At 48.1% G+C, this 144,179-nt stretch overlaps 1 long non-coding RNA gene and 2 pseudogenes across 4 annotated transcripts; 1 reads left to right on the forward strand and 2 right to left on the reverse strand.

Annotated features, from left to right (window-relative positions):
* Positions 1-246: 246 nt before the first annotated feature.
* LOC144104435 (uncharacterized) lies at positions 247-70,638 on the forward strand. 4 transcript variants are annotated; one of them, XR_013308527.1, is made up of 4 exons: positions 247-721; positions 1,306-1,364; positions 5,354-5,479; positions 70,397-70,638. It is a non-coding gene; the product is annotated as an uncharacterized LOC144104435 (long non-coding RNA). The 4 variants fall into 4 exon arrangements; XR_013308528.1 differs by having other exon boundaries at positions 5,354-5,448; XR_013308530.1 differs by lacking the exon at positions 1,306-1,364.
* On the reverse strand, positions 23,771-28,186 carry LOC144105080 (uncharacterized; annotated as a pseudogene).
* Positions 70,639-89,737: 19,099 nt separating the features above from the next.
* LOC144103334 (uncharacterized) lies at positions 89,738-96,572 on the reverse strand (annotated as a pseudogene).
* Positions 96,573-144,179: the final 47,607 nt, after the last annotated feature.

The following is a 144,179-nucleotide window of genomic DNA, read 5'->3' on the forward strand; positions in this document are numbered from 1 at the left end:
GGCTGCCAAGTCACGTGGGAGAATGATGTCTTCCCCTCCTTTCTGTTTTTCACTCGGTGGAATTCCTGTGTGGAGCTAAAGAAGTCACCAAGTTTCCAAGGTGTCATAAATGTAGTATGCGATTATTTATAATTAAAACAACAAGGAAGACAAATATTTTCATCGGCCGCGGTATTTCTTTAATCGAGGCGGCGCTGCTCGAGCACACGTGGTACTCTTCATCTCTCCATTCAAGTTATTCAAGGTACTGGCGGTGGCTTCGCGTGGGAGTTGAGAAGTTATGCTTGCTTGCTTTGCGTTATTGGAGAACTTTGGACTATGTAGCGCTTTTGAGCCACGAGCTAAAAACTTCGCGTGGTCAGCATGCCGAGTGCAAGCGTGTGTGTGCGGTCTGTTGTTTATTATCGTGTGTAAGCGTCGCGCTGCATTTGTCTGTGCGGGCAATCACGTGTGCCGCTCGCTACAGCGCCATCAACAAAAGCGGCCTGTCTGTCCTTGGGAAGCAGTACGGAGAGAAGCTCGCCAAGAAAATAGCGACACCCGAATGACAACTGCACAAGCGGGAGGAAACAACGGCATGCGTGTCACGCTGCATTCCTGGAGCTACATTGGCGTAGACGTTCCGTCTCGACGTAGCCTCTGCAGTACTGACTGGACGTCGTCCCAGCAGTCATAGCAGCTGACTTGTCCTTTCAGGCCTTCTCTACGACTGTGTTCCAGTGTGAGTAGTGAGCACAAAGAATGCTGCGTTGTTGGTCAGTTTGTTTTGTTTTAAGGTCATGCCAACATCGCCTCTGCGAGTGCGTTTTATCGATGAACGGGCAGCACCTAGGTGACACTTTAGTGCGTTCCACCCATGGTAGTTAAGTGGCACACGTGCTTGAGCTTCACTTGGCTGTCCAAAGGTTCGAAACCTATAGCAGGAGGCTTGAACCTAAATTAAAAAAAACGCAATATGTTCAAGAACTGAAAAATTGTTATGGTCATCTTGTGATGCAGTAGCTACCATCAGTCTTTATTTGCCTCTCTACCCCAAGTAAGTGGGGCTCGTGGGAGGTCAAAGTAGGCGTTCGTTTAACAATGAAAATGTTTCTAAGGATAAAGGAGTATTGACCAGCTTCGCTGTATTTGCATTTTATGCTTGAAAATAGTGGTAATTGACTGGGTGGCCACTTCATGTCGTTGCCATTACACGATGATTTCGCTAGTGACAAATTTTGCTCCCCAAATGCTCGATGATGACCATCTGTTTTTCTGCTTGTTGTCGCAGAATGATCCACGCCTTGCTTTCTTGCTTCTATGCAGATGATCGACTTTGTGAAACTCTTGCGAGCACCACTCCTGAAGAGAACTCATCTCTTCAGGTAGCTCTGCCTTTGTGTAAATGTGTGTTACTTATTTATTTATTTATCCACAGCGCCATGTCTGGCATCACATCGGGGGGGGGGGGGGGGGGGGGGGGGGGTGTGAAAGAGTAAAAAGTACAACACGAAAATATAGGAGAATGTCCATGAGCAACAATCAAAGCAAGAATGATCACAAATTTGCAGGAAAGGTTTCATTTTCTATAAAATTAATTGGCAGCAATGATGTGCAGTGCGTGGGCATCTGTGAGTTACGCAATAAAAAGGAAGCGTGAGAGGCAGCCTCCAGTGTTCCTGATACTCTCCCCTACTGCGGTAAAGAGGAAAGCCTGCTATGCTTTGCTTGACTGCCCTGTGCTGTTTAACTATGAGGCATTGTTCGCAGAGGAGACGCAGAAACACCAGGACTCGCAATGACCTATTCGCATTTGCTTCACATGGTAGCCTTGAATATGTGTGTTCTGACTCTAGTGTTGGCCATGAGCCGTGAGCCCTAAGCAATAAGTAAATTTTATTATTCCTGCAGGCGCCTGGCAGGTTGCTACCCAGAGCTGTCCTCCGCACTGAGTACTTACTTTAGAGCTTCTATGCTTTAATCTCTTGTGGGAAATGAGAAACAGAACCAGTTAGACCAGCTCACGGAGGCTGTGAGCATGTGGGTGAAGGTCACGGCATGTATTTTGCATGTAAATTTTTCTTGTGAGTTGTGTGCTGCCGTTTTTCTTCTTTATTTCGGTGTATGGTCTCATCACTCTGTGTAATCCCTTTTGTGCACATGAACTAAGCTGGACGCAGTTTTAATGCTGACTAGCATAATGGCTACCATTAAAACACCAGAAAATAAAATTGCTGCTTGTCACAAGGAACTGAAATATATGTTTGTGATTTGCTTTTATTGATGAAACTGTCACTCGAGCAGAGATAAGTAGAACTGGCTCAGAGGCATCTGGATTGAGTTAAGTATGCTTCTGTTTGTACTGTAAAATGTGACATTTTGAAAGTTCTTGGTTTACTATGCATTAAAATGTTGAAGACACATCCAACGGTTAAAAAAGGTAAACTTCGTGTTACTATTTCAAGTTGTATGGGAGGCCTAAGAGTCGTCTGTGAGTTAAAGGAGAAAGATTGTAAACTCGAAGTAGGCATTATGGAAAGCACAACTAAGTGAGACGGAAGCGGAGTTAGGGTGGGAGGGTTTTTCATTTCACATATTTCACTGGATCAATGCGCTGCACAGAATTTATGTAGGCATTAATTTTGAAGTAAGGAACAATAATCTGTAGACTAGTTTTGGGTGCACAGGCCAGCTGGAAAGATGAGGCAATTCAGGGGATGGGAACTGGTTATCATGAAGGTTGTGGAAATTTGACTAGTTGTGATGGGTGGCTATAGTCGGATACAAGTTGAGAAATAAAGCGGCTTTTCCCTCACATTGGGCCCCGTTTGAGCCAATGGCATCAGCTGATTCTCATGAACCTGCTAGCATTACAATGCTGGCAGAGGCAGATGAAAGGTAATAGTTCCCTCTTTGCATTGTCGGGGATAGCCCCTTGCTGCATTGTTGTGCAACTTCCTGCGTTGTCATGCTACCATGGCAGTGAGAATTGGCTGAATCCATTTGCTGCAAGGGGTTCTTTGACAGGGAAAAGACATTTTTTTTTACTTGTATCCGACTATAGGGTTGTTCGGCTACTCATACTACGTTAGCATTGGTAGTTGGCAGGCCAGGATGTTGATGCACCTCGCCTCGTGATTAGATGCTAAGGGTCTAGGCACATAACTAGATAGGAGGGTAAATTTCACAAAGATGGCGAGATATTGAGAGATTTACTGCTCGATGGGCTGTTATCAACAAGTCTATAAGATGACTCGTCAGGATGTGAAGAGTGGTGTCTGCATTACAGCCTAAAAGGAAGGGCATTTCTGTATGAAGTTAAAGCTGAGCACTTCAAGTGTTGGTCTGGAATTAGAAGATGTGCGCAGCGTTTGCTGTTCCTGCATGTGGGACAGGGGTCGAGCGTGGCAGGAGCACAAGGTCTTACAAAGGGAGTTAGATGTACAGCAGGCCGTTGGTGTTCAAGAACAGAGACGTGGTTGAGGTGGGAAGCTCGTCTTTGAAAAAAAAAAAAGAATTTATTAATGAAGTCGCAGCTGTGAAATTTAGGACTCCCAGCCCTTAAGGCGGAGATTATATGCGTGCTCCTGTTCTTGCACTGATATCACCTTCCATTAACGTCTGACTGCAGTGGTGCATTGGGCATTTGCATTACATCAATTTTAATACGATATGCCATGCATAAATTCCTCTCATTCTGCCTCATATTACAAAGGAAACCCATGTTAGAAAGACATCAAGGAAGCCAAGGAGCATAGGGGTACCAAACTTTCTTTAATTTGTTGATGTCGGTCAATGGAAGAATAATAACATAATTAGTTTAAAGATAATTGATTAGAAAGAATAAAAACAACCACATGCTGCTGGTGGGATTCGAAACCACAGCCTTCTAATTTCATGTCCAGTGCTCAACCAGCTGAGGTTCTTTTATGCTCGTCACAAACAAGCACCTCTTTTCCCTTCCCTTGTGTGCCCATTTTAGAAGTGTTGCTTTTGCATTCCTTTGTGTAATTTTTCATAGTTCAGACATTTTTCTTGGTGCAAAGCTGTGCCCCAAGCACTGCTTCAAAGGGCAGCTCAGTGGAGTACCTTCGCAGAATTGAAGGAACAAAAAACATTCCCGTTAGCCTGCATGCAAAATGGAAAAGGAGCCAGCCGCAGTTGAGCCCAGATATATCGAACCTGGACATTTTGAAATATTGGCCATATCAAGCACACATATTATTCCCTTCAAAATCCTTTTTAAAAGTATGAGAGTTGTGCAGCATATTGGAACTCCTGTTTTGCCTGTCATTGGATATATCAGACTGTGCACCGTGCCTCTGCAATGGCCGCTGCTCCTAATGGCACTCTTCAATCACTTTTTGCCTGCACAGATGTGTTTGTTGAGAGGCCTTGGGCAGCTGCTAGCAGTGCTAGCGCTGTGAAGCTGTGTGACAATATGAATATACGTGGGGTGTGTATGAAGGTGACCTTTGTCTTCTCGCACTCATTTTCTATGCTATGTCGCTCTCATGCAGGAAAACCAAGCTAACTAAAACCTAGCGGTGGCCCTCACCCAGTTTGCTTCTCTGCTGTGTTCCGGAAACCAGCTGTACTTCAGTTCACATGATTAGTTATTCTAGTTATAGTATAATAGCAGCAAGATTAAACATCTAGGATAGGTAGCACCTAGTTGCAAAGAACAATCCGCTGGAGCTTCAGTTTGAAGCAGCTTAGGCCTAGCAAGGACTAGTGAGCGGTGCGTTGCCAGCAAGCCAGCAGGAGGCATGTCACTGCAGAAAGTGTGTCATTAGCATGGATGCAATTTATTCTTGCTTCTAGGTTACAGATAAGCTTATCTATTGCCATTTCTGTGTATCAGATTATCGATTTAATGAACTGTTACGGGATTCCCTTTAAGCCTGATATATCCGGGTTCTACTCTTTACTTGCGCTGCTCAACCAGTAATGCTTTTGCCTGGCACCAGGGGAGCAAAGCATGCTGACTGCATGGTGCAGGAAACAAGTGCTGTTTCCAGCCACCAATCATCAGCTGGTGTTTGAGCATTCAGCAAGCACACGCATGACAAGGGCTACTGATTCGCCCCTTAGAGGAGGCAGTTGCAACGTTGTGGTCTTGTATTGACCTATTGGAGACCATCAGAGGGAGAAGACTCGCAAACAGCTTAATGGCATCTTGGAAAAAAAGAGCGCAAAAGATGACAGACGTAGAAAGAAGAGACACCACAAGCGCTTTGTGCTGTACCAACTAGCTGCAGTCTGTTTGTGCTGTAGTGGATGTTAAAAACAGCCCCCCTGCCCCACCCTCCCTCCCCCTAGTGATATTTTTTCAAGTGACAGTCAGTCCTAAGCCAGATGTGCTTCTCTCCAGGGTTGGTGGCATCCTGTGCCACAGAGAAGTCCGGTCGATTCCCTGGCTGGGATTTAGGCGGGTCTGGCAGTACTCGGGCAGTCTGCACACCTCAGGTGAGACGACCTCGGTCAGTGGCCTCATCAGGTGAGTGTGCAGCTGCAGGTCAAGTCTTGACCAGTCTCGACTTGTTAACGCCTTATAGGGCAGCGGGAGATGTGTCCCATTTGCTTCAAGTGTCAGAAAACAGGAAATGGCTAATCTACGTACCATATTTTTGTGTGCGGAATACTGCTGAACCATCTTTGTGGACTGTCTTTGTGGAAACTGTCATCGTCGTCTCTGCACTGCTTGTAATCCAGGGGCGTGGCGGTAGCTGGTCCTCAGAAGAAGTCACAGGCAACAGGCCCGCCACAGCAGCAGCGTAGGCAGCAGGGGAGGGGAGGATGAGCAACAGCGCGCTGGGAGTGATGCGCGCGTGTCCGGGGCTTGCAGGATGCAAGCAGCTTGGCCTCTGACCAGCTGCAAGGCTAGCCAGAGGTGCAGGGAGGACTGTGCGGCAGCTGGGGCTGTCAGCAGGAGGCCACCACGTTGCCTGGACCACGCAGCGGCAGGTGGGAACCGCAGGAAACTGCTACTGGGTAGCAGCGTGGCAGGGAATGCTGTGTACCACCGTTTCCGGCGGCACGTAGAGGGCTCTTTCCACAGCAGAGGCGGCAGGCAACTGGCGCCACGAAGGCTGTCGGTCGTTACCAGGCGGCAGGTAGGAACTGCAGTGAACTGCTGCGGGGTAGCAGTGCGGCGGGGGACGCTGGATACCGCTGTTTCGAGTGACGCGTAGGGGGCTGTTTGGACAGCAGGAGCGTCAGGCAGCTGGCACCATGAGGACCGGCGGTCGTTTCTAGGAGCTCGGGACACGGGCCTAGGTGAACCGTCGGGAGCTGCAGCAGGATGGCAGCAGGACGGGGTCGCCTGGAAACCGCAGGGCATTTTATAAATCGACCTTCGAATAACCCGGGCAATTCTGTCGGTTCTTTGAACTCCGAATTAATGAGGTTTTACTAGCCATCATGTTATCTTTGTTTCCAGTCTTGTCATGTTATGGATTTCATTTTGCCTGACCACATTACAGGTTGGATACTGTTTAGGAGCGTACATTTCTGCGCGCGTCATGTTTTTTTTATATGGTGCTCAGACAGTCTAGTTTTGTTTATTTCAGTTGCAAAGGCCATACAGTGTTTGAAAAAAAAATATGAGCAACAATGTTTGTTTGTTTATTTTTTCTGAGTTTATTTTTGTGCTGACCATCAGATATTCGATATTCGATTCGATATTCGAAGCCATTTTTCTTCGTATTCGTATTTGAAAATTTCAATATTTGCACACCCCTAACTTATAATAATAATAACTTGTTTATTTCGGTTCATGAAATACGAAAACCGACCACATACAGGCTAAAGGTGTTGCAAACACCTGGCAAGGGCCTGTAGTCCTGGAATTGTCGTTTTCTTTGCATTCATGATCTTGCGGATGGATGGGCTGGCGTCTGCAGTAAACCTGCCGTCCTCCAACAGTTTCTAATGGTGGTTGGATTGACTTTCCACCACGACCCGGTAAGCATCTCTACGGCCTGTTTGACATTTATTGCTGTTATATGCCTTATTCGAAGGTTAATCAGCAGCCGCTGAACAAGATGCCTAAGAAGCACCATCTTTACGCTCTTGATTATCCCCTTATCCAGAGGCTGGAGTAGGGAAATTTCGGACTCTCTAGGGACAGCGAAAATTACCGAAAAATCAGGCAGTCTGGAAAATCAAATTCACCAAAATATTACGAACTTATTTGTCAATATGCCGGACGAAGGGTTCACTTGTATTGCACACATTCTAAAGCTCTTAATGTCTAAATTTCGCCGCGCGACATGTGCATAGACGACAAGTGGCGACCGCTATCACGAGCTCAGCCTGGGTGTACTGCCCTTGGCATGTCGCCGATGAATGCATGGATTGGGACAAAGTCTAGACGGGAGAGCGAATACGCCGCTGCGAGAACTGCGCTGCGCCCGCAGTACGATGGGTCCGGAACGAGAACGTTAGGATGGCGAAACAATAAGAACTGAGAAACGGCCGAAGCAAGCACTCCGTCGGCGTTGGCCTTCGTTATTAGGCCTAGCAACTAAAGCCAAAATCGGCATCATATCCGGTAATATGCACTCTGCTGTGGCTTCCGTATATTGAGAGGCATCTTGCCTGTCATCGAAAATCAGTTGTTTGCGGTTTTACAATAGAAGAGACAGGGTTGTGGTGCGTTTTGCCACAGGTACGCTCACCTTGCTTTGAAATGCACCACCATTTCCTTCCGTGCTCGCAGTCTACATGAAGCCGTACGCCTCCCACATGCTTCGTTGCTACCTCTTTCCGCACCCAGGACGAAAGACTGGGCACAGATGAGTTCCATGAACTTTGACTACTGTTCAAGTTCGTGCGGCAGAAGACATTCAAGAACAGTGCGAATTCGAAACCACGTGGGCAATGGGCTGACTCGCGCAAAATTCCAGTATCACAAGTTAAGAGGCTCCCTTTAAGCTTGAATTACATTTTGTTTGATCAAGTTTTTGATCTCTCCTGCAGTTTGAATGAATGAGATTCCACTGTACATATTGTATGTCGGCTTGGATATTGGTGGCACATGTGAACGGGGTCCAAAAAATGGAGCAGTCAGTTGCGATGTGCCCGAAATTTCAAGCGCTCTTATTAGGCATGTGCAAATAGTGAATATCAAGTTCGAAGAGAGTACGAAGCGGATATTCATTCTGTTAGAATATTTTCGAATCGAAGCGAAGCGAATGGTTTGCGAACGCAAACACAGCTGTAAAAAAAAATATTTAGACTGGAACTCATAGTTTCTAGAATTCACAAGGTAACTGAATGAAAGAAAAGCACAACTAGTACAAGAATCTAGAATAGTCTAGAATATTTATTGGCACTCCTGCATTCTCTTTGGCTCTTTGTCCGAGATGCTCACAGCATGTTGCTATGCAGAAACACCAACTGCTCCACATGTTGTGGAGGCAGGAGCTCCCGCCTTCCCGTGACAACATTTCCAGACGCTGAAAATAGCCTTTCACTAGACACCTGTGTTGCTGGTATCTCAGTGTATAATTGAGCGCCCTTTGCCAACTGTGGAAAGGTTTCCTTGCCACTGGTACTTCACGAGAGGTACGGATTTTCTGCTCTAGGCCTCAGAGGTGAGTGCAGGTAGTCCTCTAACTCTAGCAGTGGCCATCTTGATGCAGTGCTCATAGTGCTGGTCGAGGCCAAAGCTCCAAAAATGCTCCACACATCACTGTCGGTAGTTTTGTCAGGATGCTGACTGCTTCCAACCGTTCAAGCTCAGTGTTCACTTTCTCCTTCAAGGCATAGGGCACTTGTCGTGGCCTGCAGAACTTCGGTTGCACACCACTTTGAAGACGCAGTTTCAGTTTGATGTGCTTGAGTTTTCCAATGCTATCATCAAAGACGTCCCTGTGTTCTGCGAGGATCTTGTTCAGTTGATCTGCACGTGGCCCCAGTTGGTTGTCGATCCTCAATACACTGCTCAGCTCGAGAAGGTTGAAACGATTAATCCAGTCTCTTCCAAAGAGCGGAGGTCCTGGAGTGTCGACTACAAAGAACTGCACGCGTTGCGTTGACTTCCCAAACGTGACATTGGCTGTTGCCACACCGTTAGGGCTGAAGGCTTGACCAGTCAGCGTCTTGAACCGTACTGAAGTTCCCTCCAGAGGCAGATGAGAGAGATGCGCTTCGTACGTGGTTCTTGGCACCAGAGAATACTTGGATCCAGTGTCCATCTTCATTTCCAATGTGTGCCCTTCAATCTGTGGCTTCAGCCAGAGCGGACTGCTTTTGTTCCCATCGTCGACATGTGCCAGACGTTCAAATGCATCACTGTCTTGTTCAATGGCATGCACTTGACTTTTTGAAGCCTGCCTATTCTTGTAAGTAAGGCTTGACCGGTGTGGTGCTCTATTGGCGTCACTTGACTTGCTTTTACACGCGGTACTTATGTGGCCAACTTTATTGCACTTGTGGCAAACACTTGTGAGAAACTTGCATTTCGTCGATGGTGGATGCCCCTTGCGGTCACACCTGTAACATCGTCGTGCTTCCTTCTCGACATGAGCCACGGAAGCCGGCACTTCTTCCCTGCTTTTGAATTCGGCGATGTCCTTCACGGCAAGTTCATGTGCTACTGCTTCGTCAAGGGCGTGCTCTAGCGTAACCTTTTTTGCGGTTAGCAATCTCTTCTGGACTTGCACGTAGCGAAGACCGCACACAAATTTATCCCGCAGTGCCTGGTCCAAAAATGACCCAAAGTTGCAGTTCTGTGAAAGCCGCCCTTTCTATATACGACGACCAGTTTTCAACAGTGTCATCGAAACTGTCGAGCTTACCGATTAGCACTGCTTGAGCTGCCATTGTTCTCCCGCCCAGCGTAGGGCTCGCAGAGTTAGGCCTGACACTTCGTGTTTGTCAATGCTCTTCTTGCGGCTGCCAGTTACTGTCGCTTGATGTGGTGATCTTCAGGCCGTTCTTGGAGCGTTCTTGATCCCGTCCTCGTTGCCATTTGTTGTGTCTGCACTTCATTTATTGCACAACTAAGAACATGGTACAATACTGACACACAACATGGAAGCCATGCTGCCGTCACAACACACACACACAGCGTCAATACGCACGCATGCAGCTTGTGTCTACAGTTGCCAACACACGCACGGTACGCCGCTGCTTTTGGCACACAACAAAAACCACCAGCACTTGAAGACATGAAGCTGCTAATTTTGCTGGTTTGTGCATTATGCACCTTCTGAAGGTGTACAGCAGAAGTCTTATACCTTGACAACACATCTATCAAAATATGCGAAAAGGAAAGCATGAAAGAGCAGTTTCATTAGTGTGAAACACCTTACTGCATAAGCAAACACTGCTAGATACAAAATGACGGCACATTTGACTATGAGTAAGTACGGATGAGAAAAGTGATAGATACTATCTGACAAATTTAGGGTTTCTGGAAGGTCAATAGCAATTAAGAAAAAATAGCGTAGGTACTACACATGCTCCATTCATAAGTCCAAATGTATGAGAATGTCTTCTGTTTAAAGATTACCACGTGCAATTTCTTCATAGGCTACAACATCAAAACTTGATGCACAGATGCATATAAAACTTTTGATGCTTATTACAGCAGAACACAGCTGTAAAGCCAGTAAAAGAAATAAAAGAAAAATCAAATTCACAAGAAAAGACAACGGATGCTCTCATTTAGGCTGCCGTTTAATTTTAGAAGCTTGTGGAAAAGCTAAAAAAAGAAAACTTACTCTTCAAACTCGAAATATAACAGCCCCCAAGCCCAGACTTCTCGTTGTTCGCTTTTATTCGCTTGGTAACTTCTCTCGAGCGACTTCCATTTATTCTGCACTTGCAGAACTGTCAGCCGGCAGAAAAATTGTTTGTTTACAGCCTGTGCCAGCTTTTCCCACAGCTCTTTTCTTAACCTACAAAAGAAGATACTTTTGAATATATGCACATATAAATCGAGCGCTATTTTACTGTACCTGAACCGGCCTCGTTGATTTAGCTTTTTGTAGGTTCTGTGGGGTTGAATTGGGGAGATCAGTACGTTCTCCCCACTCAATCGCGGCTGACACGGTTCAAAGCCGCCCGGACCCCACCCCGTGATTGCGTACGCTACCGAGCGCACGCCAACCACCGCGGGCCTCGCTCTGAGGAAACAAAGGAACGACATTGGCTGACACAAACAGGCATTTATTGCTATAGAAACAATAACGCCAGCTAGCAACAAGGTACGCTAATGAATCGAGGTCGTCCGACTCACCAGCAAGGTTCCGAGCGAATGTTTGCCCACGCTAGGGCAAGGAATACTCCGAAGGCCGGATGGGACGAGTACGGGAGCCTGTCTCCCTGTCGCTTCCTCGCCCTGCCGGCGAAGAGCGGAGCCACGAGCGACACGTCCGCCCGCGCCGACGATCCCAGCCAAAGCGCCCCATCTCCCGCGCGCAGGCTTCAGCAGTCTCCCGCGCAGCGACGCTGGCGCCCTCTCTTGCCAGTTATTGTAACTGACAAGGGAATGTGTTCATCCTCGGGGTGAGACTGCTGCTGCACGGTGCCTCGCGGGAAAGCAAACACAAGGGGCTGCAGGGCAGGTCCCCACATCCCCCCAACCTTAAATAGACCCACGCGCCTGAAAGTACATGCTATGGAGGAGTCTCCTGGTCTTCATGTCCTTGAGGCATGTCTTGCAGCGGAGGTCACGCCGACCGCGTCCACACAGTTATCCGCGGTGTTCCGAAGGCGGCGTGAAGGTCTTCGCTGGGACGACTCACATGGCCCGTGGACTACCGTGTCTGCACGCCCGCGAATAGAAGGCCGGTGGGAAAACTTCAGGCCAGGATTCTGTAGTAGTCGCCAGGGCAGCAGCAGCCGGAGGTGACTGCTGACTGGTCTCGCTACAGCCGCCCCGGATGGATGTGGCGAACAGGATACAGGCCGCACCGTCGCAGCAGGTGGCAGCGAGACGATGTGTACTGGATAGCAAGCCTGGGTGGCTCCACCGGATCTGCAAAATTGCCGAAACGCTCTCGGTAGGCCTTCAACGTAGGTCACGGGAGGGGAAACGGCATCCGCAAGGGCCTCGTGGCACAATGCCTAACTCGCTAGCAAAACGTGTCGGCGGCTGTGCAAACGCAAAGTTCGAGTGAACAAAGCTCTTTCTTGAGTTGAACAAGACTGCTCAGTTCGCGCGTGGCTAAAAAAAAAAACGGGCGGGTAGCAAAGTGCACCTCCTCTCAACACCGCGGTCCGGTGGTCGTGCCTCTTCTGATGTGGTGCAGGCAGCTCCGAAAAGCAGTAGGCCTAACTACCACTACTACAACGACCGTGAACACAACAAAGACCCGAAACGGGTTACGTGCGCACAGCCGCGAGGAGACACCAGCTTTGTGGGTTGGTCTTGCCCCGCTCACTGCACAAAGCAGCTTCTGAGCGGTCGGCGCCCACCGTATCGGACGGTGTCGGAGCGCCCGGTGCCGAGCGGCAATACCAGCGAGCTCGTAGCGGCACCCGTGGCCCCAGGCCACCCGGCTCCCGGAGCCGCGACTCCCAGAGTCGAAAAAGAGACAGTAGAGAAAATATATACAGAAACTCGGACCACCTACGTGGCTTCCGTACACACTCGCTTCGGGCTCGGCAACTCCGCGGGCGCTAGGCCTCGCGCTGCCTCGATGCAGACGAAGTGATTGTCATGAAGAAACTCCAGGGAAATCTTAATTAAAAATGTGCTCAGCATGTCGAAAAGTTAAAACATGCTGCAGCGCAATACACCTCGCACTCAAGAAAGCATGCCGCAGGTCCTAGCGATCAAAATTCACTCTAGGCCTAGCACTTGTCAAGTCCAGACAAAGAGCGTTCCTCGAATTGAACTGACAGTCGTCCAATGTTCCAAGAGCGGGCCCCACGTTGGGCGCCCGATGTGGGGTTGAATTTGGGGAGATCAGGAGGTCTCCTCGATTTGGCTACACTTTTTACACTGGTTCACAAAAGTTCCGTGCAAGTGTAGCGCTAGTTCTGAAAGTGTAAGTGTAGCTAGACACTAGCACTCTCAGTGTAGCGGCCAAATCGAGTGTGAAAGTGCAGGAGTGTGTAAGCCTTCGTCTGCTGCGGCGGCTGCGGCCATTCCTCCACGCATTTGAAAGGTGCGCAGCGTTTTGTTTGTGGTGGTAAACCTGTGCGGTGTGGAAAATGGAGCATCTGGTGGCAGCGGCAATGGAGCTCGTTGACTCGGACAGTGATGACGAATTTAACACCATCCTTTATGTTGCCTTGTGCAAAGTGGCGAGGGTTGAGCGTCATCGAGTGAACGGCTACTTCGAACTGGTGACAACAAAGTACTTCGACTTTGAATTTAAGAAACTGCTTAGTCTTTCGCGTGAAACCTTTGAGGACTTGTGCAAGTGGTTTCAACTATCACCGTATTATCCAAAATGTGTTTCGGGTCGTCCTCAGATCACAGCAGAGAAAAGTTGCTTGATTACATTGTGCTACATTGGAGCTCAAACAAGTATGTATTCAGTTGCTGATAGATTCGACGTATCCGAGTCGTCGGTTGTGCTGTGCACACAAAGGGGGCTAAATTTTATGCACTCAATCAGCGATGAGGTAATATGCTGGCCAAGCGCTGCTGACATAGCCCGCAGTAAAACGGCCTTACTGTCGAAAAGCAGGGAGAAAGGTCCCCGCAATACCGTCGGATGTATCGATGGCTGTCATGTCGAAATTCTGAAGCCTGAGGAATCAACTGCATCTTACATCAATAGGAAGAAATTTCTTTCGATAGTACTTCAATGTGTATGCAACGACCAAAACAAGTTTCTGGATGTATTTATTGGATTCCCTGGTTCAGCACACAATTCTCAAGTTTTGCGGGAAAGCACATTTTTTGAGGAAGCTGCGGCCAAAAATGGCGACTCTTATATACTCGGAGATTCCGCATATCCCCTTCTGCCTTGGCTTTTAACGCCATACAAGGACAATGGCTCAAGCTTTCCAGCATGGAAGAAAAGATTCAACAAGTTTCACAGCCAACAGAGAGTTGCCATTGAGAACGCCTTCGGGCTTCTGAAGCAACGTTTCAGACGATTATACCTTGTCGACGCAAAGACAATCATGCAGTGTTGTCGTGTGTACTTCATAACATGTGTAATTCTGAGAGTGTCTTCATTGCAGACCTTGGAGACCTGCCTACTCATGATGATGTTGGTAATAATGAAGAGACCAGCGAGAGTGACGCAAATGCAGGACATTGTGAAAGCCGAAGGAAGCTAATAGCCCAGCACCAGTGCTGACCGAAAAAGAATGCACATAGGAGCAGTGCGAACTTGAACTCGATGTTCATTTATTTTTCGCCTCAGCGGCTTTCATTAGGCGCTCAAGAAGATGCATTTTCTCCTCACGCTGCTTCTTCTTCTCGGCCATCGCTTTTTGCAGCACCTTTATGAGGCCGCCAAGTGCGGTTTTATCCTCCCGGCTATGTCGCCTAGCTGGTGTTGCTTCGGTGCTGCGGGAGGGCTTAGGGGGCTCGTCCTCTTCATCATCAGGCCCATTGGTGGGCAACATGTTCTCTTCTTCCCTATTACTTTAATTAATAAAGTTTCATTAATTTAAACATAACAAAATTGTTCGTTCCATGCTATAACTATGCAAAAGGAGTGGCAGAGAAATTTGCTTTTGGGTAGCTTGGTTTCTCGCCATTCCTGCAAGCAGAGCAGCACACATAGCGTATTTAGGAGCCAGAGAGGTCACTACAAAAAGAAGTGAAAACTTAATTGCAGATCCAAGAAGGTATTATTTATGTGAATTGTAGAATATTAAGCATTCATTAATTAGTCAAGGTGATTTCTCTGTACAGGCCTCCACGACAGACACATATGCATGCAAGCATGCGAAAGCAAATTAGAGCCACAACTAAACCATGCCAGTTAACATTATGTGAACATAATAAGATGGCACAATATTAAAATATTTCATCCGAGAAAAAATGAAGTGTTTAATTGTAAACTTCCTGGTGTATTCTTCCTGGTGCAAGCAATGCCACAGGGGTGATGTGGTGCTCTCTTTCTAGCACCTCGGAGAGTTCCCTGTAAAAAAAAATACGTCAAAGATCATCTTTTGAGGATACCTACTTGAACAAACAACTGAAATGTCTGCTGTCCTCACCGTACGTACAAGCAGGCTGCTCGCGAATGTCCGGACGAGCCATTTTTAACTTTCGATTTCTTGTACGCCCTCTCCATCGTTTTCCATTTATTTTCCACCTGCAGTGGTGTCAGGTGGCAGCCAAATTCACGGTTGATTTGGTCTCTAAGCTTCTCTCACAAGGCCTTTTTTTGTCTTGAGAAAAGATTTTTCCAAGCGTTAGTACCTTACTGTTAAGTTTTTGCATAAGGATAGCATCAGATACAGCATGTTCCAAGCTTAAAGGATGTAGCATCAGTTACAGCACGTTCCAAGCTTATACCATGGACCTGTGTGCTTTTGTGTAACTTTTAATAACAATGAACAATGAAAAACAATGAATGATGTGCTTCTAGAAGTAGATAGTAAACATATCCATTGCCAGTACGCCGAGCCATAGCTTACGGCTGAGAAAACACTGTGCGCTCTAAACTTAAGCAACAAAATCTGAAAGGTTGACACAAAGTGCGCCAATGATGCGTTGCAGAAATCAGAAATATGCACTATCTGGCGCATAAGCACGTGTCATTACGGCATTTCACACGCTGCGACTTACCTAAAGCCACCCTTTCTGCCAATGTTATCCTTGGCTTCCTTATATTTTGTAATCAGGAACATTGATTTCCTGTCGTTCCACGCATCGCGTTCGCCGTGGCCCGACGGTGGCGGCGAATAACACGACGGCCCTGGCGACGGCGTGGGCTGCCAGACTGCCGGCGGCGTGGTCTGCCGAAGAGGCGACGGCGCGAGCCGACTGCCATCCTCAATGACAGCCGGTACCGTCGGTGGAGGTGTATTGTGAATAGGTTCTTCCACACGTAGCACACTGATGCGAAGGCCGCCTAGGAAAGTAAAATAACTTGCAGCACGTCACAAACGGCAACATAGCCCACGTGCTTAACCAATAACAGTACTCACCTTCCGTTTCATAAAGGAATCTATCATCGTTTTCCATGTGCGTGCCGTGCTCGTCAAGCACGGCGTATGCCCGTGTCTCGACGCCGTCGATCAAGACGAGCATGGCTGCGGAAACGTCTGCTACGGCCATGGCTTTACACGAACTGCACTCGCCGAACTCGTAGTGTAGAAGTGTAGACGAACTCGTGTAGCGCTTGGCCAAATCGAGTGCCGAAGTGCAGGTGGCGCTGGCTACACTAACAAATCGAGTACGCGAGTGTAGCACTCCCTACACTAGTGTAGAAAGTGTAGCCAAATCGAGGAGACCTAGTATGTTCTCCCCACTCAATCGCGGCTGACACAGTTCAAAGCCGCCCGGACCCCACCCCGTGATCGCGTACACTACTGAGCGCACGCCAACCATGGCGGGCCTCACTCTGAGGGAACAAAGGAACAACACATTGGCTGACACAAACAGGCATTTATTGGTATAGAAACAATAATGCCAGCTAGCAACAAGGTACGCTAATGAATTGAGGTCGTACGACTCACCAGCAAGGTTCCGACCGAATGTTCGCCCACACTAGGGCAAGGAATACTCCGAAGGCCGCACGGGACGAGTACGGGGGCCTGTCTCCCTGTCGCTTCCTTGCCCCGCCGGCGAGGAGGAGGAGGAAAAACATTTATTCAGAGCACAAAAACTGGGTGGGTTCAGTACGAGAACCCATTGGTCGCCATCATAATCCGGCCCCTCTCAACCAGCAATTTCTGGTCGAGTGGGCTGTGGCTATGAAGGGTTGCCTCCCAGCGCTCATGAGTCGGATCGGGATTGCTGTCCAAGTCTGGGTTTTCTTGACATTCCCAAACCGCATGAAAGAGTGTGCCAACTGCTCCACAGAAGGGGCAGGACGAATTGTAGGTTTCTGGGTACCATTTACTCATTAGGTAAGGATTGGGCAGAGTATTAGTTTGTAGTCGCCTGATTATGTGCTCTTCACATTTACTTAGGGTTTTGTGAGGAAGAGGATATTCCCTTCTTGTGATCTTATAGTACTTCGTAATTTATGCGTAGTTTAGTAAGGGTGAGGGGTTGTCAACTATGTCAGAGAGAGGCTGCGTGCCAAATGCTCGGAGGAGGAGAGCTCGAGCAGCTGTGTTGGCCGCCTCATTGCCCGTCGTTGAGAGGTGCCCTGGCGTCCAGAAGATCTGGATGTTGGAAGGATTAGACCTTTCCAAAATTTCCCAACACGGAGCGCCAGCGCGGCCTCTGAGGTAATTGCGTACCGCTGCTTGTGAGTCGGACATAACCGTTGCCTCGCTGTTCTTTGATATCGCTAGTGCGATAGCTGCTTCTTCAGCCGATGTGGTATCCACCGCTTGGATAAGGCTGCTTGCAATGATATCTCCCCGGGGTGAAACTGCTGCAATTGCCGCGACTCCGTTAACGGGTGCAGCCGCATCGACGTAGATCGTGTCCTTGTTTCCATCCCAGCGCTTAGAGAGGTGTCTAGCTCTGGCTAGTCTCCGTCCTCTGTTATATTCCTCATCCATGCGTTTTGGTATGGGGTGAGTCGTAATGTGCGATCTCATCTGCATGGGCATGTCGATCTTGTCAGCGACTTCCCGGGGTGGACTGATTCTCAGCTTCTGTAATATTTTCCTGCCAGGCTTAGATGTTGAGAGCCTGACAATTTGATTTACACGGTGGGCCTCTATTAGTTCGTCGATGGTGTTATGGATCCCCAGCTGTAGTAAGCGCTTAGTGGATGTGCATAAAGGGAGTCCCAGCGCCGTCTTAACTGCCTTTCGAATAATAACATCTAGTTGGTCTTTTTCCTTTTTGCTAAGCCGTAAGTACGGGGTGGCGTATGTTAGTTTAGAGAGAATGAAAGCCTGAACTAATCTTAGGGCCTCCTTCTCTCTTAGCCCATTTTTTTTCTTGATTACCCGGCGTAGCATTCTAGAGACTTGTTCGGAATAGGCTTGGAGCTGTCTGATTGTAGTGGTGTTAGTGTTGCCGCTGGGTATGATGGCTCCCAGGATCTTGATCTCTTTCTTGATCGGAATGCTCATACCCTGGACTTTAATGGCGACAGAGGGAGTGGACGGCAAAAGCCCCGTATTCTGCCTCTTGCCACGGTCGATCAGGAGTAACTCTGATTTCTCGGGAGAGCACGTTAACCCATACCTCGCCGCATGCTGGCACACGACATTCGCTGCTTCCTGAAGCCGGCCTTGAATTTCCCCTTCATTACCGCTGCAACACCAGATCGTAATGTCGTCGGCGTATATAGCGTGCTCAATGCCTTGGATGCGGTCTAGCTTCTCTGGTAGCCCACGCATGGCCAGGTTGAAGAGAAGTGGAGACAAGACCGCTCCCTGCGGAGTGCCCTTGGAACCTAGATTGAACGGAGAGGAGGTCCGATCACCAATACTTATTGACGCTTTTCTATTGGAGAGAAAGTCCCTCACGTAATTATATGTGCGGTCACCACAGTTGACGCTGTTAAGCTCATCCAGTATTCCCTGGTGGTTGACATTGTCAAATGCCCCTTTTAAATCGAGCGCAAGGATGGCCTTGACCTGACATCTACCGGGGTTGTCCAGAATATCCTCTCTGATACGGAGGAGAATATCCTGTGTCGACAGCTTTTCTCTAAACCCGTACAGCGTGTCAGGGAGGATATCAGTCTTCCTCAGGAGTCGCTTCAGTCGGGCGTTCACGACCCTCTCGAACAGTTTACCCAGACATGACGTCAGGGAGATCGGTCGTAAATGATCAATATCGCATGGCTTATTGGGCTTGGGAATAAATCGCACTAAAGCCAATTTCCAGGAGTCGGGGATCTGGCCCTTGTGCCAGCACTGCGTGTTGAAGTATTTCACTAATTTTCTTAAAGAGATGTCATCCATATTAAAGAGCATCTTGGTGTTTATCTGGTCCGGTCCAGGAGCGGTGTTCTTGCGCATGACGTCAAGCTCCGCCCTCAGTTCCTCAACCGTTACGTCTTGGTCCATCTCTTCATTGGGTGCACCGGTGTACGCAGGGAGAGGGTACGAGGATCCCAGATCGAGGAATTTCCGTGCAAGTTCTGCAATGAGGGCTTCGTTGTCCCCTTTATAGCTGTGCAAGGCGTTACAGAGCGTGTCTGTTTGCTCTTTCCGGTTTGAGTTCGGCTCGATAAGGGATCTGAGGAGTCCCCATGCTTTAGCCGTGCCCATTTTACCGTTGAGCTCATCACACAGCTTGAGCCAGTTTTGGTTAGCGAGGTTATGTGCGTAGTCATCCGCTTCTTTGGTGAGTTCTGCAATCTTGGTCTTCAGCTTGCGATTTAACTTTTGCCTTTTCCACCTCCTTGTCAGAGATCTCCTGGCTTCCCACAGGTGTAACAGGTGCGGGTCAACTGCCGGAGTTTCCTCCGTGGTGTTCACTGTCGCAGAATGCCTGGCGACGGTTTTCATCTGCAGCGCTGTCCATGCCTCAATATCTGTGATATCTTCGTCTGGGAGACGTGCGAGTTCCTCTCTCCACTTGTCCCAGTTCACAATCTTAGCCTTGCCAAATGGTTTCCGACATTTAACTCCCTGAACAGTGCAGGATATGATGAAGTGATCACTGCCCAGGGACTCGCCAGTGTTAGACCAGGTGGACTGCAGGCAGTTTTTCACAAGCGTGAGATCGGGACAGGTGTCTCTGCTGACGCTATTACCCGCTCTGGTGGGATGCAGGGGATCCGTTAAGATTGTGAGCCCTTCTCTGTTAGCGATCTCAAGGATCCTCGTGCCTTTCGGGCTGTTAAAGTGATATCCCCATGCTTGGTGGGGCGCATTGAAATCACCGGCTATGACGAGGAGGTCCTTACCTGCCCTCTTGATAAAATTATTAAATAGCGTGGCTATCTGACGACTTGAGTCCCTGGGGCGACTGTACACGTTCAGTATGTGCAAGCTGCGTTTTCCCCTGTGTTTGGGAAGAATTTCAATGTAAGCATGTTCGATATTTTTGGTTAGCGGTTCTTGCAGCGTTGCGGTAAACTCCTTGTGAACAAGTATTCCTAGGCTATGCTCGTCTTGGAAAGTTTTGTACCCCTTCATGCTGATGACCGTATTTGCTTCTTGAAGTACTATTACAGCAGGTGGCGCCTCCGACGTGTCGATGAAAAATTGAAGGTTTGCTTTTTTCTTTTTAAATCCCCGACAATTCCATTGCCAAATAATTGTTTCCTGTCCCCTATGTGCCATGATCCTTATTCGTCCTCTTCTGGAAGGGGGTGCCTGTCGGCATATTTGGATTTCCTATTTCTGAAGTTGCACTCGTTGAGTTTCGATTTGAATTTGTCTCGGACTGTGGCAATGGCAGAGTTTATGTATTTCCTAGTGTTGGCGGACTCGTTTGCGAGCTCGTTTTTGACCATCTGAATAACTTGTAGGAACTTTTTATTCTGCTCCTCTCTGTCAGCCCTCAGCTCTGCAATGACGCGCTCATAAACTGACTGTGAGTTTGGCCGGGCTTCGGGTGTTTTGTCGTGAGTTGTTTGTGACTGCAGCCTGACCAATTTAAGTTCAGCTCGCAACGCCTCGTTCTGTTTTTTTAGCTGAATAATTTCTGCTTTCAGGTCGTTAAACTCCTTAGATATCGCGTTTCCGGGGGGGGGGGATGGAGGCAACCCAGCATAGCCCACCTTTACGATGTGTCTTGAGTCTTCTTGCTTCTCAGAAGACGGTCCGCGTTCTCGGGTGCGTGGCGTCTCCTGTGCCGGTGGATCCGCCTCAGGTACAAAGGAGACCGACCTGGTGGTCCCCTGCTCTTTATGATGTCTTGACTCTTCCTTTCCGGATCGGCCTGACGAGTTGCGACGTTGACTAGACTTAGATCTTGACCTGGACCTGGACGTAGAATTGGAGGCCGCTCTTCTGGATTCCTTCTTGTCGAACTGCTCTTTTCGGCTGGTGCGTACAGCTGCCGCGTAGCTCTTGCTGGTGCCACTGGTTGTCAGTTTCTCTTCCTGATCATCGAAATGTTGATGTTTCCTAGGCTTATTGATGGGATCCAGAAACTTTGCTTTGCATTCCCTTGAGTAGGTGTGGTGATTCCCCTGGCATGCCGCACAAGTTGGGGTGCAATCGTGAGCTTCCCCGGGATTCAGCTTGCCGCACGAGTCACATTTCGATTCAGCTGGGCTGGGGCAGACGTCCGGTCTATGTCCTTCCCTGCCGCACAGTACGCAAAACGGTCTAGTTTTCCTTTAAAGAAAACATTTTCGCTCGATCCACCCGTACGTAACAAAGAAAGGGACTTTGTATCCACTGAACAGTATTACCGCTGAGTTGGATCTGCCGAGCCTTCGGACGCCTAATATTTCGTGGGTTTCTGAGGAAAAGTCTTTCTCTAGGTCTCTGTCTGATGCGTTGGGGTCAATCCCGTGCACCACACCTTTGCATGAGTCTTGCGGTGTTCTCACGTAGGCATTGAGGTGGTACTTTTTCCCGTCTAGGTTGATGTGATCGATCTTCGCAAGTACTGTGGCGTCTTCGACATGGGAAGTTGCCGCGATGATGATGTTTTGCTCTTCGATAACTCTGATGTAAGGTTTGGCGCGTAGCGTCTTGCCACGTAACGCGTTTTCGAATGCGACGTTAAGTGGGTGTACACTCCCACCCCACATTTTTAGGTCCAAACGGTCTTTCGGCTTGATAATCACTTTAAATTCATACTTGTCGAGGTCAGGCAGTCTCGGGGGCCTTTTGCGGCTCGTGGGATCCGCTGCTGGTGACTTCGGGTCATCATCGTATGTCTTCGGAGCCCAGTGCCCTTGTGCACGCTGTCCTGCCCTGAGGTATATCGTCTTCCATCCAGGTTCTGGCTGTGAATTATCAAAGTTCCCCTCGCCTTGTTTGCTGCTGCTCGGAACACTTCCAAATCCTCCAGACTCGGGGTCGTAGCCATGGGTGTGGTCCACATCCATCGTCGAAGCCGTAGCGGAGTAGCTGCTCGCTGGTCAGGCCGAACGCGGCAACGGACGCCGGGCCCGGTGCCGAAGTGCTTGCGAGGCTTAGCGATCCCACGTTTTCGCTTGGGCTTTAAAGTCCCGCATAATGCCAAGAAAGTCACTTCTTGGGATCAAAGCGTATCCACGAGTAGTCCTCGACGTTATACGTCTGATCCGTACAAAAATGTGGAACTGCGAATGGATCTTGCGCGCACAGGACGAGAAATCCACGGAGCGCAGACAAGCTGCGTCCGCTCCCCACTATCTCGGAGTTTTGAATCCCCGCCGGCGAAGAGCGGAGCCGCGAGTGACACGTCCGCCTGCGCCTACGATCCCAGCGGAAGTGCCCCATCTCCCGCGCGCGGGCTTCAGCAGTCTCCCGCGCAGCGACGCTGGCGCCCTCTCTTGCCAGTTAATGTAACTGACAAGGGAATGCGTTCATCCTTGGGGTGAGACTGCTGCTGCACGTTGCCTCGCGGGAAAACAGACACGGGGCTGCAGGGCAGGTCCCCACAGTTCTAATAAAAAAATTGTTCTCCGGCGGCTCCACGGTGCTTCTTCGCATCCTTCATTTCTGTATAAGGGCGGCCGAAGTTTCGAAGTGCTGCCATGAGGCTGTTTTGGAATATCAGAATCGTAGAAAGTGAGCTGCACGGGATACTGAATTCCTTCGCAGCGTCCGACTTTTCTGCCTTTTGCAGCTTCGGTGATGATTGCAGTCATTTCCTGCAGCGTCAAAAACTTTTGTTTGTTTTTTTCAACAGAAGGTGTCATATTTTCCACAGGCCAAACAAAACAATGGACATAAGCAAGTCAAGGGCAACTTCGGCGTTTCAGCATGCATGAGGCGGGCGGCTAGATGGCATGTTAGCGAACGGTGTCGGCGGCCAGCAAGGAGGAAAAAAATTGCTGGATGGCCGCTGGTGTCGTCACTTGAAACGTTACGTGCCTGTAGTTGCCAACAGACAGACTAGCAAAAAGCCACTTTCAGTGAACAAACAAAAAACTCGCTGCTGTCAATATCATTATCCGACTGAGAGAATGTAAACAGCAATAGCTGCACCGATGCTTATTGGCATGAATGTACGTGCACGATTAGCTGGATGAGTGTGCTGCTGCAGTTTTGGCACTTCTGTGTCCCCAACTGGCTCATGTGCAAAAAAATGTTGCAGATCACTACCACAAACTTTTTTTAATGTAGGACTGCTTTTTAAAAAGTCTTCGCTGTTTAGAGGGGCAAATTCATTGAAATGTATGGATGTTCTCCGGGGGCGCCTGAGTTTTTCATTGCCATGAGAAATTCGTTCTTGAGGGCTTTCGTTATTGAGGGGTTCAGCTGTACTATAAAAGATGATGCTGTGATCATTTTCAATGTTTGTACATAATGTTACACCGGTTACTAGTTCAACTAGGTTCCTTGATGCCGTTCTTGTACACTTCATTATGTGCTTTGAGTCATGTACAAAGCAAGACAGAAATGTCTCTGAAACAGCAAAAATTTTGGGTGCCCACTGGGATCTTCAAAGGAAATAATGTGCTCAATCTTTATGCACTTCCTCAGCTTAGTCACCAAGGCAGTGGAGCTTGTTTTTTTTTGGCCTCGACTGTTACTTACTGGGGAACATGTGCCCAGGTGCACTAGCTCGGTCATGCTCCACAATTGCTCCACAACATGGCCATTTATGTCACCAACACGGCTCCGAACAAAGTCAAGCAATGGCCCGGACACATCCCATGGTCTACTTAGAAGTCTCCAGTGCCTGCTGGGACAAAAACTGCCGAGTCTGGGGACCAGCTCGTGCTCTTAGCCTCTTGTAGTTGCTGGCCGTCATGAGGCATTCTACTACTTGAATGGGCACACCTTTGGATGATGTGACTAGTTCTTTGATGTAGCCAATGTTGGTTTCAAAACTGCCATTACTGTTTCTTATCTATATTAATGACATTACAGACATCATCTCTCATCCTGTTCAAATTAGGTTGTTTGCCGACGATTGTGTTTTGTTTAATGAAGTTAAAGTTCAAGACGACCAGATTTTACTTAATCATAACCTACACAATGTTAGTGAATGGTGCGTTAAATGGGGGATGGAACTAAACGCTGACAAGACAGTATATATGCGGATTACTAATAAAAGAAACAGTCATTTCTTTTCATATAATCTTCCCACTCGGCACCTTTCAGAAGTCAAAGAATACAAGTACCTAGGAGTAACACTAACGAATAATCTTAGTTGGAATAAACATATTGAAACCGTATGCTCTTCTTCATTTCGCAATCTCTGTTTTCTTAGGCACAAGTTAAAACTAGCTCCCCCTAACGTTAAGCAATTGGCATATTACACCATGATTAGACCAAAACTTGAGTATGCATGCACTGTTTGGGATCCTCACACAAAGACTAACATTAATGCCCTTGAAAGAATTCAGCGCAAAGCAGTTCGGTTTATATTTTCTAAATATCGCACCACTGACTCACCATCTGCTCTGTTGCTTCAACATAATATACAGTCCCTTGAAACTCGGCGTAGAATACTAAGGTTAAGATTTCTCTTTCTATTGAAAACTAACAAACTGTCAATGGCCCCCGATTTGTATCTCCAACCGATAACGTCCAGGTCAACAAGAAACAGGCACACTGAATCGTTAAAACCTTACTTTGCCAGAACTAACATATTCAAATTCTCTTTTTTTCCCCGCACCATTACCGAGTGGAATCAGTTACCACCATCATCAACAGTTGACGTTGATGCCATTGAACAGGCCGTTCATTGATTTTTGTTTTGTGCTTTTTTGTATTGTGTTTATTGTGCCCCTCCTGCCAGGGCCCTTCACTGGGCCTGCAGTATGTCCTAAATAAATAAATAAATAAATAAATAAAACACAAATGTGCCGATAGAAGCCCTTGATTGAGTGCACTCTTAGAAACCTGCAGCAGTTGATGAATGTTGTAGGTCATATGCTTCTCTCCATATAGAAATGGGACATCAACAACGAACTTCACCAAACACTCAGTGCTGCTAGCAACATCAGCACTAAGCACTTTATCTTGCAAGAGAAGTGAAATGCCTCCTACAAGAAGGGCAAAGTGTTTGAGGTATTGCCTCGGCAGAATACCTCTCAGACATGGCAATGAAAAATACAGGAGCCATTGCTGCCAGTCTGTGGCCTTCCAGTATTTTTTAACTGAAAGAGAGCAGGGTTGTCAGCAGGTGCAAAAATGTGTCTTTGTGCCACACAGGTGGTCATTCATGACTGACAAATATTGTGGGGAATCAATATAATAAGGCTCACCCACATTGGTCGGCCATCTCTCGGTTAGCTGCCGTGCAACACCCAAAAGCACACAATACATGTAATCTGGAGAAAAACTCCAGATCACATCAAAATAGGAAAGGTTGATTAACAGCGTTGGACCCTTTGCACCATCGAAAATCTTTCCTTTAGCCACAGCCAGGCGCATCTTTTCTTTTGTGTCTTCTATGTGTCTGTCAAGAACAACATAGGTGACTGGATACTTGACAGTTCCTGTTTGGCGAAGTAGCTTGCAAGAAGCATAAAATAAGAACTGATGTATGCACCTTACAACTGTAGCTCAGTGATACAGCGAAAAGAAAAGCGCTTAAGGACAACTTTCTATATCACTTTGGCGGGAGTTCCAGGTGTAACGCACTATCTAGCTAGTTTATCTCCTTGACCTAAACACCCATGAATAGGTGGCACTCTTACAGCCTTCAATGCAATGATACAAGTTGGCTCCAAATAAAAATGCTTCCAAGTGCAATATTCCTTCTAAAATAAAAAAAAAATAGAAGTTACTTCAACCAAGTATTTATTTTACAACAATCACCAATATATTCTGGTTCACTTTAACCATACTGAAACTTTGTTAAGCTATTAACATTAATTAAAATTATTCCACTGGTAATGTACAAAAATATATGCTGTGTAAAACTGCTAATAGTACTCAGTAAATGATATTACGGCTATCATTTTGAGCATATATATAGCCGTGGTCAGCGGCTGTCTTCAACTATGACCTAACAAAGTCTACCAAGCAGAATTATGGATCTAAAAGTTATAAAAGAGATTGGAGAGACTACCAACTGTCAAAAGTATGGGTCAGCTATGCTGCATTGGGAAGTTTAGGTGCTTCTCTCAAAAATGTTGCCGTTTCAATAATGAGCCCATGAAAGGATGCGCTGTTTAAAATATGTTCTACCTAGAGGTGAAGCTTTTGCATTTTAAATGCTCTCAAGTCTAAAAGCTGACCTATATTTAAGTAAAAAGACCCACTGCAGTGTCGCAGTAATGGTGCTTGGCTGGTGGTCTGAAAAGGTGCAGGTTCGACCCCGACTACACTGGTCGCATTTCTACGGAGGTGAAATGCTAAAGGCCCGTGTACTGGGCTATGGCAGCGCACATTGGGGAACCCCAGGTGGTTAATTATTGTCAGCCCTCCACTGTGGCATTTCTTATTGTCGTGGGTTGCCTTGGGACATTAAACAGCAAGCCGGCCAAACCATATTTGTCTAAAGATTTAACAATAAACAAATTCGATGCTTCACATGTAAAAACTTACCCTTACCATCAACGGTTTTCCTTAGATGCAAGCACCATGAACGTCCGTAATGTCCATTGAATTGCATGAAGTGTTGCATAGCTACTCTTGCAGGCGAAGCAGCACAATAGCTGAAGCAGTAGGCCCAAAATGAATAAACAGCTGGCCAGCTTCGGGTGTAAACAGTTGAAAATTGGGTGTGCAGTGTACAGCCTGCAATAATTACAGCAACTGTAAGATTTGAACAGATATGTCAAGTTTCAGTGAACTGCTAACAAAATTCAATATTCATGCCTGTCATTTTTTGTTTGAAGATACCTTGTATGAGCTGAATTAGAATACGCTTTGTTACACATTTGCTGGTGATTCGGAAGTTATGTTGGGTGCTGTAGGTACTATTTAGAAAAGGTAGAGCTTGCAATGTCGTGACATTACCAACTGAGGCTAGTGTTGTTACCTAAACGCATTGATAAGGGAAATAACGAGAAACTGGATGGCTGCAATTACCCGCATCCTGTGTGATAGCAGTAACCGATGCTATTATAGTCACCCAGGTTCTCTTTCACAGTGGCTGCCATTTACATTAATTACACGATGGGAAATACCAGGTGCAACACTTTGGGCATCCCTCTTAAATCTATCAAAACAGATTTAACACTTCAACTAGTACAGCACTTTTTTCGTCCACAATAAATACTACAAAACAGTGGTATCGGTGGCTGCTCTCCATTTCACACCATTGCTGCTCAGCTTTTTCATTTGTTTGACAAAGGCATTGAGGACACAAGGACATTTTTTTGCTGCAGATGTAGTGAAAGTTCGTTCGCAATTAGCTGTGTGGGCCAAATGGAATATTTCGATGACTTGAATACCAGACTGCCATCAGCATTGAAGGTTAGGGTCAGGTCATCTTTTGAGGGCAACTTGCACCTGAATTTTTTATAAAGTGATCCGTCTGTAATGTCACACCTCATCTGTGTGATCCTGATGACTCAGCTCGATCGTCTGAAGCTTACTGTGAAGCGCATTGGCAAGTGACTTCTCTGCAAGGAAAGCCAAAAGCTGTTATCCAACAGGGAGAGTTAAGAAAAAATGCCTATCTAGTAGCATTTGCGGGCCAATGTAGTAGCGTCCACACACAGCAGCTTCCATGTACACGATTCTTTTTAGCAAGATCGCCTGAAACTTAAGCGTCATGCACTGCCCGCAATTAAAACTGGGCATTGCGGATTCCAGCTCCAACACACTTTTTGAAAAGGTACTTTGTGGATGGACCATCATACCTATAAAGCATGTGTGTTATCAGCTTCTGGAGTGCTTCGGCTGCCTTCCAGAATAATCCAAACTCCAGGACAAAATTAGCAGTTAGGGCAAGCAAGTCATCAGCAGTTAAACCACTCCACTGCATTTGATCAGCTGACAGTGTGGAAGCCGCTGGTTCTGATTGATTGTAGCTGGTGCTATCTGTCTTCATCATGATTAGGGTAGCTAGAACTGTGATGACGCAGGCCTGTTGCAGAGGTGATGTTTGTAGCGCTGGCGACGCTGGGCGTGTATCACCCAGCACTGGTGACGATGGGTCTGTATCACCTTGTGCTGGTGATGTTGTGCATGTAGACCTTCGTAGATAAGTTGTGGTGGAGTACGGAAGGCCTGCGCGGCTACCAGGTTCAAGGCACTTTTTCCTGTGGCACATGCTTTCAATTCACCGTCAACACAAAGTGGTAGCTGCCACAACACCTATCATCCACGGAATGTGCATCGCCGCCTTTGGGATCGTTGCAACATGATCACGATACAGATGGCTGTCGTTTATTAGCTTTGATTCTACACTAAAATAAACAAATTTTAGTTCAATAAATTGAATGTTTATTCAATTCAAATTAATTAGAAACCCAGCTTGGTCACAGAGTAGTCAGTTGAGCTGTAGTTCAAGGGGTAATGTCGAAAAGAAGTAGCCGTCTTGCAAATTTTTTTGTCACTGTAGGACTTTCCACATACTGGACAGCATCCTTTAACGCTGTTTCTTTCATTTAGATTTCCCTGCGTTTCTTGTATGGTCCTCATACAATGTGCGCAATAAAAATGAAAATGTGCAGCCTCAACACCTGCACCAACATGCTTCTTGAACAAGTACTTTGCTAACAAGAAACATTCTATATTACCCAAAAGTCAAAAACTCAATTCAATGCTCCTTCTCAGACAAGAAAGAAAGGAAGAAAAATGCAAGACAAATTGTTTCGAAACATAGCCCGTAAAGCAGTGTGGCTTGCGAGAGTTCCTTTTCGGTCGCTCTGGTGCTCAACTGGATTCTTGAGGCAACGTATGCTCAATGCGGGTTCTGGAGGCTGCCGACGTCTGTTCCTAGGCGGAACAGCTGGGGCTGGCCCACTTTCATCAGGCAGCATTGAATACTGGGCATGTATGTTAGGCAGCACATCTTGCCTGCCCATAGATAGGTCACTCGAACACTGAGTACTTGAGCTGCAACGCACACCATGCTCATTCACAGGTAAATCACTCGCACCACTGTCCAGGAGGGACGACATAGATTGTCCAGTCAATGGCTATGAAGAAATGGTGAAGCGGGTTCTAGCTTCTGAAGGCTGTGGTACTGATGATGCAGCTGGAGGCTCCTGTGGCAACACTGCTGTGCTCGATGAGCCTTTGATCCTCTGCATGACTATTAGAGTCATAGGGAAAGGAAAAGGTAATACAAAAAAGTCAGAATATTCATCCTCTTCCCAATTTACTTGACTCGGTAACAGCTTGGAAGCATTCCATAGCTTGCCATCTCCTAAGTGGTTCAATGTTGGACAATGTTGTTGAATGATCTCTTTTTGTGTGGAGAAACGTCGGTCTCCTTTGAACTGAATGATGGGTTTACGAACTTTGACAAAATCCCCTGGTTTAATATTTGGTGGCCGTGCTCCACGCTTGTTATTCATATATTCTTTCATTGCTTGTTTCGATTCTTTTTCTCAAGTCTTGTATAGCTAGGTTTGCATTCTGAGCTAACTGTGATGGAAATGAAGGAAACCTAACATCTATTTTTGTACGATGGCATCTGCCATGAAGAACAACTGCCGGTACAACTCCTGTTGTAGCATGAGGTGTAGACCTATATATTCCCAAGTACTGTGCAATTGCCGTTTTCAAAGGATGACGTTCCAACGATGCCAGTTGAACAAAATACTTTAAAGTTCAGTTAAATCTTTCGATTTGTCCATTGCCCTATGGATGATGTATTGAAGAATACGTTAACTTGATAGCCCTGTTTCTCAGAAATTCCTTAAAATTTTTTTACATGAACTGAGGGCCTTGATCTAATACTATCTCATCTGGATAGCCTTCATGGGCAAAGACTTCAGGCAAGTCTGTAATATTTGTAGTGGTTACATGATCTGTCATCTTTACTTCAGGCCATTTAGAAAAATAGTCGACTAAAGTGATGGCATAGTGACAATATCAAGGTGCTCGCTTAGAAGGGCTGACTATGTCAATTGCCAACTTTTGCCAAGGCTTCTCTGGAAAAGGAACAGGCTTTGCAAAGTAGGTACAGATGTTTTCGCCATTTTGACGACGTGAAGGGTAATAGTTGGAATTTTCGCCTCTGGAACTAGCTGGATTGCCTTCTTCCTCCAACGCGTACTCTTGCACTTCTGTCACAGAAGTTTGACAATGATTGCAGACTGACTGAAAATGTCTAACTCATCCACAGTAACAGCAAGTTCTCTTCTGAGTGGGACACCTAGGTGTTGACTTTTTGTGACGACTGGATCCGTATCTGTAGCAGTATGCTGAAGTTCTTGATAGTTGTACTTGTGAATGCTGATTGGGTGGTCGTTTGTCAAAGATGTTGCGCGTTGCTTGACTGTTCACGTTCATTGATGGGAAGCTGCCAGAGAAGTCGCATTCGTTTGGAACGCTGCGAGCAACGCAGCTGAAGAAGCTGCATCTATCCGTAGACGGTGCTACGATGTGTTGTTGCACCTAGCACCTTGATAGAAATTGTAGACTTTGTCGCAGACGTATGGCGTACTGCTGCTCTTGAAGTGCAGTAGAAGGTTGCGGGTAAGCTTGCTAAAATGATGACATGGTTTCTTGACGTCAGGGATGAACTTGATGAAAAGATGAAATTTTTTCTTGAAATTACAAAGGAACTTGTGGCAATGATGGTGTTGCTTGACGTGAACAAAATTGATGTAACGATGAGGTTGCTTCCTGAATTGGTTGTACTGGTGCTATGACTTCTTGTGCGTTGTGAGCCGTTTGCGCATATTGCAAGGCTAATTTGAAGCTGTAGCGAATTAGGTATCAGGTCCTTCTAATAAGACATTCACGAACACATAGCGATAAGACGTTGGGTATGGACCTGTCTATGATTGCTTCTTTTGAGGACACAAAACTGGATGCGTTTGCTAGATCTCGGAGTGCAGCTATGTATTCTGTGACCGACTCATCTGGTTACTGCACATGGTTGTAGAATTTGTATCTCTTACCTCCGTAGATGCTGCTGCTGGATGCGACGCAATCGCCGATGGAGTCATAGTGCATGCAAAATAAGTTCTGCGACCTTCGTCACCTAAATTATATATCAACAATGATTTTTGCTTTCAGGCGATTCTGAAGAACCACTAGACAAGTTCAAATAAAGGTCAAATGTGTTATATCCATTGTGCCCAGGCCACCGCCTGGCGTCCCGGTCTCTGAAGGAAAGGCTCAGGTGCATGAACGCCGGTGAACACCTGTGTTAGGTTAGGCATTTTATTTTCTTTCTCTTATATCTTCAATATTGTATGTTTTAAATACCAGTTGATTATTTTGTTCACAGCTTATATTTATATAGTACAGCCGTTCCTCAACTTTCAAACGTCATGGTTGCAAATTACGTGTTGGCTTCCCCGAGCAGCATTCAACATGGTGGTTAATGACATCGGCTTCCCCGAGCAATACTCAATATGGCAGTTGGCCTCAATAGCAGGTTATGAAAATGGTCGTGGCCTCCTGGCGATTGGCTTCCCCGACGGTCGATTACGAAGATGGCGGCAGCCTCCCGGCTCCTTCAATGGCCGGTTACGAAAATAACTGCAACCTCTTGGCCTTCTGAATCACTGTTAATGAAAATGTTTACCTAGTACAATGTATTTGCGGTTCGTCATTCCTTCTTCAATGAATACTGAACATGACAGTTGGTGGCCTCCCGGTCTTTGCGATTGCCAGTTACAAAAGATGGCGGCTAACGGTCTTCCTCCCTTCTCGTCTGCGTGCTAACAGATTGCCCAAAATGGTGGTAACGTCCTCTTGGCTTCCTCTGTCTAAAGGCTGGTTCACATGCAAGTGTCAGCGATTGAGTGGTGCATCGCAGTGAAAATTTCCCGACTATTTGGAACCTCGCCTCTCATCGCTGCAATGACTCAAAACAGGCTTTTTCGCTGAGGTGGCAGGATTCGCTAGCATTATCGCTTGCATATGAAACACGCTTAACTCGATGGAGACGGATGGCGCGACTTTAATCAGTCTTGAATATTCTTGAAAACATGAACGACTTCTACTATTCCTTCTTCAACTTCTTCAAATTGTGAAACGAATCAAATAAATTATGGCACGCCGAAAGCGCCAACAAAAGCAACTCGGCAGCTCAGCTGATGGAGTTAATGCGCCAAAATTAAGCCAGTCAGCATACAAAAACTCATACGAGAGTTCTAAACATGAGCCACGTGAAGCAGCAACAAAAGCAGCCAGCCTAAATAAATCAAATCGGGTCTTGTGCCTCTATTAGCCCGGCCTCCGTTACTCATTCCATGACTGTGTTTTTGCAACTTATTTTTGTTTTTGTATGCCAATCACCATTATACCCTTTAAGTAGGTAAGCAGTTAATCTTAATTAATGTTAATTTTAATTGATTGATCAACACACCTGTGTCTGTCCATGCATCCTTACCAGGAACTTCACCAGATTACCACGAACTTCACCAGCGTGCAGAACTTGGCTTAATACTACTTGTAGAGGCTTTAGTTGGGCAGCTGGAGTGGTGTAGCCGGAAAATTTGTTTGGAAGGGGCTTCAAAAAAACAATGGGAGGGGGGTTGAGTTTACTATGACACTAAAATAAAAAAAATATTCATCTATTTTATTCAGGAAATGCTGCGGTTGTACCATGCCCAAGCAGGAGACGGTGGCTGTACAATAAATTTAATACGACAGAAGGAATGCATCTTATGATAGTACATATTTGCAAGAAAACAAATCACAGTTGAACAGATACAGAACAGTGAGTTTGTCGGTAGGACATTCCATTCTGATATTTTGCGTGGAAAAAATTCGAATTGGTGCATTTTTCTGGAAATATAGATGATATGCTAGTTTTCAGGATTAAAAGGATTACAAATTCGAAAAAATATAATGACTGAAGAAAGGCTAGTCTGACCAGTTTCCTTCTTTCATCCAAGGGGCTAAGGCCAGCAAGACAAAGCATAGATGAAGGTGAATCATGGTGCTTGTATCGATGGTAGATTAAATGGAGAGCTGAAAGTTGAAATTTTCCAGGTCTCTCAGTGTCTCTCGATGTATGCGTACATCATGTATGGAATGCAAATCACATCACTTTACTACCTTAAAGACCCCGAATTAGGGGATATTACATAAGGGGTAGGTACAGATGGAATCAGATTTTATGTCAAAAATGTTATTCGTTAAATATGGCAGTTATACATGGATCTGTGTGTGATTTTGACGTACATTGTCAAACACTTTCAAAGGAGCTTGCTTCTATGTGAGGTGACAGCTGACTCGAAATAATACCACACATCGCATTTTCGCATATAGCAACGAAATAAAAACTTGTTATTACAGAACAAAGCGTACTCTCCACGGCACTTTCGCAAAACAGGCGATGACTTCCGAAGCTGCTACAGCTACCTCTTGATGAGCGCAAAAGAGTGCCAAGTGAACAAAGTGGTCTTTGTCCATCATAGAATGATGTAGATAATTCTTAAGTAACCACAGACTTGAGAATGATCTCTTAGCTGTGGCAGTTGTAATTGGCATAGTGACGAGAATTTGGAGAAGCTTGTGCAGGCGTGGGTATAACTGGGAGTCTCATTGATTGAGGGTGATAGATGCAGTGCAAGGGTGGAGGCTGTGTTGAAAAGTGCCCCATTTAGTCCACCACAAGCAAATTTTTGCTAGACATCTCTTCTTGTCAGCTTCATGTGCAAATGCTTGAACAAGCTCTTTTGCTTCACTCATGTGGTCCCCATAAGCAAGGGGCGCTACAGCGAGAATGATTGCGCTAAAATTCTTCAGCAATTCGCTGTGAGTCCCAAACTGCTACTGCAGTTCTTCTAAAACGAAGTCAATAAAAAGTATGTACCTTGCTTCGAAAATACTCTTCAGGCATTTCTGCCGGGACGTTATCATGGTGATTCGGGCTTGGATCAGTCTGGTGTGTGGTTATATTTACATTGAGTGTTGTGGACATCTTCTTGACATCATCATCAAATATCCTCCAAAAAGTTTCTTCAGAATAAGTATGGTCGTTTAAATGACCTCCTGAACAACGTCGAATTCGCGTATGGCAGCACTGTTGTCGTTATTTTTTGTCTGCAGCTTCCTGGACAAAGAATATTCTGTACAACATGCAAGCTGACTTGAAATGTCGGTGATAGAACTGCCAAAAGCAAATTACTCGCTCTAGCAAGACCTTCTCCATTTCCTCTTGACCCGATTTCTTCCAAAGCGGCAACCATAGGCTCAAGTAAAGTCAAAAAAGAAAGGGGAGCATCATGTTTTTTACCCAACAAGTCTCGCACATTCTGAGGAGCCGCTGCTGCCAGGAGTCTGGGTACATCCATCTGATCATCTCCCGCAGGGTTTCAGCCCGTTTAGCAGACTTCCTGAAAAATTGCGGTACTTCTTGGACCGTTCCAAAACAGTTTCTAATTTCTGGAACACGGCAAGCTGCACACAGGACTAAGCTAACGGCTTGGCTCGCGCAATGCATGTAAAGAACGGAAGGGTACTTTCAATGGATGGCAGCCTGCGCCACTCCAATCATCTTGCTGTACATTTTACTGGTGCCATCATAGCCTCAACTATGGAGATGAGCCATATTTATACCAATGCTGATAAGAACCTGATTATTGTGCCTGCGATGTTCCTTCTGCTTTGGTCTTGGATTGAAAAAAGACCAAAGAAAACCTCTCTGATATTGCCGTTTTCACTGTCGAGGCACCTGGCATAAATTCCTCCTCCTTCCCACCAAGAATGTTGCGTGAATACTTGTTGTGCTCACAACCTATTCTGGTAGGCTGGGAAACATTTGGGGCCCAAGAGGCAGAGCATGCACAAATGTGGGGCTCCTAAGAGCTCCTTTATGACCGTAGGATCCCCAGAATAAGACATCTGGCATTTCAGACATCACGAAAACCCCTCTATGCTACCTGATACTTCAGTGATCCAAGCATACAACAGCTGCCACGTAATACTGCAACAATCTGCACATATAATAGCTGCTACGCGATACTGAAACGATCTGCACATACAACAGCTTCGACGTGCACATGTATGCAGGGCAATGAAATACCAAAGTGCAGTGAATTGTGGTTACCAGTAAACACCGTTCAACATGGAGCATACAAATACAATGCATTCCATTTACATGCCAACACAACGTGATGAATAATGAGTGACACTCAATCACACTCGCATTCATCAAGGCAGGACCCTGTCCTGTTAGCACCCAGTCCGCCATGTCAATGCCTACCACACATGAGGCAACTCTTGTGCTTGCCTACCATAATGCAAAGGGTTACTCTTTTCTCTTTCTTTCAGGCTTCTAATGTCATTATTCAACCTCAAGAGAGCATCAGCACTCCTGTTGAGGGAGCCTAACCTTTATGTGAGGTTAATGCAGGTCGTACGTTTGGAGGGCTAGGCTCTATCGCGTGAGACGCGTGCTTGGTGACATTGTTCTCGTTGGGCACATCAGAGGATTATAATCAGTGACAACATTTATCCTTGCACCAAATAGCCATGCATCCAGACACTCTAAAGCCTATACGATCATAAAGGGCTCTCGCTCAATCGCCGACCTCTTAGCTTGCTGTGGCATGAGCTTCCCAGATGAAAATGGAGGTCCCATTTTTATCTGAAAATTCACTTTTTCAGCTGGAAAACATTAGATTCCAGCTGAAAACTTTTCTAGCTAGGATTATTCTAGCCGGATATTGCATTTTCTGGCTAGAACTTTCCCAGCTGGATTAAGGAAATAACAAATTCAGCTGAACTCTTTTCAAGCTGAAAATATACTCTGGAAGTTTTTGAAATGGTACCGGTCAAAGGGAGAATTCTCACATATCCAGCCTGAAGTCTAACCTTTGATAGTACCATCTTTCAGTGACCTGCACAACTGCTTCCAGTTAGAGAGGAAAGCATAATGGGTTTATGAAGGTGACAACTTTATTTGCACATTTATGACTCAATGAGCAATACAGCACTATTCAGGCTTTTATATACTACATATTTAGAATTCTGGATTTTAACATGTATACAGTGCAAGGAAGATACGCTGCACATTTAGCTCCAGAATGTGGCAAAACTGTTTATGCACCCGATTACAGCAGTGTGCCCTGAACATGTTTGTAACACTTTCGTAGTAGAGAAGTGAACTGATAAGCAAGTGTCAACACTACAAGTGCATTGGGACCAAAACAGCAAGCTTTGATACACTTAAAAACTTTGTGAGCTTGACCTGCGGTCATCATAGGAGGGCTACAAATAGTTGGCGAATAAGGCATGCTTTTTCTTCACTGTCTGAAAGAAAGTAACGTGGCTAAATCTCATAATGAAATGGCCAGTAACAAAGTGATAACACAAGAAAGAAAAGACTTCCCTTCAATCTCATGTGAAATGGCCAGTAACAAAGTGATAACACAAGAAAGAAAAGACTTCCCCTTCATACTTAACATTAATTGATAAAATGAAAAGGTGGTTAAAAAAAGCATTTGTGTGCTTTTAACTTTGCTATAAGCAGGTTCAACTATTATTTTCGTGTATGATGCACAGACTCATTATGGTGGAGCATGCGTGAAGTTGCATCTGGGCCACGAAAGAAGTGGGGCTAGATTGAAATGTAGCTGCAGTGGTCGGGATTCATTCCAACAATGTTCGGCTCATCAGCTTAAATGTAAAACGACTGTGGCAGATGCTCGCTCAATGGTTGGGGTGCTCTGCTATTAGTATGAAGTCAGCAGTAAGAGTTTGGTTGCATGCAACTATATTAGCATTTTGATGGTAATGAGATGTGAGAATGATGCACTGCAGTTTTAGTACACCTAAATAATCGCACGTTGTCAAGAGTGATCTAGAACTGTCCACTGCTTGGCACATATATACATTACTATACATAGTGTGTGTTTACAAATATTTATGTAAGTGCTTCAGTTCCTCATAGCAAATTCATTCATATTTTGATCTGGAGTTAGCAAGCAATGGGAAGAACCGATTATGAGTGCTGATCTGAGAATTTAGAGATTTTTTTTTATTATTGGAGTTCACGTATTTAGTACTCTGGCAGTCTCAGATTATGCTTTGAACCCTGGGGCTGCCAATGTGCAATAAATGCATTTGAAAAATTTCTCACAGCATAATTTGGTATTCCTAGCCTTATCTGCGCCAATACCCTTGGCTCATTCACAGATATAGAAAAAGACCCCGCCGCGGTGGCACGGCGTTTAGAGCACTTGGCTGCCAAGCTTGAGGATGTGGGTTCGATCCTGGCTGTGGCGGCTGCATTTTGTAGCGAGCGTTACATTACGCCAGCTCTTCGAGCCTTCAGCGTGACAACCCTTGAGCTGTGGTGGCACCGGTTGGTCGCTTGGTGTGGAGCAGCTACTGCTCCCGGCGGCGGGGCGCGCCTGCGAAACCGAGCTGCAACAGCTGTGCGCATGCGCCGTGTTGAGTAATGAGGGGCAGAGGTGTCGCAGCGAACAGTAGGCAGCTCGGCGGAGCCTTCAGGGCAAAGATGGAGAGCGGAGGAGAGGACGAGTTGAGCTCGGCGCCTCTGAAAGAAGCCAGGGCTCAGCATTGGAACGAAACCAAGAAGAGGCGGCGAGCCGAGGATACGGAGGAAGAGCATGCGATACGCCTCAATAAGCGGCGCAGGATTGACGCGGCTCGGAAGGCGCGCCTAGCTGCCAATAGTGAAACCATGTCCAGGGACGAAGATGAAGAAGGAACGCCGAGCTCTCGCGTTACTCCAAATTTAACCAGGGCTAAACCATAGCCAGTTTTTTTATGTAGGTGAAACGCGAGAGGCCAGTCTGTTGTGCGACATCATTACACGTTGGAGAACCCCAGGGGGTCAGAATTAATACCCAGATTCTTCCACTACTTTGATGTCCCTTATAGCCCATGTTGCTTTGGGCTACCGCTACCAAATATCATAAAAAAGATCATAAAAAATAAATCTTCCTGCTAGCTACATCAAACTCTACGGCTAACTAAAACTATTTACTAGGTCACAGAAGTACTTTCCTGTTCCCAGTCAAGAAATAAATGCAAGGATGCGCATTTTCGTCAGTTTTTACCAGCCTTTGTCATCCTAGCTTCCTTGCAATCTTGATGTGGCGGCAAGGAGCTGTACAGTCGCGAGCAAAAAATATTAGCACAGATCACTGCCGATCAGAATTGTGGAATCTCACCACGCGGCGCTGCGGTTCGCAGACCTGCCTATCGGGCCGTTTCCATTCTTGCAGCACAGGGGGGGGGGACGGTAGGAAGTAAGCTTTATCAAGCGTGCTATCGCCTTAGCGCCGAAGTGCCTACCCTACGTGAGTCTGCAGGCAGCATTTATTTTGGCTCGGTTATCATCAGCAAAGATGTATTCTTTTCTATTACTGTCTTTTTTATGTCCGTGATGGTTTGTCAAAAGAAACTCGGGGGGGGGGGGGGGGGGGGGGGGAATAGATGACAGCGCTGCTTTTAGCCAGTATTACACAAGCTCGACAAACAGATAGACTTTATTTTTTTCAATGCAACTAATCCACATAATATTGACAGGAGCACTATCCCATCAATTCAAGAAAAGAAGTAAGGAGGGTAGCCAGCTGGCTGTCGGTATGCGAAAGCAAACACGTCATTGCACTAATGGCGTGCATAGGCCCCACCCACCCTCACAACGCTTTGAAGGCGCTCAGGCAAGGATTTAAACAGGCTCCTTGCAAGGCCAGGAAGAGCCTGGAGCCTGCTCCATTCCTCTTGAACCGCCGCCCAAAGAATATCTGGCGATGACTCGTGCAGCTGCCTTTTTGCTAGTCGCTTTTTCATTAGCCCCCATATATTTTCAATGATATTAAAATCTGCTCCCTTGGGAGGCCATGGTAGCTCCTGGATGCAGAGCTCTTCAAGCAGTTCCGCACTCGCCTGAGAAAAAAAAAGAAATCAATTACACGCTGCACGCAAGCATTCGTTTCGTGTTTGCATGAAAGTAAGAACAGTGAAAAATACGCTAGGGAACATTGAATAAAGCAAGGGGAACGATTCTGTCAGTCTTGTATCGCTTTTAGTGTAGTATGACATCACATGGAAACAATTGTTCCTTGCGAAAACGTGACTTTGTTTGCTTTATAGTGCATTGCCAAAATAGGGGGAAGAGGTGCTTATAGGGACAAGAAACGTTTATTATTTCAGGGAAATCGAATTGAAGGCTGTTATGCTGGCGGTATGTTCACTTTTGCTCCTCGTCTTCTCCATGTCTTGTCTGCCTTGCTATATGCGCGTTGCTGCCAGATATTACCTGCCTATCAGCGTAGCTTTGTTTCGCTCTTCACTCTACTCAGTTTTAGTTCACACTTGTGATGGAAATGCAATTCGTTTTGCAGACACTATCTCGGCGTGACATAACCTGAGCTAAAACATTGTCATACCTGCATGTGTGGATAGGACTTCTGTCGTGCGGAAAGAGGAAGCACCCATCAGGGAACGGGCCGTCCAAAACAAAAGGGAGAAGGTCATTTTGAATAATAGCTTCGTAGGAAGCAGTCAGCGTTCCCTCGACCCTGATCAGTGGCCCGAGCCTTTGGTGCGTAATGCAACCCCACACGTTAATGGAGCGACGGCCTGCGCGAACTGTGGGTCATACCTGCAAAAAATAAATACGATTATGCAATTTGTCTGAGAAAAGCTGAGCACCTATTGGCCAAAACCTCTCGTTAGTATGGAGTAAAAGATTGAAATTTCTAATAACTTAAGCATAGTCATTCATGACTCTTAAGTGTTAAAGATTAGAATGCTACACCTTAAGTGCACCAAAATGAACTTTTAGCGATAAAACAGTATAAAAATAACAGCAGCATACAATGCATTTCACTTGAGAAGGAGCACTAACCGTAGTCACTGGCCAGATCAATGTCTCGCCCTCGAGTAAGTAACAGATAAAAAAGGATTGTTGTGCACCTACCGCGCGCCAACCGGCCTCCAGACGCGCCGCTGCTGGTCCCACTTCATGGAGAAAGTCGATTCATCAGAGAATATGACTAGCCCCCAATCTTCTGCAGTCCAAGTGAGGTGGCTTGCGGCAAAGTCGAGACGGAGTCGTTTGTGATGTGCAGTGAGATGTGGCCTCCGACAAGCGACGCGACTATACAGTCCGGCTGACCGAAGGCGTCTCCTAATCGTCCACAAAGAGACTCCCTGGAGGCCCAGTTCCTGCTGTATCTCGGCAGCGGTAATATGAGGGCTGCGGAAGGCGGCGTCAATGATCAGCCGATCTTGCTCCTCAGTTAGGGCTCTCGGACGTCCGCTACGCTCCGCGTCGCCAGTCCTCTCTTCTTCTAGGAAGGCACACACAATGCGGGTCACAGTCCCTACTGCGCACCCTACTTCGGCAGCAATGCTTCTCCGGGACCTGCCTTTCTGAACTAATGTCAGGATTTCCGCTCTTGTCGCGAGGTTGACACGCGGCATGTCTTTTTTCCTTCTGGCAAGATTCTTAGGGCGTGGGTCTAATTTATAACACCTGTTATCGCCCATCGCGAACAGGCTGAGCGATATCACCATTTTTCTTCGCTTGGCCTATCGCTTAGGCAACATCCAATAAACCATCCTATTTCAGGCAATTGTTTCCTCTTCTTTCATAGTCATCCTTCTGCAGCGCGGCTGAGGCTGCTCGCAAAAATAACTGCCAAACAAGCAAAAAAACAAACAACTTTCCTATTTTTCACCATTCACCTGCGGGAGCAAGGCTGTATCAAAAAAAAAAGAGGGCGTGGCAGAAAAATATATCTTGCTGGGCCGTCACACTCCGCTGAATCCCCCCTAATACTCTAGAATGGGAACGGCCCAGCACTCTCGTTATCAGCCTCTTCGTAACCCGCAGCGCCATGCGTTGTCATTCCGGCACTCCGTTGTTCCGTCCTGTGTGCTAATCTTTTTTACCTGCGACTTTACATTGTGTATCATAAATATGTGAGAGGGCATAGAAGCCGTCTTCGCCAGATGGTTTCTTAAAATGAATTATTCATTGGGCTTTCACATATTTCCATCTTGCAAAGCCAGTGCAGAATTGTCAATTCTTTTATGCCTCGTGCATTGTTCTCTAGCAGTTGTGGCACCATTTACTCTCTCTTATATTCAACAGCTGTGCCTTGTTGCCAAAGTTCATGCTCTGCATAAAACTCCCCGATTGAGCCTCTCAGGCTTTCCCAGTGGTAGAAGAGCAGAAGCACTGAATTCATTTCTTTTTTCGGATAGCATCTCTAGTGCTTGATCACTTGCTAATGCTTTTAATGCAAAAAGGTTGCTTTGTAGAAGAAGCTTTGGGACAATCTGCAGGGCAACTCCATTAGCTGATGTGACCAGCCTAATGGCGCGTTCACACTTGGACATTTGGCGGCGAGAGCAAGCGAAATCCGCTGCCGCCGAAAAGCTGCATCGTTCACACTTCCCGGCCACCGCATCGCCGCTCATCGTCTGTGTGCCGTCTGCTTACGGCGTACACAGATGTGGCAAGAGGTTAATAGATGCTGTCTACATACCAAAACCGTATGCACGCTTGCGTACGCTAAATGCAGCTATTTTGTCGGATGTTACGCCATTTATAACATTCTCACCTTTTAAACGCCTAGTGGCGCCATCTGGTGGTTAGGAGAGGAACCATTGTTGTCAACAAACAGACGCCCTTTTTAAGCCTAAAAGGCGAAGAATCGTCACCCGAAATAAAAATTAAAGCAAATTTATCGCTCAAATGTTTTCTTATGGGCGAGATAAGACAAAGCGAAAGACCGCTGGCTCTTTTATGGCCAGTGAACGCGTTGAAAAATGCAGTAACAGCGACGAATCCAGTCCGAAGCAAGGCGTCCTGCATCGAAGGGCGCCGCCATGTTTGTCGCCGCGGGTACTCGCCTTCCTATTGGCTGACGAGATTCGGCGGATTTTTTTCCGCCGGCAGAATTCGGTCCTGGACCGATCGGCCTTTCCGCTGGGTATTCCGGCGGAATCTCTGCCACGGCAGCGGATTCCGCTCACACTCGCCGCCGAATGCTCAAGTGTGAACGCGCCATAAGAAGTCGCCCCCAGTTTGTTTCAAATGTGAAACAAGAATGTGCCTGCAGCAGGCCAAAAAAGGATAACTGATTTTTGAATGTGCAAAATTTGGTGCACATTGTATGTCATGTTGCGTTCCCCATACAGAAACTGTACACCCACAACAAATTGTATTAAGTCTCATGCTTCTATCAACATCTTCATCTGATACGGAGTCTTTTAGGAGGAGGTATACTCCAGAAAAAGGTAGAGAACAATGTTCCAAATTGGTAGAGTTCAAGACACCAGTAAGATATGGGGTGCTGTAATACAGCAGCCAGTTTTGCCACTCTGACGCTTTCAGAAATTTTCTCAACAACACTGATCTTGGCTGGCACGTTATACACCCTGGCATCCTGATTGAGTGCAGTTTATCATCAGTGAGTGCCACTGGAGATGGCCAGCCACAATATAAATCAGCTTTTGTTTCAGAAAATTAACATTCTGTCATGTGGTATGCAACGCCCAGAAGCACGTAATGCATGTAGTCGGCACCATGCCCGGGTGGGGCTAAAGCCAGGAAGGTTTATACAAGGCGGCGTGGGGCCCTTATCTCTCTGTTCTATAGTTTTACGGTGACAGGCAGCCTGCATATCAGAGATAGTTTCCTCATTTTGATCAGGAAACAGCTCGCTCAACGTGCACTTCACAGAACACGTAAAACAGGTAACCAACAGGTGCGGGAAACACATACTTGCATACACCAGCTTCAGTCATAAAGACAAAAAAATATTGTTTACTGACTACAAACACTGCAACTGTAAATTCAGTGTTACATAATTCCCGCAAAATTTTACGTGTCATTGAAAAAAACTTATTCAACACGATGCGTTATATTTCAATACTGGTGCATTCTTTTCTAAACATCACATGTCCTCTTGCTTATGTTAAACATGCAACTCTATTTGAATTCATTTTCTCACTTGGACAAATATATACCACTCAGGCGTAGCTGCTTGAACATCTAAGCCCTAACAAGGTGACTGCTATCCAGTTAGTGGTTGCTTGTAGCGTATTTTCTTTTAGACTCTAAGCAAAAGGCTACTCAGGCTCTACTTGAGGTATTAAATTTCCCTTCATAGATACCACGTGCTTGCTTTAGTGTTGTTTCAAGCATAAAACAGCTTACCAAAAATAGAATTAATGACAGCAAGGACCATGGCCAAAATACCTAGTTGTGCCTAGCTCAAATTGAGACTTTTTGTCAGTTCCCTTTAGTGCATAATTATAAAGCTAAGCTGAAGGAATGGCTGAGTGAAGCAATGCTGGTACTGTAAATTCCCAGAATTCTTGCTCACGAATGCTAAACAAACCTTGTTCCTTGCAAGCACGCTGCAGTGCCTGTTGTGTACTAACTCGGGTATATGGCCCACGCTATATACACTAAGCTTTGCAACCTTTCTTTGCCTTTTTTTGGCCTTCTTGGCCTGTTAGGCCAAAGAAAGGCAAAAGCTTGCTGTTCACTGTGGGGTTTTATCGAGGGATAAGCATATCTTCTCTGCAAAAACCGTGGCTGACACAAAACAGTCGGCCCCACCCATGATTGTACGCGCTACCGAGCGCCAACTCACTAGCGAGGTTACGAGCTAATGTTCGCCCACGCTATGGCAGTGGAGAAGCTCCAAGGCCGGATGGGACGAGTTCAAGTGAAAAATGTTCCCCCACGAGGCCTTGCCGTGCTGGCGTAGAGCGGAGTGCATCGCCAGAACATCAGTGCGCGTCGAATTCCTGAGCAGAAGAGAAAGAGCTGTCTCCCGCACACACTTGCAACAATCACTCCGTCCGTTGCACTCGTGTCACTATGACATAAGCGCCATCCTCTGTTAGTTAGGGTAACTACAAAGGAAAAGGAGACCGCGGAGAAGAAAACCCAAAGATGATGAAGCGGGGCGACTCCCTACATCGCATTGCCAAGTTGCACAAGCTATGCTAGTTCAGTTTCCACTGTGGTCGTGCTGTGAAGCAGGTAGAGAGCTGCTGCAGCTCCACCACAGGTGTGAACGTTGAAAACATACTTTCAAGTGCCTCACCTTTGATGGACTAAAGTTGGTGACCTAGCTCACGTCAACTCTGGTGAAAATGAGGACCACACTGCAGACAAAAGAATTTGCTTCGTCGGCAAGCCTGTAAAGCATGCTATAAAACATATCTGTTGCGCCAGTAGCAGTAGCAGCCATGATGAAAAGTCGTCAAGGCAACAGTTGGTATCCAGTCTCGAACGGACCAACCGCACAGTGCACCTCAGTAACGGAAGAGGTTTGTAATTTCTTTCAGCGGGTGATAGGACACCAGTAGTTTCTGGGAAGTTGCAATAGGCATGAAATCAATCAGAAAGGGAAATGAGACTGAAGGCTGAATTAACCACAAAATGAAAGAAGCGTTAGGCAAGTTCATCCCACACGCCGGTTTAACTGCTTCTTGCTCATATGCTGCATTATGCTGCAATACATCTACCACTATTTTCTTAAAGTGGCAACAGAAAGTTATGTGGTGTGATGTGATGCACATGACCAAAACGTATGATAAGTAAGGTGGCGTATGTTTTGAATTTATTATCTGTTCAGGGATAGTAGGAAGGCTCCTTTTGTTCAGCCATGAAGCAGAGCTGTGCCTGTGGTGCAATATTGTTCGTTGCTGTGTAAGCGTGCTTTTCAGTACTCCTTCTGACTAGTAGTGGAGGTGTCTGGTGGAGGCACTTCTTTTTGGTGTTTTTGAAAGTTAGGGGAACATCTCGAGTCCAGCAAGTGACTGCTTTCTTGTAAGCGCTTTTGGAAACACGGGCAAAGGAGAACAAAACCATCGTCAGTGCCCTGCAGGAGTCCAAGAGTGCTGAAATGGGGCCATATAAAACCAATATAGGTTGGGCTTGCCCAGGGCCTCATTTTCCATTCATGGGCTTGTAGAACAGTCTCTTGAGTACCGGCAGCACACTATACTTAATCTCACAAGCTGTTTGCAGTGCTCTGAAGGCTGCGGTGATCTGAGTCAATCTGAATGCCGTGCGCTACAAAATATGTTGCTCCGCCCCCTTACCCCGCGACTGGTGGTTCCATGTCTGGGAAGAAAAGAGCACCAGTTTCCAACTGCCGATGCACGCACGAGACTCAGCCAACTTGGCGGGCACCATGTTTAGGAATGGCGACGCACCACTTATCAGCAGGGCATTGTTGTGATTATGTGGACTTTCTCTGCTAATTTAACCAGTGAATTAAATGCTCGCTGTACTTGCGAAACACCATCCGAAACTATCTCTTCAGTGACTGCAGTAATTGCTTGAAAAATGGTCACAACACTACACAAATATCTAAGGGACTACTTGTCTTCCTTGGCCCTAATTGGACGAGAGAGCTCTGCCTTTCACAGTGCTGCAAACATCTTGTGAGATGAAGTATAGCTGACCAACTCCACCCATCTGAATGGAATGCAAAGTATTTCGAAGTTTTTACCCATAAGGGCATTGTTTGTGCATTGTGTAAAAGCATCACGCACACCACCTTGCCACAATTAAGAGGGCTAGGTACAGTTCTCAATTCTACCTCATTTTGGATGGCATGCCATACGAGGGGCGTTCAATAAAGATTTCTTCTGACCCACTTCCTGTGGATGGAGAGCAACGAAACTGCAGATTTATTAGCCCTCCTCTATATAGGTGCCACCCGGAGACATACACTTCTCCCATCTTTTTATGCAGCTGTAAACACCTCGCTTGTAGAAGTTGACAGGTTGCTCCAAAAGCCATGTTGTGACTTCAGAAATCAGTCTCAACATCTGGAAAATGCTTGCCCTTCAAATATGACTTCATTGTTGGAAAGAGGTGGAAGTCCGATGGTGCGAGGTCGTGTGAATAAGGGGGATGCGGTAGAATTTCAAAGCCAAAGCAGCGTGCTTCCATCTGGGCAACATGTGAGTGGTGAAATGAAGCATAGTCTTGCAGAAGGCGGACACCTTTGGTGGGCATGCCACGTCTCTTGCTTTTGATGGCCTCCCACAATTTCTGCAGCAGTGAAACATAGTATGCCCCAGTAATCGTGGCACCCTTTGCTAGGAAATCCATCAAGACTACTCCGTGCTGGTCCCAAAAGACTATGAGCTTGATCTTGCCCGACGAGTGCTGGGCGCGTGCTTTCTTTGGATGCGGTGAGTCCAAGTGCTTCCATTGCATCGACTGGACTTTAGTCTTTGGATCATAGTGATGGACCCTGCTTTCATCCTGTGTAATCAGTGCGTTGAAAAAGTCCTGGTTTCAATAGCACATGGTCAAAAGAGCCTGGGAGCATGCGACTCGTTCCTGCTTTTGGAAAGGTGTGAGCAGCCGAGAAACCCAGCGAGCAGGTACCTTACGCATATGAAGATGGTCCTGAATGATTTTCTTCATGTACTCCACACTAATCTTGACATTTTGGGCTAGGTCTAGAATGGTTACGCGGTGATTTTCCAAAATGGCGGTCTCCACTTGCTGGATGGTTTGTTCACTGATAGCGGAGTGGGGTCGCCCTGCAATCGGAGCCGTTTCCACCGAAGTCCGACCACATTTGAATTGACTATGCCAGTTCTTCACTACATCATATGATGGGGAATCTTCCTCATAAACCTCTTTTATCTCATCGAACGTCTCCCTTGGAGTGCGGCCTTTCAAGTACAGGAACTTGATGACTGCTCTGTATTCCACGGCATCCATTGCCACACCTCACACCACTCCAGCACCTGTAAAAGAAAGACCGTTATTAGTTCAGAGTTGCACATTGGCACGTGACCTATAGTGGCTTAAGTCATTGCACATGCGCAGTTTCAGCATCCTGCAATAAATAGAAGCGAGTCAGGGGAAATCTATTGAACGCCCCGCGTATCATGCAAAATGGCTGCAACTTTCGAAGCACAGCACGAACTCTGCCATGAACTTCCTTGGCAGCGGTACATGTGATGCTGATGTTAGTGGGGGACTTTTGTTTCAGCTTGGGGCCCTTTAAACATGGTACACTTCAGTGATAGCAGTTCTGGAGCGTGGGCAGCGCCACTGCCTCCCAGGTATTCACAAACATGTTGATTGCTGACTGAAGATGAACAGCTGCCAGTGTCTATGCAGAGAACCATGTGGCTCGACAAGCCTGCTCATTGCACCTTCAAGTTTTTTATCATTCTCTAGTCTATGAGCTGTGAAGGATGCTTGTAGTGTTTGGTGGCAGGAATTCCAGCTGGATGGACTTGGTAGTCATTGATGTGGCCATGTGCACCGCACTTGACCCAAAAGAACAATGCGTTTCAGTTTTCAGCTTTGAATTTTCTGTCCAGTTCACAAGAATAGTTTGCGAAAAGCTTCTGTGCAATCCATGCTTTCTAGTTGCCTTTGTACCACACATGCAGTGATTTGACCCCTTAAAGCACCTAGGGCTTTTCAACTTCCTTTGCTGAAGAATCAGAATCTTCACGTTTCCTGACATATCACTGCCAACCATGACTTTGTGACACGGTCTTGCTAAGTTTTTTTCTGTTTTGGCAGGGGTCGCCAGACACAAAAAGTGTCTTCTTTGGCAGCATCTTAGAAAGAGCCCAGCTTCATCACAATTGAAGATACCATCCGGCAAAGACCGGTGCATTAGCGACTCCAGTCTGTCCGAGCAGTAATTTGCAACATTAGCCTGGTCCACAGCACCACTTTCCTGACATCATCTTGAAAGCGAGGTCATATCTCTTCTCAAAACTCTTGGCCCACTCATCAATAAACTTGAACTCCTCGACATTCATTTAGAATGCAAGGGTCTTCGCCTAGTTTTCAAAAATCACCCAACACTGGGATCTGCTTAAGATGTATTCACACATGGACAAGGTGTCACTCGAAGTCCGAATTCTGCTCCGTGAGGCCTGTGCTTGGCCTAAAATGTTTGTGAACTTAGCATGGCGAAAGACCATGTGCATTCCTAATCTGGTTATCACCACCTGCAGAGGCAAAGGCTGGTTACGGGGGGTGATAATCAGATCAGACAATCGCGCTGCTTTTCTCTGTATGCGGGCCAGGCACAGACCTTGGGGAGCTTAAGTGGGACAAGGAGATCAGCGATGTGGACAAGAGGAAAATCTACATGTATATGTATAGATTTAGAACAAAGTGTAGCGGCATAAAGGTATTTCAGTAGCACTGGCTCATGGCGTTATTAGTGCGACTTTGCTTGCAAATACCAAAATGCTTTTTCAAACAGTCAATATGAGTTTGCTGCTCGTTGCTTGAAGCCATAGCATATGCAAACAAAAATTGCACCATGTAAAACGTGCCGATCTAATTTTTTTTCGGTAAGCCATCGAACAACTTTCATCTGCTCTCTCGTACAAGTACTCATTTCGATCTGGAATATAGGAGCAGTCACTGCTACAAGTAATAGTCATTGTTTCAGCAATGTCGTCGACAGTTATGTTCATCATCATGTGCTCCCAACTTGGCGGTACACTTGGCATCATGAACTGGCCAGCACTTGCACTGAAGTGAGTGCAGTACAGTCATGAACTCTTCGAGAACTAGGCCTGCACTTTTACAAAATGAACAGGAAAATGCAGAAGACGTATGCTACACTTTCAAAACATAAATGACAGTGTTGCACTCTTTAAACTCATGCAGCTAGTGCAGTCAAATTGAAGACACCTTACCTTCGGTAGTTGGGCGGAGCTGTATTGTTCATGCTTTTGCCCAATTTCATCCACTCACAGTACAGTCGCGGACAGAATAAAATGGACCACGGCCCCAGTTAAAAAGCGCAGATCAGCGCCATCTAGTGAAAAATTTGTCTAGTGTCGAGACCTTTTCATAAGCTTGCGCCCCCTATCTAACTCGCCTCTCCAGACTGCTCGCTTCTGCTTGGTACGATCTAATCGTAGCGAGTAGCGCGAGATGACACCTCTGTAGGCGCCGTGGATGATGCGCTGTCGGGATGGCTTGCAATTTTTCTTCTGTGTCCAGCTCTTGCAGCACCTGAATACGCCTGTGCCTGTGCTGTCGCCGGCCGCATTCATTTCTACTGCATGAAGACAATCCCACATAGACGGCAGCCAAATGGTGTGGCATGTCCACTGCTTGGTTTGGAATTCTCGGTTAGCGACGGGTTGCAAGAATGACGGTGTGATTCACTGCTGATGCTAGCCGCACGGGGTCTAACGCTACAAGGTTTTTAAGCTGTAGATGTAGTTCCTTGCATCTGCGTTCTCTGAAGAAAAATCTCATAGTCCACTCTGTGCTCTTTTCCTCCCTGGAACGTGGAGTGCTGAATGCCGTGCAAACCCTCTTGAAGGTCTACTGCTGACAGCTAAAAATTATCAGGTTTTTCTAAGAATAACTGCCTTGCCTTGAAGGTTTTTGGTGGGTTACCAGTGCAACATGCAATCATAGCTGGAGCCATTGCAAGAGCTCTTAAACCTTATTTCTCTTCATTTACAAGAGAATATCAGGGCTCAGATATCGGGGCACACCCAAGCAGCACGCCAATAACGGGCCACCGATGGCATATCATTGGCAAAAATTGGCGCGAATATCGGCCCTTCGTTGGCATTTAGGCAAATTGCAACTCTTTCCAAGCATGCCCCACATTCCCGCCAAGATTGGGCTGATGTTCAGCCAATCTGAATGCCAAGAATGGCCCGAATGTCACTGCCAATATAGGGCCCATTATGGCCGAATAGTGGCCCCAATATGGCCGAATAGTGGCTCCAATATGGCCGAATAGTGGCCCCAATATGGCCGAATAGTGGCCTTTCGGATACCGGCATGTCTTGGCTACCTCTAGGCATTTCCAGTATTTTCCGAGACCAGTGCAGAATTATCGCATGCATTTAGAGGTCCCGTCCGTGGTTTTCAATACCGTGGGACTTCTAGCTGTATATGCAATTGGTTCGAACTCCATTAAAATTACAAAACTGCGTGCAGTATTTTCATTGCATATGTATTTTGATTTGCAAACAATATTTCATGCACATTTTTTACTTAATGTCCAGCAGCTACCAAATGAAACAAGCAAACAGGAATTTCAGAAAAATATTGTTTTTTATTTTTCATGTGCCTGTGGGGCAACGATCCATGTGGCAAGGGTGCTGCGTGGGGTGGCTGGGCGTGAGGAGGAGGCTATGGGGGGGGCAGGGGAAGGGGCATAGCTTGGTTGGACCACTGAGGGGGACATGATGGCCATGCCTGGAGGGGTTGCAGAGCAGGAGGCTGAGGGCGCGCCTGGGCGGGGTATTGACCCAGCACAGGGGTTAACAGGTGGCGCTGAGCCCAAAGGAGTTTGTGGCTCCTCAGAAGGAGTGTGCGACTTAGGAGGCTCGAAAGCTTGGGCATAGCGCCTCATTCGGCCGCCCCCTCAGTCGCACGCACCGGGCAGCCACCTGCCAATAAAACCCTGTGCTGCCAGTATGTCCACACCCTGCCTCTCGCAGATGGCATCTGTGCAAGATGAGTGTGCATTAAGACCAAGAAATGCAACATTTAAAACGATGCACTTCCTGCAAGCATATGGAAATCCAAGTTCATGATTTGACACAGAAAAACCACACGTTACTGACACACAAGGTACCCCACAAACAACACAAAGACTGTACAGTAGTGAAATGCAAAAAAAATTGAGCTATCATGAAGACACTGCAGTCAACGTCAAAACGGCCATTGCAGGGAAGTTCATGACAACGGATTACAATACGACAAATGGAAATGACTGGTTTGATTGAGGGCATCTGCTGTCTTTATGGAGTTTTATATGACTAAGACCCCCAAACTAATCACATAAACACAGCAACAGAATATTCATCAGCTGTTATAAAAAATTACAGTAAGATACAGCAAGAAAATAGCTTGGAAAAACTTGTACATGTTTAAAAGCAGGAATCCCAATATTTCTAAATTAAAAGCTACAGCAATTCAAAATCAGATATACCTGTTGCCACCCTGCACAGCTTTGTGCCAACGAATGGCCGTTTTCCTTTTCTCCCCCGCAGGCTGAATAGTCTCTACACAGCCACCCCAATCACAGCACTCATCACATTCGCCGCCACCTCCTTCAGATTGTTCCCGCCTAGGCGGAGAAGCTGCTTCCTCTGAAAGGAAAAATTTGCAGTTGCCCAATGGTTATTTCACATAAAAAATCATTCTATGACCACTTAACTTGTAGAATGCAATAGCAAAGACAACGGTGTGACTTCCAAAGTAATCGTAGTATACGTGCTACAACACAGCAGCAATTATACTGGTTTTTTTACACCTCATGTGAAAAACACTTCTTACATTTTGACCACCGTAACAGCATCAAGAAGTTCAATATTAAATTGTTTAGCACTCGTAAGGGAATACTCCACGGTGATTCATGTCTTATGCATCACTACAGGGAAAATATGCAACTAAAATTAGCATCTATAGTTCTTGAAACTGTCCTGGTTGGAGTGGAGTACTGCACTTCAATTAATGAAAGGAATAAAAAGCAATAGCCAGGCAAAAGGCTGATCAAAGCTGTCTCCTTAATAATAATAATAATAATTTGGTTTTGGGGGAAATGAAATGGCACAGTATCTTTCTCATACATCTTTGGACACCTGAACGGCACTGTAAGGGAAGGGATAAAGGAGGTAGTGAAAGAAGAAAGGAATAAAGAAGTGCCGTAGTGGAGGGCTCCGGAATAATTTCGACCACCTGGGGATCTTTGATGTGCACTGACATCGCACAGCACACGTGGAAAACAACGAATAATGTAAAAAAATTAGCTCCGAAACAGCACTCCCAGTCAATCATCTCAAACCAATAATTAAAATAATTTGTGTGCCACCTTAACTCAGCCAAGCTTTGTGAACAAAATATATACCAAAAATAGACTTAAATTACACTACACTAGCTTCATGAGGCTCAATACTTTAATGGAATGTGCCACAAATAGTAGTAGAGCATAACATAGTCCTGTGATTAAATAAATCAAGACAGCCTTAAAATATCTCTTGAAAGCAGTTAGCAGCATAGATACAGTACTCTGTAATTCAAACTTCAAGGTAACAGATTTTCGTCTGAATCATCAGAGTTGCGCTCTCATATATCCAAGCAGGTAAACCTTGCCTTAGTACCCCATCAGTATCAGTGAAGAAGAACTTGCTCATGTGGCCAAGCATGTGCTATATGTAAATGACAGCATATAATTACTGATCAAAATGTTAATTACTCTTGTTAATTCTCACCCTGTTTCCTTTGCACCTTTTCCATCAGCTGAAATTGTGCTATATACCCCGAGATGCAGCTGTGCTGTCCGTGTTAATTCCTTTCCTTTGTATTATCTTGTGCGCTTTGTTGCAGAGGTCATGAACCCTAGTTGATACTTTTAAACGATTATGCCATGTGAACTACAAGCACTGAACTAGTAGGAAGCTAATGACAAGAGGCCTGACCTACCACTAGCTGCCGTGAAAGCGGCAATGGTGATTAATTGCATAGCGCCTGCAGTCAGCTTATCGCCAAGGATCTTGATAAGGAGCACACGACTGCGCTTGGGAGCTTAGAAAGTGCATTAAATAGGGTCTATTTTGAAGAAACACTCAATCCGATTTTAGAAGGAACAGAAACAATGCATTCATTTCGAATGTAAAAGAAGCAAAAACAATTAAGGCACTTATTTCGAATCAAAAAGAAACAAATGTTAATTCCGTAAGGGAGTTTGGATTATTCACTGTAATACAGGAATTAGACTTACTATAAAGTAATCTATGCAACTGTCATGTTCAGTATAAGTGGGCGCGACTGTTTCCGGAATTTTCAGTTGTAATAAAACAGACTATTAACAATTTCACAGTAACCCTACTATGTGCGGACTTTTCAAAATTCATCCATTCCCACTATGTTAGCTGAAAACTTATACAAGAACAGCATGATTATGGCTTAGGCATGGCAAGCCATAATCTGGGGCTCAGATTTTTCAATAAATATCTCAACTACATTAAGCACTCAACAGACTACTGTAATAAAACATTGAATGAAAAACTAAATTACCAGGGCAGCTGCTACTCTGTCATCTCTGAGAGCAGCTTCTGCCGCCTCAAAGTCTTCAATAGTGAAGGCTGGCAGCTGAGGGCACTGTGGCGGGAGGGAGCTCACGGGAGGAGATGGTGACCGTGTCCTCGGCTCTTGCCGAGCTTGCTCCAGCCGGCTCAGCCTCTGCAGGATTTCCCGCTGCTGCTGCCGTATCTCTAGCAGCAGCCGCAGCACCTTGAGCATTGTCGCTGAAATGAGCAAGGTTTTCAGTGAGGGCAGGCTTTCACAGCAGATGTATATATTTACACCACAAGGATGCAATATGAGCAATATACTGCATTTACACGCTTGCAAGTCGACCTATTGTTTTCAAATTTGAAAATCCAAAATGCGGGTGTTGGCTTGCAATCGAAAATCAGAGCATGGCACCATAAATAAAGGGGAGACAAACTAGTATCGGGGATGATGCGGTAATTGAAATTTTATGTTTGGTCCACAGCTCTGCCCAGAATTTTCTGCATAGTTCTTGAGAACGATTTTTCGCTTTCCTTTTTACTTTTAGCTGTATGCTCAGCACTCTTGGGAGTGTTGATAGTTGATGAAAGGGGCACTGTTCCAATTGCAATGGAACTGCCACTCAGAACAGCAACGCTTGCAGGGAGTGCCGGTACCTGATGAAAAACTAAAAACAGCGCCATAACGACAGACGAGAAGATGGGCGAGCGCTGTTTTTGGTTCTTCAATGATGCACCAGCTCACTCTGTTGTTGGTTCTTCTGCAGCTGACAAAAGAGCCGATGTCACGCACAGTTTCTCTGTGGCTTTTTGATGCATGTAATGTCTCCTGGCCACATATTTTACCAGTTTGTAATGCGGCGCTTCATCAATTGTGCTCAGGGCCAAGTAATGGCACGTTCACACTTGGACATTCGGCGGCGAGAACAAGCGGAATCCGCTGCCGTGGCAGCGGATTCCGCCGAAATACCCATCGGTAAGCCTGATCGGTGCACACTGCCACTCTTGAAGGCCTTCGAAATCACCACCCAGTTCCGTGCTGCTTCACTGTCTCAATACATTATACATGGCCCGCATGTCGCATTCAGTGCCCATCGGTTGCCAGGCGGCCATGCTGTGCTGAACCACTGCCAGACTGCCTCTAGCTTACCGCTGCCTCTGTTTGCTCACACAGAGTTGATTCGCGTCCATCCGCAGCTTCACTATGGTTTTGTGCATTATCCTCAGTGGCTCCAATCATAGCGACAAGTACAGGCACAAGAAGAAGCAGACTAACATGAACTTAGCGCAAGAACTCCAAGATCCCAGAGCACAAACAGCTGCAGGTTGTGGCTGGCTCGGACTAAGCAAGACAATTTGGACCCCAAGAGCCTCAATTTACAAGAGTACAGAGTGCACTTTGTGACAGATAAGAGGTTTGGGTCGTGAACTTAATGTCTGCAAAGCTATGGTGAGCAAGGACTACACCCTGAAGAAGCGAATGTTTTTGTTTCGAGTGAGGCCATCTGACTTGTTTGACAACCCAAACACAGACTGGGCCCTGCGTCATTGCATATACCTTGGCTACAGCACTAGGCAAAGTGGTTCAGATCACCACGGCCACAGTCAGCAACAACGGCAGAAAGGACAGCGTGCTGAGGCCGAGCTTTAGGTATCGTAGACTCGTTGCAGACAGGATCCTCGACCAGCAGCTCGTGAAATATTTTTGTACCCCCAATGATTTGAGGTTTGCATTCTTTCTAATGTCACAAAGCTTGAAGAGTAAACTAGATAGTTCACGATCCCTGTGGGTCATTTCAGACCACATCAACATCTATCATTGCATCGTAACCCGGCCACGCTATGTATGCATTCATATTGTCGCACATTTCCACCTTTTTTGTGCAGCGCACATGCACCGATCCAGCAAGTTCAAAGTAATAGCCTGCATTGAATAGCCGATTCCCCTGTGGAGGCAGCATCACGCCTGAAAAGATAAGGAAATAATCCAAAGCATCTAAGGAGCAGTCAGGCCACGCAAGGCGGACGGTCTGGGATTGAGTGGTTTGGCGGCATGGCCGCCAGCGCTTGATAGGAGCAGAAGTCACGTCACGAGCAAGCCATGTATTGACTCAATTGCTGCTGCAGCTAACTGTGCAGCAACTAGTGTTCATCTCCTGAGTCGTAGACAATTGGTTTGAAAGTCATTGAAATTCTCATGTGATAGAGATATCTTTTCAATCACGAGCGATAAACTTGGACAAGAACAAAGCACAGTCAGTCCTAAATGTTTTCAAACCTGTAGAGTCCAGTGACCTGGAAACTGGATATCACCATAAAACAAGGCATTGCAGTGTTTGAGATCACATGCAAATTTGAACTGGCAATCGCATTTGATGCAGATGAAGCAATGACATCAGCTCACAAATTCATGTGCGCATCATTCATTAGCCTCCCAGTTTTGAAAAGATTAGTCACTTGACAGGCTAGCAAAAGGCGCCCGTGTGCTGTGAAGTGTTGGTGCACGTTAAAGACGGTTAAAAAATCCGGGGCCATCCAATACAGCGCCCGTCACAGCCCATGCGTCGCTTCGGGATGCTAGACACCACAATTCACAATTGCACACATAGCATTATCCCGGCAATAAAACCACTTACGGCATGTTGTGACGACCGCGATTGGGCAGCGGAACCACTCGCACCCTGGGGCTGATGGGTCCGCCTCCTCTCGAGCGAGGCGGATTACCTCCGCGGCTCGCTTCTTCGGCCAGTGGCAATGCTGCCAATCATGAGACAGCCACCCGACAGGGATGACAGCCAAGCTGTCGTCCTCCATCGGGAACTTAACTACCGCAAACGGTTTTGGTGGCATGCTGCAAGGAGTAAAGCGATGCAAACAAAGATTAGTGCGCAAACAATGATTTTTCACAAGCTCGCTCACCCTATTCTCATGTTCCTCTCGCACGAAGGTCTCGCGACACATCTCAGAAGCAATACAACGCAGCGTTAAGAAAATAAGTGCATGAAAAAGGCATACAATTGAAGGTGCATATGTCGTCGGTCCGAACCCATGTGGGAAGCTAGCCTCCCACATGACTATAAAATAGTACAATTACAGAACAGGGCAACAAATGACACCTCTCCCCTTATTGCTACTCATGACAGTAGGCTCATGAGGAAACAAAAAAAAACGGCCGTGGCTTAGCTTGGTTAAGCCTGGTGATTGCGAAGCAATAGTGTGTTATTCTCGGATCAGCTGGTAGTATGGCTGGTGGTAGTCTTGGGTTATGCTAGTGTTACGGCTTACAGTGAATCATCTAAGAGGAAGTTATCCTTCGAATCCGTGTATGCCGACAAACATTTCCCTCATCAGCGTGCCCATTACAAAATCTTCCAGTATCGATTGGCCGACGGTGCGATAACACTCCATTTTCTCCGCATCGTAAGATATGCCCACTCGGTGCTTGCAGTAGCGTTCGTTAATGTACGGTAGCGTTACGCCGTAATAAATGTTGGGGTTATTGTCCCCGTCCAAAATGCGATACAGTTTGTTGTACGTCTCCTCGTCGTCTTCACGATGCATTAGCGGTAGCTTGTATGTTTCGGCCACGTTGTAGATGGCCAAGTTGTCTGCATAACACCCCCGTCGTTCGTCGGTCATCTTAAGTTTGCCCCACTTGTGCATCTGCGTGTCCGGCGTGTCGCTGGTTGCCCCGGGGTCCGGCAGTAGACCCATCTTGCGTCTTACAATGTCGTTCTTGTAGCGCGGTACGCGCTATAGAGACCTATAGAGGCCTATAGAGACCTCGTCCAGGTAGCAAAACGCGTTTTTATTGTTTTTGTTGAACATGGTGTGAGTAGACCGCTTTATGGGGTTTGGCAGCATCTTTGACGGACCGCCGAGACGACGGTATGGCTCCAACGGCGTGCACGACGTGGCTTCACATCCACTTTTTGTGAACACGAATCGACCGTTGCTACACGTCAAACCGTCCGGGCATGGGTAATCCACTGGAAGGGGTTCCCACGTTACGGCGTCGTCGCCGAAAAACTTAGTCATCGATTCCCTTGGCGCGCCAATGTTCGAGCAACTTCTGATAGGCGTACTTATTGATGTAGTAGTAATCGAGCATCATGGGCCCTGGGTCTGTCATCACGTATTAGTAGAGTTGTGCGATTATCTTTAGAACGTCAACTACCACACGCGTTTTTAGCTGAATTTCATCTTGGGAATGGCACCCGATGCCCAACGCTGGAGTTTTTACCAAGTCGTAGTAAAGAATGACGACACACACGTGTTACTTTGTTTCATCTTTTATTTAAACCTATAAGTACGCTTTGGTGATCTGTGAAGTAATGACTTTTGGTTTGTGCATCACTTATTACATATTTGTCAGAATGTCTGTACATGGTTAAATCTAAACTGCTTCCCCACTGAGTTGTAGACTGGCTGTAGTGGGCATAGGTCAAGGGAATATCTGGTGTCGAGGGCTTCGATGAACGATAGGTTTCTTGTAGGATCTTTGTTGAAGTCTCCTGTACAGACGAGCATTCTTCTGTCAGTTCGTTCCGGTAGACCATTGGCCAAGATGTTAAGAGCAGCATCATTTCCTGTTTGTGGTGAGATGTAAACACCAACCACAAGTAAGTCCAAGGCAGAAATTGCTATACACAGTGCTTCTCCTTGTTCCGTCGGTACTGGAGGCATCACAACGGTAGCTTGCAGAAGTTGTCTTACATATATAGCTACTCCTGCATTTCTAGTCTGGTCAACACGTCTGGCTGCACCCACTAAGTTGAAACCACGCATATCCAAAGGACACTCACCTGGGTAATATCCAGTTTCAGTAAAGACTAAGACATGAGCGGACATAAGCAATGAGTTCATGGCTATTTCCTGTTTATGAGCATCGAGTGATCTAACGTTCAGTGTGGCCAATGTAATCGTGCTGTTCGCCACCAACTGCTCACATCGATTAAATGCAGTGTCTAGCCTATGTCTCTCTAAATGCTCAAACTCCGCTTTGAGGAACCTGTCTGCATTAGGTCCTCTGTGTGTAAACTTATGGCATCCTTCCTTGTTGGTAAGATACAGCCCTTTTAGACTTGTAGCCCTACTCAGGGCTACATAGACAAGTTTCTGTGGATGGTTTGATGTGTACTCATACACGACAGCATCGAAGGTTCCTCTTTGAGACTTGTGTATGGTCATGGCGCTGGCAGGTATCAAAGGAAACTGTGTCCGCTTAACTGACATGTGCTTTACTAATTTTCCCTTCAGTTTAAACTGCATGGACACCAAATCTACGGGTATCCAGCTGTTTATATGACGACCGTACCTGCGCTGTGCAAGCTTTGCCTTAGCTATGAGGCCAACTCCAGGTGGACAACGTAGCCAAATTCTGCACGGTTCTTCCTGTGCATCATATTCAATCAGCTTGAGTGTCCCTACCATACCATTCACTAATCCGTCTGTAATATCTAAATTTCGTATCAACATGTACAGTTTCTCCACACACAAGACGACTAGTGAAGGCAAGTAGCCCGTCTCAACTCGACTAAAGGTTTCCAATGATCGTTTAGCCAAATCTTTCTCCTCTTGTGACCTGTGGCCAATTACCAAGTCTCTCGCTAGATGTTGTACTTTGTTTCGACTTGCACGGGCAACCTTTTCATTATATGCATCCACTTCGCTGTTGCTGTAGTACAGACAAACTGCGTCGGAACACTGCGCTGCATTATCCTCCGGGTCTATAAATCTAGATTCCAGTAGCTTAACTTCAAAGTCCTCCAACACTTCGCCATCACCAATCTTGGTTAAGAGAGTTGAGAAGACTGCGTCGCTTTGGCGGACAACTTGGGTTAGGGGGAAGTATTCCAGGTGACGCCACGGTAGAACATCTGTGTTATACAGGGCTCTACACGACTTTGGCAGCTTGTACACCTCGGATGCTCCAACGGGTGGCAGCTGCCTCATGTCTCCACGTAGAATGATATCGAAGCCCCCAAAGGGTTCCAACATCCTGTCCGGCCTTATTTCACGAAGTCGCCGGTCCACTTGTCGAAGCAGGTCCGAAGATAACATGCTGACCTCGTCGATAATGATACATCTCACTCCTCTGAACAGGGTTCGAAATGTGTTCAGATCCGAGGCAGAAAGGCCCTTGTCTTCACGGCCATTCCATTTTTCGTGCTGTTTTTAAGCCTTGAATGATGAACCAACTGACCCAGCAATCCTTCCTTTGGAACCATTGGACAGACTGCATTAATGGCAATGGGGAGCGGAAATGTCACTTGAGTCTTCAAATTGCAGCGCATTGTCGTGCCGCAGTTCGCACCTCACCCCTTCCATGTACTTCTGTTCAACACAACCTCATCAGCTCGGTTTACCCTTGGTCAACCATGCCCCACATGCTTGCAGATTTTTAACTTATTGCTTGTTATTGACTTTGATCAGCTTGGTATACTGTCTTGTTCAGCTGTTCATTCATTTATTTATTTGTACATGCTGCGAGCCACGACTTTGGCCCAAGCAGGAGGGCACACAATTATAAAAGCCATAAAACCATTAGCCGAAACAGCCACAAGTCATTTAAAGGACATAAAATCCTATATTCATCACAACACCAACACTAGGAGCTGTACAAAAATTCTCCAGCTCCTTCACAAAATATTTCGAGTCACATAAACCTAAAGGAAGGCGATTGCACTCCGCAACAGTATTCAGGAAAAAACTGAACTGAACCCATTGGTTCATGTGAACGTTAGGGCTAGGTAATGCTGATGTACATGTTTGGATCTTCATATATCTATTTACTTATGTTCAAGAAAAAAATTTGAACCGCTGCCTTCTTTCCAGTTTGGCCATCATAAGTTACTGTTTTTGTAATATAATGTGGAAGCAGATGATTGCATTACATTAGGACACATTTAACCTCTTTTCTGACATGATAAAATGTTGTCTTGTATGTTTCATCATGTGCAGCTGCCAGTTGTCAATGAGGCACCAGACGGCTCGGAAGTGCTCCTGTCATGGGAGGACAGCCTGCCTGAAGGAAGCAGAAGAGACGACCTCTCACAACTTGCGGCCAGCTCCCCCATTTGCAGTGCCAGTGCTGCAGTACCTGTACTGCATAGCATAGGCAACAGCAACGGGGACACAAGGAGAGCCAGTGCTGGCGTAAGCAGCAGTGCCACAGCAGGGGCAAGCAGCAGTGCCGGTGCTGGCACAAGCGCCAAAAGAAGGGCACCCCAAAAGAGCCGCCACAAGCAACAAGGATCTGCTATAAAGCAGCTAGTTGCCGTCCATAAAGGAGAAAGCGAGGCAGCAGCAAAGGCCAACCGCAAGGCACACAAAATGCGCAAGAAAAATGGCGCGCCTCCAGAAGGAAGCGAATGCCATAAATGCAAGCATGGTGCAACTGCTTACAAAATTTCTAGACCACAAAGAAAATAATGACTCGCTCAATAAAGAGTGATCAAAGCAGCTGGAAGTTATTTGATATTACAGCATGTGATAAGATGAAATATCTTTTACTACTGAAAGTTTTGTATTGTTTTAAACAGTGAATTGTATTGTGCGGGCTGGCTACCGTAGTAGCTTGCAGTATTAGCCCATGCATACATTGCAGGGGTACACAAGTGCAATAATCAAACAAGTTTGTTGCAATTACATTGCTGCTGCTCTCGCAGTAACACTCCACTTGCTTCTCCACTCAGAACCAATGGCTGTTGCATGTTCACCAGGAACTGTTTGCTACAAGGCTGATATTTTTCTTGCAACATAACTGGTATTTTATTGGGGGGAGGGGTGCAAGGTATAGAACAGTGTGAAATTTTGACAACAGCAAAATAGTAATGACATGAAATTGTTCACAGAAAGTGTGGTTTGGTTTAACGAGTTGAGATGGGAATGTAATGAAATTTATCACACTAAGTCTTTCAAAGCTCTCACCATTGTGTCACATTTACGTCACATTTTTGTGTTTGCTTTGTGTGTGGATGATGTGTGCAAAAATATGAAGCTTCCACCTGTGACCGACATGATTTCGTTACCTTCATGAGCAAAAGGAAAAAATTTCTCGCAACTATTGCTTAATCTTCAACTAGATATAAAATGTTCACTCTAATATGATTGTAAGTACCAACAGCTTTTCTGGTCAGAGGTATCCGCTTCCATTGGGCTAGCATCAGGTGCATGCAACAGCCTAGCGAAAAAATATGGTGATACCCAGGCGGCCCTTATTGGAAAGGTCTATATAGTGAATGCATTTCATTCACTACTGCTTTTAGAATAAAGTTGAATGGCACAACGGAACAAACACATGAAGACGCAGAGACAGAAATAGCGCCACTGCTGTGTCTTCCTGTGTTTGTTCCTTTGTGCCATTCAACTTTATGATGAACCAACTAACGCGTCAGCAAGTACTACTGCTTTCAGAAATAGGAGTGCAAGACTAAAAGCTTGTACTGCTTGACAAGGTACCAACAAGTTGCTGATTGGCAATGTGGCAAGACGATGGCCAGTTATACACGAAAATTATAACCAAACAGCAAGTGATAGAATAGCTGCCAATACGCAGACCATGTGACACAAACACAACAAAGAAAAAGGTAGTAAAATGGCAATGAAACAGCAACATAAACAGCGGTGCTCAACAAGAATGAATCGTATAAAAATTGAAAGCTCATGCTGGCATTTTAGTATCGTCTATGAGCAAAACTGCTTGAAGAAAGAGATTTGATTACAGGAAGTAATGAAATCTTCATTATTAGTTCATTATAGATGGTTGCATGTAGGTGAAGGTTTGTTTGTCATAAGGAGTACTAGTAGTTGGTGCAAACCACTTCGTTTTGTAATTTAGCCAGAGCCAATAACAGTAGCTATATAATGCGACTGTTTTCTGAAAGCCTGGCCCCTACGGTAGCTTTTCAATGGAGGTGTAAAGCAAGACTCGTGTACTGTGCAATGTCAGTGCATGTTAATGAACCCCATGTGGTCGAAAATTCTGCAGCCCTTCACTACGGCATCACTCATAGCCCAAGCCGCTTTGGAACGTTAAACTCCATAAGCCAACCCTATTTTATGAAGAACATGTAGGTTACGAAAATTACACTAGTTGTAACCCTCATAACCTTCACCCCAGTAGGGAGTATGCTTCATGTGCGTGCAAAGGTAGCCATTTAAGGTGAGCCCAACCCAGTGTCTGCTCCTTCAATAATGTGTGTGTAGCTCTGTTCAGGGCTGTTCCCTCTTGTTAGAGGTGTCCTGAGCTGCTCTTGAGTTTCCCACGGACTGGGTTCTAGCTCAAGGTTGCTTGGCTAGGGCGTCCCGATGGCCACACCTGACGTCTCTTCCTGGTTACTTGTGCACACCGGCTGAGGCCGCCTTTCATCAGCGCTTTGCACCACACCAAACTAGCTTGAATCACAGCGGTCACTGAGCTGCTCACAAATGTACAGCACACAAGCAGCACAGATTACATAACTGACATTGTGGATGTCACACTCAAGGCCCTTCAGCACCATTCTAAAGTGTGCCTTGACACGTCCAAAAGCATTTTCGACAACACGTCTGGCACTCGGCAGCCGGTAGTTAAAGGTCTGTGAGGGGGACCCAGAGGCAGTTTCATCAGGTGCATCTGCAAGGGGAAAGCTTGATCACCAGGAAGAATTGTGCCAACTCCCACACCTTCAATGAGCTATATTTCTTGTCGGAACAGCTATAAGAACCTGTATGTGTGGTCGACGACAGCAAGTAGAGCGACACTGTACCAACCCTTATGATTGTATTATTCAGAAGCTTCTTGCTTTGGGGGGCACACCTCGATATGACAGCCATCCACTGCACCGACACCTTGAGAGAAACCACAGACTGCTGGGAATGTGCTCGTAAAGCTCAGCTCGTGTTGGAAAATGCACAAATCGTGCTTCCAACTGCTCCACAACCACGCTGCAAAATTCGTGAAATATTAAATTAACTGACGCAGTGCTTACGCCAAACAAGTTGGCAGCAGTCCGCTATTCTGCTGATGTTGCGAGGCGGTACAAGCCGATCGCCACGCGTTTCTCCAGCGGAATCGCTTTCCGCATGTTGGTATCTTGCCGGCTCATGCTTCCACAAACAGCCACCATGTACTGGAATGTGCCGCGGTTGATCCGAAAGTGTTCTCGGAGTCCGCTCTCCGGAAGGTGCGGAAGCGTGGTCACGTACCACGAGTCTGGGCGCAGGTACGCCGACAGATTTCGCTCACGGACGGACAGGTGCGCCGCCGCCAACAATAAGAGCTTCGGCCGCCCCCGGTGTCACTTCCTCGTCTCTTCAAGCATGACAATTTCAGCGCTCAGCGCCAGCATCTGTACGCGCAGGCGTTGTAGTGCTGCCTGATGCGTCACGAACGCAGCCCAAAATTGAGCGTCGCCCTCGTTCACGACAGGCCTGCTAAGGGCCAACATAGGCTTGACACACAAGACGTCCGAAGGATCTTAACTACACAAGCACAGCACTCACTGTGAAAGAAAAGCCACGAAAATAAACAACGATAGCAATGAGCAGCGATGCGTCACAGCGAGCAGTCATGGGGAAAAGATGCTAAAGTAGCCAAATTAGAATGCACAGTCAGCTACGAAGTCGACTGTGATCATTGTTCCGATGTTCTCCGTCGCCAATAAAGGGCACATAAATTACAAAGCAATTTCACGTCACATTACCCGATCACTCGCAGCTGCCGAGTAAGCGTGGTTTTCAAAAAACCATGGCTACGCTCTGTGGGCTCAGGTGATCATCATTGTTACAAAGCAGTGCCGGGAGAATCAGTGGCCTTGAAAATTTGGGTGCTTCTGTGCTGCTCTGGCAGAAGCGCACCACCTATGTCTCGGAGATCCAACGAAAGCTGGGGAAGTAAGAGAGCTGCGTCAACCTCTACAAGATCCAGCTGTGAACCCCACGTTAAAACCTCACCTGGATAAAATTATATGCACATAATAACATTTCTTATTTCAGTCTAAGAAATACCCCGCAATAGTTTCACTGTAATAACGCACCAACAGGTGCTGTAATCATGCTGTTTGGTTTTTGCTTATTGGCCTAATAGTTTGCATATTTTGTCAAAAGATACGCCGCATGCGTGAAGGAGACCATGATCTGTTCTACAAGTTTTTCCGGATGATCCCACAGCTATTTGATGAAATGCTCGGATTGGTTTCTCCACACCTCACACTGGAGCACATTGTAAGAGAGCCCCTGGAGCCAGGCGAGCGACTAGCAATAGCATTAAGGTTTGTGGTACTTGAGTTTCCTTTGCTAGAAGTGTCGTTTTGGCAAATAGTAATCTGTTGATGTGGTGAGACAGACATTTGTACCCTTTTAACCTTTTATAGGTCCTAAAAACAATAATGGATCAGTGAGGGAGACTGAACCAGCAGAAATTTCCTTAGTTCAGCTAATAAGAGATAGCTTGCTAGGTGCTAAAAAAGTTTTTAAAAATTTAAAAACAAAGCCTTGCCCAGGGACAAAAAGCACCAAGGCACAGTTAAAGGAAACAGGAAAAAAAATGCAGTAATTAAGACATGGCATGAAGGGCTGGGAACTTTCAACAAGGAAGGCTGATGACACTGGAAGCCCAGGATGCAGCATCTGGAAACTAAAAAGGCGGAGAACAACAGAGGCAAAAAAGCCCAGAAAAGTAGAAATATGACAAAAGTAATAGGACATTACTGTAGATAAACGCTGAAATGACTAAGAAGCAGTGCGGCATTTGTGAGAAGACAGCAGTGAGACAGAGACAAAGGGGCGAGAAGGAAAGATATGAAAGGAGTAGCAGGCAGGCAGTCAATAAAAGAGGTGTACATGCTGCAGGCAGGAGAGCTGAGATGTAAACGAATGATAAAAGTGTTGAGAATGCAGGAAAATGGATACCTCAGCAATAAAAAAAAGAAGAAACAGACATACTTTAGAGGCAAAACGGCAATGGTCTTACTGCAGCAAGGAATGGCTAGAATAGTGCAGTGTTCAGAAAAAAGCAAACGTGCGTAGCACACTATAGCACTGTGGCGTTTTTCCCAGGAGCAAAACAATGGTAAAAATAAAATAACAGAAGTGAGGGCAACTTTAATGGTGAAGGGGAAAAAATGGAATAGTGATGTAGGTTTACACAGTGCTGTCATGTTGGTCATAGTGGAAAATTTTGAATGCATAAATATGCTATACCTGTAATCTAGACTGCAAGAATCTGGAAGCTTCACACTGTGAAAGTGCTTGGCTTTGCATATTTCTAGAAAAGCTGGTTATGAAACTGGGACACTCACGCACTGATCAAATACAATTTAACCTGGAGGTGCAAGGTCAGGCTTCTTCATGGATTGATTCTCTCCCTCTGGCTTGTAGCTATCTGGCTTTGGGGCGAGACATCTGCAACGTTGCACTTGCATATCGTGTAGGGGTAGAGACTGCAAGGCGTTGCATCCACGCAGCATGCCGGGCCATTTGGAGAAGACTGAAAGATCTTTTCATGCGGGTGAGGTGGGCATTTGCAGCAAAATTTGTCACTCATTCCATTTCCTTTCAGGTGCTGGATGGTGAAACATGCATGATTTCATTAATGTGCGCCCACTCTGCTATGAGGGTCAGTGTTGTTGGTCTCTTAGTGATGTGCTGTCTAATGTGGCAGTTTTTCATGTTCCGATCTTCATGGCGGCTTACGAGAGGGTCTAATACTCACTGTTTGCTAGTTATCTGTGCCCTGGTTTCACTGTCCCAGTTTACAATCAGCCAATCCAAAATTGTTTCCTTTAACTTATTTACTACTCTATGATTGCACTGCTGCCAGTTTGCACACAGATGAAGTACATGGCAATTTTAAATGCTTTACATTATGTACACTGCTAGCAAATATTAGGTATTGAAGTCATAAAAGGTGCAGATAGGTTTTATGCTTCAAAAGCAACTTTTATAAATGAAAGAGGAGTTCAGTATGAAAATAACTTAGAAATCTAACAGTTGTCATGTTTGTCACACTGCACGAAAGAACACCAATTTAAGAGGAGGAATTACAAAAAAATCACATTGCACATATCTGTTATTGGATGTTGGCTTTTTGGCACCCGACACATTGCAAGATTGCCACTGCCCACCTTACAACAGTGCTTCTGACTGCTTTTAGACACCTACGAAGGCAGAATGGGAACAGATTGTCCAGGATTTTGCCTTGCTTTGGCAGTTTCCAAACTGCTTGGGAGCAGTCGACGGGAAGCACGTGGCCATCATGTGCCCTCCCAATTCCGGGAGCAGGTACTACAAGGCAAACTGCACATGATCAGCAGATTGTTTCGACATTAAGGCTGCTTAATGACAAGCCTCCGCCTGTCTTGACAAAGCAACTCCGTGCTGTTTTATCTGTGCTATAAGACCTACTTTGCAGTGTGTTGTCAAGTGCTGTAATGACATCTAGCAATGATAAGAGAAATTGATGTACCAAAGGCTTTGCGTACCACCAAGAAGGGATGTGCTGTCTTGGGCAAAACATCTTCATGGGACCTTGTTTCCCATATGCAAACATGTATGTCTGGAACAAGTATGTCTGAAAAGCTGGAAAAGGTGTGCATTTGGATGCTTTAGCCTCCCTCTCGTCTTGCAGTTAGCAAGGTCAGCTTCAGCTGCTCTTGAGATGCTTTTGTGTCTTTCAAGTGCTTCTTTGCAAACAAAGCACTGTTTGATTGACTAGCTTCCTTGTTACGAATCCAGTAACATAATAAATAATGCAGTCAACAACAGTTTTATTACAGTAATTGTGCTCAAATATATTGTAATGGCACTGGCATCGCTAGTGACGCTGATGAAGATCTCGCTCGCGCCACACAGAATGCTTTCGGCAACTGCTGGCCTGGCCAGCAACGTCGACAGCCCACTCCACAGGCTCACCAGCCGCGGCTAGCCGAGACCTCAAATAGCAAACTTGAGAGAGATCGGAGTGTAGTTTGAAGCAGCTGGTGGAGAAGGTTTGCAAGAGACCGACGAATGCTTGCGTTGCACTTGCCGAACCATGGGTAGGGGCACATACGGTGGCGGCGATAGTGGAGAGAACGGTGTGGGGAGGGGCGACAACGTAGGAGCGGGCGGAGGGAAAGCCGAAGCAGCCATGAGGGGGCGATTCAGCCAGTGGTCATGAGTTGCATGGCGGTGCTGCATCTCAGTCCAAAATAGGAGTGCAGAGAGTCGGCGGGAGCTCCAAGGCTAAATATGCCGTCAGGCCCTTCTTGAAATCGGCGTATATGTCGGGGCCAAAAGGCAGCAACTGCAGCTTCCTTCGCTATCACACCATGCAGTTTATGTCTTAGTTCTTTCACCTTTTTTGGCCATTCTACAGCTGAACTTTTGCATATACCTCTAAAGTCAGCCAAAGTCACAAAAGCAGATTGGCTGCTTTCAGCAGCTGTGCAGTTCCCAAATTGTGGTGGCTTCAGCAAAGAATGCAGTGAAAGCATTCGGCAAAGCTGCAAAAACGTCGCAAATGTCGGGTGTTTATTTTGGCCTCCTGCTTGCCTTATTATTCCAAAGAAGCATTCCAAAGGGTCTTTTGTTTCATCTTAGCTGCGAGAATATATTTGAACTCGCATTCCGTCAGGAGGTAAGCGGACAGCTCTTGAACTGACTTTAATGTCACTAGCAATCTCTCTGCAGTTGACTGGGTCAGGAGATTCCGCGGGAATGTCTCCAATGGGAACAACTTCGTATTCCCACTTGTCTAGCCACCTGGAGGAACTCTCAATTACTACAAAGTCCTTGTATCCGATAGTGCAGCCTTCTGCTATACAGTGGCGGTTCAGGGCATCAAATATGTCATTTAGAAAAAGCGTAAACTCGACAGTTGGCTTTGCATTATAAAGTCGAGGTGCACCTCTGCGTGAATAAAACTGTATATGTCAATGATACTTGTGTACTTCCTTATTGTGGACACACAGGGAAGCGGTAATATGTTACTACCTCGCGAGAAAGTATATTTAGCAAGGCTTCGTATATTGAGGATTAGGCACAGTAGGAGCCAGTCGTCTGTATATCTTTTGTTTTCTTTGGTTGTGCACTTGGCAGCAGAAAAAAAGTAGCTTAAAAAAAGTAGCTGTGCTGGTGGCACATCAAGAGCTTGCAACTTTTCTGTGACGTCTTTGTCTTGTCACTTCACCATTTCCTTCTTGCCTCCCTCAAGCTGGTTTGTCAGAAGCTTATTACACTTCACAAGTCTTGCTCGTGAGCGTTGCAGCTTAACTCTCGTAAGGTGCAAGGCTTCAAGTCTGCTGCTGGGCAGCCAATGCAACTGTGCGCAGTGCTGACACAGCTAAGCATTTCAAATGGCGTTTTTGCTTAGATCTCATAGCTTGTCAGTCAGCATGTATCCTCAGAGTATCTGTTAGAGTACTGCATAGCCAACATATACCGCCTTCAGACATCACCAATGGGCACATATTGTGCCTGCATTTTCCTTGACAATCAGCAAAGGCGCACTGGGTAGCACAGAAGAGAAACTTTTCAAAATAGATCCTCCACAACAAACAGCCAAGCTACTAGCAGCAGTTAACATTGTGTCTACTTCGGAAACTGAACTGGCAAATGAACTGATCCCAACTGTACCACATGCAGCCGGGTTACCCAAAACATACTTGAACTGTCATGTTGCTTTTAACGTGCAGCGACTTCTTTGCAAACACGACACTGGACTCATCACTGTGCTTGTTGTTGAACACAATGTCCTTGATTCCCTGGGCATCGATTCAATGAACCTCCCACGATGATCCAGGAAGAGTCATTCTCGCAGCAGAGTTGAACAGTATTTCATTTCAAACAGCATCTTGTTTTGATCCATGACCGTGTTCGCTGCTTCTCAGTCGCTTTTGTCAACAACGCTTGTGCCAGTGCGGTCAGTCATTGCCGTTGCGTCATTGCGCACCGATTCAACATCGCAAGAGCCGCTATACTGCACAACAGTTGAGCAGGAAGCAACAGAACGAGCCTGTTGCTTAATGAGCTTCTGAGGGCTCTACTTTCTTCGACAAATACTTTGGTTCCCCTTTGAGAATAGTTGGCACCGCACCTTTCACGTGGCCCGCCCTCTCTTACCCGACATGAGCACATGGCCATCAATTTCAGCAGACCGAGTCTTTAAAATGAAACGTGGCATAAAGTGTCTCTCACACACCCGGTCAGTCCTCTGAAGCACTCTGTCCTTGCGCAGTATCGCCCACCTCCACGCTTCCAGTCTCGCTTCATCATCCGGCGGCTTGAAAAGGGAATACTCGCACGACTTATTTCCACTGTTGCAGAACAGCACCAAGCACTTTTTCATTCTGCAGCCACACAGTTCTTTTTCCTGATCAAATTACACACAAACAAAGAAAATATCAGTGACTTACTCGAAGGTGCCACGCTCTCAGCAGAGAAAAGCAAGCATGCGGGTGCCTGCGAGATGAGGGTAGGGCACTATTTTCATGCGCCGTCTCTCCTTGCTCCGAGTTACTAGAATGCTGCTGGTTCCTTTCCACAGAGCGCTTTGGAAAGTAATTTTTTTGTGTTTGTGTCTACTCTTTTACAAAAACAATGAAGGAATTTCATTTTATGCGTACTTTACAGCACAGCTTACATTAAATAATTCAGGATATCAATGAGCTTCTCAGCCCGGAATGCATGCATCCTAACATATCCGTCGCACCTGCAGTCATTTTGTGTCACCGTGGAGTCCCTGCAAGATTTTGTAGGAATTGCACAACAGATTCTTGCCTATTTGCTTGTAATGTATTTTTGGCATTCAGAGCACTGCCTCTGTACTGCAGGTTACAAATTGTCTTTCCTCAGGGGCACAGGAGTTGCCTACACTTTTCAGCATTGTAGTGTGTGTCAGGCACGTAACCGAGCAGATATCCGTAGCAAAAATTTCTTGCCCACTATGCTACATTTTGGCATTGATGTGACAGAGCTTCGGTACCACATTTCAACCACAATTTAGAACCAAAAGAAAGACGCTAGACAATGCAGCTTCATTTGAAAGTTTAGCACACTTCCAGTAGCTTTATTTGTAGCTCTGTGTGCCGTTCTGCTGGAATATGTCTCATTTTTTTTGCTAATGTGAGTGCGAATAGTTCACACTCGTCCTCCACCTCACGGGTGTTGAGCTTTTCGCAAGTACTCAAAGCTTGCATGAGTCTTTCGACATGCCCAACTAGTGCTTCATCTTGTGCGTCACGCTTCCGCTTGTGTCGTTTCCCAGGTGCAGGCTGAGCTGATGCTGGCGCGGAGGACTGCGACTGCGCACAAGTCTATGAATGCCTGTGGAGACTGGACCGACTGGCTCGATGCAGAAGAGTCCAGCGATGCCTGCAGCCGGTCCATCACAGACACTCTCCGCAACCATCTCCTGTGCTGGGCAGCTGTCTTGCTGCGCCGACATGGTGGCTGCCTGCGCTTGGCTGTTGTAGTTGCCTGAGGTCTTGTATATAAAAGTGAACATTTATATGTATCATAAATGTGTGTGTTGCAAGTCACTGTTTAAAAGAAGGTTTTCATATACGCATAAAAAGGCTTATTACTTCCACCCATCATATTTAGGTCATATTGTTCTCTTTGCAGAACAGACTGACCCTATGGTCGTCGAGTTCCTCATACTGTCACCTAATGTGTCTTGCGTAATGATTTTCTTGTGCATATTGTTAATGTCAATTCCCGTAACCACGTAATGGTTACAAAATACAAATGATAGCTCGAATAATTTCAGCCATCTGTCATTCCACATCATGACCTAGAATCTGGGTAGGTAAGAATTCTTGTAGAGAGAATGGCATGGTGTATGCCTGGTTGGTACAGATCTATTTTTAAAGGTCAGGTTAAGCAATTATGCATAAATGGCACAGAGAGCTAGAGAGGATAATTTTGCTGACTTTAAAGTTTTAATTCAGACAGGCCAAAGCAAGATACATATCTGCAGCTGCATCATTGTTCAAGCGGGCCTCCCCAAATGCACCTACGCTTGCAGTATGCGGGAGTGAGTTGAGCAGTGCAACACATTATCTGCCACTGGCTCCTCGGAAGGTTGTGATGTACCGACTTTGAAAGCTGTGCTCACACTTTTTGTGTAATTTCTGGCCTAAGCAATGATCTGCCCCGTTTCTCATTATTACCTCATGGTGCTATGCATAAAAGTTGCCGAGATGATAAAAGTGGTGCAGGGATATTTCTGAAGACAACAAAAATAAAAAATGGGCAAGAGAGTAGTGAAAGAAGCGTGACCGGTGGTCAGTAAGCAAACATTTAGACACATTTCGAGCACTTTCACAGTTTTATTGCACGGAAACCACACAACTACTCATCTTAACAACCTGTTTCTCAGTGATAGATTCGCAACACAACTGCATGTACAACATCAAAAAAAGCATATAGTCTTTTGGAATCTATTCCTCATGGGTATTAAGGAAACAGGCACTCAAGGGGAGAATGTATCTAAACAGTAACAGAACTGCACGTGTAATGTAAGCGCCCTTAAATGCTAGGGTATAAGACAACAATGCCAAATGCTTCCATGAAAAAAGAAGCCACTAAACAACACATAATATACAGCAGATGATATTTGTCCCACCTGTCTCCTCCCACACGATTGCTTCCGAAGGGCCGAGCAAATGGAAGCATATCAACTTGAAGTGCATCTGAGGTGCACGATTTTCATACACTTCAAATTAACTCGCTGTCGTTAACCGGCGGCTAAGCCTTCTGCTTGCCGAGCACGAGATCAGCAGCAGTAGGCACACTTGCAGTACACTTCACGTCGCAGTTGTAACCTGGAGTGATCGACAATAGCAAGCTCACGGCAGCTTGCGGCACATAACCATAACATGCATGAAGCATTTCCTTCCAACACATCTTGCATCAAATACAAAAAATTCAGGCATTCTTAGTAGGTGCAGTTGAAGTGGTAATACGATCACGTTACCGTCGGATGTAATTGCATTTTGGGCAAATGCCTTGCAATCGTGTCTAGTCAAGCAGCTCCTGTTTCATGCATGCACCGATTGCTGCCACAGCAAAACCAAGGCACTACATTTATTCCGTTTCTCGAGAATTTCGTTAAGGCAACAAAAATATCGGTGAACTTATGGCCTGGTGGTCATGGTGTCCTTTAGAAACATCATTTGTTCGTAATAGGCCCAACCGACTTCGCTGGCCTCCGTGCCCTCGGCGTCAGCACCGCTCTTTTTGGCATGCTGGTCCGCCATGAAAATCCGGCGGAACTTATCGCAGAGAGATTTCAACCACTTCTGTATGTGGTGAACGTTCTCTGCGTAATTGAAACCCGAGTTTCAAGCACATTTCAATCGTGAAGTGCTTGTCATGAGCAATGTGCCTGCTTACCTTCACATGGTGTTCCCGGCATTATTTCTGCCGCCACATCTTTCCAGGACGCTGCCGTAACGAGTTTATTTTTATGCTACTAGTAGCTGGCCAGCCACAGCGAGCGGCGCCTCTCTAAAGCTGTGATTAGGTGCGACATGTTTGCACAGGGGGCTATGTCACAGTTCGTTGAGAAAAAGAAATCAGTCGGCGCGCCACAGAGGCTCATTCCAGATATTGCAAGAACTCTGCCCTCTCATTAACCACAAACCAGCGAGCCACTTCCGGCGCGTGCGCCAGCGCACCACCAGGGCCTTACAGGCACAGACATCTAGCTAACGCGGGCACCTGCGCGCGCGTCGTGCTTTTCGCATGCGCAGACAGGATACGCGTAGGCTCGTGCGCATAGGCGCTCCGCCGGTACGCATAGGATGTGTCCATCGAGTTGGGGCTTTAGGCACAACTCTGCTGGGCTCAGGCGCAACTCTGCTGGGTTGGTGCCCCGCTGTGCTTGGCTGGAGTTTTGACCATTTATTTCCTTTACACTGGTTCTACTGTAACCAGCCTCTGCTATAATTGAAGAAAAAATAGTTATAACAGATCATAAACAAGGTCGAAAATTGAGAACATTAATGAGAAAGAAAATAACAGCCAAAAAACATGCAACTGCGGCTCTTGCACATCAAATGCAAGCTGGGCATCTGAAAGTGCAAATTCATACCATTCAGAGCAATGATGGTTTCCTGGAGGCCACAATTCAGCTGTTGTGATTCTTGTTCTTCCCCATGCTGCCTGTCTTTCGCCTTAGTTTTCATTCTTTTTCTTTCAATGCAAGCCAGGAGGTCATATTTATCCCCAGTTTCCTTTCGCTTTTTCAGCGGTTTTGCGCACTGTGTAGGAATAACAAAAACATTAGGCTGGGAAAAAATTTAAAAAGAAGCTTCAATATGCCATGACTTTCACCAAAAATAACTAGGATAACATTACCTGTTGAGGTTCTTCATCATCAGTGTCTCTAATATCAAAGCGTTTTTGAACACATAGTTGGCTTTTTTTTGTTCTTTCAATAATCTCCTTTTTAGAGTCTGCAGAAATTGTAATTGGCGAGATGTGAGACAATAGACCCTTTAGAAAATTCAGTCTGGCAACTTGGCAGGCATCATCATCAGCAACTTCCGTCGGCGCCTTCGCCATATTTTGGGCACCTAGAAGACGCACAGGTGCTCTGCTCAGCGTTTCACCAGTTTGCACCTTGTGGCGTCTACAATACTTGGGTTCCATTTGTGAAAGCAATGTCAGAAAATTTGCGGGGGTCGAAGGACCTGACCATCATCCCGGGTGGATTTTCGGAAAGGCTTGTGGACTCCTATTGTGATGCCCACAGTGTACGTGGTCCGTCCGGCCGCCTCTCAGCGAAGCTACAAGCTGGTATGTGAGACTTACTGCGATCCGTCGACAGTGTGCGTTGCCGTGTCATCCTGCAGGTACAGTATTAGTGCCTCTCTTGCGGACTTGCAAAAATTCGCGTTCGCGGTGCTTCTGCTACGTCCGTGCATACCACTGAAGTGCGTCCGCGCTGCACGTCAGTGGCAGAGAACACATTTAAATTTAGTTGCTAACCGCAGCATATATGTCTCCTCACTAGGAACAATATAAGCGTAGTGTGTTTAACAACTTTTAATGCACAGACTTGAACTCGGGCGTCATGTTGGGCGAAAAGGCAATACGAACGCGACCTCGTAATTAATGTTGTCTGAAGTCATGTTGATTAGAGAGCTCAGGATCAGTGTGCTACAGAAGTAACCAGAAATCTTGCCCCAGCTGTGCAGTGATTGCGTGCTGGGATTACCCGCGAAAACGCGTTTTTAAATTTCTCGTCTCTTGCTTCGCGGGCTTTAGTTCGGGCACTCTAGACAAGCCTGTGTCAGTATAGTGTTCTGCGCCAATGACTGAAGCGTGCTCCGTGGGCTGCTCTCTGTTCTCTTGGAACAAGCGTGTAGAGGGAGCAAGGGGGAAGCGACGCTACACGCCGGTGCCGTGTGTTTGTTAACTCAAGGCGCCTCGCCCATCTGCGCCGCTCGTCGGTCACGGGAGGCGCGCTGCAGCATAAACCTCTCGCCGCTTTGCCCTTTGAGATATATATCTCTCTTTCTTTGACTCCGCACATCCTTTAGAATTAGTTTTCCTTTGTCGAGAATCAAGTCTGTGGTGAACCTGCACGCTCAGAGCGTGTTTCATGCTGTCTGGCGAACGAGGCCCTTGCTACAAACGTATATTCATGTTGCTGCCATACAGGAGTAGCAGGAGCACCATAGTATACTAGTACCTGAAAAAATAAAAAAACAATAGATTGTGAGCTCCACATGTCATCATAATGCAGTTTCAAGCGAATGTAATTGTTTGGCATGTCTATAGTTCACCAAATAGGTTGCATGGAGCTATAATGGAAAGTGTACAAAAAACATATCAGTATGCAGGGGTCAAAAATTCCTCTAAGAGGTTGACATGAAATTTTTCCATTTATTTGCAGGCCTGATGAGGTGCATGTCAAGTGCACTTGTTTTCAGAGCCAGAAGAAGGCATCAAAGCCCTATGAGGTGTGCCTTTGAAAAGCTGCGGATCAGTGGCGTCTGCAAGATGCGGTTGCCCAGCTGGTGCTTGTGGAGTGTGTAGCCGCATTAAAGCTAGTGTTGCTACTTAAGAGCAATGGCTATAAGGAACCTCCACCAGAGGTAGCGTGTACCGAGCTGCCACAGCAGTGGAGGCGCCCTCGTAGGAGCCCACTTGCACCGCTAACTTTGGAGTTTGTGGACTGGAGGAGTGTGCGACAAGGTGGCCTCTCAAAGCCGATCAGCACCAGGTTTTATGATGCAAGACAGCACGCCCAGCCATTTGAGACCTTTCTTTAAGTATAAGGACACTTGGGGCAAGCATTGGTGAACTGTGTCCTTCGCCATTTTCAAGACGCCTTGAAAGCACTCAACTCGTTGAAACGACTTCAAAAATTGGGCCGACACCAATTGGCAGTCCTTTGCAGTATTTGATGCCTCTCGTGCCACATGGATTTCTAGTTCATGTGGCACCAGAAATAGTGTGCACAAATGCTGGCACTGCAGAAATGCCGACTCCACCACGGCTGTTTGAGTCGTGTCGCAAGTGGCATCTACAAGATGGGGATTTCTGTGCCGCTGAAGCAACCATTCTTAAGGTATGTGCTTGTTTTACCTGGAGGCTGGAGATAATCGAGTAAATGGCCTGCTGATCCACCTCGTGCATGACTCAATGAGGCCAAAGACGCTCTATTTGGCATTCCCTCAATGTCATCGCAACAAGTGGCAGATGGAAGGCAGTTAACAATAACTTAATTGGACTGGCCGCGGCGCAATGAAAATTAGTTGACACCATTGGCTTGTGTTGGGGGGGGGGGGTTCACTTGAGGGGAAGTGCCGCTTTTTTTCTTGAGTTGTATCCGACTATAGTGTGGCTTCCGTGTCGTGCTGTTTCTTTCATACCTTCCATGTTGAAAACCTAGGTGCCCCAAACCGCACAGCAGTCTGTTTCGTAACTGCTGAAAGAAATAAAAATAGATGGTCACCCATGAATGACAGAAACACACAAAAAGCAACAACTAGCAGCTGGTAGTTTAAGTAGCAGGTGTCCATTATAACGATTTCATTATTTCAGTTGCAGAGCAGCAACTTTGACTTCAGCATCATTATAGTCACTTAGATATTGAACGAATTGTTTGTACAGGCTACTGCTTCGGTGGTGAGAAAAAGTTCGGTGTGTGATTGCTAGACCACTTTGCGCAATATGGGCCTGAAAAAGTTGTCCCTTTTTTTGAGAACTTTTTAAGCTATATACACAAAGTGGTAGAGCCATAGCAAACAGCACTGCCAATATAATATACTTTAAGAGAGTTAAATGTTGCGCTAATTGGATTTGTGACAAATTATACATATTTTTAGCGCAACCAGGACAGGGACAGAAAGAAAAGAGACAAACACGAGCGGTCGTGTTTGTCTGTTCTTTGCGTCCCTGTCCTGGTTGCGCTAAAAATATGCATAATTTGGCAATATAAGTAAGTCTGAGGTGAGAGGTTATACAGGTGAACAGCTGTCATATCAATAACTACCTAAAATGCGTTTTCTTTCTAGGGTTTGCAGGAGGCCATCGATCTCAAAAAGAACACGAGGCAGCAGTCTGGCAGCGAGATGTGGAAGAGAGCCCGCGTCCATCGATTGACTGCTTCATCATTTGGGGTTGTGTTCAAGCGCCCTATGTGGACAGAGAAAGGCCTGCTGAACCTGACTGCAGAGAAAGACCTTTCCCCTGTCAGGGCTGTTCAGTAAGTGAGGTCTTATACCTGTGCTACACGGGTATGTTGAAATGACATTCGGGTCGAACGGCATTCGAAACTTGGAATGGCATTCGCAGTGGACTGACCCGCACGGTGCTACACGGCTATTCCAAACGCATTCGAAAGCTTCAGTATCCTGCCGCCAAGCTACAGGGGCGCTGCTGCCGTCAAGTTTTGCTTTAAAAAATATAGCACCAGCAATTAATTTGTACAATTGCAGTTCATTATAAAATTGATAATTTTAAAAGTTCTGTCTTTTTTAATAAATTTTATTCTTTATTCATTACTAAACTCCTCTGTTCGAACAGAAGCCCAAGCCCAGAGGCCGGCCATTTTTTGTGTGCGGTCTGTTGACTACATTGGGCTTCATCTCCTGCGTGTGTCGTTTGCTCTGCGTGTATCACATCTGCAAATTTCTGAGCATGAGCGACGACGAAGGCGTTCAGATAGCGTTAGGGATGGCTGCTATCATGCAGCTCGACTCTGAAATAGAAGCGGCAAAAGCCGAAGCCGATGAAATTGAAAGCAACTGCATTTTTTTTAAAGGTGTGGTCATCGGAGCTGCCATAGCTGCAAGGAGAGTTGAATGGAGTACATGGATGCTCCCTCGCATCGAAGGGTGGTACGAAATCATTGTGCCCCAGCTCAGCGAGCTGGAGTTTAAAAGGCACTTCCGCGTGACTCGCGCTACTTTTCGGTATACAGCCGATAAGTGCCGACGGATGCTGCAACGCATAGACACGAATATGCGCGAAGCTACACCGGTTGGGAAGCGAGTTGCCATCGGGCTTTTCAAGCTATGCTCCTCAGCAGAAGACAGGACTGTCGCCCTCGTTTTCGGTGTCGGGCGGTTGTCGGTGAACGCAATATTTCACGAGTTCTGTCTGGTGGAGGTGGAGGTTTTGGATGCCGACTGGATCCGGATGCCGACTGCACAAGGCATGGAAGAGCACATGCAAGAGTTCTTTACCGTGTCTGCATTTCCGCACGCAGTGGGTGCCCTGGATGGGTGTCACTTCCCTGTGTCGCCACTGGAAGAACACGCCAGCGACTACATGAATTACAAAGGATGGTAAGCACTTTCATAATTTCGTCACGTTTCATATAATTTCATATATGACATTTCTTTTTCGAGACTGCGATTGAATATGCAGCAGCGGCAAACTTTTATTCCTTGCACCTTCCTACTGGGTACCTAAATAAAAGCCGTGATTGATTGCCGCTAATCCCAGTGGTATAAAAGCCGAGAGGGCAAGTAAAATCAGCCATCCTTATAGCCTCCTGAGTGCTTTCAGTTCAGCTACTTTACTCCTGTAGTCGGATAGAACTGAAGAACGCAGTGGCTTTTCCCTTCCAGTCACTGTGGAGTAAAGAAGGTTGGGGGTCGTTTTTGTGCTGTGTGAACCATTTTTAATGGAAAGAAAGGGGAGCTAATGTCTTGCCTTGATGACATTCCCCGTCCCCAGCTGTATTGGCCGTATAGAGTTGTGGTATCTGTGCAGTGTTTGTGTCACATGTTCACTTGTGCCAAAACTCTACAGGTACAGCATAATCCTCCTGGCTCTGCTTGACCTCCGCTACCGGTTCATGTTTATCAGTGTTGGCTGGCCAGGACGCTGCCATGACTCATACGCCTACCACAGGTCAAGCCTGTCAGGCATCGTTGGGGGACCACTCCTGCAGTCACCGGTTGCCATAATCAGTGGCACAGCAGTGCCACCGCTCATTCTCTGTGATCAGGCATTCCCCCTCACTCCAAATTTAATCAAGCCATTCAGCCACCGAGGGCAGCTCAACGAGGCAAAAAAGACATTCAACTACCAGCTGTCAAAGTCCAGGCGAGTAGTGGAGAACGCATTTGGCAGGCTGAAGGCGAGGTTTCGCTTTGTTATGAAGCGCATGGAGTGCACCGTTGGAAATGCTCGGCTGGCTATACGTTGTATCTTGCACAACGTGTGCGAGTATTTCAGAGATGAGGTGCTACCACAGTGGCATGCTGAGGCCGAGGCCAGTGGCATGGTTTTTGAGCAACCAGCGCACTCTACTGATGTCATACTGGGTACTGGACAAGCTGTTTGGGAAGCAGTTGTGGAATTTTATCGGCAGCAGTGAATGTTGGGCCCCAAACAAAACATTTTTTCTCAATACTCTTCAACATGTTTTCCCGAGCAGTTTGTATGTATTATCAGCCACAAAAGTTGCAGGATCTGCGGTGCGTGATGGAGTGAAGGAGCACTGCACTGCTGCAGCATCTGCCGTCAAAGTACATGGGCCTCTAGCGTTCTGCTACCATCAATATGCGACCACAATGGCTGGTATCGAACCCACGTCTTTTGGATCAGCAGCCGAGCACCATAACCATTGAGCCACTGCTGCGGCTTTTTCTCTCGTCAATGGTGGTGGTGTTATTGTGCAGGTGGTAGTAGCCTGTGCTAGTGTGTGTGTGTGTGCTCCTCAGTCGTCAGTGTGTGTGAAGATATGAATATCAGTGTATGCTTCAGTCTACGAAGGAGAGATCGAAATGCTGTAAGCACCCTTGTGTATGTGTGTTTGGAGGAGAGATGTGAACATGTGTGCGCTCATTAGTCTAACGAGGAGAGACAGGATACATTAACATGTTGTCAGGCCCCTTGTGTGTATATGCTAACCTCAAGCATTCTCTATCCTTCATTGGTGCATGTATTTCCTGTAGCCCCTAAATCATTGATCAAGCTGTCAGGATGCCCTGAGTTCAACCACTATCATTATCAGCAGCCTGACTGCTGCCTCTGCACGAGAATGGCCTCTCCCATATCTTTCTCAGTAGTGTAAGTAGCGCTGTAAGACTAGCCTTCGGCTCCAGCACCTTCAGAGGCTGGCGCTCAGAGGACACAGACGTTCCACCTTTCTCTTTGGTGCTGGTGCCTCCTTCTTGTGCTGCTCTCTCCGATGCAAGTGTCACTTATTCACCCTCTTTACGGTGCGCTGACCAGAAATCTGTTTTGCTGCCTCATTCCATGCTGACAAGCGCTATTTATGTGGCCAACCCGTTCTCCTGCCCTACCACTTTACTCCGTGGCCAATCGCTTGGTAGTGTCGCCTTTCTAGATCCCGCCTCAATATACCCCCTCGTCGATTGCACGGCCGGCCTTCACGTCAGCGCCATTACGCCTGTTCCCATCACCAATCAGTCTTCCGTCGACATTTTTCGCCGTTCCATCGACGCCGCCCTGACGTCTACCCAACGAGGCCAGCTTGTCGCTGTCCTGCACCGTTTTCAAGCTTCGTTTGACTGCCAGCAACCTTCCTTGGGCCGCGCAACCACCGTGATACAGCTGTCGCACAGCCCGCGGGGATAGCCGGTGGTCCTGGTCAAGAAAAAAGACGGTTCTATCCGGTTAAGCGTCGAATACCATCATCTGAACAAGGTTACACGAAAGGATGAAAGGACATTTACCCTCTTCCCCGTATCGACGACGCCCTCGACTGCCTGCAGGGCGCTGAGCTCTTTTCTTCATTAGACTTGCACTCCGGTTACTGGCAAGTGCCGGTGGCAGAGGCCGATCGCCCAAAAATTGCATTCGTCACACCCGACGGACCCTATGAATTTACTGTCATGCCCTTCGGCCTTTGCAATGCACCCGCCACATTCGAGCGCATGATGGGCAACCTGCTCCGAGGGCTTAAATGGCACGCATGCCTTTGTTACCTAGACGACGTGATCTTTTCTCCAGATTTACCGTCTCACCTCCAGTGCCTTGAGACTGTTTTTCACTGCCTGGCCGACGCTGGCCTTCAACTCAATTTAAGAAAGTGCCGCTTCTGAGCTCGGCAGCTCCCCATTCTCGGGCATGTCGTGTCGAAGGATGACATTCTCCCGGACCCGGCCAAGTTGGGAGCTGTGGCAGAATTTCCGAAGCCCACTTCTATTAAAGGCCTCCGCAGCTTCGTCGGCCTCTGCTCCTACTTCCGCCGCTTTGTCCGCAGTTTCGCCACTATAATCAACCCCCTGGCCAAGCTGCTTTCCGGCCACGACCTTTCGGCCTGGTCGCCAGCCTGTGATGAAGTGTTTACGACACTCCGTCACCTCCTGACCACTCCACCAATTCTGCATCATTTCAATTCTCGTTCCCTGACAGAATTCCTCACCGATGCCAGCGGCGTCGGCCTCGGTGAAGTACTCGCTCAGTGCAAGCAAGGCTTCGACGAATACATTGTCGCTTACGCCAGCCGGACACTCACAAAAGCTGAAACTAACTATTCTGTCACCGAGAACGAGTGTTTAGCCATCCTTTTGATGTTGTCACCGATCACCATGCCCTCTGCTGGTTGTCCTCTCTGAAAGATCCCTCTGGGCTCTGCGACTCCAAGAGTACGACATTCGCGTTGTCTATCGTTCCGGCCGTAAACATGCCGATGCTGATGCCCTGTCACGTTCCCCTGTGCCATTTGAGGCAGTCCCTTGTATATCCGCCCTGCCTTCTTTGACGTTTGAGTTCGCTGATATGGCTTCCGAGCAATGCAAAGACCCATGCGTCAGTTGCCTCCTAGATGTCTTCTGTGGCCAATCATCTCGACCTCCTTCCCGTGCTCTCCGGCGTCAATCCCACCATTTCACCATCAGAGATGAGCTCCTTTACCGCCGCAAGTACCTTCCGGATGGTCGCAGGTGGCATTTTGTCATTCCAACCCATCTGCGCTCCTTCATTTGCTCTCCCTACCACGATAATCCTCAGTGTGCCCATGCCCGCTTCTTGAAGACCACCCGTTTGACATCGGTACTACTGGTGTGGGATGTCCCGTTATGTTCGCCAGTTCGTTCAGTCCTGCACCATATGCCACTGCCGAGAAATTCCACCTCGCCTACCCGTCGCTCCTATGCAGCCGCTGCCTTGCCCAGTGCAGCCCTTCGAGCGTGTTGGCATCGACCTCTACGGCCCTTTCCCCAGCACATCAACCGGCAACCGCTGGATCATTGTCGCCATTGACCACCTTAGACGCTAAGCTGAAACATCGTGTTTAATATCTGCTACAGCCCACGACATTGCATCCTTTATTCTCCATCGCATCATTCTTCGCCATGGTGCTCCCAAAGAGTTGCTGAGTGGTTAGAGGTCCGGCCTTCCTCTCTGAAGTTGTAGAACCTCTCCTTCAGGAATGGAACACCGTTCACCGCACCTCCTCTGCCTACCATCCGCAGACAAATGGCATGGTGGAGCGTTTTAACCGTGCCCTCGGCGACATGCTGGCCATGTATGTTGCTTCCAACTATTGTAACTGGGACCGTGTTCTCCCTTTTGTCACATATGCTTATAACTCCGCTGCTCAAGCCACCACTGGATTCTCTCCATACTTTCTCCTGTACGGCTGTGAGCCTTCTTGCACAATGGACACCATTCTACCTTACCGCCCTGATTTTTCCGAATTTACAGCTCTTTCTCAAGCCGCAACTTATGCCGAAGAATGCCGACAGCTTGCCCGGTCCTTCACTTCTCACGCCCAGCATCAGCAGAAAAGCACCCGTGATCCCCCTGCACCTCTTCCCGCTTACCTTCCTGACTCTTTGGTCTGGCTCTGGGTACCCTCCTCAGGTACCGGCCTTTCCCCCAAACTTGTTAGCAAGTAACAGTGATCCTGCCGTATTATTAAGCAGACATCCCCCGTCGATTACCCCATCGAACCCCTTACGCATTCCCTGATCATCGCTGCCGAGGCCGCGCATTTGTCTACACGACCCGCCTCAAACAATACTACGACCCTGTCGTCGTCGCATCGCCCCAGGCCGCCAGGATGGCGCCTTTTCGCCTGGGGGAAATTGTAAGACTGGCCTTCGGCTCCAGCATCTTCAGAGCCTGGTGCTTAACGAAGAAGACGACGAAAAGTGCCGGACGCCTCAGGTATGTGCCATGTTACTTGAGGAGAAGAAGAAGAACGCTTGTCTCTCGTGTGTGCTCTGGACTGGCCACTTCCTATGGTCTGTACCGCTGGTTGTTTGCGACTCAGTGCTTTGCAAGATGTCCTTTATTACAGTGCTAAATATACTTCTTTTATGGAGGGAGGGGAGTTTAGTACGGGGGTGCAGCCCTTACGCAAGTGTATCAAATATTTCTCATGCCCTTTTTTTCTTAGCCGCGCTTCTTTTATGTATGCCGAAAAATGGAGTTATTTTCCGTTAAATTGGTGCTGTGGGTTTTTTTTTTGCCAAGTGTCATCGGGGTTTTTGCTTTATATTTGTTACCTGGTCATACATTATGACCTTCAGTATCCTGTTTTGTTTGAGTCTACTGTCAGTGTTAACGTTGGCCACTACGTAGTGCAAAGAAGGAAAGTTAAACCATAAAGTGTTTGTTTTTGTGGAAAATGTTTCCCTGGGGATTCATTGTTACGCATGACTTGCTTTATGTATAATTTCGTTGTGGAAGAAACATGTTCAAATTAATGAGGCACAACTATGCTTAAATCCTGTTGTGTTCCTTCAACCACTGCTGCGCTGTGTTATATAATGCACTGTGAGCCATGCTACTGGTTACTGTTCTTTGAATAAATCATACCTTGCAAACTTTGTACGGTCGACGTTCTTTATTTCATTTTTTCTCATTCTTTGTTAGAGCTTTCAAAATATTTGGTCATCGCGCCGTACAATTTCTCCTGCATTTGGAGCTGGTGCTCCCGCAGATCAAATTCTTATTGCCTTGCTTCCCGTAGATCCTTTCTGAGCCCCCTCGCTCCTCCAGCAGCGCAGCAAAATCAACAGAGGCTGGCCTCTTGCGGGCTCGTGCAGCCTGCCGTTGCCCAGCTTGCTGCATGTGCTGCGCACCTCCACTTGAGTGGGCTACAGGGTCCGCAGCTCCAGAAGGCAGCTGCGAACCGCTGTCTGCGCCTTCACAGTTGCTGCTGTCGTGGGCTGCAGAAGGCAGCTGCAAACCGCCGTCTGCACCTTCCCAGATGCTGCTATTGTGTCCTGCAGGCGAGCTCTGGTCGTCGTCTGTGGGGCATTCGCCTGTTTCTATGGTGCGGATCAATAATAATAATAATAATTGGTTTTTGGGGGAAAGGAAATGGTGCAGTATCTCTCATATATCGTTGGACACCTGAACCGCGCCGTAAGGGAAGGGAGAAAGGAGGGAGTGAAAGAAGAAAGGAAGAAGAGGTGCCGTAGTGGAGGGCTCCGGAATAATTTCGACCACCTGGGGATCTTTAACGTGCACTGACATCGCACAGTACGCGGGCGCCTTAGCGTTTTTCCTCCATAAAAGTGCAGCCGCCGCGGTCGGGTTCGAACCCGGGAACTCCGGATCAGTAGTCGAGCGCCTTAACCACTGAGCCACCGCGGCGGGGCGCGCATCAACTGCACAATGCAATAAAATGCATGCACATTCAAAGCTTACTTTCATGTTATCACGTCCATCGTCGAAGGCGCGTGGAATTTGCTGGTGTCGACGGGAGCAGGTCGCTATCGGCGCTGGCCGGGTGCGCGGCGCTAATGCGGCCGCCGCGATAAGGGCGGGGCCGAGGAAGGTATGGCGGCCGGGTAAATTCTTCGGTGAAGCCATGGCCGCTTATCGGAGAAATCTATCTCCGCCGTCTTTTTTACTTTTTTCTTTGGGGCAGCGGTAACTGTCGCAGAGGGACCGCTGTCCGACGAGGAGCGCTGACGCTTCGGTTCATCGGGCTCTTGCCCCTTATGAGACAGGCAGGCGCTAGTCTTTCGGGGGCTCGGGCGTTGCGTCTTTGGGACACTGGTGCTTACCTGAGCCAGGGCTTCGGGGCTAGCGCTGTGGGGCTCATTGGTTACCCTCGGTATGTCCGCTACCTCAGGAGCCTCCAACTCGGACTCCGTAGCGCTCTGCTGTCTCTCAGATGGAGTTGGCTGCGCGAGCAACAAGGCAGCTTCCAGTTTTTCCAGGTCAGACAGGCCATCTGACGACGTAGAGTCCTTCGTACCCCCTTCGGTAGAAGTTTGGTCTGTCTCGTCAATCAATGGATTGCCAGGCGACCTGGGCTCTCCCGAGTCCTCAGCGAGGGTGGTTGTCCACTTCGTTCCGTCGTGGAGCCGGGGTTGCCCCGAGCGGGACTTGCGGCGTACTCCTCGGAGCTGCGAGGGCGGCCGCGTAGGAACGCGGCGCGATGCAGTCTGACGTGACGTGATTCCCGCCACACCGCTTGCAGGCTGCTTGGCACGAGTCCGCATCGTGACCGTACGCAGCACAGCGGCCGCAGCGCGCGGCGGTGCAGGCGGCACCGAGGTGACCTTCCACGCCGCAACGGGCGCACACCTTCCTCATTCCACGGTATTCCAACGTAGCGCGGTGACCCGCGAAGGTGATGAAATTCGGTGGCGCCCGCTGCATGTCGAGCTTCACCAGACGAGCGCCGCTGCGAACGTGGCTCCTTGACTTGAAAACGGGTTCCGTGACTGCCCTGACCTTGCCAAAGGGCTCAGGACGGCTGCGAGCGCGTCGTCGCTCACGCTTGGTGGAGGTCGCCGGACCGTTACGAACGCCACTGGCGCAGCAAGCTGAACCAGCGGCACTTGATGACCGGCCACGAGCAGAGAGCCCGCGGCCAACATTTTCGTGGCTTGCGCCATCGAACTGACAGCTGCCAGGAACTTAGTTCCGCCGAGGTGCTGCAAATACTGCAGCCCCCGACACCGACGACCTCCTCGATGGCATCGATCAGGTCGTCCGCCGGCACGGGTACCGGTACGTTAAAGTTGAAGCATTGCGCCTTTGTGGGGCGCGTCGCAGGCGGCGGAAGGTCCATCTTCACCAAGCCCTGGAGGCAGCAGCAGGCCGGGCGCCGGGGCACAGGCAGCAGGGCCTCAGAAGGCGATGGGCAGCGTAACGGGCGGCCACACAGGATTGTCGGCGATCGTCGAAAATCTCCGCGGGTCAAGCGCGTCGGCTGTTATATAGCAGTCGTCGAATGTTCCAGACTAATCGTTGGGACCTACGTGCCTTCCACAAAGTTCTACGCCATTCGCGTCAGGCGATGAAATCAGATAACATAAGGTTCGTCTACAACAGACAGCGAATAGAAGCATCGATGACTTGCCAGAAACTTCGGATAGATGCAGGCGCGTCCCGCGCTGTGCGATAACACTTGTTAGGCTGCGAAACGTGGTCGCCCGATAAAGATAAATGACACGTGCCATTACCCCCCCACTTGAAAAGCATCGACCCGATGCTGCAATCAAACGAAATAAAGAAGAGCACTCGTAGCAAAGAAAACAACAAAAATAAGGAAGTTCGTCAGCTCCGTAAAAGGGTTTAAGGCGCACCACGTGGACCTCTTCAGATCGTGCGCGGCGCAGCTGTGAATGCGAAATGCCGTCTGGCACGACCTCATAGTCCAGTGAGCCAATACGTCGAATGACCTTGTAAGGTCCGAAATAGCGTCGCAATATTTTCTCACTGAGTCCTCGTCAGCGTATCGGGGTCCATACCCAAACCCGGTCGCCGGGCTGGTACTCGACGAAGCGTCGTCGCAGGTTGTAGTGTCGGCTGTCGGTACGCTGCTGGTTCTGGATACATAGGCGGGCGAGCTGTCGAGCTTCTTCGGCGCGCTGGAGATAGATAGCGACGTCGATTTTCCTCGTCAGTGACGTGCGGCAGCATGGCGTCGTGCGTCGTCGTCGGGTTCCTGCCGTAAACCAGCTTAAATGGCGTGATCTGTGTTGTTTCTTGCACCACCGTGTTGTAAGCGAATGTTACGTACGGCAGGACCACATCCCATGTCTTGTGCTCGACGTCGACGTACATTGCTAGCATGTCGGCGAGGGTCTTGTTCAGGCGCTCCGTGAGACCATTCGTCTGCGGGTGGTAGGCAGTTGTCCTGGCAGAATGGCTTGCGTGAGCTCTGCTGTAAAAGCCGTTCCTCTGTCGGTGATGAGGACTTCTGGAGCACCATGTCGCAGCAGGATGTTCTCGACGAAAAATTTCGCCACTTCGGCTGCGCTGCCTTTCGGCAGAGCTTTAGTTTCGGCGAAGCGGGTGAGATAGTCCGTCGCCACGACGATCCACTTATTTCCGGAAGTTGATGTCGGAAACGGTCCCAACAAGTCCATCCCGATCTGCTGAAAAGGTCGGTAAGGAGGCTTTATCGGCTGTAGTAATCCCGCTGGCCTTGTCGGTAGTGTCTTGCGTCGCTGACAGTCTCGGTATGTCTTAACGTAACGGGCGACATCGGCGGTTAGGTGCGGCCAGTAATATCTTTCTTGTATCCTTGATAGTGTCCGGGAGAAACCGAGGTGCCCAGCGGTCGGATCGTCATGTAGGGCGTGCAGTACTTCTGGACGCAGCGCCGACGGAACACCAAGAAGATAGTTGGCGCGGACTGGTGAGAAGTTCTTCACGAGTAGGTTGTTTTGAAGCGTGAACGAAGACAGTCCACGCTTAAATGCCCTATGGACAACGTCGGTGTGCCCTTCCAAATAATCGACTAGGGCTTTTAGCTCCGGGTCTCCTCGTTGCTGTTCGGCGAAGTCTTCCGCGCTTATTATTCCAAGGTAGGCGTCGTAATCCTCGTCATCTTGCGGCGGCGGGTCAATGGGGGCGCGTGATAGGCAATCGGCATCTGAGTGTTTTCGTCCGGACTTGTAGGTTGCAGTGATGTATTCTTGTAGTCTGAGGCTCCACCGTGCCAGCCCTCCTGAAGGGTCCTTTAAGTTAGCTAGCCAACACAATGCGTGATGGTCGCTGACCACTTTGGCCTGCCATATAGGTAAGGGCGAAATTTCGCTGTGGCCCAAACGATGGCGGGGCATTCCTTTTCGGTTGTAGAAAATTGCCTTCCGCTTTTGATAACGACCGGCTAGCGTAAGCTATCACGTGTTCATGCCCATCTTTTCTCTGGACTAGGACGGCACCGAGGCCTAGGCTACTGGCGTCAGTGTGGATTTCGGTATCTGCGTGCTCGTCGAAGTGCGCAAGTACGGGCGGCGACTGCATGCATCGTTTGAGTTCTTGAAATGCGTCGGCCTGCGGCGTTTCCCACTTGAACTCGACGTCACATTTAGTGAGCTGTGTCAGCGGCTCAGCGATGCGTGAAAAGTCCTTGAAAAATCGCCTGTAGTAGGCACACATGCCAAGAAATCTACGCACTGCCTTCTTGTCGATGGGCTGCGGGAACTGTGCGATGGCAGCTGTCTTCTGAGGGTCAGGGTGGACTCCAGACTTGCTGTTGATGTGGCCTAGGAACAGAAGCTCATTGTAAGCGAAGCGGCACTTTTCTGGCTTCAGAGTGAACCCTGATGACTTGATGGCCTCTAGTACTGTGGCAAGTCGCCTAAGGTGATCGTCGAAATTTGGGGCGAAGACAACGACGTCATCCAAGTAAACGAGACAGATCTGCCACTTCAATCCTGCTAAAACCGTGTCCATCACGCGCTGGAACGTTGCAGGCGCCGAGCACAGTCCAAATGGCATAACCTTGAACTCGTAGAGGCCGTCTGGGGTGATGAAGGCGGTCTTTTCGCGATCTTTTTCGTCGACTTTTATTTGCCAATAGCCAGACTTGAGGTCCATCGACGAGAAGTATTTTGCGTTGCAGAGCCGATCCAATGCGTCGTCTATCCGTGGGGGGGGGGGGGGGGGTATACGTCCTTCTTCGTGATCTTGTTCAGACGACGATAATCGACGCAGAAACGGAGGGTTCCGTCCTTTTTCTTCACCAGGACAACAGGGGATGCCCACGGGCTTTTCGATGGCTGGATGATGTCGTCGCGCAGCATTTCGTCGACTTGCTCTCTTATCGCTTCACGTTCTCGTGGCGAAATTCGGTAAGGGCTTTGCCGGAGTGGTCGAGCGCACTCGTCGGTGATTATGCGATGCTTGGCGACTGGTCTTTGTCGAATCCTCGATAACGTCGAAAAGCAGCCTTTGTATCGTCGGAGCAGACTTCTGAGCTGATGTTGCTTAATCACGGGGAGACTTGGATTAATGTTGTAGTCTGATTCGGGAACCATGGTCGTCGTGGTAGATGCGGCGGAATCCGAGAGGACAAACGCATTACTGGTTTCGAGAATTTTCTCGATGTATGCGATCGTCGTGTCCTTGTTGATGTGCTTGAACTCCTGGCTGAAGTTTGTCAGCAACACTTCAGTTTTTCCTCCATGCAGTCGAGCGATCCCTCTTGCGACGCATATTTCAAGGTCTAGCAGTAGACGTTGGTCGCCTTCGTTGACACCTTCTACGTCAGCGGGTACTTCGGTGCCGACCGAAATAACAATGCTGGAGCGAGGCGGGATGCTCACTTGATCTTCGAGCACACTCAAGGCGTAGTGACTACGAGGGCTCTCCGGCGGTATTGCTTTATCTTCCGACAGCGTTATTGACCTGGACTTCAGGTCGATGATTGCGCCGTGTTGGTTCAGGAAGTCCATACCGAGAATGACGCCTCGTGAACACTGTTGGAGGATAACGAAGGTGGCAGGGTAAGTGCGGTCATGAATGGTTATTCTTGCCTTGCAGATTCCAGTCGGCGTGATGTGGGGTCCTCCAGCGGTCCGAATTTGAGGGCCTTCCCATGCGGTCTTAACTTTCTTCAACTGGGCGGCGATGTGCCCACTCATTACGGAGTAATCAGCCCCTTTGTTCACTAAGGCGGTAACTGCGTGGCCGTCGAGAAGCACGTCGAGGTCTGTGGTTCTTTGTCTGGCGTTGCAGTTAGGTCTTGGCGCCGGATCACGGCTGCGTCGTGTTGAACTGAAGTTGGAACGTCGCGTCGTCTAGTCGTCTATCGTCGGTGTATTCGTGGCTTCCTGACTTCGTCGGGACGGCGGCGTGTCGTTATTATGTCGTCGAGATGGTCTCGGCGTCGTCTTCGTCGGCGGTGGAGGAGCTTCGTCAGTTCGACGAACAGCAACCGCACCTCCATCGGTTGCTGCTTTTAGTTTTCCGGATATGGGCTCGCAGAGCGGCCCCGTGCTGGGCCAGTCTATGGACGGCGCTGCGGCGACAGGTAGCGGCCTGGTGACGGCGACCAGGATGGCCGTCGAGGGCTCCACTGAGTAGCGGCGAGGTAGTCGGCGATGTCACGAGGGCGTTCGCCTCCCCGAGGGCGCGGTGCGTCGACGGCGAACCCTCGCAATCCCAGGTCGCGGTATGGGCATCGGCGGTACACATGGCCGGCTTCCCCGCAGTGGTAGCAGAGCGGGCGGTGGTCAGGAGCGCGCCAAACGTCTGTCTTCCTCGGGTACCTGCGCTGGTCGACGGGTGGGCGTGTTGGTGGCGGCGGCGGTGGTCGACGGAATTGCGGCGTTACAGGGTCCTGGCGCGGTCGTGGAGGGGGACCTTGACGGCGGGCGACGGCGGCGTAGGTCATCGCTTCTGGCTGGGGCTGCGATGATTGTGGTTGTACCTCGCGAACTCCCAGCGATCGCTGGACTTTGACAATTTCGGCGACTTAGGCCACTTGAGGTTGCGATGAAGGGAAGATCCTTTGAAGCTCCTCTCGTACGACTGCCCTGATGGTCTCGCGCAGGTCGTCGGTGGCCAGTGACTGAACTCCGGCGTAGTTTGTCGAGTTCGTGCGGCGGTTGTATTGTCGGCTCCGCATTTCGAGTGTTTTCTCAATGCTGGTGGCCTCGCGAAGGAACTCTTCTACGGTCGTCGGTGGGCTTCGTGTCAATACGCCGAAAAGTTCCTCCTTTACACCACGCATCAGTAGGCGGACTTCCTTCTCTTCGGACATTTCCGGGTCGGCGTGCCGGAACAGACGGCTCATTTCCTCAGTGAAGATTGCGATCGTCTCATTCGGCAGCTGCGCTCTGGTCTCCAGTAGAACTTGGGCTCGCTCTTTACGCAGGATGCTTCTAAATGTTTGCAGGAAGCTGCTTCGGAACAGGTCCCACGTCGTCAAGGTGGCTTCTCGATTCTCGAACCACGTCCTGGCGGCGTCCTCTAATGCGAAATAGACATGTCGCAGCTTGTCGTCGCTTGCCCAGCTGTTAAACGTAGCGACCCTCTCATACGTTTCCAGCCAGCTTTCCGGGTCCTCAAATGTGGAACCGCGGAACGTCGGTGGTTCCCTGGGCTGCTGCAGCACGATGGGGGATGCTGGGGCTGCCATTGGGGTTCCCTCGGCCACAATCTTCTTGGTCTTCTTAGGTAGAAGTCCGTGCTCCGGGGGCAGCTGTTGAAGACGGCGGCTTGCTCGATTGTCCGGGACTACGTTGGTGTTCTCTTTGCGGTCCGGGCTTGGATCACGGCTTGTCGGGGCGTCCGGTACATGAACAAAACAAAAAAGAAGCTCCTCCACCAGATGTCACGTGGTAGTGACGTTGAAGAACACAGTAGCAATACTGTGAAAGACAAAACTAACTTTTATTGGGCGAACCTGTGCCCACAAAAGAGGCTACACTTACAGCACAACGGTATAAAGAGAATTTATTGGTACACCAGACCACATTTACATAAGAACACTGGCAGTCACGAAGAGTACATAATGTAATTTCAAAAAGAAGCAAAATATGCGCAAACGAGTCACCAATATGCACAGATACAAACAGAACAGGCCAACAATCTATATACAATGAATACCATGGCGCGGCATGTTTCCAAATTAAACATACATCTCAGGTCGCGATGGTTTAAAAGAGGGGAAGGTTGGGGTGGGGGGGGGTAAAGGGAGGGGGAAGTTACCATGCGCGTACACTTGTTCCCAGATGTGTACATAACTGGGTAAGGGGATGATACCCGTTACCACGACCAACCCAGGGCAAACTCAGCGAGTATTGACTAGTATTGCATGATTGGGAGCACCACTTTGTTAGAATGTACAGAAATAAAGTGGGTCGACCAGCGCCGCAAAAACAGCGCTTCGCCGCCCACTGTTAGTTCTTCCTCTAGAAATTGCCACACAATGAGGCGCACCCTCCTCAAGAGCGGAAACATGGCGCGTTGCCGTCTTCCGCGCACTTCGGCCAAGCCTCGCTGCTTCCAAAGCGCGTATAAAAAACCACTGCTATCACAAGGCGCTCAAAGGATGAGCGCCTTCGCGAGTTGCTAAACATCCTGTAGATCAGGAGCCACAAAGTACGCGCTACGACGCAGTCTTCCAGGGCGTGCCGCTGTGTATCAACAGCGCCGCAGTTGGTGCAGCGCGCGTTTGGCACGATGCCCCATCTTTCGAGACGCTCTCTCGTCGGCAGTGCTTGCCAACGGCGACGCCATTCGAAGTCTTGTACTTCTTTTGGCAACAGGCTCGATGCAAAGGCCTGCCATTTTCTAGAAGTTTTTTCTGCCTGATCAATACTGAAATCCAAAGCAGCAACCGCCGCACTAACGCGTGCCACGGGTGTTTCGCGTATATCCGTGTCCGGGAACTGGCTTAGCCAGAACCGGAAAAAGTCAGTTGCCACTTTGTAAATGGGCATAGGTTGCTCTGCTTGAGGCCCCGTGTGTCGCTGCGTTAGGAACAGTTGACTCCCAGTACGCAACCAATACAGGACTAGTGATCGACCTCTGTACACTTGGGCCGCTAGTAGGTCGAGAACTGCTTTGGTAGCGAAAGCTCGCGCTGTTGCCTGCCAGGAGGGCAGGTTCAAACCTCCTCTATCGCGTTCCGCGGCCAACATTTGACGGGACACTGGGGCCGGCTTTCCGTTCCACAGGACTTGTCCTGCGAGCGAGTTCAGCTTCCCTGCCACGCGACGCGGCAGTGGAGCAACACGCGCAACGAAGCAAGCGTACGCAGCTGCGCACGTACGGAAGAATAGTGCCTTGGCGTTCAAAGATAGTTCTAGGTGTGCAATCGAATCTATGGCCCGTCGCGCTCGAGTGATAGCGTCGTCCCACGTTCTCGGTGACACACCTGCTGGCGTGAAGACGATTCCTAAAACTCGCACACCATCGACAAACTGGATTCCACCGGGCAAGGGGTCCTGAAACATGCCAAAGCTCAGGACTTGGCTCTTTGTGGTGTTCAATTGCGCCCCTGAGAGAGTTGCATACTCGTTGAAAACTTGCCAGAAAGCAAGGAAACTGTCCGCATCTCGCAAGAAAAGCGAGATGTCGTCCGCATAAGCAGACACAGAAACTCTTTCCTGCCCCGGAAGGGGAAAACCTCGGATAGCTGGGTGGTCTTCAACTGCACGGAGCAGAGGGTCCAGCGAGAGCACGAAGAGAGCGGGACAGAGGGGACAACCTTGTCGAACTCCTCGCGTCACACAAATTTCCCCGCTCAACGCCACATTTAAAACCAGCTGACTAGACAGCCCCGAATATAGAGCACCTACTAAGTTAGTAAATTTGTCCGGAAGGCCCAGATATGACAAGACTGTCAACAAGTAGTCATGCTCGACTCTATCGAAGGCTTTGCTTTGATCGAGGGAGATGAAACAACCGTTCAGTTTTTTTGCCTGAGCGTACGCAAAAAGATCACGTGTGAGAGCCAGTGAAGTGAAGATTGATCTACCCAAGACTGACGAGCTCTGGAGAGGGCTGACCACATCGGCTAAGCACGGCTTCAAGCGGTCTGTTAAAACCGTAGCGACAACTTTGTAGTCTGTGTTGATGAGCGTTATTGGTCTCCACGAACTTGGGTCTGAGAGGGGCTTATCTGGCTTGGGGATGAGAACCACGTGCCCCAATGAAAAGGACGACGGCTTCACACCCTCCAGAAGCACTGAATTCACTATGGCTGTCAAGTGCTCGCCGAGAATCTCGAAGAATGTCGAGTAGAACCCGGCAAGAATTCCGTCTGGGTCGGGAGCTGCGGACGCCCTCATACGAGCTAGCGCCGCTCGCACTTCTTCCATACTGGCTGGGCCGCAGAGCGCTGCTTCATTTATTTTCGGGCACGTGTATCGCCCACACAAGTCCCGAACCCTGCTCCTTAAATCCGCATTTCTGCTGGCGTGCTCAGAGGAGAACAACGAGGCGTAGTGGGCCGTGAACACTTGATCAATATCTGAATGGGCACTGGAGTGCCGGCCGTCTGGCAAGATCACGCCTTCAATTCGTGAAAGTCCTTTGTTGTCGTGTTCCCCCTCTCGGGCGCGACGGAGTTCTGCCGCTACTCGAGGGGACGTTGTTGGGTCGGGCGAATTACTCGAGCTGCGAGCTAGGAGCCTGTAATATCGCACGCGCTGCGATTCAAGGTACTCGCTCATGAAGAACGTCAGAGTGCCTCCGGCCTCAACGATGCGAATGCGCCGCATCAAGTCGTTAAGTTCGGCAGTTATTCTAACGCGCCTGGCTTTGCCTTCCCTTACTAGAATCTCACGCCAACTGGTTTTTAGTTCGTCCCACTCGTCCGGAGTCAGGTCTTCGACCTTTGGGAGGGTCTCTGCTAGTGCTTGGCGAATGGAGGCCAAACTAACTTCATCGTGCAGAAGCGCGGGGTCCATTCTCCACCTACTCCGGTCGGCCGACCTTCCGGGCGATGCGTTCACGCGTACTGACACAAATGCGTGGTCGCTGATGCCCTGGACGCCTGGCGGCGGGCTTACAGTCTCGCATGCGCGGAGAAGTGGTATTAGGGCAGGAGGGAGATAAACTCGATCAAGACGGCTAGCAGAGCGGCATCGCTTCCACGTGGCCACAAAGTCATCGTCATTAAGGGCAACCCACGCATCTGTTAGCTTAAAGCGTCTCACTAAACCCTCGAGTTCCCTGGCATTGTAGTTTGAGGAACCTTGGCCTGGGCCGCGTAGATCTCGCCAAGAATCTCGTACACAATTAAAGTCGCCGATGAGCACACACTGCACGTTCTGGTCGATATAGGTACCAATTGTATTAAAAAAATCAATCGTCAGACTGCGTCTGGCCGGCGCGTATACGTTAATGAAACGAGTTTTCTGATTATGCATGAATATATCAGTAATTATGGCGCGACCATCAAGACCGAAAGTGCAATGTGCGCTCGTCCTGTAGGTGTTTGTAATAAAAACCACACCAACCCCACATGGTTGAAAGGTGGTCAACGAAAAAAAAGCGCCGACATGGAATCGCCTACGAAATGCTGACACATCTGCTGGGGTACGAAAATTGCATTCTTGCAAGAAAAGTAAATCTGCGCCTACTGAGTGAGCGAGGTGCATAACTTCTAGCTACTTGGCTAGAGCTCGAAAACCTCTGACATTGAAGGTAATGAAATGAATCTCAGCCATATTTTGCCAAAGGAACAAAACCATTAACACTTGGGAAATAGTACAACCAACAAAAGAGCAGCGTTGACCGACTCACAAGTCGTGTGGTGCGGCGGTGGTCGCAGAACGGGCGATGGACCTGGGTGGCTCGAGGATGCTGCCATAGTAGGTATAAGTCCCTGTAGACGCTATAGCGTCTATGGCCCGCCGCGTGACACAGCACCGGCACCATATCACGTCCATCGTCGAAGGCGCGTGGAATTTCTGCTGGTGTCGACGGGAGCAGGTCGCTATCGGCGCTGGCCGGGTGCGCGGCGCTAATTCGGCCGACGCGATAAGGGCGGGGCCGAGGAAGGTATGGCTGCCGAGGCGGCCGGGGAAATTCTTCGGTGAAGCCATGGCCGCTAATCGGAGAAATCCATCTCCGCTCCATCCTCTGCAGTCTTTTTTACTTTTTTCTTTGGGACAGCGGTAACTGTTGCAGAGGGACCGCTGTCCGACGAGGAGCGCTGACGCTTCGGTTCATCGGGCTCTTGCCCCTTATGAGACAGGCAGGCGCTAGTCTTTCGGGGGCTCGGGCATTGCGTCTTTTGGACACTGGTGCTTACCTGAGCCAGGGCTTCGGGGCTAGCGCTCTGGGGCTCATTGGTTACCCTCGGTATGTCCGCTACCTCAGGAGCCTCCAACTCGGCCTCCGTAGCGCTCTGCTGTCTCTCAGATGGAGTTGGCTGCGCGTGCAACAAGGCAGCTTCCAGTTTTTCCAGGTCAGACAGGCCATCTGACGACGTAGAGTCCTTCGAACCCTCTTCGATAGAAGTTTGGTCTGTCTCGTCAGTCAATGGAGTGCCAGGAGACCTGGGCTCTCCCGAGTCCTCAGCGAGGGGGGTTGTGGACCTGGTGTCCACTTCGTTCCGGCGTGGAGCCGGGGTTGCCCCGAGCGGGACTTGCGGCGTACTCCTCGGAGCTGCGAGGGCGGCCGCGTAGGAACGCGGCGCGATGCAGTCTGACGTGACGTGATTCCCGCCACACCGCTTGCAGGCTGCTTGGCACGAGTCCGCATCGTGACCGTACGCAGCACAGCGGCCGCAGCGCGGGGCGGTGCAGGCGGCACCGAGGTGACCTTCCACGCCGCAACGGGCGCACACTTTCCTCATTCCACGGTATTCCAACATAGCGCGGTGACCCGCGACGGTGATGAAATTCGGTGGCGCCCGCTGCATGTCGAGCTTCACCAGACGAGCGCCGCTGCGAACGTGGCTCCTTGACTTGAAAACGGGTGACTGCCCTGACCTTGCCAAAGGGGCTCAGGGCGGCTGCGAGCGCGTCGTCGCTCACGCTTGGTGGAAGTCGCCGGACTGTTACGAACACCACTGGCGCAGCAAGCTGAACCAGCGGCACTTGATGACCGGCCACGAGCAGCGAGCCCGCGGCCAACATTTTCGTTGCTTGCGCCATCGAACCGACAGCTGCCAGGAACTTAGTTCCGCCGAGGTGCTGCAAATACTGCAGCCCCCCGACACCGACGACCTCCTCGATGGCATCGATCAGGTCGTCCGCCGGCACGGGTACCGGTACGTTTGAGTTGAAACATTGCGTCTTTGTGGGGCGCGTCGCAGGCGGCGGAAGGTCCATCTTCGCCAAGCCCTGGAGGCAGCAGCAGGCCGGGCGCCGGGGCACGGGCAGCAGGGCCTCAGAAGGCGATGGGCAGCGTAACGGGCGGCCACACAGGATTGTCGGCGATCGTCGAAAATCTCCGCGGGTCAAGCGCGTCGGCTGTTATATAGCAGTCGTCGAATGTTCCAGACTAATCGTTGGGACCTACGTGCCTTCCACAAAGTTCTACGCCATTCGCGTCAGGCGATGAAATCAGATAACATAAGGTTCGTCTACAACAGACAGCGAACAGAAGCATCGATGACTTGCCAGAAACTTCGGATAGATGCAGGCGGGTCCTGCGCTGTGCGATAACACTTGTTAGGCGGCGAAACGTGGTCTCCCGATAAAGATAAATTACACGTGTCAATATACTCAAAGTGCTTTCACACAAACACTGGGGTTCTGACAGGGCAAGCCTTCTACATATCTATCGCTCTGTGGTACGGTCCTGCTTAGACTATGGTTGCCTGGTGTATGGTTCTGCAAGGCCATCCTACTTGAAACGACTAGATCCAGTGCATAATTTGGGGTTGCGTCTTTCCACTGGCGCTTACAGGACGTCGCCCATAAACAGTCTTTATGTCGAAACAAACGAACCATCACTTACAGATAGAAGAAGCATGCTTACATGCTCGTACGTCCTAAAAATCGATTCCCTTCCAAAACACATCTGTTTTGAAATAGTTACAAAGTATCCATCCAGAACAATCTTTAACAACAAACCGCAAACCATCAGGCCACTGCCCTTAGGCTTTGAAGAGATCTGCCAGAATCTCGGCGTACTGAACACATTACCCAGCATTGCGCAAAGACGAGGTCCACTGCCTCCATGGTACGATTTTCCTACATTGTGCGATTTCACTCTCACACAGTTCCGCAAAAAGCAAACTCCACAACACCAAATAGTACAAGAATTTCTCGCAATTGAGGAAAAATACAATGGTTTCATAGCCTTTTATATTGACGGTTCGAAAACGGATACTTATGTAGGAAGTGCAGTGGTGCGAGGGAATTCGGAGACAACAATACGACTTCCACAGTGCGCATCCATCTTCACTGCAGAATGTTACGCAGTATATGCGACCGTAGAAAAAATACTCGGCGAGAACCTCAAAAACGCTATTATTTACACAGACTCTTTAAGTATACTTACAGCCCTCCACTCAAGAAACGCAATCACTCCTATACTTGGTGACATTATACACAACATAGTAACAGCCACAGCTAGAAGACAAAACATTAAACTCTGCTGGGTCCCGAGTCATGTCGGCATAAAAGGCAGTGAGCGAGCAGATTTCTGTGCTGCTCAAGCTCGTGGCAAGTAAATAAAAAAAGTAAATATACCCTTGAATGACTGCATGAAATTAGTACAAAGGAAGTTAAGGAAAAAATGGCAATCGGCTTGGAACAGCGAATTGAATAATAAAGTACACTTAGTAAAGGCGATTTTAGGTGAATTTAAGCCATGTGTGCACCAAGAACGTTTTAAAGAAGTAACTTTATGCCGTCTCAGAATAGACCACACGCACATTACGCACAACTTCCTGCTAACAAATCAAGATAAACCTGTTTGCGAAGAATGTGGAGATGAACTTACAGTTAACCACATTCTATTCTCATGTATGAAACTAGAAAAACTAAGAAAAAAGTACTTCACTCAATTTTATCATGAATGCATTCCTTTCCACCCTACATTGCTTTTAGCTGATAATGCCATTGTTAACATACCTTCCATTTTTAGCTTTTTTAAAAGCAGCAGGCGTACTTGAAAAGCTGTAATTTTTTAACCACTGGATTGCTTTTATACATGATACACCTCAGCCACTTTCTCATCCTTGAGAAGTAGGCTGAGGCTGTTTATTTGATTGGTTGGGAGCCTCAGGGTCCTTGCTAGCCAAGGAAAGCCGCTAAGACTGCCTCACCTGCTTTAAGGCTTTTACCATTAGCCATTTCCAAATTTCTTTCCTTCTTTTATTACTAGGCAGTACAATCTTTTTAAGTCATCTGCACCATCGCCTCTTTTTCATAGTCCGAAACATTCTGTAGAAAAGCAATTCTATACCTTGTGCTTGGCGCATGATGGCCTTAGCTGCCTATGTGCCATAAAACCCAACACAACACATGATCACCTGGAGTTCTGTAAGAACTAGGCCAACCAAGTACCCTTCGATTCGAATGCCAGCCAGACAAGCTGGGCCAGGATTATCAAGCTCCCGTACTACCCTTTGATACACCGTCCTGTTCGACAGTCTTCATGACTGCCCCACTCCTGCAGCAAGAGGGAAAGAGAACCTACTCACCAGCGACGTACCACAGGAAATATCTGAACAAGTTTCTGACCCATTTTTTTTGTGAGATAGTATTTTATAAAAGAGAATCAGCCAGCCATGCCAGCAGCATGCAATGTGGTGTGAATGACTCTATCAGTGGCACCCAAAACAGCCATTACAAATAGTACAGCTGCCACTGATAAATAGAGAGGACATTATTATTATACTGAGAATACCTAGGCCGCCCTGTTAAGTTAAGAAAGAATGCTGTCCATACAAGGTTAGTTTGAAGGGCTTCAGCTGCCTACTTACATATCACGAATCACATATTACTTCTCACGATTCAGTATCTCACTTTGCATTTCTTTATAGCCACAACTTGGCAACACCACTTTGCAGCAACTCTCGGCATGAACAACTCGGTAACAACCTAGCCAAAAGAAACGCTATCGCAATCCCATCTCAGAAGAATGTGCTTAGGGATCACCAAGTTTTTGGCTACAGCGCCATTTTTTGTCTTACATCCTGATGTCAACAGCACACAATGTAGACGGGGCACGAGAAGATGACACACCATGCGCCGTCTTCAACATTTGATTTGAAAGAAACAGGGCTTCATATACACTTACATAATGGCACCATAATATCACAAACACACAGTTCTGCACACTTGTGAAAATTATCGGTCATATAACAGCTCAAGTTCTTTTTTGTTAGCAAAAAGGACTGTCTGCTAACACGTTGTTCACGCAGCCTGGCAATCTCGGCTGCCTCGGTAATTTCATGTATCGCTGTGCTTTTCAAGCGCTTTGCATTGTCTAAATTTTGTGGCACAAGTTTCGGATTGGCAGTCCCTGATGTGAATTCCTAAATTTCTGCATGCCTGATCGACATTAATTTCGTGTTCTTTCAGTCTGGTTCGTGAAATTATTGAGCCAACTGAGATTGCCAGACTGTGTGACCAATGTGTTAGCAAGCCGTCTCTTTTGCTAGCAAAAAAAGAACTTTAGCTACTAACGTGGAATAATTTTCATGAGTGTGCAAAAGTGTCTGTGTCACATGGTGTGCGATAATGTGTCTATGATACGTACGGTGCCTTTATGCATATGCGAAGCTGTGCTTCTTTCAAATAAATGTTGAAAGTCAGCGCTCACTGCGTCGTCATCTCGTCTTGTGTCCCCGTCTATGTACTGTGCTGTAATTGACATAAAGATGGAAAACCCCAAGCCCAAGCGGCTGTTCTGGCTGCCTTACAGCAGAGGGCGGAATGAATAAAAACAATTCATTTGAATATCACCTAAAATAAGCAATTGTGCAATAGATACGAATAAGGTACACATATATCCGTTAAACTGTTGCACTAAAAAGAGTGCAACTGACTGTTTGCTGAGCACTCATTGAGGCTCCTTGAAAATTGCTTTTCTGATAGTGCCTCGGACACCATAGTCTAGTAGTATCTCCTATTGTGTGTACTTGAGGCAGTTTGTGTCACTGAAATGGACAGCTGTGGTCTCATAATACATATTTTAAGACTGTTTTTATTCTCAAGGTGTTCATTCTGCAACGTAATAGTAGTGATCAGAAAACACAATGGTCACTCGTGAAAATCTGGCTACAATTCTGACACGTCACTGAAGAAAATTGCATCACAGCAGAGGAAACCTGGTTTTGCATTTGGCAGAATAGAAATCAGAAAGACATTTATGCAATTCCTCACAGTTGGGCCAAGGCGGATTTATAGTGGTGGCGAAGGCTGGGCCGAAAAGTGGTTTAGCGCGACTGCAGCACAACCAGAGGATGGGGGGGGGGGGGGGGGGGGCAAAACACTCATATAAATAAATGATAAAACTACAAAATTGGAATGTAATCTGCCAATAGAAAAGAAAAAATATATTAGCACCTTGTTTTATGAAAGAGGTAAGTCATTTTATTAAAACCTGGCAAATTTTGTATTTTTGCAACACTCTTGACCTGCCCCCTATTCATGAGTGTGCGGTGCATTACAGCGCGTCTTTGCAGGCCTTGTTTCGATACCCGGCTAACCCGGCCACAGTGGCGGGAGCTCACGAAGCGATTTCTTATCGCCAGCTGTCTGCGATGGCGCGCCTGGTAAAGCGTATAAATTTAGCTCGCCGGTCTCAAAATGCTCCTTTTGCGAAGTTTTCGTCGTCCTTGCACGTCGCTTCTTTGTCACCGTTCGGTAAGATTTGCACCCCGCTGCACCGCTGCGGCAATTTGCTCGGTTTTGTCGTTTCCTTCGGCGTGCGGCCAGTGCGAAGCCTTTTTCCGTCTTTGCACGCTTCGCGCTCTTCTTTTGAATCGCTTAGCGCTTCATTTCAAGATGAGCTTGCGGCATGTGAAGAAACGATGCTCCGTGGTACACTGCGACAGCGTGGATAGTACCATTGGTGTCACGCTACACCGATTCCCGCTGGACTTTCACAGGTGTGTCGTCTGCTCTAGGTATGCGCGATAGCTTCGATATGGTTTCGCCGGGCTGTTCGCTCGTGTTTCATAGCTGTAACCCGTTCGTGCGTACTTGGCTTCATGTTTTCGGGGATATTTATGTACTACACTGCAGGGCACACACTTTCAGTGCTGAGGTGTGCGAATGTCCTTGCCCCGCGAATGTCCTTGCACTTCACTGTACGCTGTACTACATGTGTACTTTTGTTGACGTAAAATTACTTCAAATTGATCCGGCTAACGAGTAGAAGTACTCTGGAGATGGTACGCCGGCTCAATGTAGGGTATTTGCTCATACGTTGAGCACGTTTGAGGGTGCTAAAGCTGGCTTTAACATTGCCTTGCAGATGTAAACGCACCTGCTATATTCTTTCAGCTGAAGAAATTAAATGTGAAGAATAATCCCAGTGTGCTCTATGGTCTGTGTTGATGCGCCTACTTATGTCATGTTATGTTTGCTTCAATTGAAGCTGTCGTAGCATTGTTTTCTATACTTTTCAATTTCCTGACAACGTTCGTGGCACTTCAGGGCTTTTTCCTATCTGCACTGTGACTATTGAGATGATTAGCCAACTTAAACAATACTGCTTGTGCTGCCTGTGACATGTATTTTTTGTTTGTGTGCCAAGGGTGTGCTTTGTGACTGTATTTGTTTGGTTGCTGCAATAAACAATGACTATGAAACTATGAAAACCATACTTGCCGTACACTCTATTGCGAACTGTGCACTTGAGCCAGTGTTTTGTGCATCATACCTTGCTGTACTCAAAAGCTCTCAAAAGTACTAGCACCAGTATTTGCACTACGAATCATGCATGCTTCGCCAGTGTCTGGAAGTGTTGCTGCCTTTCTATGCTGCCCCTCCTTTACCAGTCACTTTCATTGCGTTCCCAATTGCACATTAACAAGGCCATAACTAGCAGGAACTCGAGCACATTTGACTGGCAAAGGTTGGGGCGCGCTGAAAGGCAGCAACCTTCGAGAGATACGGGCTCGAAAACGCCGTTTCTACAAGGCGTTTCTACAGAAAGACCGCTTTATAATTCGCGCCAAAAGCATACGTATGCGTGACGTCATTCTACGTCACGTTTGCGTAGTTTGCCCCCCAAAATCCAGGGGCGCTGGAGTGCCCATGAGCCGCCATTTTTTGGACCAATGGGCGTCTATGGAGCCGTCGCTACCAGTATACATCTACCTTGGTTGGGCTGTAACTTTAAGCCACTGCACCATTTCCCAGCCTGTAGGGAATGCTGCATCACACACACACAAAAATAAAAAATGGCTTGCATATTTGTCTGTTTCCAGTAACACCATCTTGGAAGTTTAGTGCAGCTACACTGCATGAAAGGTCCCCGCAGGGGGGCGTTTGCAGCTTGCAGGCGTTGGTGAGTGGCGACATCACGGGTTCCCGAGCATCGGCAGGGACATCCCCGCAGGGGGATGATGGTGAACAGTGCATCACCACGGACCCGACCACCTGCGCCTAGCCGTGCGTGGCATCGCCGTGTCCGGGGAAAAGGGGATCCTGGTGGTTGAGCCGATGCTGAGCGTTTGAACCTTTAAGGCCCCTCAGCGGAAGCAACACACCACTTTGGCCCCAGCTTCCTGCAGACGTCACCTCCGGCCTGAGCCGACCGGGGGGAATCGGCAGTCGCCTTTTTCATCCTCCCCTCCATCTTTCACTTTCCTATCTCTGTCTCACAACTCTCCTATATCCTACTGACTTCTTGGTTTTTCCTGTTTTCCTGGCGGCGAGGGTTAACCTTGTGTGACCAACCACCCTGAGTTGCGTACCGATTTTAAGTGGTATATTCTTGATAATCCGTACGGAAGTGATCACATTCCAGTGATAATTAACTTTTAATCACCACCACCAATAATTCCAACTAAACCACGCCTTTGGAAACTGGACTTAGCGGACTGGCCACTATTTCAAGAAAAGGCCGGTCTGGAGAAAATATATTCAGATGATCTTAGCATTGAGGAAGGAAATGAAATTTTTACATGTATAATTTCGGCTGCACGTATAACTATTCCGCAGTCTTCAGGAGTGGTACGCCGAAACCACAAGGTTTGGTATAACCAAGATTGCAGAGAAGCATAAAGAATCAAAACAAAGCCTGGGGAACTTTCCGAAGATACCCCACACACGACAACCTCATAAATTTTAAAACGGCGAGAGCAAAAGCACGGCATATCCGTCGCAATGCTGAAAAAACTTTGTGGCAAAACTACATATCGTCAATAAATAGTTCAGTTACATCAAAACAAATGTGGGAACAAGTCCGCAAACTTAATGGCAGCTTTTCTCCCTTCACAATTCCTTTCCTAACATCTCCGGATAGATCCCCGCAGGGGGGTGTCTGCAGCTTGCAGGCGTCGGTGAGTGGCGACACCGCGGGTTCCCGAACATCCGCAGGGACATCCCCGCAAGGGGATGATGGTGAACAGTGCATCACCACGGACCCGAGCACCCGCCCATAGCCGTGTGTGGCATCGCCATGTCCGGGAAAAAGGGGATCCTGGTGGTTGAGCGGATGCCGAGCGTTTGGACCTTTAAGGCCCCTCAGCGGAGGCAACACACCACTTTGGTCCCAGCTTCCTGTAGACGGCACCTCCGGCCTGACCCGACCGGCGGAAATCGGCAGTCGCCTTTTCCTATCCTCCCCTCCATCTTTCAATTTCCTATCCCCTACTCACTTCTTGGTTCCTTCCTGGCGGCGAGGGTTAACCTTGTGTTACGAACTACCCTGAGTTGCGTCATATTCGGTTATAGTTGCGGTGTACAGCTGACGCGGGCAGGCCTTGCTTGCAACCTCCGGTCCCCTCCCCATGTTGGGCTCCGTGGTGGGTGGCTGCCACCGCAGCCGGAAAACAACTTTTTTTTTATGGATACCTTTCCTTCAACAAATGATCGCCCTCATAAACGAGGGCGAAATGATGCCACTACGCAGTTCCTGCAAAAGACAAAAGAAGTTTTCCCTAGGTACCATTTCGTACATAGTGAAAATCTAGATCAACCAGCTAGGAAAATGTCCCCATTCATTGTTTCTAAATATCTTACCGACGCCCTGGGCATTGGCTACAAGGTGACGAGGCTAGCCAGTGGCGACCTACTCCTCCAAATCCAAGACAAAGTGCAATTTTCCAAACTCCCATCCATAGTGTCCTTTGGAGACATTCCTGTATCCATTACTTTCATTCATTCATTCAGAATTTATTTCAGACAACGAAGAGGTTGTCCAGGGTGACGTGGCAAAAGGCATACATTGCCTGACGAGGCCACGCCACCCGGATGACAGGCGGCACCACCGGCTACACAAAATCAAGAAGAGCATTACATAATAGAACACACTTTCAGTATTTTTACACAATATATTAAGACATCTTTACAAAACACTGGCTTTACAAAACACACACAGCATACATTAACCAGAATTCGACCATAGCAATATTTACAAAACATACACTAGTGATAGGTATACGTTAAGTTTTTATCTTTAAGGTTCATTTATGAGCATTGCTTTAATTAACATTTTGTATTTACGTATAGAGGGGGTAGTGCGTGCAGTATCCAGAATAATAGGGTATTGGTTAATTAAGTCAGGAATTTGCCATCCTAACCTCTGAAAACCTTAATTTGTGCGTACACGAGGTGTTTCCATACATTGTTTTCGAAGTTCATATGTGCTAAGTTTAGTGTGATAGGTGGTTTCGAAGGTTATTTTGTCTAGTTTGTACTGGCGTAATATTTCGAGACATAGTTTGTATGTGTGCAGTTTACTTATTTCTAATATTCCATAAGACCTAAACAAAGGCCGGCAGCTGCGCAATAACTGTATTTTCCCAACAGCTCGTAATGCCCGCTTTTGAATTGCAAGGAGGGAATCTCGATTTGTCTGCGTCGTCGTTAACCACACAAGGGAGCAGTAGCTGAAACGGGAATGTATTAATGAATAGTATATTTGCCGCTTTACGGACGCCGGGAGATAATATCTCAGTTTGTTTAAAATGCCAACCGCCCGACAAAGATCACTGCGAAGCTGATCAACATGCGAGTTCCAAGAGAGATTTTCTTGAAACAGAACACCTAGAAAACGAATTTGTGAGCACTGTTGCAGCTGAGTGTTTTCAAAGTTTAAGTTTAGGTTGTCAGGAGCTTTTACACCTTTTGCCCAGAAGAGAATGTATTTGGTCTTACTAGCATTTAATTGCATCCTGTTTAGTTTTAACCATGTACTCAAACCAGTCAACCAATAGTTAGCCTTTCTTTCGAGCGCGTAGGGGTCAATACCTGAGAAAAAGACATTTGTGTCATCAGCGTACAACACTAGGTTTTCGCTGCCTGGTATATTCACAACATCATTCAGGTATAAAATAAAGAGTACAGGTCCGAGAATAGATCCCTGAGGCACACCATATTTTATTGTTTTTACATGTGAGGCTGCAGCATTTATGACAGTAAATTGCTCTCTTGACGTTAAATAGTTCTCAATTAAGGTCAACGTCCAATTACACAAACACGTTCCAGAAGCACAAAGCAATAGCAGAAAAACAAAAATTTCCATTTGCAGCAGGTATGCACGAGGACTACAATCAACCCATCACACTCCAGGAATTGATTAAGGCATTATCTTCTGGTAAAAAGACAGCAACAGGCCCAGATAATGTGCATTACGCTATGCTTGCCCATCTCTCTGAGGCTGCCGTGCAGGCATTGTTGAACTTCTTTAACAAAATATGGATGACTGGCAGAATACCTGAGGAGTGGAAGAAAGCAGTAATAGTACCTTTTCTGAAACCCGGAAAACAACCAACAAGTCCTAACAATTACAGACCGATAGCCCTCACCAGCTGCATCGCTAAATCTTTCGAAAGCATAGTAAACATTAGACTGACCTTCACACTTGAATCTCGTCGACTCTTAGATTTACATCAATGTGGATTTAAGAAAGCATGCTCGACCACTGATCACCTTGTCCGCCTAGAAAACACCATCCGAGAGACGTTCATCCACAAACAGCACTGTATCGGTGTCTTCTTCGATTTGGAGAAGGCATATGATACCGCGTGGAAGTTCGGCATCCTCCATGACCTAGCAGATCTAGGGATCCGCGGCAGGATGCTGAACTGCTTGAACGACTTCCTGACTAACCGCACATTCAGAGTCCGTCTGGGAGCAACTCTATCAACGACATTCACCCAAGAGAATGGCGTACCCCAGGGATGCATTTTAAGTACGACGCTCTTTATAGTAAAAATGAATTCTTTGGCCAAAGTAATACCTAAGTCCGTAATGTATTCAGTTTATGTAGATGATATACAGATAGCATACACTTCATCCAACATACTGTCCTGCGAGACACAAATACAAATCACACTAAATAAACTGGCTGCTTGGGCAGAGAAAAATGGATTCAAGTTCTCCCCTCAAAAAACAGTAGCTGTTTTATTCTCAATACGATGAGGCCTACAGGTCGATCCCAATCTGTGCTTGAATCAAACCACACTGCCAGTCAAACAGGAACATAAATTTTTAGGCGTCACTTTTGACAAGAAACTTACATTTCTGTCACATATTAACAACCTGAAAAAGAAAGCATCCCAAGCCCTCAATGTATTAAAGGTACTCTCGCGAAAACGGTGGGGGTCCGATAGAGCATGCCTATTGCAAATATATCGCTCTTTGGTGCGCTCCAAGCTGGACTACGGGTGTGTGGTATATGGTTCGGCAAGAGCATCCTACTTGAAACGACTGGACCCTGTTCATAATCTTGGTTTGCGCCTATCAACTGGAGCTTATAGAACATCCCCGGTAAAGAGTCTTTACGTTGAAGCTAATGAGCCCACACTAGAGGATAGAAGAGTCACACTAACATGCACGTACATCCTAAAAACCCGTTCTGTTCCTAAACATCTCTGCTATCCCATTGTTACCAAGTGCCCATCTAGGAGATTATTCAATAATAAACCACATTTTATCAGGCCACTAATAATGCGCTTTGAAGATAAATGTGAAGACTTAGCAGTGCTGGACGCCCTACCTAATATTGCACAAAGACATGAATACCTACCACCATGGTACAGCCTTCCTTCAGTGTGTGACTTCACATTAACACACGTAAACAAAGAGAAAATACCACACGAGCACATACTGCAAGAGTTCTTTGCATTACAAGAAAAATATGACACTTACACCGAATTTTACACTGATGGCTCAAAAACAGAAAGTCATGTCGGAAGTGCAGTAATTCAAGGAACAAATGAAAAAATGATACGATTGCCACAGTATGCATCGGTATTTACTGCGGAGTGTTATGCCATCTTTGTAGCTGTAGAACAAATAGTAAAACAAAACATAAAAAATAGCATCATTTACACCGATTCACTGAGTATGCTAAAAGCGCTGCATTCTACAAACGCTGCTGAACCCATAATAGGAAATATCATACATAACATAGTTAAAATTACAAAGCAAAAACATAACATTATATTCTGCTGGGTCCCTAGCCATGTTGGAATTTTAGGTAATGAGAGAGCAGATGCTTGCGCAGCACAAGCTAGAATTGGCCATATAAAACAAGTTAACATACCACAGAGGGATTTTTCTAAATTACTGCACAGTAAACTCAGGAATAAGTGGCAGACTGCATGGGACGAACAAACAAACAACAAACTACATTCTATAAAACCTGTTTTGGGAGAATGGAGATCATGTACACATCAGGAGCGTTTCATAGAAGTTATTTTGTGTCGACTACGCATTGGACACACACACCTTACTCACAACTTCTTACTGACAAAAAAAGGCAAACCTCTCTGCGAAATGTGTGGCGATGAACTCACGGTAAACCACATTTTAATTGTATGCAAAAAACTGGAACAACTGAGGAAAAAATATTTCACAACATTGTACAATGAATACATCCCACTACACCCCATGTTACTTTTTGGAGATCAAGCACTGGTTGATTTTTCCAGCATTTTTAAATTTCTCAGAGAAGCCAATGTTTTATACAAACTTTAGATATAAAAAGCGTAACCTTTAACAAAAGCTCTAACCGTGTGTTTGGCGCATCATAGCCTCAGTTGCTTTTGCGCCATTAAAATCAATATAACTAACTAACTAACCTTTATCCCAAGGAGTGCGGTTTCGGCTGATCTATCTTTCCTAAAGCCAAATTGCTCATCGGCTACAATATTTTGCGCGGTGAGAAATCGGACGAATCTTTTGTTTATAACCTGTTCGGCTACCTTTGCAAATACTGGTAGTACTGATATGGGCCTATAATTTGTTAGTTCGTTCGCGGGGCCACCCTTGTGCACAACAGTCACTTTGGCCAGTTTCATTTTCTGCGGAAAAACGCCCGTAGATAAAATAATGTTGCAAATGTGAGAGAGTGGGCAACTGATTATTTCACCTACAGCCTTTAGAGGTTTCGGTTTAATTTCGTCTGCTCCTGGAGCACAGCTATTTTTTAGTGCCAGAATAATATCCAGCACTTCACGTTCGTCGGTGGGTGCTAAAAACAATGTGTTCGCGGCGTTTGATACAATGAACTGCTCACACGGTAAATTAGCTGATTTCTCATCGCATGATCCGACTGCAATCAAATGGTCATTAAATAAATTTGCGACTTCACTGTCAGCCATAGCATCGTTTTGATACGGAACCTTTTTGTGCTGGATGTTTTTCGAGAGTACCTCCCTCACGGTTTGCCACATTAGCCGTGAGTTACCCGTAATGTCTGCAAACTTAGCTATGTAGTATTCAAATCTTGATTTTCTAATATCTGTATTTAATTTGTTTCGAACTTTTTTAAACAGTGTAAAGTCATTTTCATGCTTGGTACTCAGGAATTTTTCAAAGAGCCTGTTTTTTTGTTTCATTCTCATATGCAGTTCATGAGTGATCCAAAGCTTCCTTATCTTTTTCGTTTTATCCATGGCTCGAGGGGAAAACACTTCTCGTATGCAGCCATAAAGCAGGAAAGAAAAGCCTAGTACGCTTTGTTTGCATCTGTTTCCTTTAAAATGGTGTCCCACCTTTGATTTGAAAGAAAATATTTGAAATTGGTGATATTTTTTTCAGAGTAATGGCGGATAAAAACTGGTTGCTTATTTGAATTAGGCCTTTTGTGAGGTAAAATGCAGTAGATTGGCAAATGGTCACTGCACATCGATAACTAAACACAGTGAAAGGAGTCATATCTGAAAACGATTTCCTGAACCTTTCTGAAGAAGAGATGTTGGAGAGTCTGAAAGACCAGAACGTCACCGAAGTACATCGTATTAAAATCCGAAAAGATGACAAGGAAATAGCAACAAAACACATAGTCCTGACCTTTGCCTCCAGCCAACTTCCCGAAACCATAGAAGTCGGATATTTTAAAATAAATGTAAGACCGTACATCCCAAACCCCAGACGCTGCTTCAAATGTCAAAGATTTGGCCATGGCTTACAGAGCTGTTGTGGCCGCCAAACATGCGCCAAATGTTCGTCAAACAATCATGAATCTGTGGACTGCAGTGCTTCACCACTGTGCGCGAACTGCGAAGGGGATCACCCCGCGTACTCGAGGTCATGTCCTACCTTGAAGAGAGAAAAGGAAATAATAACAATAAAGACAAAGGAAAACATAACTTATCAGGAAGCACGAAAAAGACTTCCATCAGCTTTCCAGTTCACGGCAAAAACAAATTTCGCCGACGTGGTGCGCAGGGGCGGCACACCACACCAGGCTTTGGCCACTGCCCAGGAAAAGCCTGAGGCAGGGCCACCCCCGCCCCCGGCAGACGCAACGAAGGCTGCCCTGCCACCTCTGAGCAAGGGCCCGCCGGCCCCTCAGTCGGCCGCCCGTAAGGCTTCCCCCAGTCGGGAGAAGCCCACAAACCGTACACCTGCGGGTTCACCGCGGAAGTCCAGAGCCTCTAGGGAGGCGATGGACACAACTCAGAACTCGCCTTTGCTGCAGCAGAGGCACAGCTCCCTGGAGCGAAAAAGAAAAAAGACCCCGGTATTGACACCCCCAAAACAGGTGCCCGAAGTTTTAACTACACTAGTCAAATATGGCGTTCCTTATACAGTGGAACTGCCGAGGACTAATGAATAACTACTCTGACATAAAAGAGCTTTTAAACACAATGTCCCCGGTGGCTTTGTGCTTACAGGAGACCAACTTAGGTCCAAAACAAATAAATATTTTAAACAAGTATAATATCTTTCGGTGTGACCGAGAGCAAGCAAGGAAACTGTCTGGAGCTGTTGCCATTGTCATCCAGAATGGTGTGGCAACCCGCGAGATCAAACTTAAAACCAAGTACGAAGCCGTCGCAGTCACCATTATTCATTTTAATACACTCACAATATGTACCATATATCTTGAACCACGCCTAACAGTAACACTTCATGATTTAGAATCGCTTTTGGAACAGCTACCGGAGCTATATCTGCTAGTTGGTGATCTTAATGCCCACTCCGGCTTTTGGGGCAGTGCACACACTGATGCAAGAGGTCGTATTTTAGAAGATTTTATTCTAAGTAATAATGTTTGCCTTCTTAACACCGGCAAAGATACATACTACTCTCCGAGCACGGGAAAAATGAGTTGCATAGATTTGTCTTTTACTTCACCCTCCCTCTTTTGTGATTTTAAATAGGATGTCATCGATAACCCATACGGCAGCGATCACCTCCCTGTATTAATAAGCCTAACATCCCCACCACTAGTCACCCCAACGAAACCACGACGGTGGAAGTTACAATTAGCCGACTGGGAACTTTTTAGAGAAAGGGCCAGCTTAGATAAAATATTTTCAGATGATCTCAGCATAGACGAACTGAATGAAGCTATCAAAAACTGCATTTTAACAGCTGCACGCCTAGCAATTCCTCGGTCATCTGGAGTAGTAAAGCAGAATCACAAAATTTGGTAAACACAACAATGCCGTGATGCAAACAAAAAACAAAACAAAGCTTGGGGAATTTTTCGTAGGTACCCAACGCATGAGAATTTAATAAGCTTTAAAAAGGCAAGAGCAATAACTCGATATATTCGCCGTAATGCAGAACTTCATGCAAGGTTACGTGTCCTCAATAAACAGCTCAATTACGTCAAAACAAATGTGGGAAATGGTAAAAAAAGATAAATGGCAGCCACTCCCCATTCACAGTTCCGTTTCTATCAACCCCTGACATACAGACAAATTTTGAAGAACAGGCAGATATTTTGGGTGAATATTTTTCTGCACTTTCCAGTTCATCTTACTACAGAGAATCATTCCTGAAAGACAAAAACGCAGCTGAAAAACAAAGACTGCCGACAAGTGGCAGTTCAAATGAGCCCTACAATAACCTACTTACAATCCAAGAAATTAATAGAGTGCTGTCCGCTGGTAAGCAAAGTGCACCTGGCCCAGTTGAAATACATTATCAAATGCTGGCTCATCTCTCTGAACCGGCTGTGGAGGCGCTTTTAAATTTTTTTAACGAAGTTTGGGTATCGGGGAAACTTCCGGAAGCCTGGAAGATGGCCGTTATTATTGCTCTATTAAAACCCGGAAAGCCCTCTACCCTTCCTAGCAGCTATAGGCCCATAACTCTGACTAGCTGCCTAGCGAAATCTTTTGAATGTGTATTGAATATCAGACTATCATTCGTGTTTGAAGACCGGAGCTGAGCTTCTGGATGTCCATCAATGCGGTTTTAAAAAGGCTTGCTCCACCACCGACCACCTGGTTCGTCTTGAAAACACTGTTCGTGAGGCTTTTGTACACAGACAACATTGTCTCGCTGTCTTCTTCAATTTAGAGAAGGTGTATGACACAACGTGGAGGTTTGGGATTATTCAGGACCTAGCTGAACTGGGCATCCGGGGCAGGATGTTGAACTGCTTTAAAGACTTTTTGTCTACCCGTGCATTTCACGTCCGCATAGGCTCAACCCTTTCAAGGAAGTTTATCCAAGAAAACGGAGTACCTCAAGGATGTATTTTGAGCACAACACTCTTTATTGTAAAAATGAATTCTATCTGGAAAATAATCCCAAGGTCTGTTATATATTCTCTCTATGTAGATGATCTCCAGACAGCATACACATCCTCGAATACATCAACATGCGAACGACAGATACAGCTAACCATAAATAAACTGGCAATATGGCGAGACCAAAATGGCTTGTTTTTCTCCACAGAAATCGGTGGCCATTCTTTTTTCACTCTGACGAGGCATGCAGATACATCCCACCCTAAACCTGAACGAAATAGACTTACCCGTGAAAAAAGAACATAAATTTCTAGGTATAACATTCGACAGAAAGCTCACCTTCCTGCCTCACATAAATGCGTTGAAAAAGAAGGCTTATCGATCACTGAACATACTCAAAGTTCTGTCGAGAAAACACTGGGGAGCCGATAGGACATGTCTCGTACAAATATACCGCTCTGTAGTACGCTCTACATTGGATTACGGATGCGTAGTGTATGGGTCAGCAAGACCATCGTACCTCAAGCGGCTAGATCCAGTACATCATTTAAGTTTGCGCCTCTCCACTGGTGCATATAGGACATCACCCATAAACAGTCTCCATGTAGAAACCAATGAACCATCTCTTACAGATAGAAGAGCCATACTCACATGCTCATACATTCTAAAAATCCGTTCACTGCATAAACATCTATGTTACCCTATCGCCACAAAGTGCCTTTCTAGAACACTCTTCAACAGCAAGCCGCAAGCTACTCGGCCTCTCCTCTTGCGATTTGAAGACATGTGCCGGAACCTTAGCATATTAGACGTATTGCCAAACATTGCCCAAAGGCGAGGTCCACTGCCGCCATGGCATAATTTCCCTGAAATCTGTGATTTCACTCTAACACAGTTCCGTAAGAAACAAATTCCGCAGCAGCATATAACCCAAGAATTCCTCACACTTGAGGAAAAGTACACTACTTTCGCAGCATTTTATACCGACGGTTCAAAAACAGATGCATACGTTGGAAGCGCAGTTGTACAGGGAAATTGGAATAAAATTGTAAGACTTCCACAGTGCGCTTCTATCTTCACTGTGGAATGTTACGCCATCTGTGTAGCCATAGAAAAAATAGTAAATGAGAACCTCCCCAACAGTATTATTTACACAGACTCGCTAAGTGTGCCCACAGTCCTTCATTCTAGAAATGCAATAACCCCGCTGCTTGGCGACCTTATACACAACATTACAACAGCCATAGCTCAAGGACAAAACATAAGACTCTGCTGGGTACCAAGTTATGTCGGCATAAAGGGCAATGAAAGAGCAGATTTGTGCGCTTCTCAAGCTTGTGACAAGCAAAATAAAAACATAAATGTGCCCTATAGAGATTGCATGAACTTAATACATATTAATGCAAGGAAAAAATGGCAGTACACTTGGAACAACGAACTAAATAACAAACTACGGTTAATAAAACCAGTCCTAGGTGAATAGAAGTCGTGTGCACCAGAAACGTTTCAAAGAGGTCATTATCTGCCGTCTCCGGATAGGTCACACACACTTTACACACAACTTTGTGCTAAGGAAAGAAGATATACCAGTTTGTACATGCGGAGATGAACTTACAGTGAACCACATTTTAATTTCATTCTCTAAACTGGAAAGGCTACAGAAAATGTGTTTTTCTCCGTTTTATAACCAATGCATCCCTTTTCATCCAGCACTGCTCTTGAGTGATAACGCAATTGTGGACATGTCTTGTGTTTTTAGATTTTTAACGGAAGCTGGTTTTTTTAAAAATATTTAAATCATGACCCAGTACTTCGCCTGATACACCTCAGCCATTCCTCATTCCTGTGAAAAAGGGTGAGGTCTGTATTTGATTGGTTGGAAGCCTCGATATCCTTACCCTGGTAAGGATGGCTGCTGAGGTGACCTGACCCCCTTTAAACGTTTTTAATAGTATCCATTTGCAGCATCTTTTTCCTTCATCATCATGAGGTAATTTTAACTATTTAAGCTCTCTGCACCAGCAACGATTTTCACATTTCTATAAAATCATCCAGAGATTTCTCCTATACCTCGAGCTTGGCGCATGATGGCCTTAGTTGCCTATGCGCCATGAAACCCAACACAACACAAAATAATAAACCACAATCAATCAGACCTTTGCTATTATGCTTTGAAGACGCATGTCATGAACTGGGAATACTAGATCCTCTACCTAAAATTGCCCCGAGACACAATCCATTGCCACCATGGCACTGCACTCACACTGCATGTGACTTCACGCTTACACAATTCTGTAAAAAGCAAACACCACATAAACACCTACTACAAGAATACTTGGCTTTGAAAGAGAAATTTTCAAGCTACATGGAGTTTTACAGAGATGGCTCCAAAACAGCTACGCATGTTGGAAGTGCCTTAGTACAGGGGAAATGGGAAAATATAGTAAGATTACCAAATTATGTATCAATTTTCACTGCGGAATGCTATGCAGTCTGTACGGCTATGGACAAAATAATACATGAGAACATCAAAAACAGTATAATATACACCGATTCCCTGAGCCTACTCACAACGCTGCAGTCAAGAAATGCAATTGAACCCTTAGTGGGCAGCATAGAGGGTAACGAGAGAGCAGACGCAGCAGCCGTACGAGCTCAAAATGATGAAATAAAAATTGTGGACATACCTTTTAAAGACTGCATGAAGTTGATACATAACACATTAAAGAACAAATGGCAGAAAGAGTGGGATAATGAACTCAACAACAAACTACACTTCATAAAGCCACTCTTGGGGGGAATGGAAGTTATGCAGACACCAGGAACGTTTCACTGAAGTAATCTTATGTCATCTTCGCATAGGACACACACACCTGACACACAACTACTTACTTACAAAAGAAGACAAACCCGTTTGTGAAAGATGCGGAGACGAGCTCGCACCTAAACCATATTTTATTCTCGTGTTAAAACCTAGAAAAACTAAGGAAAAGTATTTTAGTCAATTTTATAATCAATGCATTCCATTTCACCCAGCAATACGTTTTAGCGATAGTGCAATTGTTGACATTTCTTATGTTCTTAACTTTTTACGAGTGGTTGGTTGTCTTAAGGAACTGTAAATGCCTCACCTTTATGTGATACACCTCAGCCAATTTCTCATACCTGAGAAGATGTAAGGCGTGTATTTCATTGGTTGGGGGCCTCGACATCCTTCTTCTGCAAAGGATGGCCGCTGAGCTTACCTGACCTTTTTAAAGCTTTTACCATTGGCCATTTCGAAAAATTCTGTCTTTTACCTTCACTAGATGGTGAGAAATAACATTTTAGGCTCTTTACACCACCGCTTCATTTCTGTCATATAAAATCCGGCACAAGACAATTTTCTATACCTTGTGTTTGGCGCATGATGGCCTTAGGCGCCATAAAACCCAACACAACACTGCATGAAAGGCATTTTAATGGGATATGCAGATGAGTTTTTCTCCTGTGTAATTCAATATTATACCCGCAAGGGCACCTTGTGTCTCAAGGTGATGGTGCTTGGCGCCACCACGGACCCTAGCTCCCATACCGAAGCTGTCATCCGCACCGTGGCGATAGGTTTTAAGGTGAATGGTAGAAACCATGAACGGTGGCGGTCGGGGCCATGGTTAAGCCTCGGCCAACGGGCTCCCCATCTGTATACCAGGTGGGGGGCTCCGGGACCTTCCTGTGTCTATAAGGGTGAAACACAAGTGACAGAATAGGAACCCTTAATCCATACATGCCGCATGGATTCTCAATTCCCTCCCCCCCTAAAAAAAACGATCGGAACCGGAAACAGTACCGCACCGAAGGAATCGCAGTTCCAGTTGCAAAATCTACTAAAAATTTCCCACAGTTCCTGATAGTCCATGCTGTTGAGCAAAACGCTGCAGTGGCAGCACTATCGGTGTTTGTAATACAAATGTGGCTAGTGGCTAACATAGGCGAGGAATATGAAGCAAAAAAACTATCCTCAGGAGATCTTGTACAAGTGAAATCCAAAAAGCAGAGTGATGCATTTCTCAAACAGGAGAAACTTGCCGATCTTGACATTACTGCAGCACCCCACAGAAGCCTGAACAGCGTTCAGGGAATAATTTCTGAGCGCTTGCTAATGGCAGAGAATGAAAAAGAGCTCCTCAAAAATTTGCGTGACCAAAACGTGACGTCCCTTCGCTGCATCACAATAAGGCGTAACGGAGAAGAAAAAACACCTCACATCGTTCTAACATTCGGCAGCACTCGTTTGTCCGAATCTGTCCGAGTTGCATTCATCAGGTGCCCAGTGCGCCCGTACATTCCTAACCCTAGGAGATGTTTCAAATGCCAAAGGTATGGCCATGGCAGCAACACATGCAGAGGCAAGGAGACCTGTGGCAAATGTGCCGAAACCGAACATGAAACAGACAACTGCCAAGCAACTGAAACAAAATGTGCGAATTGCAAAGGTCCACACGCAGCCTACTCGCGAACCTGTGAAGTTTTCAAGAAAGAAAAACAAATCATCAATCTGAAAGTACGAGAAAATATATCTTACCCTGAGGCAAGAAAAAAAGTTTAAGGAAGAGACAGCCAGGTCATATGTTGACGCCGTGCGCCGGGGGGCCGAGCGGCGTTTGGTGACAGTGGGCACACAGTACACCATCGTTGATGTGTACTTGCCCCGTCCCCCACTCGAACGGCACTCCGGTGTCGGCACCATTGACATTCCAGAGGTGCATCTGACGGCGGCCTCTGGCACAACCAAAGTCGGCGGGAGTGGTGATACACCACCTCAACTTCAGGCCACTGCCCAGGCAGGGCCATCCACATCTTTGACAGATGAAGCCAAGGCTGCCCTGTCATCTCAAAAGAAAGGCTCGCTGGCCCCTGAGCCGGTAGGCTGCAAGGCTTCCCCCCGTAGGGAGAAGCCACAAATCCGTACCCCCCGCAGGTTCTCCGCGGAAATCGATCGCCTCGCGTGAGGCGATGAATATAAGCAGTAGCCCGCCTGCGCAGCAGCGGCGGCGGAACTCCCTTGAACACAAAAAGGGAGCAAAAACTACAATAACAGGCCCCACAAAACCGGGAGCATAGGTTTTTTAAATATATCACCAAAAGTTATTAGATATGGCGTTCCTAATTCACTGGAACTGTCGAGGCATACTAAAAAACTACAGTGCAACCAAATAGGCTCCCTGGAGGTACCGCCATAGTCATTCAAAGTAACATGGCCACTCGTGAAGTGAAGCTTCAAACTATATTTGAAGCCGTTGCAGTATCTGTAGTACATTTTAAAACAATTACAGTATGTTCCGTATACCTCCAACCACACCTGACAGTAACACTCCATGACTTAGAAGACCTTTTAAAACAATTACCAGAGCCATATCTGTTAGTCGGCGATTTTAATGCTCACTCTAAATGGTGGGGAAGCGAACAAACGGACACCAGAGGCCGTATTTTAGAAGATTTTATTCTGTGCAATAATATAATCCTGCTCAACAGGGGCAAACACACATATTGTTCTCCAAGCTCCGGAAAATGGAGCTGCATAGATTTGTCTCTTACATCGCCTTCTGTTTTTACTGCTCTTAAATGGGATGTCTTGGACAACCCGTATGGTAGCGATCATCTACCCGTTCTTATAAGCCTAACATCATCTCCGAAAATCGTTCCTACAAAACCACGACGTTGGAAACTCCATTTGGCCAACTGGGCTTTCGACCACCTGGGGATCTTTAACGTGCGCTGACATCGCACAGCACACGGGCGCCTTAGCGTTTTTCCTCCATAAAAACGCAGCCGCCGCGGTCGGGTTCGAACCCGGGAACTCTGGATCAGTAGTCGTGCGCCCTAACCACTGAGCCACCGCGCGGGTCAATACACAATGACACAATTTCAGAAAAAGCAAACTCCACGTGAACACATACTACAAGAATTTTTGGCACTAGAGGAAAAGTACAAATACACAGCATTTTATACAGACGTTTCTAAAACATCACTTTACGTCGGAAGTGCTGTGGTGCAAGACAAATGGGAAAAGGTAGTTAGGTTGCCTCAGTGCGCGTCAATTTTCACAGCCGAATGTTATGCCATTTCCGTGGCTGTATCAAAAATAGTCAAAAAGAACATTCAAAGGAGCATCATCTACACGAACTCGCTGAGTGCAATCACATAACTGAACGGCAGAAATGTAACAGAACCTTTAATAGGAAACGTAATCCATAACATTATAACTTCTGAAACACAAGGACATGAAATTAAGCTCTGTTGGATGCCAAGCCATTTTGGAATTAGCGGCATCGAGAGAGCTGACGCGTGCGCTGCTCAAGCTCGCCATAAGGAAGTCAGGACTGTAAATGTACCGTATGCAGATTGCATAAAGTTAGTAAAAAGTAAACTCAAAGAAAAATGGCAGTCTACGTGGAATAGCAAAGAAAATAACAAATTACATTTAGAAAAACCTATTCTGGGAGAATGGAGGTAATGCAGGCATCAGCAACGTTTTATAGAAGTATTTTTATGCCACCGGCGCATCGGACACACACACCTAACAGATAACTTTCTACTAACAAAACAAGACAAACCCTTATGTGAGAAATGTGGAGATTAGCTCACAGTAAATCACATCTTATTCTCATGCACACAACTCGAATGGGCAGGGAAAAAGTTACTGTACTTTAAAATGAACGCATTCCCTTCCACCCCAATTTACTTTTAGAACATAATCCACTTGTAAGAACTTCATCTGTTTTTAGTTTTCTGAAAGACGCGGCGATCTTAGCAAAATATATCATCACAGAACTATTAATTCTAAAAATTCATACCCTGTGCTTTGACGCATTTTATGATTTACCTCATCCATTTTCTCACTCCTGAGAAGAAGGCTGCAGTCTGTATTCGATTTGTTGGGCTCCTCGGAGTCCTTGTCCGGACAAGGATTTTCGCTGACGGCACCCAATTCTTGAAATAAATTATACCACGTGCTTGGCGCGTGGTAGCCTGAGTTGCTTATGCGCCATAAAATATAAAAGCAGTAAAGCTCAGATTTTCCTGCTTTTTTGACACAGCTGTGGAACGTTGACTGGAACAATTGTTCAATGCCACATTTACAGTCCCTCTAGACCATCTCCGTTTTTTTTTCAGTTTTCTATTCCTCCGGAAAAAAAAACGATAAGAGTAGCTTTTTCCCAAAATTCTCGCTTTTGCATCTCAGCTCTCCCATCTCTAGCCTTGGCGCGTTACTTGCAGCTTAAGTTGGCACGCGACCTCCCCCTTCCAGGCAAGTCACATCCTTGCTATGCAAGGGCTTGATATTGGAATAAAGAACACCTTGACCGCCGCTCTGTCGTCTGCCAGTCCGCATCAGGAATGTTGGAAACCAAGTTCGGAGAAAAATTTCCCAGCTGGTAATGCTGTTACGTACATGCCCAGTTTACATAGGTTGTCTTTAATGCCTCCAGGTTCGAACGCAAGCCGGGTTACACCATTTTTTTAGGCATTCGGTGAGATGTAGCAGCATCGGCCATATTTGTTCCTTCGCCGGGTGCAGGATATCTGTGCAATTTGTGGCGTGGGAATATGCGAAACTTTAAGTATATGTTTTTTTGTGCAGTAAAAATGCGAGTAATTTTTGTCTCCTTTATTCGTTAGTATCTTGAGTTTTTTTTATATTAAAATACCCTCTTGTCTGCGGGCGGTAATCGTGGTTTTTCGTCCTTGCATTTAGCACGTCACTCATAATGCAAATGTCGGCCAAATTCAACATGCATAATGTAAACAACAAATGCTGTGTTTCCTGTACTATATTATTTGGTGCTTGCTGTGAAACATCTCATAGTTCGTAAATTGATTGTGTTAAGTGGTTCCATCTGTCATGTATTTAAACTCGTGCTTGTAATACATCGCTACTTGCATAGACTTTAACGTAAGCTTCCTTGTTGAGCAGCTGGTTACATTATGAAGCATTGTACAGGGAAGTTGTTTAAGAACTGTTTCCTTATTTTCGTTTGTGTACACAAAGACGCGGTGTGTATTAGAGTTTGGCAGTGCAGATGGTTAGATTGGTAAGCATGATGAAACTTGTCAAAGAACACCGAATAAGACTCAGTCAAGTGTGGGGACCCATCCACATACTCGGTACGGACTTACTCTATTTAGTGAAAACAGTATCTTGATATTACTGGAAACACGTACTATAAATGTTACAGATTTCCCTGGTTAGAGCCTCTTTGCTTTTTTGATCCGTCCCCGCAGGGGGGCGCCTGCAGCTTGCAGTCGTTGGTGAGTGGCGACACAACGGGTTCTCGAGCATCTGCAGGGGGATGATGGTGAACAGTGCATCACCACGGACCCGAGCACTAGCGCTTCGCCGTGCGTGGCATCACCATGTCCGGGGAAAAGGGGATCCTGGTGGTTGAGCCGATGCCGAGCGTTTGGATCTTTAAGGCCCCTCGGCGGAGGCAACACACCACTTTTGCCCCAGCTTCCTGTAGACGGCACCTCCGGCCTGACCCGACCGGGGGAAATCAGCAGTCGCCTTTTCCTGTCCTCCTTTCCATCTTTTACTTTCCTATCGTCTTTCTCACAACTCTCCTGTCTCCTCCTCTCTTCCCGTTTTTTTCTTACATATTTCGTAGGCGGCAAAGGTTAACTTTGTGTGGCGTAACTACCCTGAGTTGCCCATATTTGGTTATAGCAGTGGTGTACAGCTGGCGTGGGCAGGACTAACAAGTTCCTGTCCCGTCCCCTTGTTGGGCTCCATGGTGGGTGGCTGGCACCATGGCCGAAGAACACATTTTTTTGCTACCTCTCTCCTTTCAAATGATTGCCCTCTGAAAAGAGGGCGGACCGATGTCACCTCTCAATTTTTCAGCAAAAGGAAAACTACCTTTCCAAAGTACCACATCGTTCATAGCGAACAAAAAGAAATGCCAGTAAGACTTATATCCCCGTATCTAGTATCCAAAGTTCTCACAGATTCCCTGGTCCCTAAGTATAAAGTGACAAAACTAGCTAGTGGTGACTTTTGCTCGAACTGATCGATATCACTCAGATTTCAAAGCTGGCAAGCATCGAAACTTTTGGTGATATCCGTCTCCGTGACTCCACATAGACCTCTAAACACAGTGCGCGGTGTCATTTCTGACAATGACTTCTTACAACTAACCGAAGAAGAAATGCTCGAAGGATTGTCAGATCAGAACGTGACTAATGTACACAGAATCAAAATCCGTAAAGAAGACAAGGATATTCCGACAAAGCACCTGGTTCTGACCTTCGCCTCCTGCACCTTGCCCGAGTCAATCGAGGTAGGATATGCAAAAATCCCCGTCCGTCCATATATACCTAACCCTAGACGCTGCTTCAAATGCCAGAGGTTTGGCCACGGCTCCCAAAGCTGCCGCGGCCGCGATACCTGCGGCAAATGTGCCTCCAATGATCAATCAAACGACTGCGATGCTGCGCCGCGCTGTGCAAACTGCGAAGGCGACCACGCCGCTTATTCAAGGTCGTGCCCTGCATGGAAAAAGAAAAGAAAATAATTACCATAAAGACCAAAGAAAATATAACATTTAAAGAGGCAAGACAGCGTTACGCAACGACTCAGGGCATATTCCTTTTCACTGCACGTACAAACTTCGCCAATGTGGTGCGTGGGCGCGGCGGACCACAGCGGCCTTCGGCACCTGCCCAGCTCACGCCTAGTGAGGCTGAGGCAGGGCCATCCGCGCCATCCACCCCCGAAAAAGGGCCCGCCGGCCACCAAGTCGGCAGCCCGCAAGGCTTCCCCCGTTCGGGAGAAGCCCACAACCCCCCTGTCCGTGGGTTCCCCGCGGAACTCCAACGCCTCCAGTGAGGCGATGGACACAAATCAGTGCTCACCTCCGCCGCTGCGGAGGCAAAACTCTCCTGATCGCAAAAAAGAAAAAACCTTAATAACAGGCCCTCAGCAAAGAGGGACCTAAGGTCTCAATACAATCCCCCCCCCCAAAAAAAAAATCATCATGGCGTTCCTTATCCACTCGAACTGCCGTGGAATTCTAAATAACTATAGTGATGCAACAGATATCCTGAATTCTCCATCTCCTGTAGCACTGTGTCTGCAGGAGACCAACTTGGGACCTTCTCATAGAAACATTTTTAAAAAGTATAAAGTCTTTCGCCGTGACCGTGAGCAAGCAAATAGGCTCTCTGGAGGCGTTGCTGTTGTAGTTCAGAGCGGCGTTGCAACCCACGAAATAAAGCTCCAAACGGATTATGAAGCCGTAGCAGTCAGTGTCCTAAGCTTTAAAACAATTACCATATGCTCTATATATCTTCCACCACATCTCACTGTTACACTACAAGGTCTAGGAGAGCTTTTTAGGCAGCTACCAGAGCCATATCTGGTAGTCGGGGATTTTAACGCGCACTCCTCGTTTTGGGGGAGTGAACAGACAGGCACTAGAGGTCGGATTTTGGAAGATTTTATTCTGTGCAACAACGTCTGCTTGCTAAATACATCTAACCCACATATTTCTCTTCATCCTCAGGTAAGATGAGTTGCATAGACTTGTCTTTTAGCTCTCCATCCGTTTTTACCGATTTTAAGTAGGATATTCTTGATAACCCGTACGGAAGTGATCACTTTTCAGTGGTAATTAACTGTGCATCACCACCACAAATAATCCCAACAAAACCACGCCATTGGAAGCTGGACTTAGCGGACTGGCCAATATTCCAAGGAAAGGCCTGTCTGGATAAAAATTTTTCTGGATAAAATGAAAATTTTACAAGATGTATCATTGCGGCTGCACGTCTAGCCATTCCTCAATCGTCAGGAGTTGTACGGCAAAATAATAAGCTCTGGTACACACAAGAGTGCAGAGAAGCAAAAAAGAAACAAAACAAAACGTGGGGAACTTTCCGAAGGTACCCCACACATGACAACCTCGTAAATTTTAAAAAGGCTAGAGCAAAAGCACGGTACATACGTCGCAATGCTGAAAAAACTTCATGGAAAAATTATGTGTCGTCCATAAATAATTCAGTTACATCGAAACAAATGTGGGAGCAAGTCCGCAAACTTAATGGCAGCTTTTCTCCTTTCACAATTCCTTTCCTAACAGCTCCGGATACACAAACAAGCATTAGCGAACAGGCCGACAAACTAGGGGAAGACTTCGCCACAGTTTCTAGCTCCTTACACTACACCCAATCATTTTTAAAGCACAAGAACACAACTGAAAAACAACGACGGATGACAAGTGGCAGTGCAAATGAATGTTACAATAAATTAATTACACTAAACAAATCCGTACAGTACTTTCGGCCGGCAAACAGACAGCACCAGGCCCTGATGAAATTAACACGCGAGGTAATGGAAGCTTTTTATATTTACCACAACGGCGCAAAATGTATCAGCAGCCCTTTCATAACGTTATCCGAGAGGGAATTGAGCTATCTGACCTCCCACGTGCCTTCTAGATAACTTTTGTTGATTGATAAGTAGTTCACTGCTTGTATTTATACGCTTTTCGCTCTTCAATAAAAGAACAGTTGATAGTCAGCGCCTGTTTGTGCTAGTCCTTCGTCTTGTGTCCCGTTCGTGCTGCGCTAAGAGCGAAAATGAACACTTACCAACTCGCCCAATTTTCCGCCTTCCCGATGAAATCCATTATGAAATGCTTGCTCACCTCTCCGAAGATGCTGTGAACGCTCTTCTAAAATTCTTCAATACAATATGGAAGTCCGGAAAAATGCCAGAGGCGTGGAAAAACGCCGTGGTTCCATTCCTTAAATCTGAAAAACCGCCAACTTCGGCTGGTAGTTACAGGCCGATAGCACTTACGAGTTGTCTTGCTAAATGTTTTGAAAGTGTGCTTAATATTAAGTTAATGTTCATCCTTGAATCGCGAAAATTTCTTGATATCCACCAATGTGGTTTTAAAAAAGCATGCTGTACAAATGACCATCCCGTCCGTCTTGAAAACACAGTCCGTGAATGTCACATATATTAAGGAGCCTAAATTAAATTTTAAAGGAAAAAGGTGTGAAGAATACGACGCGGATTAACCGAAGAATAAAGAAGAGGAAGAAGAAGCATTCGTTGAGGTGGAGCGAGATGATTGGTGGAGAAGCATTCGGTGAGGTGGAGAAAGATGATTGGTAGAGAAAAGAAGACAACGACGACAAGGCTTACGTGGACTAACACCGAGGCTATAAAAGGGCGAGTGAGAGCGAGGCACTGGGGGGAACAGCAGAGAAGCGGAGGCTCCGGTGGGTCAGGGGCACATCGGATGGAAGAGAGCGACGCCGGCTTCTGCTCCGGTGAGCTCGCGTTCTACGGCAACGCATCGTGGACTTCCTGCCGTGCCTGAGCCCGTTCCGGGGAGTCAACAGAGGACGCTACCACCTGCTACGGCCAGGGGTGTCTCCAGCGCTGTTGCCACCCATCCGAGTGGTGCCTCCACGCACGCCAACACCGGCATCACCTCCACGGGCGCTTGGACCGGGAGCTTGTACGACGCAGCCAGCGACGCCAGCCCAAGCACGTCGAACGCCGCCAGCGACGCCAGCCCAAGCACGTCGAACGCCGCCTCGACGCCGGATACTGGATCTATACAACGCCGCAGCCACACCGAACCAACCGTGAGCACGAACGCCGACAGCTAATAGTAGAACACTAGTAGTAGACGCTAGTAGCAGTGTGCCCGGGTTGTGTGTATTTATAGTCTTAGTGTTTTGTGTTAGTTTTGTTAGTTTTGTGTTCTAGTGTGTATGTCACGTAGGGTGTATTAAATGTGCGTTTGTGTGGGTACACCCGTCGCTGAGTCCATTCTTTCGGTCCGAGTGTTCTCCGGAGAGATCCGTGACAGTGAAGCATTCATATACAAACAGCACTGTCTAGCAGTATTTCTTTACTTGGAAAAATCTTATGATACCACCTGGAGGTATGGGACTCTTCGTGACCTCGCGGATCTCGGTATCCGTGGAAGGATGCTGAACTGTCTAAAAGACTTTCTTTCTGACCGTTCCTTTCGTTTACGTGTAGGCTGCACGCTTTCGAAAACATTCATCCAAGAAAACGGCGTACCGCAGGGGTGTATTCTAAGTACTACACTCTTTATTGTAAAAATGAACTCAATATCGCGAATAATTCCAAAGACCATCATATATTCCGTATATGTTGACGACCTTCAAATTTCATGCACATCTTCCAGCTTATCAACATGCGAAAGAGATACAACTTACAATGAACAAACTTGCAACTTGGGCAGACCAAAACTGATTTAAGTTCTCTCCACAAAAAACAGTTGCTGTCCTTTTCTCACTGAAAAGAGGCATGCAGATTGATACCACCCTGCACTTGAATGAAAGTGTTCTACAAGTAAAACAAGAGCATAAATTCCTAGGCATAACTTTTGACCGAAAGCTCACATTCTCACCGCACATTAACACCCTCAAAAAGAAAGCTTCTCGATCTCTAAATATACTGAAGGTACTCTCACAGAAACACTGGGGGTCCGACAGGTTATGCCTTATACCGATCTACTGCTCCGTAGTAAAGTCTACTCTGGACTATGTTTGCATTGTGTATTGGTCTGCAAGACCATCATACCTCAAAAAATTGGACCGCGTGCATAACCTGGGTCTTCGTATATCAACTGGTGCATACAGAACATCCCCCATAAATAGTCTATATGTAGAAACAAATGAACCATATCTTGCAGACAGAAGAGCAATACTTACCTGTGCATATGTACTAAAAATAAGATCCTTACGAAAACACCTTTGTTACCCCATAGTTACCAAGTGCACATCTAGAAGACTTCAATAATAAACCACAATCGATCAAACCTTTGTTACTACGCTTTGAAGATGCATCAAGAACTCGGAATACTAGATGCTCTACCAAAAATTGCCCCGAGGCACGATTCATTACCACCATGTTACTGTCTTCCTGCTGCTTGCGACTTCACGCTAATACAGTTTCGTAAAAAACAAACACCACATGAACATCTACTACAAGAATACTTGGCTTTGAAAGAGAAATATTCAAGCTACATGGAGTTTTACACAGATGGCTCTAAAACAGCGATGCACGTTGGAAGTGCCGTAGTACAGGGGAAATGGGAAAAAATAGTAAGATTGCCAAATTATGTATCATTCTTTACTGCCGAATGTTACGCAGTGTGTATGCCTGTGGACAGAATAGTACATGAGAACACCGAAAAGATTATAATATACACAGGTTCCCTCAGCCTACTCACAGTGCTGCAGTCAAGAAATGCAGTTGAACCCTTAGTAGGCCTCATCACACACAGCACAGAAAAAGTCACAACACAAGGACATATAAGGTTCTGCTGGGTCCTTAGCCACGTCGGCATAGAGGGTAATGAGAGAGCAGACTCAGCAGCAGTAAAAGCTCAATATAGTGAAATAAAAAATGTCAGCATACCTTTTAAAGACTGCATGAATTTCATACATATTAAAGAACAAATGGCAGAGTGGGATAATGAACTGAACAACAAACTACACTTCATAAAGCCCACCTTGGGGGAATGGAAGTCATGCAGACACCAGGAACGTTTCACTGAAGTTATCTTATGTCGCCTTCGCATAGGACACACACACGTGACACACAACTACTTACTTACAAAAGAAGCCAAACCCGTTTGTGAAAGATGCGGTGACGAGCTCACACTAAACCATATCTTATTTACGTGTTCAAACCTAGAAAAGCTAAGAAAGAATTGCTTCTGTTACGTTCTGGTAGCGTTAGTCAGGCCAGAATGACGACAAGGAAGCTTGCGTCCAAGTCGAAAATTGTTTATTGGGCGAACTCGTGTCCTCAAACAGGCGGTGCAGCGACAAAACAAAATTTAAAGGTGACAAGGCACTTGAAGCATTAGACCCCTAATACGCTTACAACAATTTTTAACATGAAGAGAGACTTGTGCGCGGCTACAGTCATTCCAGAGAACTCAATCACTGGACATTTCATTTCATTTATTGGTTTTGTTTGGCCAGTACAGAGACTGCAAACAAGGGAGAGCAAGCTAAAGGCGCCTAGTAGCGCCTGACAGAGGCCTGCCCTCCCCATGTAAAAAAACAAAAAAACAAAGTGGCACTTGGCAGTGGTACAAAATTTCCATAAGTAACAGAAACTAGAAAAGCAGCGGATATATTGACAACGAAACAGAAATCAGTCATGCATAGAGCTAAGCACAACAAAACTAAGAGCAAAACATAACAACGACAAAAACTGATTAGGTAAAAACACACCACAACTAGCTATAACAAAAATATTCATGAACAGATTTCCTAAATCTGACCTCGGACATATTTTGTACTGACAATTCTGTTAAGTATGGATAGGTGTTTAATGTATGAGGAATTATGTGAATTAGTTTTTGGAACCCATAGTTTGTACGCGATTTTGATGCATGGTATTGAGGGTGCCTTAGACTGTAAGCTGTTTGGGCAATTAAATATGTGCTCTCGAAAGTCTGCCAGTTTCCTTTCATAAGGTTTCTGATATAAACAGCAAGCTTCTTGTGGTAAGCGGCCGTGATGGTTAGCAGTCTATGGTTGAGGAAGGAAGGACCCGTGCTCTCACTGTAATGTAAATTATCAATCGCTCGTACAGCTCTTTTTTGTAAAGTAAGTACTTTCACAAGATTGGTTGAGGTAGTCGTTCCCCAGATCAACAAACAATATTGTACATGCGTCGTAGAGAAATAAATTTGTAGTTTGAATTTTCGAGGCAGTATTGTGCGAAATTTATTTAGGATACCAGCAGAGCGAGCCATTTTAGTGCAAACGTAGTTTACATGATCTGTCCAGAGTAAGTGTTCTTCAAAAATGACTCCAAAGAACATTGTAGAGCTGACACGAGTTATAGGAGCTTGTTCGATGTGAATTTGGAAGTTGTTCGGAACTTACGCGTCAATATCTGTGGCAGCATACGCAGCTTGTACTGGTTGCTTCTGTTACGTTTTACAACAAAAGCCGAAAGGCCGCGTGCCTTTGGCTTCGAGCACGGAACAATGCATTACAGTTCTTGACACTTGCTCGCACATTAGTAATTAGCATTCTTTTGAGCTATCGATACAGGCCTCTCATTCAAGGAAGTTGTGATCTATTTGAGGGTGAAAATAAGTACATTCAGGACGTGCGAAAGCGATATCGGCGAAATCGAGTACTATATACATCCCCAAGCAATCAGTTTATTTGACAGTTCAGCGTTGGTGTACATGAGTCTGACTTTCAACTTTACAAGTATCCTCTCAAGCCACCAGCTACGGCGCTCTCGGATTAACGGCTCACGCGTCGTAGAGAATATTTTCCTCGATATAGTACATTTTTATGGGACGAGTACGACACTTTCGTTCTCCAAGATTTCATTCTTTTCCTCTTAGCATTAACTTGTCATTTAATCACAGACCATGAGATATACGCGAGGAAGTGATCAGAGTATTTCCTTCTGTATTTAATGCCACAAATGCTCGACATAGTTCTGAGAAATGTGAGTGATTTCTTATTTTAAATGTTTTCATCGAGCAAAGTTTGTGATGAACAATCTGTGCACAAGTGGATTGTGTTGAAGATACGCAGGTTAAGCATCTGCATTTTGCTTTCTTTGATTTCAGTGCTGCGCTCACCATGAACCAACGGGCTACAGCGCGAAACCAGGCAAAAGCCATTCGCCGCCGCAGATGCAGGCGTGGAGCCAGCGGTAGGGCCGTCGCGCCTCTAGCGGCGGCGGGCGGTGTAACTCTCGGAGAAAAACGCATTCCTTCCGCGGCGAATGCGAAGGCCGTATGAAAGAGCGCGCGCGCCTACCTCGAGACCGGCCGTGACTGGTTTCCCCCCCAAATCGGCTGTCCGGTGCCGCAGGGCCCTGCTCTAGCCACATTCTCACAGCCGGCTTTTCTATTGCTCCGCCACCTCCATCGCCCCCGCAGCCGACGGAGTTGGCTGTTTTTGCACGGGCTTTTCCCCCAAATCGGCCGTCCGGTGCTACTGGGGATCCTGCTCTAGCTACATTCTCACAGCCGGTTTTTTCCTTGCTCCGCCGCCTCCGTCGCGCCCGCAGCCGACGGAGTTGGCTGTTTTTGGACGGGCTTTTCCCCCAAATCGGCCGTCCGGTGCTACTGGGGATCCTGCTCTAGCTACATTCTCACAGCCGGTTTTTTCCTTGCTCCGCCGCCTCCGTCGCCCCCGCAGCCGACGGAGTTGGCTGTTTTTGGACGGGCTTTTCCCCCAAATCGGCCGTCCGGTGCTACTGGGGATCCAGCTCTAGCTACATTCTCACAGCCGGTTTTTTCCTTGCTCCGCCGCCTCCGTCGCGCCCGCAGCCGACGGAGTTGGCTGCTTTTGGACGGGCTTTTCCCCCAAATCGGCCGTCCGGTGCTACTGGGGATCCTGCTCTAGCTACATTCTCACAGCCGGTTTTTTCCTTGCTCCGCCGCCTCCGTCGCGCCCGCAGCCGACGGTGTTGGCTGTTTTTGGACGGGCTTTTCCCCCAAATCGGCCGTCCGGTGCTACTGGAGATCCTGCTCTAGCTACATTCTCACAGCCGGTTTTTTCCTTGCTCCGCCGCCTCCGTCGCTCCCGCAGCCGACGGAGTTGGCTGTTTTTGGACGGGCTTTTCCCCCAAATCGGCCGTCCGGTGCTACTGGGGATCCAGCTCTAGCTACATTCTCACAGCCGGTTTTTTCCTTGCTCCGCCGCCTCCGTCGCGCCCGCAGCCGACGGAGTTGGCTGTTTTTGGACGGGCTTTTCCCCCAAATCGGCCGTCCGGTGCTACTGGAGATCCTGCTCTAGCTACATTCTCACAGCCGGTTTTTTCCTTGCTCCGCCGCCTCCGTCGCCCCCGCAGCCGACGGAGTTGGCTGTTTTTGGACGGGCTTTTCCCCCAAATCGGCCGTCCGGTGCTACTGGGGATCCTGCTCTAGCTACATTCTCACAGCCGGTTTTTTCCTTGCTCCGCCGCCTCCGTCGCGCCCGCAGCCGACGGAGTTGGCTGTTTTTGGACGGGCTTTTCCCCCAAATCGGCCGTCCGGTGCTACTGGAGATCCTGCTCTAGCTACATTCTCACAGCCGGTTTTTTCCTTGCTCCGCCGCCTCCGTCGCTCCCGCAGCCGACGGAGTTGGCTGTTTTTGGACGGGCTTTTCCCCCAAATCGGCCGTCCGGTGCTACTGGGGATCCAGCTCTAGCTACATTCTCACAGCCGGTTTTTTCCTTGCTCCGCCGCCTCCGTCGCGCCCGCAGCCGACGGAGTTGGCTGCTTTTGGACGGGCTTTTCCCCCAAATCGGCCGTCCGGTGCTACTGGGGATCCTGCTCTAGCTACATTCTCACAGCCGGTTTTTTCCTTGCTCCGCCGCCTCCGTCGCTCCCGCAGCCGACGGAGTTGGCTGTTTTTGGACGGGCTTTTCCCCCAAATCGGCCGTCCGGTGCTACTGGAGATCCTGCTCTAGCTACATTCTCACAGCCGGTTTTTTCCTTGCTCCGCCGCCTCCGTCGCTCCCGCAGCCGACGGAGTTGGCTGTTTTTGGACGGGCTTTTCCCCCAAATCGGCCGTCCGGTGCTACTGGGGATCCAGCTCTAGCTACATTCTCACAGCCGGTTTTTTCCTTGCTCCGCCGCCTCCGTCGCGCCCGCAGCCGACGGAGTTGGCTGTTTTTGGACGGGCTTTTCCCCCAAATCGGCCGTCCGGTGCTACTGGAGATCCTGCTCTAGCTACATTCTCACAGCCGGTTTTTTCCTTGCTCCGCCGCCTCCGTCGCCCCCGCAGCCGACGGAGTTGGCTGTTTTTGGACGGGCTTTTCCCCCAAATCGGCCGTCCGGTGCTACTGGGGATCCAGCTCTAGCTACATTCTCACAGCCGGTTTTTTCCTTGCTCCGCCGCCTCCGTCGCGCCCGCAGCCGACGGAGTTGGCTGTTTTTGGACGGGCTTTTCCCCCAAATCGGCCGTCCGGTGCTACTGGGGATCCTGCTCTAGCCACATTCTCACAGCCGGCTTTTCTATTGCTCCGCCGCCTCCGTCGCCCCCGCAGCCGACGGAGCGGGGTGTTTTTGGAACGGTTTTCCTGCCAAATCGGCCGTCCGGTGTCGCTGGGCCCTGCTTTAGCCACATTCTTACACTTGGTTTCCCTCACCCGCCGCGGTGGCTCAGTGTTTAGGGCGCTCGACTACTGATCCGGAGTTCCCGAATTCGATCCCGACCGCGGCGGCTGCGTTTTTACGGAGGAAAAACGCTAAGACGCCCGTGTGCTGTGCGATGTCAGTCAATGTTAAACATCCCCAGGTGGTCGAAATTATTCCGGAGCCCTCCACTACGGCACCTCCTCTTCCTTTCTTCTTTCACTCCCTCCTTTATCCCTTCCTTTACGCGCGGTTCAGGTGTCCAACGATATATGAGACAGATACTGCGCCATTCCCTTTCCCCAAAACCAATTATTATTATTATCCCTTGCTCCACCGCTTCCATCGCGCCCGCAGCCGACGGAGGGGGCTGTTTTTGGACAGGTTTTACCAACAAATCGGCCATCCGGTGCCGCTAGGCCCCGCTCTGGCCACATCCTCACAGCCGGTTTTACCATTGCTCCGCCGCCTTCGTTGCGCCCGCAGCCGACGGAGGGGCTGCTTTTGGGCCAGTTTTCCCCTCAAATCTGCCGTCCGCTGCCGCTGGGCCCTGCTCTAGCCACATTCTCACAGCCTGTTTTTCTCTTGCTCCGCCGCCTCCATCGCGCCCGCAGCCGACGGAAGGGGCTGTTTTTTGACCGGTTTTACCACCAAATCGGCCATCCGGTGCCGCTAGGCCCCGCTCTGGCCACATCCTCACAGCCGGTTTTACCATTGCTCCGCCGCCTCCGTCGCGCCCGCAGCCGACGGAGGGGCTGCTTTTGGGCCAGTTTTCCCCTCAAATCTGCCGTCCGCTGCCGCTGGGCCCTGCTCTAGCCACATTCTCACAGCCTGTTTTTCCCTTGCTCCGCCGCCTCCATCCAACACCACCTAGACTAGACAAGGCCCCTCCATGGAGGCCGTGACGTCCCTCCAGTGGCCCGGCAGCCCCCCCTCGGCCGCTCCTTTCGGTCGCCACGCATTCGCGTTAGATATGTCTTGGGTGCTTGTTAGGATAAAAACCGGGGTGCGTTTTTTTTTTGTAGTAGAATATAGTGTTTGCGACTCCAAGGCATGCAACGCGAATATGTGAGGCTGCTTTTAGTCTTTACGACAGCATACTGAAACAGTGCCACAAATGCGTTTGTACAAATTGCTTTATTGGAAAGCATGGCTAGAACTGACCCTTTTCATTTCTTGCTTAATGTTTTCATCTTTCTCTCTGCAGCCTTCTTTTGTGCAGAGCTGTGAATCGTATCATTTTGTAGTCTACAAAAGTTGTTCAAAGCTACGTTCGTTGCAGCACGCACTACCTGTCGCACGAGAGTCTCTGTAGTGTGTCCATTTTCGCACGTTTCTGGATCAACATCTCCAATAATAGAGGCGGAAATGGAGCTGACAATGGCACGTTGGTTGTCTGATGCGAGGAAAGAATTTGCATTTTCTCCCGTGGTGAGTTTTTCCACAACAAGGGTTGTAATTAGCACCATATGCACAGTGCATGGTTGCGGGAACTTTAATCCTCCCCTTGATAAGTTGGCAATCATTTTCGTGGATTCAACTTCTATATCCCGATTCTCCAGAATGAGAACGCTGCGGCAAAATGTGCAAGACACCTTCTTGAGAGCTGAATGGGCACAGTATCCAGCGATGTAGGCGACGACTTCTATGTCGTGCTTCGGGCTGGAAATTTCTTCATCAAAGACCAGCACGGAGAAGTTGTGTTGCGGAATTTCTTCCGTGTCGCTCGCGCTGTTGTTCTCTGGCTGCGGAAGCATCAGCAGCTTTTGTAGACGAATTTTCTTTTCTGATTCGAGAAGCTGTCGCACAGAAATGTGATATTGTGCACCAGCAAGCTGACGATATCGACCGAAGCGATCCTCAAGTGTGTCCGTCTGAAATTTGCCTAGGAGAACATACCTGAATTTCAGGTCTTCTAGGCAGTAACGCGACAACTCAACAAGAGAGTAGCAAGTTAGCCTCAAAGCAGTATGTGTTTCCTTCGTCATGCAGCCACTGGTCATGTTGACACTGCGCCAAGCGTCCAGCCAGTCTACCATGCCGTTCAGGAAAGTCAGCTGTTGATCCACAACCGTAGTCACAGGATTCTGCAGGGAGTCGTTCAGTCGGCGACCTTTGGAAGGGCTCTTTACGTTGACGACCTTCCACCAGTTCGTTATAATGTTGATGAAGAGGGCTGTTGAATTGGCGCTCATGAGTTGGAAGGCTTCGCCACGCATTTCAAGTGCGTTTGCGATAAACGGGTTCATGACGTTTAAAACCAACTTTACATTTTGTCTTTCCATAGGTGTTGGATTGACTGCTTTGGCATTTAGCTTGTAGCCGAGCTTTAAGAGCGATGTCTTCTCCGATGAATAAAGCTGTCGCACGGCTTCAAACGATGCAGCTTTCATTCTGGGAGGTCCTACGGGCAGTTCTCCAGACAGGCTCATTTCAGGAAATTAGAAACATGTTCCTTCGTTTTTCTGGTTGATCCAATTATTCCTGACGCATTTGAGTATGTGCACAGGGTCGATGACAAAAAAAAGAGGACGGCTTTTATCGGCTGGGTGGGGATAAACAATGTTCACTTCATGGTTCCTCGAGAAAAGCGACATCATTTTCCGATTGAGCGAGTTGTTATCAGTAACTACAGCTATGACTTTAAGGCCCATAGATTCCACCTCCAAAATTATCTTCTTGCAGTACTCATGTAGGATTTCGGAGTTCATTTTAGAAACGGGCAGAATGTGTATCACATCTTTGTTGGCTGACACGAGCGACTGAACCATGAAAACATGGGCCATTGTGGCTGCTTCTTGAGAATTGGCTGATGATCCTACTAGGCTGCCTCCCTTGTAATCGAAGTACGGCTTGATGTGAATTTCATCAAGCATCAGCACTACAGTCTTTTCGTGCGGCTCCATGCACTTCACCCTTTCTTTGATGTAGGAAAGAAAGTGGGCTTGGTTTAGCCCTGCATTGGATCGCCTCCATACTTGGAGCAAACGCGGCGCAGTGTTGAAGGATGGGGTAACGTCAACATCGACGCCGACCTCGCAAAGTTATAAGCGTGCGGGGAAATGGAGTGCAGGATGCTAGAAAACACTAAAGTTTCAGCACTGTATCGACGAATGGGGGCAGCGAGTGTGAGAGCAATCTGCTCGTTTAGAAGACGAAACAAGGCACTTTGTTCTTTGGTTGTATCGTTGTCTTCAGACAGTTCATTGAGCAAGGAGCCGATCTGCTGCAGCACTCTCGTTGTTTTTGACGCACTTGTAGATTCTGGCGTCTCCGTCATGTCATTTTTTAGCTGCTCGAGCATTAAGGACAACGTACGGGTGTCACGCACTGCATCTGGCACTGAGCGTCCACAGGGTAATGAAATAAGCTTAATCATACCTGCTGACACTGAAACTGAGAGATCAGCAAACACTGTGACGGAAAACCTAACATGCGGTGCAGGATTATCCTCGATGCGGAGAAACATTACACAGCGATCATTGACGCTGACGGTCCAGAAATGACTATTGCAGACAGCAGAAAGTTTGCCCTTCAAGTCTTCAAGTGATGACACTGCATTTCTCTCCTCTTCTCCTTTTGTGTCTATGGAGTTCTTGATTGCCTTGCTCAAGGCCTCGTCTTCCATTCGTGCTCTCTTAGAGGCTGGAGATTCGCGACGAGTACTGCTTGTGCTCAGGTACGCTGGACAGTTAGGGAAAATCGACGGTACGGCATCTGGCACTAGGTGCACCCTCTCGCTGTCAACTGTCACAGTTTTTCCCGACGCTGCATCGAAATGTGACAGCTTCGTGATGAGTTCACTCCCTTGGAAGTGAAGTTCGCAAACCTGCGCCACACGTGAAAACGACTGAATTATCATCGATACATGGACACACTCTTTTATGAAACATCTGTTATGATGCAGTTTGACACTGTCCTGAATATTTCTGCTCGTTTACACCGCATTGTCCTTCCGGAAGCGCAATAAAACTGCGAACGTTTTGACCACAAACCATACTTAATTGCTTCAAGAGTTACTAAGCGAGAACGCGAGTCATGCGATGCACAATGTAATGAAGTAAATATCGTCTGCTCACCTTGGAGTGTATGCTGGGTGTGAAATCCTTGCGCGGAATGGCTCTAATCCAGGATTGCCTCAGACCTTCATTCTTGGGGAAAGATAAAACCCGCACTTTGGGCCCATTGTCGTAATTCCCGCGGCATCCCGGAACACAACACCGTCCCATGTCGCACAAAGTGAGGCGTTTGCTTTTGCTCAAAGCCACAGGATTGTTGCACGCAACACTTCCGCAACTATTCTGCACACAGACACACAAGCACGATCGCACACAAACGCAAAGATAGTAAAATAAGACACTTCACCAAAAACGAAACGAGCGCAAAAAGAATGTCAGCGCAGTGCGACGCAGCACTGAACCTAACCAGAGGAAGCAAGGACAGGCGGGTGGCAAACACGTTCCGACTTGTCAAAAATTTTTGACTCGCCCCGTCCCCGCGTCGCGAGAGCGCCTGCCGGCAACAGGAGAATCGGACAACTAGCGTGACGTAGACAGTCTGGAGAGGAGGACATGAACAGGCCTTGTCAAGTCAAGGTGGTGTTGCTCCATCGCGCCCGCAGCCGACGGAGGGGGCTGTTTTTGGACAGGTTTTCCCCCAAAATCGGCCGCCGGTGCCGCTGGGCCCTGCTCTAGCCACATTCTCACAGCTGGTTATTCCCTTGCTTCGCTGCTTCCATCGCTCCAGCGGCCGACGGAGGGGGCTGTTTTTGGACCGGTTTTCCCCCCAAATCGGCCGTCCGGTGCCGCTGGGCCCTGCTCTAGCCACATTCTCACAGCTGGTTATTCCCTTGCTTCGCTGCTTCCATCGCTCCCGCGGCCGACGGAGGGGGCTGTTTTTGGACAGGTTTTCCCCCAAAATCGGCCGCCGGTGCCGCTGTGCCCTGCTCTAGCCTAGGGTGCCTGGATGCGCGCCCTCGCCCCCGCTCCGGAGCGGGGGGGAGGCACGCATCCAGGCACCCTACTCTAGCCACATTCTCCCAGGCGGTTTTTCCCTTGCTCCGTCGCTTCTGTCGGCGCCGAAGCCGACGGAGGGGGCTGTTTTTGGACCGGTTTTCCTCCCAAATCGGCCGTCCGGTGCCGCTGGGCCCTGCTCTAGCCACATTCTCACAGCTGGTTATTCCCTTGCTTCGCTGCTTCCATCGCTTCCGCGGCCGACGGAGGGGGCTGTTTTTGGACCGGTTTTCCTCCCAAATCGGCCGTCCGGTGCCGCTGGGCCCTGCTCTGGCCACATTCTCACAGCTGGTTATTCCCTTGCTTCGCTGCTTCCCACGCTTCCGCGGCCGACGGAGGGGGCTGTTTTTGGACCGTTTCTCCTTCCAAATCGGCTGTCTGGTGCCGCTGGGCCCTGCTCTGGCCACATTCTTACAGCTGGTTATTCCCTTGCTTCGCTGCTTCCATCGCTCCCGCGGCCGACGGAGGGGGCTGTTTTTGGACAGGGTTTCCCCCAAAATCGGCCGCCGGTGCCGCTGTGCCCTGCTCTAGCCACATTCTCCCAGGCGGTTTTTCCCTTGCTCCATCGCTTCTGTCGCCGCCGAAGCCGACGGAGGGGGCTGTTTTTGGACCGGTTTTCCCCCCAAATCGGCCGTCCGGTGCCGCTGAGCCCTGCTCTGGCCACATTCTCACAGCTGGTTATTCCCTTGCTTCGCTGCTTCCATCGCTCCCGCGGCCGACGGAGGGGGCTGTTTTTGGACCGGTTTTCCCCCCAAATCGGCCGTCCGGTGCCGCTGGGCCCTGCTCTGGCCACATTCTCACAGCTGGTTATTCCCTTGCTTCGCTGCTTCCATCGCTCCCGCGGCCGACGGAGGGGGCTGTTTTTGGACCGGTTTTCCCCCCAAATCGGCTGTCCGGTGCCGCTGGGCCCTGCTCTGGCCACATTCTCACAGCTGGTTATTCCCTTGCTTCGCTGCTTCCATCGCTCCCGCGGCCGACGGAGGGGGCTGTTTTTAGACCGTTTCTCCCCCCAAATCGACTGTCCGGTGCCGCTGGGCCCTGCTCTGGCCACATTCTCACAGCTGGTTATTCCCTTGCTTCGCTGCTTCCATCGCTCCCGCGGCCGACGGAGGGGGCTGTTTTTGGACCGTTTCTCCCCCAAAATCGGCTGTCTGGTGCCGCTGGGCCCTGCTCTGGCCACATTCTTACAGCTGGTTATTCCCTTGCTTCGCTGCCTCCATCGCTCCCGCGGCCGACGGAGGGGGCTGTTTTTGGACCGGTTTTCCCCCCAAATCGGCTGTCCGGTGCCGCTGGGCCCTGCTCTGGCCACATTCTCACAGCTGGTTATTCCCTTGCTTCGCTGCTTCCATCGCTCCCGCGGCCGACGGAGGGGGCTGTTTTTGGACCGTTTCTCCCCCCAAATCGGCTGTCCGGTGCCGCTGGGCCCTGCTCTGGCCACATTCTTACAGCTGGTTATTCCGTTGCTTCGCTGCTTCCATCGCTTCCGCGGCCGACGGAGGGGGCTGTTTTTGGACCGTTTCTCCCCCAAAATCGGCTGTCTGGTGCCGCTGGGCCCTGCTCTGGCCACACTCTTACAGCTGGTTATTCCCTTGCTTCGCTGCCTCCATCGCTCCCGCGGCCGACGGAGGGGGCTGTTTTTGGACCGGTTTTCCGCCCAAATCGGCTGTCCGGTGCCGCTGGGCCCTGCTCTGGCCACATTCTCACAGCTGGTTATTCCCTTGCTTCGCTGCTTCCATCGCTCCCGCGGCCGACGGAGGGGGCTGTTTTTGGACCGGTTTTCCCCCAAAATCGGCTGTCCGGTGCCGCTGGGCCCTGCTCTGGCCACATTCTCACAGCTGGTTATTCCCTTGCTTCGCTGCTTCCATCGCTTCCGCGGCCGACGGAGGGGGCTGTTTTTGGACCGTTTCTCCCCCAAAATCGGCTGTCTGGTGCCGCTGGGCCCTGCTCTGGCCACATTCTTACAGCTGGTTATTCCCTTGCTTCGCTGCTTCCATCGCTCCCGCGGCCGACGGAGGGGGCTGTTTTTGGACCGGTTTTCCCCCCAAATCGGCTGTCCGGTGCCGCTGGGCCCTGCTCTGGCCACATTCTCACAGCTGGTTATTCCCTTGCTTCGCTGCTTCCATCGCTTCCGCGGCCGACGGAGGGGGCTGTTTTTGGACCGTTTCTCCCCCCAAATCGGCTGTCCGGTGCCGCTGGGCCCTGCTCTGGCCACATTCTTACAGCTGGTTATTCCCTTGCTTCGCTGCTTCCATCGCTCCCGCGGCCGACGGAGGGGGCTGTTTTTGGACCGGTTTTCCCCCAAAATCGGCTGTCTGGTGCCGCTGGGCCCTGCTCTGGCCACATTCTTACAGCTGGTTATTCCCTTGCTTCGCTGCTTCCATCGCTCCCGCGGCCGACGGAGGGGGCTGTGTTTGGACCGGTTCTCCCCCCAAATCGGCTGTCCGGTGCCGCTGGGCCCTGCTCTGGCCACATTCTCACAGCTGGTTATTCGCTTGCTTCGCTGCTTCCATCGCTTCCGCAGCCGACGGAGGGGGCTGTTTTTGGACCGGTTTTCCCCCAAAATCGGCTGTCCGGTGCCGCTGGGCCCTGCTCTGGCCACATTCTTACAGCTGGTTATTCCCTTGCTTCGCTGCTTCCATCGCTCCCGCGGCCGACGGAGGGGGCTGTTTTTGGACCGGTTTTCCCCCAAAATCGGCTGTCTGGTGCCGCTGGGCCCTGCTCTGGCCACATTCTCACAGCTGGTTATTCCCTTGCTTCGCTGCTTCCATCGCTTCCGCAGCCGACGGAGGGGCCTGTTTTTGGACCGGTTTTCCCCCAAAATCGGCTGTCCGGTGCCGCTGGGCCCTGCTCTGGCCACATTCTCACAGCTGGTTATTCCCTTGCTTCGCTGCTTCCATCGCTCCCGCGGCCGACGGAGGGGGCTGTTTTTGGACCGGTTTTCCCCCAAAATCGGCTGTCTGGTGCCGCTGGGCCCTGCTTTGGCCACATTCTTACAGCTGGTTATTCCCTTGCTTCGCTGCTTCCATCGCTCCCGCGGCCGACGGAGGGGGCTGTTTTTGGACCGGTTTTCCCCCAAAATCGGCTGTCCGGTGCCGCTGGGCCCTGCTCTGGCCACATTCTTACAGCTGGTTATTCCCTTGCTTCGCTGCTTCCATCGCTCCCGCGGCCGACGGAGGGGGCTGTTTTTGGACCGGTTTTCCCCCAAAATCGGCTGTCTGGTGCCGCTGGGCCCTGCTCTGGCCACATTCTTACAGCTGGTTATTCCCTTGCTTCGCTGCTTCCATCGCTCCCGCGGCCGACGGAGGGGGCTGTTTTTGGACCGGTTTTCCCCCAAAATCGGCTGTCCGGTGCCGCTGGGCCCTGCTCTGGCCACATTCTCACAGCTGGTTATTCCCTTGCTTCGCTGCTTCCATCGCTCCCGCGGCCGACGGAGGGGGCTGTTTTTGGACCGGTTTTCCCCCAAAATCGGCTGTCTGGTGCCGCTGGGCCCTGCTCTGGCCACATTCTTACAGCTGGTTATTCCCTTGCTTCGCTGCTTCCATTGCTCCCGCGGCCGACGGAGGGGGCTGTTTTTGGACCGGTTTTCCCCCAAAATCGGCTGTCTGGTGCCGCTGGGCCCTGCTCTGGCCACATTCTTACAGCTGGTTATTCCCTTGCTTCGCTGCTTCCATCGCTCCCGCGGCCGACGGAGGGGGCTGTTTTTGGACCGTTTCTCCCCCCAAATCGGCTGTCCGGTGCCGCTGGGCCCTGCTCTGGCCACATTCTTACAGCTGGTTATTCCCTTGCTTCGCTGCTTCCATCGCTCCCGCGGCCGACGGAGGGGGCTGTTTTTGGACCGGCTTTCCCCCCAAAATCGGCTGTCTGGTGCCGCTGGGCCCTGCTCTGGCCACATTCTTACAGCTGGTTATTCCCTTGCTTCGCTGCTTCCATCGCTCCCGCGGCCGACGGAGGGGGCTGTTTTTGGACCGGTTCTCCCCCCAAATCGGCTGTCCGGTGCCGCTGGGCCCTGCTCTGGCCACATTCTCACAGCTGGTTATTCCCTTGCTTCGCTGCTTCCATCGCTTCCGCAGCCGACGGAGGGGGCTGTTTTTGGACCGTTTCTCCCCCCAAATCGGCTGTCCGGTGCCGCTGGGCGCTGCTCTGGCCACATTCTCACAGCTGGTTATTCCCTTGCTTCGCTGCTTCCATCGCTCCCGCGGCCGACGGAGGGGGCTGTTTTTGGACCGTTTCTCCCCGCAAATCGGCTGTCCGGTGCCGCTGGGCCCTGCTCTGGCCACATTCTTACAGCTGGTTATTCCCTTGCTTCGCTGCTTCCATCGCTCCCGCGGCCGACGGAGGGGGCTGTTTTTGGACCGGTTTTCCCCCAAAATCGGCTGTCTGGTGCCGCTGGGGCCTGCTCTGGCCACATTCTTACAGCTGGTTATTCCCTTGCTTCGCTGCTTCCATCGCTCCCGCGGCCGACGGAGGGGGCTGTTTTTGGACCGTTTCTCCCCCCAAATCGGCTGTCCGGTGCCGCTGGGCCCTGCTCTAGCCACATTCTTACAGCTGGTTATTCCCTTGCTTCGCTGCTTCCATCGCTTCCGCAGCCGACGGAGGGGGCTGTTTTTGGACCGGTTTTCCCCCCAAATCGGCTGTCTGGTGCCGCTGGGCCCTGCTCTGGCCACATTCTTACAGCTGGTTATTCCCTTGCTTCGCTGCTTCCATCGCTCCCGCGGCCGACGGAGGGGGCTGTTTTTGGACCGGTTTTCCCCCCAAATCGGCTGTCCGGTGCCGCTGGGCCCTGCTCTAGCCACATTCTCACAGCTGGTTATTCCCTTGCTTCGCTGCTTCCATCGCTTCCGCGGCCGACGGAGGGGGCTGTTTTTGGACCGTTTCTCCCCCAAAATCGGCTGTCTGGTGCCGCTGGGCCCTGCTCTGGCCACATTCTTACAGCTGGTTATTCCCTTGCTTCGCTGCTTCCATCGCTTCCGCGGCCGACGGAGGGGGCTGTTTTTGGACCGTTTCTCCCCCCAAATCGGCTGTCTGGTGCCGCTGGGCCCTGCTCTGGCCGCATTCTTACAGCTGGTTATTCCCTTGCTTCGCTGCTTCCATCGCTCCCGCGGCCGACGGAGGGGGCTGTTTTTGGACCGGTTTTCCCCCCAAATCGGCTGTCCGGTGCCGCTGGGCCCTGCTCTGGCCACATTCTCACAGCTGGTTATTCCCTTGCTTCGCTGCTTCCATCGCTCCCGCGGCCGACGGAGGGGGCTGTTTTTGGACCGGTTTTCCCCCCAAATCGGCTGTCTGGTGCCGCTGGGCCCTGCTCTGGCCACATTCTTACAGCTGGTTATTCCCTTGCTTCGCTGCTTCCATCGCTCCCGCGGCCGACGGAGGGGGCTGTTTTTGGACCGGTTTTCCCCCCAAATCGGCTGTCCGGTGCCGCTGGGCCCTGCTCTGGCCACATTCTCACAGCTGGTTATTCCCTTGCTTCGCTGCTTCCATCGCTCCCGCGGCCGACGGAGGGGGCTGTTTTTGGACCGTTTCTCCCCCAAAATCGGCTGTCTGGTGCCGCTGGGCCCTGCTCTGGCCACATTCTTACACCTGGTTATTCCCTTGCTTCGCTGCTTCCATCGCTCCCGCGGCCGACGGAGGGGGCTGTTTTTGGACCGGTTTTCCCCCCAAATCGGCTGTCCGGTGCCGCTGGGCCCTGCTCTGGCCACATTCTCACAGCTGGTTATTCCCTTGCTTCGCTGCTTCCATCGCTCCCGCGGCCGACGGAGGCGGCTGTTTTTGGACCGTTTCTCCCCCCAAATCGGCTGTCCGGTGCCGCTGGGCCCTGCTCTGGCCACATTCTTACAGCTGGTTATTCCCTTGCTTCGCTGCTTCCATCGCTCCCGCGGCCGACGGAGGGGGCTGTTTTTGGACCGGTTTTCCCCCCAAATCGGCTGTCCGGTGCCGCTGGGCCCTGCTCTGGCCACATTCTCACAGCTGGTTATTCCCTTGCTTCGCTGCTTCCATCGCTCCCGCGGCCGACGGAGGGGGCTGTTTTTGGACCGGTTTTCCCCCCAAATCGGCTGTCCGGTGCCGCTGGGCCCTGCTCTGGCCACATTCTCACAGCTGGTTATTCCCTTGCTTCGCTGCTTCCATCGCTCCCGCGGCCGACGGAGGCGGCTGTTTTTGGACCGTTTCTCCCCCCAAATCGGCTGTCTGGTGCCGCTGGGCCCTGCTCTGGCCACATTCTTACAGCTGGTTATTCCCTTGCTTCGCTGCTTCCATCGCTCCCGCGGCCGACGGAGGGGGCTGTTTTTGGACCGGTTTTCCCCCCAAATCGGCTGTCCGGTGCCGCTGGGCCCTGCTCTGGCCACATTCTCACAGCTGGTTATTCCCTTGCTTCGCTGCTTCCATCGCTCCCGCGGCCGACGGAGGGGGCTGTTTTTGGACCGGTTTTCCCCCCAAATCGGCTGTCCGGTGCCGCTGGGCCCTGCTCTGGCCACATTCTCACAGCTGGTTATTCCCTTGCTTCGCTGCTTCCATCGCTTCCGCGGCCGACGGAGGGGGCTGTTTTTGGACCGTTTCTCCCCCAAAATCGGCTGTCTGGTGCCGCTGGGCCCTGCTCTGGCCACATTCTTACAGCTGGTTATATTCCCTTGCTTCGCTGCTTCCATCGCTCCCGCGGCCGACGGAGGCGGCTGTTTTTGGACCGTTTCTCCCCCAAAATCGGCTGTCTGGTGCCGCTGGGCCCTGCTCTGGCCACATTCTCACAGCTGGTTATTCCCTTGCTTCGCTGCTTCCATCGCTCCCGCGGCCGACGGAGGCGGCTGTTTTTGGACCGGTTTTCCCCCCAAATCGGCTGTCCGGTGCCGCTGGGCCCTGCTCTGGCCACATTCTCACAGCTGGTTATTCCCTTGCTTCGCTGCTTCCATCGCTCCCGCGGCCGACGGAGGCGGCTGTTTTTGGACCGTTTCTCCCCCCAAATCGGCTGTCCGGTGCCGCTGGGCCCTGCTCTAGCCACATTCTCACAGCTGGTTATTCCCTTGCTTCGCTGCTTCCATCGCTCCCGCGGCCGACGGAGGCGGCTGTTTTTGGACCGTTTCTCCCCCCAAATCGGCTGTCCGGTGCCGCTGGGCCCTGCTCTAGCCACATTCTCACAGCTGGTTATTCCCTTGCTTCGCTGCTTCCATCGCTCCCGCGGCCGACGGAGGCGGCTGTTTTTGGACCGTTTCTCCCCCAAAATCGGCTGTCTGGTGCCGCTGGGCCCTGCTCTGGCCACATTCTCACAGCTGGTTATTCCCTTGCTTCGCTGCTTCCATCGCTCCCGCGGCCGACGGAGGGGGCTGTTTTTGGACCGGTTTTCCCCCCAAATCGGCTGTCCGGTGCCGCTGGGCCCTGCTCTGGCCACATTCTCACAGCTGGTTATTCCCTTGCTTCGCTGCTTCCATCGCTCCCGCGGCCGACGGAGGCGGCTGTTTTTGGACCGTTTCTCCCCCCAAATCGGCTGTCCGGTGCCGCTGGGCCCTGCTCTAGCCACATTCTCACAGCTGGTTATTCCCTTGCTTCGCTGCTTCCATCGCTTCCGCGGCCGACGGAGGGGGCTGTTTTTGGACCGTTTCTCCCCCAAAATCGGCTGTCTGGTGCCGCTGGGCCCTGCTCTGGCCACATTCTTACAGCTGGTTATTCCCTTGCTTCGCTGCTTCCATCGCTCCCGCGGCCGACGGAGGGGGCTGTTTTTGG

Source organism: Amblyomma americanum, chromosome 9, assembly GCF_052857255.1.
Source record: "Amblyomma americanum isolate KBUSLIRL-KWMA chromosome 9, ASM5285725v1, whole genome shotgun sequence".
Taxonomy (NCBI): domain Eukaryota; kingdom Metazoa; phylum Arthropoda; class Arachnida; order Ixodida; family Ixodidae; genus Amblyomma; species Amblyomma americanum.